Raw genomic sequence first — 144179 nt, 5'->3', positions numbered from 1 at the left:
AAACGATCCTCAACAGAAAGAACATTGCTGGAGGAATATCAATACCAAATTTCAAACTCTACTACAAAGCCATAGTAATCAAAACAGCTTGGTGCTGGCATAAGGACAGACCTCAGGACCAATGGAATAGAATTGAAAACCCAGAAATGAACCTACAGACCTATAGCCATCTAATCTTTGATAAGGGAGCTAAAAAAAATAGAATGGAAGAAAGACAGCCTCTTCAGTAAATGGTGCTGGCAAAACTGGTTAACTACTTGTAGAAAACTAAAGCTAGATCCTTATATATCACCCTGAACCAGAATCAACTCCAAATGGATCAAAGACCTCGAAGTCAAAGCAGACACCCTGAAAACATTACAGGATGGAATAGGAGAAACCCTATGTCTCCTTGGCGCAGGCCGAAATTTTCTTAATAGAGACTCAGAAACACAACCAATCAAAGAAAGGTTGGACAAATGGGATTGCATGAATTTGCAGAGTTTCTGCATGGCAAAGGGCATAGCTAGCAAGATCAATAGAAAGCCCAGGGATTGGGAGAAGATCTTCACTAGCCATAAAACGGACAAGGGTCTCATATCTAAAATATACCTGGAACTCAAAAAATTAAATCCCCAACAACAAATCCTCAAAGAAACAACTGCCCAATAAATAAGTGGGCTAAAGACTTAAAGAGAAACTTCTCTGAAGAGGAAAGAAGGATGGCCAATAGACACATGACGAAATGCTCTACCTCCCTAGCCATAAAAGAAATGCAATTCAAAACAACATTGAGATACCACCTCACCCCAGTTAGAATGGTAAAAATAAAGAACTCTAACAACAACAGATGCTGGAGGGGATGTGGACAGAAGGGAACTTTACTTCATTGTTGGTGGGAGTGTAAACTTGTTCAACCACTTTGGAAAGCAGTATGGAGGTTCCTCAAAAGACTTCACATAGAGCTCCCCTATGACCCAGCAATCCCACTTTTGGGCATTTACCCAAATGTTCACAAACAAGACCACACTAAAGCTACCAGCACAACTATGTTTATTGCAGCATTATTAACCATTGCTAAGATCTGGAACCAACCCAGATGCCCCTCAGTAGATGAATGGATCAAGAAACTGTGGTATATATACACAATGGAATTCTATGCCTCCACCACAAAGAATGACATTGCCTCATTTGTTAGGAAATGGAAAGACTTGGAAAAAATTATATTAAGTGAAATAAGCCAAGCCCAAAGAAACATAGGTCCCATGGTTTCCCTTATTTGCAATATTTAGTATATGTATGAGTCAAGCAGAAAAGGTCAGATAATGTGATGTTAGGAAAATGAACCCTTAGATATGTATTTAAATGTTTTTTTTCTTTCATGCATTTGTTTCTAATACATTTATAAGATTATTTCTTTGTTGCTTTGTATGTCCCTCCCCCACAGTATAACTCCTGCTTTCACTATATTTGATGTCTGTATAATTTGTGGAGGAGATGGGGAAAAACAAGTCGTTTAAGATACAGGTGGACCCGTTGCAACAATGAGAAATACAAGTTGTCATGTTGAAAACGAACTTTACAACTTTGGTGCGGGGAGTGGGGGGGGGAGAGTTGGGTGGGGGGGTGGGGGGAGGCTGGGAAGGGATGTGAAGGGTAAACAAAGGAGGAGGCTGCAATGCTTGATAAGAAATATACTCATTATCTTGCCCATGTAATTGCAACCCCTCTGTACAATATGTTCACAAAAAATAAATAAATGAATAAATAAATAATTAAATGTGCTCATTATCTTACCCATGTAATTGTAACCCCTCTGTACAGTATTTTCACAATAAATTTATATATATATATATATATATGAAATGCAAATCAAAGCAACAGTGAGATACTACCTCACCCCAGTTAGAATGGCTAACAACAGATGCTGGAGGGGATGTGGACAGAAGGGAACCTTACTACATTGTTGGTGGGAGTGTTAATTTGTTCAACCACTTTGGAAAGCAGTATGGAGGTTCCTCAAAAGACTCCACATAGAGCTCCCCTATGACCCAACAATCCCACTTTTGGGCATTTACCCAAATGTTCACAAACAAGACCACACTAAAGCTACCAGCACAACTATGTTTATTGCAGCATTATTTACCATAGCTAAGATCTGGAACCAACCCAGATGTCCCTCAGTAGATGAATGAATCAAGAAAATGTGGTATATATACACAATGGAATTCTATGCCTCCATCAGAAAGAATGACATTGCCCCATTTGTTAGGAAATGGAAAGACTTGGAAAAAATTCTATTAAGTGAAGTAAGCCAGGCCCAAAGAAACATAGGCCCATGGTTTCCCTTATTTGCAGTAACTAGTATATGTCTGAGTCAAGTAGAAAATGTCAGATATGGGCTGGGAAGTTGGCTCAGTGGTAGAGCGCTTGCCTTGCATGCCTGAGGCCCTGGGTTCGATTCCTCAGCACCACATAAGCAAAAAGAAAAAAAAAAGCCGGAAGTGGCGCTGTGACTCAAGTGGTAGAGCACTAGCCTTGAGCTGAAGAGCTGAGGGACAGTGCTCAGGCCCAGAGTTCAGGCCCCACAACCGGAAGAAAAAAAAAAAAAAAAAAAAAAAAAAAGAAAATGTCAGATAAGTTGATGTTAGGTAAATGAACCCTAAGATATGTATTCAAATTTTTTTTTCTTTCATGTGATTGTTTCTATCACATTTATAAGATTATTTCTTTGTTGCTTTGTGTCCCTCCCCCACTGTATAACCCCTGCTTTCACTGTATTTGATGTTGGTATAATTTATGGTGGGGAAGGGCAAAAACAAATCGTTTAACTAGGGATACAGGTGAACCCATTGCAACAATGAGATGTACAAGTCATTATGTCGAAAACAAACTTTACAACTTTGGGCGGGGAGGAGTATTGGGTGGGGGGATAGGGAGGATTGGAAGGAGAAACAAAGGAGAAGGCTACAATGCTTGATAAGAAATGTACTCATTATCTTGCCCATGTAATTGTAACCCCTCTGTACAGTATTTTCACAATAAAAAAAATGCCTTGAGAGAAGCTATTTTATGAAGAAAAGAAGCTAAATAAGCTCATGATTCTGGAGGTTCAGGGGCTTGTTGCTAGCATAGCTCAGCTCTGATGAGAATCTCATAGTAGATGACACTGCAGGTACATGCAGGAGCAAGATGTGATAACATGAACAGGATGACAAAGAGAAATTTAGAGTTTGATAACAATCTGCCTCCTTCAAGAAATAACTCAGGGATCCTAGAAGAACTCCCTTGAACCCTGTTGAGAGCATATGTCCAATGACTTAAGGATCTCCCACTAGGCCTCACCTCTATGTATATCAGTATATTATATATCACTACACTAATGACTAGGCTTCCAGTGCATGAGCCATTGGAGGGACACATTAAAACTATGATGATGGGCTAGAAGTCAAAGAGGAAGACAGTGGCAATGTGTGCAGTTTGAAACACTTAAAGGGCAAACAGATTATATAAGAGATTGTGTGAGGAATGGCCAAAGGAAAACCAGTATGGTATTGTAGAGAATGAAGCAGGAGAAAGTCACAATTCAAAAAAGGAATCAAAATGGTCAATAACATTAAATGCTATTGAGAAGTCAAATTCTAAGAAAATGTTGAGAATTCTCCATTCACTTTTGGGACAAAAGAAGAGTGGTTCTGATTAAGTGGTAGGAGGGAGAGAAAATGTTGAAGGCTGAGACTGGGAAAGAAAAATCAATGCCTTCCCATTCAAGAGAAACAAAGTAGTAGGTAAGAAGGAGGTGGTGTGTTAGAAAATATTAGACTTTGCCAGAAAACCACACAGACATCCAGGTATAAAGAAATGGTTTATTGCCGGAAAGGGACTGGCAAGACCCCTTCTCACAAGAGAGAAGAAGTGTTAGCTATTGTCTCAGTTGACCTTTCTACACTGAGGTTTGGGAGATCTTGCTGCCCTATATAGTTATAGCTGTCCAAAGAGTGCCTCTCAGCTGACCTATATGACCTGCACTCGAGGTTTTAGGGGATCTTATTGGCTTATATAGTTATAGCTTCCCCAAAGGAGTGCCATCTCAAGGGATAAGGGCGTAGGAGATGATTATTTATTGCCTTTACTAAATGGGCCTAGTGTTTGCCTAGAAAAGGAGCATGCCAAGCTATGAGAGAGGAGGGTTTTGGGCTAATAAACTGTCTTATAAACTGGTCTAGTGGAAAGAGCCAGCAGAGTATAAAGTTAAGAAATGAAAATGAGCCTGAAACAGCAATAGCCCTTGAGAAAACATATGTGTTTCAGCCCCAGCTAGTTTACTGCAATTCACTTCCAGCACTAACCACCCATAGTTAGCACAAACTCCACAAATTAAAGTGCACAGTCCACATTGAGGCTGCCCCTACTTCAGATACCAGGCATATTTCAGTTCACAAATCACTCACAATTTTGAATGACTAGCTATTAAGTTCAAGGATCCTCACAATCTCTCAGGTTTGATAATTGGTTAGGATTACCCCTATAAATAAGGAAAAATTCCTTATCACAATTTCATTACAAAGGATACACATCAAAAGAGCTAGTCCAGCGACCAGGTATATACACAGGTCAGACACAGTGCTTCTGTGCCCATTTCTTGTGGAATCAGAATTTGTCATGAAGAAGTTTTTCCAAGCTCTAGTATCCAGAGTTTTTCTGGTGGTGGAGAAGGGGTCTTGTTATATATGTAAGGTTGATTAAATCATTGCCCATGTGAGTGAACTCAATTTTAAAGACCCCTTTCCTTCTTAGGTATCTGAAGAATATGTTGATTCAAGAGATTCTACCATGTGATTTTTTTGTATCTTTACGTCAGTGCCCTGCATCTCTAATTTGAGGAAGGGAATATTAAAAACAAAATGTTTAAATAAGGATACAGGTTAACCCATTGTAACAATGAAGTGTACAAAACACTATGTTGAAAACGAACTTTACAACATCAGCTGGGGAATTGTGGATATGGAAAGGAAGGGATGGTAGGGGAAAAACAAAGGAGGAGGCAACAATGCTCTAAAGGAAATGTACTCATTATCTTGTTTATGTAACTGTAACCCCTCTGTACAGTATTCTTACAATAAAAAAATGGAGAGAGAGAGAGAGAGAGAGAGAGAGAGAGAGAGAGAGAGAGAGAGAGAGAGAGAGAGAGAGGAAGAGAGATTCAAAGCCCAAACTTTTAATGTATATAATGTATAACTGGCTTTTTGGGTGGCCAGCCCTGATCCTAAAGTTATCTCAGTAGTTAGCTCATTAGCATAACAAAGACATTCATATCACACAGGAAATTCCCAGGATCCCTGAGAGGACCCTGAGACAAAAGGGCTCTCTTGGTCAGCACTGGTGGCTCATACCTGTAATCCTGGCTACTCAGGAGGCTGAAATCTGAGGATTACAGTTCAAGCCCCAGAGCCAGCAAAGAAAAAAAAAGAGGGCTCTCTTTTTGTGTAATTAAGATAAATTAGTCAAGTGCTCCAGGCTCATACCTGTAATCCTAGCTACTCAAGAAGCTGAGATCTGAGGATTGCAGTTCAAAGCCGCCAGGGCCAGAAAGTCTGTGAGACTCTTATCTCCATCTAACTACCAGAAAACCAGCAGTGGAGATGTGCCTCGAAGTGACAGAGTGCTAGCCTTGAGCAGAAAAGTTCAGACAGCTCCCAGGTCCTTTCAAGCCTGACTAACAAAAAGCAAACAAACAAGCAAACAAAAACAGCATCATCAGATCTTAGCCCCTTGTTTAGCTATAATTCTATAATCCACCAGGACCCAATTAGGAATCAGGTTTTGAAATCAAGGATGTATAATTAAAATTATTTCTGAGGACAGCATGCTATGAAATACGAAAGCTCTAAAGGACTGATGAGCAATGTGACAGCTGGTAGAGGGAGGAGGTAGTAGAGCAATTTCTTCCAAAACCCCAAGCAGTTCTAATGTATACAGTGGAAGTAGATCACAAATATCACCCAACCTCAATTGTAGAATGAAAATCAGAAGGCTGCTGAGTAGATCAGCAAGAGGGTGGTTGAAAAAAGAGCATAGAAATGAAGCTTATTGGTGCATTGAGAATATTGGGGGAGAGAAAGTGAGAAGGCTGGTGGTAGTGATCATGGAATGATGTCTGTGAGAAAATTACATAAATAGAGCTGATCTGAGATCATGTGTATGGCCAAAGGGAATGCCTTTCCTCAGAAACTTACCTTGTTTATATTCAAGGTAATAAGTTCCTTGAAAGGAGGTACCCATTTAATTTACCTTTGAATGGCTAACAATGTTAAAAAAAACCCACTACTTTGAAGGTACATACAACTTTAGAGAATAGATGATGTTAAATTGCAAAGGATGTTGAAGATCTCAGGAAGGCCCTGTGTGGTGAGTAAGCTCATGGGAGGAAAGGGCCTCTATTTTTCCATTTGGACAAATGCCTGAAGGACAAGTGATATAGTAGGAAGTGTTTACCACTGCAGCCTTAAGCCAAGCAATGGCTTTCTAACTAAATGTCACCAGTTATAAATTCCTAGTCATTAACTCACATACAACTAGCAATGCCTACTGGATTTTCTTTACTGTCAAAGACTCGTTGGCAATAATGAAACCAAGACCATTTTCATTAGGAAGGGAAAAAGAGTCAAGAGAGAGATAAAGATTTCTTATGTGTTCATGATGGTCCATCTCTGTGAGGTCCTCATTGGTTTTGCTGTCTACATTGTAGCCATGAGGGCAGCAGGACAAGAACTTGACTAATTTGGGGGGTTCCTGCTAGGAAGGCAGTACCGCATTCAATCCCTTCTTTTCCTTTGCAACTTACCTACCAAGTGCCACCTAGACTCCTTTAGCTCATTCCCTAAGTGCATACCTATAAGTTGGGATGTCCCTGGGAAGAAGCACAATTTTGTCACTGCCTCTAAGAACCTGCAGAGAGTGGAGAAGACTAGGTAGGTTCTAAACCAGTTACAGTAAAAACAATACCTTACAATGGATGATAAATCTTGTTACCTTTCAACTAAGTTGAAAGATTATTTTCTGGGTATTAAGGTGATGAACTGATTTTTGTTCATAAGATTGATTTAGATCTAGCTAAAACTTTTAAGGAAGAGGAAATTTCTCTGTCCTGGAACAAAATGAACCTGAATCTTATTGTATCATTGAAACTTTAAAATAGTGTCTCATAAATTCAGCCTTTGTAATTTGTTGGTATTTGTTGAATTTTACAAATGCTAGCAGATTCCTTGAAATCCAGTTGCCTAAGGATTACATTACTAAAGGAAAATTATTCAAGGAAACTTGTTAACACACAATGAGGAAGACCTTATTCACCACCATCACACAGTACTTTAGGGACCACTGCTGTGGGATTTTGCAGTGGGGAAGAGAGATTGAACACAGCTTCAAATAAACATGAGAAAATAAGAAACATTTACAAGGTATCAAGTGGGGGAAGTCAGTGGATGGAAATTTATGAAGAAGGAATATCAGTTTCAGGCGTCTTCTGGCTAAGCTGATTCAGCATGATCCTTAGTATAGTATAGGGTGACTACAAATGGCTAGTGGTATAGCACAAGCAACCTAATTAGATACCTGAAGTGATTGGAACTTAAGGAGTTACTGCTAAAGTGACTAAGCAGGATTCTTTACAAAATCTAGATTTTATAAGAAGGTGCACAGATGAACCTAAGAGAAGTTTGGGGGCCTAAAGTTTGGTCAAGTGGAGAACTTTTGTTAACATAGCACCTACATGATCGCCCATATAGTTAAATACTAAGCCCAGAAGGGAGACATGAGTTCAAAGAAAACATTGGGGCTTGCTGCTCCCTTTTCTTCCTGTTTTTACTCACACTACTCTAGTTACTGTGGAACTAGGGAAGGGCAACTTCTCACCCATCAACTCCCTCCCTCCCTGTCTAAACTGCTATACCTGACATTCCTTCCTTATTCTACAATTTCACTTCTATGCTCCATCTCTCAATCATTTTATTTCTGGTCTCTAGCAATCTTCTGATTTTTAATACCATTGAACTCCCTGGACAAAATCTGAAGCTGGGTGGTATTCATGATCTGCTTCTACTGTATTTCCATTGGGAGAAACTTGGGGCTGCTGGTGAGAGTTCTAATGAACTTGAGTGGTATGAAGTCCTTCAGTTAATCTAATTCCTGTCAGAGCAGCCATCTGTAGGAAGGCAGTGTGGGAAAGGACTATTTATCTCCTAGAGACCAGACTGACAGAGAAAGTTCTGCTGAAGATTGCAGCCCAGGCAGATGTTGAGATTTCAGAGTCTTGACTTCTCCAAATACGTAGAGTAGTAGAGTGTTCTCTCTCCATCTGAATGTCCATGGAGGCAAAAATCGTTGGATGCTGGGCACCTGTGTTGCAATCCAAGACTTACCCAGCAAGTCTCATCATTTGACTTTCAAATGACCTTGGGAACTCAGTAAGAGAGATGAGCAGATTTCAGGAGGTTTAAAGCCTCCTTTGGAGCAGGACTTTATTAGGAAAGGTCATTGTCTTAACTGAACAAGCAATTTTAGAAGGAACTGCTACGTGGAAGTGAGAATTAGGAAAAGAACGTGCTTTGTCAGCTAGGATATTCCAGTCTACAGGGCAGACTCAGGGTTATGAATCTCCTACTCAAAAACTCTGAACTAAATGACTCTAAAATACTTTCCAAGGGGCAAATGAGAGCTGGCTGGGTGCTGGACAACTTACTGAAGGAAAACAATCAAACATAGACAAAGGAGATCCTAAGAAACTAACAAACAAAAATATCATATGCACTCATTGGGCAAAGTTCTAGGAGAAACACAAGGGGAAAAACCCAGATGCTTCCCTCAGCTTTTCGGAGTTCTAAGAATTCTCAAAGAGGTAGAATACCAAGTATGCTAGAAAGGGAAATTTGAAGATGTGGTAAAGGGACATGGTCATTATAACAGAGAAATGGAAACATACCCATCTGAAAGGGGAAATGAAGAAGTTCAAATATTCCAATGCACCCAAGATCCCTCCTTAAGCCTTCTTGTCCTGCTCTTAGTATCACCCAGGAGAACATCTCTGCCTTTGGTATCATTGCAAACTTTACAGGAAATGACAAGCAGCCCTGTGAATAGAATCTGAGGCAGCTAAAAGGCTAAAAAGAACAAGAAAAATGCGGAAAATGAGGAAGACAGAGAAAAATTATGAAAATGATGAGGATGAATAAGTCAGTCCTAGGGCAGTTTATTTATTTATTTATTTTTGTCTACAAAGCATTTAAACCACTTTGTATATGATTCACACCTTTTAAAGAAAAAATTGAAATGTAAGGCTTTTAATATTTGCTCTTGAACTGTACGGTCTTTTTTTGTTAATACACTATCAAATGTGTCTTTAGACAGTCTTGTCCTGGTGGAAATCTCAAAAGCCACTAACTTCACCTGGTAGAATATGGGAATTATGAACTCAACTTGCATGGGAATTTGAAGTAAACATTGGGTGGCACACACCACAACTTAACTATTGGGGATAGTCACTTTGTAAAATCTTCACTTGTTTCTGATGCAAGAGTTTCAAAATCATTGGTATTCTCTCAACTGTAATAGAAAGCACGCAAACAAGCAAAAAGGAAAGAAGGAAAAGAGGAAGGGATGGAGAAAGGAGAAAGAGAGAGAAGGAAGGGAGGAAGGGAGGAAGAGGAAGAGGAGATGAAAGGAAAAGAGAGAGGAGAGAAGTTTCAAGTGGCTCTTTGATATTTTGAATTCTGACAAGTAATATCAACTTCTATTGCAAATAAAAAGTTTCCAGGGTTTATAGTCTCTGGAACACAGGACTAACTTAAAACAGAAGCCAACAAATGAGGATTAGTGTGGAGAAGGCTTGTTTCATCAGTCTTCATTCAACATTTTAATCATCTACCCTGGCCTGAGAGTATGGTATGGCTAAGGTGACAGGGACCTGCTCTGAGATCCAGTGCACATTCTCCCTCTCTTGTGGACATGTCCTGGAGGTGTTTAGAAGGAAGGGCAGATGGTCTCTTCTTAACAGCTTGTCTATATCCTTGCCATAGCAGCTTGGACTTGTCTGCTTATGAGGCCATATTCTGAATTAAATTGTAAAAACTGGAGAAAAAAACTTGAGGACTGTTTTACAATGTCCTGAATAGTTTTCTTTCCTTTTCTTTGTATAGATACAAACATACACATACACACATATCAAACTCAATGCCTGGTACATTGAATGAATGAGTGAATGAATGAATGAACAATACAAATCACCCACTTCTGTGTTAAACTGTGTGTGTGTGTGTGTGTGTGTGTGTGTGTGTCTGCGTGTGTAAGTGCCTGCATGCACACACACACCAATACTGAGGCTTGAATTCAGGGCCTACGCACTATCCCTGAGCTTTTAAGCTAGTACTCTACAACTTGAGCCACAGCTCCACATCTGGCTTTTTGGTGGTTAATTGGAGATAAGAATCTCAGGGACTTTCCTGCCAAAGCTGGCTTTCAACCATGATCCTCAGATTTCAGACTCCTGAGTAGCTAGCTAGAATGATAGGTGTAAGCCACTGGTGCCTAGATGTGTCACTTTTTTGGACATGCCTTAGCCTCCTAGCTTTCTGAAATTCTCAGAGGAATTAAAAGTCCCTTAGGAAACATTTTAAATTTTCTATAAGGGGCAAATGGTGTCTCTATGGAAATTAACTATAGCACTGTATTTCTGGTAAGACATAGGACAGAGTACGCAACTCCTGCCATGTTATGTCAGCTCCAGTCACTGCCTTGCCAGAGAACTTCATAAAAGGCTCATAATTTCCAGGCAAGAAAATGAGCTCGACTCTTGTTCAACCCAGGGAAGCAAGCTAACCTCCATTTTGACTTCATCTCTTCTTGTTCAGTAACAAAACTACTACTTTACCCTGAAGATCTCTGGAGTTTGCCTGGTGGGCTTGTATCAACAAACTGTTTACTGAGTTATTTAAGCAGGATATTGTGTTCCTACTGAGTCTCTGCCTTTAACCCAGAGATAGTCTCTTGAAAGGAAATACTTTTTTGTCAGGAGAAGCAAGCTCCAGATGGAAACCATGGGTTATTGTACATGGCTTTCATTTATTTGATCAGCTGGTATTTATGGAACACTATCAGTGTCAGTCACAAGTGATGAGAAATAATCCTAGCCCTGGAACATGAGTTATATTAATCAGAAGGGAGAGAAGCAAATACAGCACAATGAAGGAAATATGCTGAGGATATTAGATATTCACACCGCACAGAAAGAAAGCACCCACTGTCCAGCTTGGGAAGAAGCTGTTCATGGAGGAAGTGAAGAATGGGCTGAGTCTCGAATGTTTGATAGTTGGCCAAATGGCAAAGAGAAAAGGAAGAAATAGCAGATTGTGTAAAAATGTGACATTCAAAGAATAATCAATACTTGGCAAAGGAAAATGCAAGAGGAAGGAGAGGAGAAACAGGATCCCACAGTATCCTTACATGAATGAACAGCAGCTTGGACTTGTCTGTTTATGAGGTAAGGAATCAATAATAGGTTTGGAACAAGGGCTTGATGGCACCAGATTTGCTTTTGGAAATAGGCAGATGAACTGAGAGTTAATGGATGAAGGCTCTATGGTAATCAACAGACTCAAGTAGCAGATGATTTAAAACACCTGAGTGAAAAAGGAAGAGAACTTGAACTAGGAGTATGGATGGAGAGAAATCTACAAATTCTAGGCACTCAGGAAGTATGGGGAGGGGGGGAGAGCTGGGAAGGGGAAATAAAGGAGGAGGCAACAATGGTTGATAAGAAATATACCCATTACCTTGCCAGTGTAATTGTAACCCCTCTGTACGGTATTTTCACAATAAAAAAAAGACCCTTCAAAAATGGGGAACATGATGAACAGATGAATGGATGGATGAGTCCTTGGGATGTCAGAATGGGAGAATAATTTCTGGTTCAAGGTCAGTGAGAGAAAGTCAGTCAGGAGACCAGTATTCTTCCATTTTTTATTTTAAATCCATTTATATTTCTTGAAACTGAAAATGAGTGAATATATTAGCAAAGGCCTACATAATATTTTTTAAATCAGTACTTAGTTCTTTTCCTACAGCAGACTGTAACAGGTACTTAAAAGCTGCTTTTGCCGAAAAGGACTGACTTCTTATTTGAGCTCACAAATGAACTAAATCTAGGAAAAAAGCTAGGCATCCCTTCTTCCATTTTGTCTTTGTCTTTGTCTGTGCCATTCACATTTTAGTCACCTTGTAATCCAGAGAGAACAGAGTTTACTGAGAAAATGTTTACAAGAAGGGGTAGAAGAGACTGCACCAAAGGAAAGAAATATCAAAGCCTTCTCAGAACAATAACAACTTTTCTGGAACCCTTGAATGAATGATCACCCAGGCCGTATTTTAATCAGGACTGTAAATAATTATGCACATATAAGTCTTAATTATGTGCATAGTAATTATGCACATATAATTCTTTGTCTGTTTAAATCTAAAGCTCATGTCTGTGCCCATATGATTAGCTGAAGATGAACTAAAGTGCTGACCCATGGTTCATCCATGTATGCAGTGAACTTCCCTTCTCTGACCCTTGCCATGTCTCTTTATTTGGCATATAGTAGTGAGTGGCTGGACCTGACCTTTGAAGTCCAGGAGTGTGGACCTGATGACTACAACTCTGAGTTCAAGACCAGTTATCCCTCCTATGAAAACCTATTTTGAAAAATAGGCCCTGTATGAGTACTTCTCAGAGAAATCTTTTATGAGATATTGGTATATTCTCTAAACATTTATTATCAAAGAAAGAAATGAACTCCAAATCAGAGACTGTTGAATTCTTCAATATTTGCCTATAGAATTAAAGGTTTGTCTTTACACAAAGGTTTAATACCTGGACATAATCAGACTCCCTGCTTCCACATTGCTCAGTCACTGGAGATCAACACATAGCATCTGGGCCCTAGACCTGACCTTCTCAGTCTTGATTGGCCTTACTGAGAACTTCCTCTTCTAGAAGATGGAAAACTTAGTTCTAGCCAACAAGGAGGAAGTGACTGAAGAAACAAAATTAACAACATCCTGGCAGGAAATGGACAAATCACATTTGATTATGTAATAAACAGAATAGAAGTATTTTTTCATAGATTTGAAGAAGTGTTGTTTAGCATCACAAAAGCAAATAACCATGCAATTACAAGAACAGAAATACCGCAGAAATTGTTTTTGAGGGCATGGGGGAAATGGTGCTAAAACAAACCTTAAGAATTAATAAAAGGATAATATTGATCAAGGTACATTGTACATTTGGTATGTATAAGCCAGTACTGGGGCTTGAATTCAGATTCTGGGTTCTGTGCCTGAACTTTTTTGCTCAAAGCTAGTGTTCTACCACTTAAGCCATAGCTCCATTTCCAGCTTTTTTGGTGGTTAGGAACTAAGAGTCCCACAGACTTTCCTGCCTGGGCTGGCTTTGAACCATGATCCTCAGATTTCAGCTTTCTTTTTTTTAATTAGGTTTTTATTTTTTTTTTTCATTTTTTTTTTTTTGGTCCGGTTGTGGGGCCTGAACTCAGGGCCTGGGCGCTGTCCCTCAGCTCTTCAGCTCAGGGCTGGCGCTCTACCACTTGAGCCACAGTGCCACTCCCGGCTTTTTTCTTCTTGCTTATATGGTGCTGAGGAATTGAACCCAGGGCCTCAGGCTTGCAAGGCAAGCGCTCTACCACTAAGCCACCTTCCCAGCCCTTAATTAGGTTTTTAAAGAAGAGGTTGCCAAGTAAGAACAGCACCACAAGCACGTGGTATTTAGATAAGGGGTAGGTCTAGTCAGTAGACAGGCTGGCACCAGGCCAGGTGGGCACTCCACGCAGCTGGCAAAGATAGCGTCTGGCCCTGGGCTGGGCCTTATCTAGGGTAGAGGTGGGGGTTGGGGGGATGGAGATGTGTGGCCACATCGAATCCAGATGTGACCTCAGAGGATGCAGATATGACCTCTTCCAGGTGTGCCAGTTGCCTAGGTAACGCAGGTACTGGGCGGAGACTTCGCTGCGAGGAGGGCGTAGTCTGAGGAAGGTGTAGTCTGCTCGCCATCCAGGAGCAGACCTGGATATATAATTGTAAAGATACTGTAGAGAGGGGTTACAGTTACATGAGCAAGGTAATGAGTCCATTTTCCATCGAACATTGTTACCCCCTCCTTTTTTCCCCTACCATCCTTTTTCTCCCTACCTCCCCAACTCCTCTTCCCACCCTCCCCACTCCCCGCATTTCAGCTTTCTAATCAGCTTAGAATTACAGGTATGAGCCACCTGCACCTAGATAAGCATTGTACTTACATACAGACATGTCAGATTGAAACCCCTTTGTAAAACTACTTAAAGATAATTTTTAAAATTTTAAACAGTAAAAAGACAAAGGAGTCCAGCAGCAGTCCAGGACTTCTGAGTGTAGTCAAGTAAGTAAATAGGGAAAAGGAAGAAACAGCTTTGAACAACTGCCTGCTTTTGTCTTGGAGGAATGACCTGCCAAGAGTGAGGTGAAATTGAGAAGGGCTGAAGTGACACAAGAACTAAAGAAGTCCTCAAAAGTTGAAGATCCCCATAACATCCTGACGCTGCCAGCTTCCCACTTGTGCCGACATCTACAGTGCTTCTGCACTGAGGCAGGAGAGATAGATGAGGCAATAGGAAAATGTAAAATAATTAAACATCTTAAAAGGGGCAGACTCAGAAATTAAAACAGGATCAGGAAGTAAAGCAAGCTGGAAAAGTCAGAGCAACAAGCTCATCACCCTCCCTTCATAGGTAACATGTTACAGGAATAGGGAGACACAAACTGAGTGTGGTAGCTCAAGCCTATAATCCTTACTAGTTGAGAGGTAGAAAGTGGAGGATCAAACTTGGGGGTCATCCTGAACATGAAAGTTCATGAGACTCCATCAAACCAATTACTGTGTCTATCATCTCAGCTGTGAGGGAAACCCAATGACAGCATAATGTTATATACCTATCATCCCCAGTGATGAGGTAAGCACAAATGGGAGGACCTTAGCTCAGGCCAGTTAAACCTACCTTGAAAATAAACAATGCAAAAAGGGACTGGAGACATGGCTTGAGTAGTAGAGTACCTCCTAGACACAAGGCCCTGAGTTCCATCCCCAGTCCTACCAAAAAAAGCAACAACAACAACAACAACAGAATAGGGAAGATAAAGAGCCTATCTGCATCTGCCTTCTCCTTTTGGATATTAAGTCACTGCAAGCTATTTGAACAGATAGAGGCAGAAGATTAAAGGGCATGTCTGGTAAACAGAAGTCCTAAGACTCACATCTATAATGTCATTTGTCGCTATGGTTCAGAATAATACCGACTCAGACTTATTTTGAATAGGAGACCCACCTAAAACCTATTGTCTCAATTCCTAGAAAATTAACAGAATGATTAGGAGTTTCCAGGTGAGAAGACCAGGTGTCTAGATAAGAAATCAATGTAAAATCCTCCAGATAAATCTCACAGACAGTAAGCACTACTTTGGAGTCTTCTTCCCTCCCATCTCCTGCGTGGGAAGCAGTTGTCTCGTCTTTCTTTTCCTGTTTTCTCACTCCTTTATCCAATTATACTAAAATAAATCCTTGCTAAACATCAACTTATGAGACTCTTCTTTTGTGAGACCCTTCAAAGTGATTTTCATTGTGGATCTCAAGTTCCTGTGATTTTGGTGGAAAGGGAAACTGAGGGATTCCCCTCTTCCCTTCTTTCCAGTAAATACATCATCATCATCACCATACTATGACACATGCAACTTGTTCTACACTGAGTTGTTTTCTATTTTTCTAGGAGCCAAAAGGAAGTGTTGTGACCTGAGCTGAAAAGACAGGGTTTGTTACAAATGTTTTGCAACTTGCCTACTTCACACGACAAAGAGGTTTCACTTCCTAAATTGGACAAGATGGTAGAAAGTTTGAGGTTCAAGCCTACAGAGTCAAGATGAAACATGGGGCAATGTCATTCTTTCTGATGGAGGCATAGAATTCCATTGTGTATATATACCACATTTTCTTGATCCATTCATTTACTGAGGGGCATCTGGGTTGGTTCCATATCTTAGCTATGGGATTGGTGGGGGGGAGAGGGAGGAGGATCGAGTGGGGAGAGGTGGGGGAATTATGGGAAGGGATGGGAAGGGGAAACAAAGAGGAGGCAACAATGCTTGATAAGAAATGTACTTGTTATCTTACCCATGTAATTGTAACTCCTCTGTACAGTATTCTCACAATAAAAAAAAAAGTTGAAACATGGTTAAATGTTAACATCTGTTACATCAAGGACATTGCCCCATGGATTCAAACTTTCCCTGGAACAGAAAGAATCAATGTACCACACAATTACTGGGACAATGGACAAATCATTTCATATATCCTAGACTTGTTTTCTTTGTCTACTTTTCACATTCAAATAACAATCTGTCTTCAGCCATATGGCCCCACTATATTTCACCAGGCAATATTAGGGCTCCTTTCAGCCAGCAAATCCTGAGACTCAGGATTGCTATAATTAGAAGATGGCAAAATAGAAGTAGCTTATATTTCCTTGTCCTACAGCCCAAGTCTCAGAAAGAATAAACGAACTCAGAGTTAATTCTCAAGTTCCTTGTATACTTCTTAACACAGGCTTTTATCCTCCTTTGTTTATCCCATAATCGTATTAGCAGACTGAAGGCATCTGAGTTCTTTATCAGGACAGCCCACAATGCCACCAGAGGCTTTGAATAATGTAGCAGGCCCCTCCATGAAGCTTGGGGACCAGTGGTTGGTTTGCAAAGTTGACCCTGTAAAGGCAAAACAGAGAATTCCACCAGGCTACCCAGATAGGTCTCTCAGTATTGAAAGCTCATCATTGCTCATCAGACTCAAAAGAAACTGAGCAAAAAAGCTTTTAAATTTCCAACAGAACATCTAACATTTCAATAATGAGTTTCTTGTGTCTGCCTTCCTAATACCAAGGTATCAACAGCCAAATTAAGAATTAGAACAAAGCCCATGAAGCTTTCCCCGGCCTACAGCAAAGTGCATTTTCTTTATCTCTCAAATAATCTCCCCATCAATGTCAGGGATGTCTACTTTAGATAACACACAACAAGCACAATACCTAACTCATAGTAAGCAAATGCTTATTTGAAGGAAAACACTATCAAATTCACCCATTCACTAATAAGCAAACTCTACTGCTTATATTCACTGCTAAACACTGTGCTAAACTTGGCTTTAAAAGAGTTCATGGCTTCTGATGGTACCAGAAAGGTGAGCCAGGTTTTGCTTCAGTGCTATATTGTTTGCTGCAGTATCTATGGGTCAAAGGTTCTGGGGAAAGTGTTCCTAGACTTTATGTACCATTTATGACCTAATCACCTATTTATCTACCAATAAAGAATGGTCCTCAGGCAGGCATTCGGCTGGTCTCTGGTTATATTTAACATTACCAAGAAACACAGATCCCCTAGATCCTCTTATAGACACAGGAATCCTCAAAAGTTCTTTTAGGCAGAAAATATCTTCTATACCTTTTGAAAAGGGATTGTGATCATGAACCACTTGCCCTATACACCACCTTTTCACAATGTATCTTAATTTAAATTTACATCATTGGTCATCCAGCATTGATGTAGTTTCAACATATGATTGGCTAGGTAACAAACCCCTGGTATTACTGAGTTGAATGAACTTGCTTCCAGGGTTCACCTTGACCTGTTTGGATTCTGTACCCCAGTACCCTGTCTGTTCCTTACCCCATGAAGAGAACCCAAGTGTCTTTCTAGAGACACCTGTAGGTGATAAATACCTCTCAAAGTAGGAAATAGCACTCTCTTTTCAGATAATGCAGGGGGAATGTAGTATTGTCACTTCATTATACCCATTCATCCATCTCCAAGTAGGAGGGTCCTAAACTTAAGTACTAAAAAGAAAGGGAGAGTATGAACTCAGGCATGTACATTTTCACATTCTCTGCTTTGTTCCACAGATCCTAATCATAAACTTTCTTATCCAGGAAAATCTAGTAATTTAATATTGACATCATTAGTACCAAAAACTGCCTATTCACATGATGACACATTTGTTTCGTAGTCTGCAACCCCTCGCTCTTCCAGGGACTAGAGAAATATTTCAACGTATCAACCTCATTCTTCACTAGTTCCCATCGATCCCTTTCCCCCACCCCATGCCTTTGACTTGGTTGTGAAATCAGCTAACCAAAGAGAAAATTTCTCAGCTCTTTACTTCTGCTTTTGAAGGCTATAAAACCAGCAAAGAACTGTCAAACAGCAGAACTCTTTGAGGTTTGGAGAATAACAGGCTAATCTGAGATTCTCTCCAGCCAGTGTTCATCGCTCAAGTGTGAGTTTTAACTCTTATTCTCCTAAAGGAGAGAGATCATCATCCTCTCTCTCTCTCTCTCTCTCTCTCTCTCTCTCTCTCTCTCTCTCTCTCTCTCTCTCTCTCTCTCTCTCTCTCTCTCTCTCTCTCTCTCTCTCTCTCTCTCTCTCTCTCTCTCTCTCTCTCTCTCTCTCTCTCTCTCTCTCAGTGTCCCAGGATTGGTAAGCTATTTGCAAGCATATAGGGCATACAAAGCCTCCTGCCAGCCTCCTAGTCATATTTTTTTGGTTTGGTTTATTCAGTAAATGCTTTCTGCAGACCCAAAGAACAGCTCTTTCTGCATTCACTTACTCATTGAAAGATAATTTCTCTGCATGCCTGCCAAGCACTAGATGCTGAAGGAAGCTCACAAATAGAGGCAGCTCGCTGGAAGAATAGCACTACAAAAGGATACTCATTCTGTCCTCTGTCCACAGTTCTCTGAAGCATCAATGGCAGCAGTTCCTGAACTCACCAGTGAGATGATGGCTTACCACAGGTCAGTGGGGAAATGGAGAGTAGTCCTCTGCACAGGGTTCTCCTTTCAACAGTGGAGGGCGATCTGTGCTGAGAGACCAGATTAATCCCCATACTGCCTCTCCTGGCAGCAAGCAGAGTTCAAGTCAACCTGATTTAAAAACTGGTATCCCATTCCAAGTCCAACTTTGGGACCTGGAGGCAATCAAGATGTTATTGCTGCAGGAGTTTCTACAAATGGCAAATGGGAGGGAAAGATTCCAAGTGAACAATGCAAGAGACCTCTTTGGGAAAAAAAAAATTATCTTGGATGAGAGGGACAGCTGAGATTTTAGCTGAATCTTCTGGGTCATTGTTGGGTTATTAAGGTCCAATAAAGATACTTACCTATCTGACCCAGAATCTACCTCTCGAAGGTTCTATACACAGAACTATGTAGAACATGCATAGAACTTGCCAGAAGACTTCAGGGAGCATTGAAAGTCATGCTGTTTGCATTTTTATTAACAGTGAAAATGAATATGTATAGAAAGAAAAGTAATGTTAAGCTATGTCTCTTTTTATTCCAGTGATGAGAATGATCTCTTCTTTGAGACTGATGGTCCCAAGCAAATGAAGGTAAGACACTGGGCTTAATTCCCAGCTCATGGGAGGGCTCTGACATGGGAAAAACTCAAAGAAAAGGTTTCCAGGCTACCTTGTTCACAAGGTATTTTGTGATGGAATGGCTTTCACTTCTTTCAGTGAGACAGATTCAGGCTGTACCATACGTTGGCCACCATGCAATCCCCATCCTACTTGCTAAGGCCTAGTGATTAATGGCTCTGCTGTTTCATGTTAGGAGAATAGTAAAGTTTTCAATACAAATTGAGCCCTCCTTTTAGGAGGGGGCTGCAGGCTACTCTAAACAATTCAAATTCTATAACACAGAGCAGATGACCTTGAGGATTAACATATGTTTACCCCCTTATGGTAGAATAGATTTTATGCTTCCTGGACTAAAGCTTAAAACCATAAAACATACATGATATAAACAAAATGATGGATTGAGAGTTGCAAGAAAACTGTGTACTTGATATTTGGCCTTCATCCAAAAAAAACACAAGGTGTGACCAGGTGATCTGCAACTTCCCATTCTGGAATGTTTTCAGTGCCAGCTAAGTTTATCCCAATAGATAGGCATTTTTCAGACTATTCCTACTGAGAGTCACACTCACATCCCAGCTAAATCTTCATGTTTGTATGATGTCTGACAACTTCCAGAAGTGATGTGATCATTAGCCCGGCTCAGTCAGATAGATAAGTGACTTAGTAAGCAGGCACTTTTCTCTGATTTTTCCTTTAGTTCACAACAGATTTTCCTTTAGTTCACAACAGAATTCAACAGATTTCTCCATATTTTAATATAAATATAACTGATTACCTCCAGCCCTGATTGAGGCCCCTCATCTTCTACCTAGCATTAGCCTTCACTGTCTCCTGAAGAGTCTGCATCTGGTCAGAAGTCTCTTTCCTGGGGAGAAGTTTTCCCCTGCTTAGCTTTCTTTTGTGTTGTTAGACATCTTGTCACTGTCCTTCAATTGTCATGCCTTAGGACAACAACTTCAGTTAGTGTTAATGTAGACTTTCTTTAAATAATATTAAAGTAGCAATACATTTCACAAACAAGAATAATTTTTACAGTATCTGTAGAATGCCTGTGAAAAAAGGCATCTGTGAAAACTCGTCAAGTGAGCATAGATGAATAGGAAATGTAATGAAAATAGGAAATGTAGTGAAAATTAAATGCATAGAGTTAGAGTAGTGCAAGAACAAAAAAAATCACACAGTGCAAGAAGGTGTAAGTACAATGGTGAAATGGGCGTGTTTAAGAAAGATAAAATAGAAATGGGATTTTTTGTTTAAAGAATAGGATATCAGGAAGTTCACATTCTGGTCTCCATGTGCCTTTAGTAGGCTATTTTAGCTTCTTTGGTTTTTTGAGACACAGGGATTATAGTTAAGAACTCAGTTGTCTCCAAGGGCCCTTCTTGTTTCCTGACATCATCACTGGAGTTCACGGCTTGATCACCTTAGCATATTCACTGCTTCCATTTCTTCACAGTGTTGCTTGCAAGACCTGGACCTCTGCTATCCAGATGAGGGCATCCAGCTTCAGCTCTCTCATCAGTACTTCAATAAGAGTTTCAGGCAGGTGGTGTCACTCATCGTGGCTGTGGAGAAGCTGAGGAATAAACCCATTCCTTGCTCACAAGCCTTCCAGAATGATGACCTGAAAACCTTCTTTTCCATCATCTTTGAAGAAGGTAATGAACTATCCTTCTCAACAGCCAACTATTCCTCCCCAAGCTTAACCCTTTAAAGGTAGAAGACCCAGCAATGAACAGAAAATGAAGAAACTCCAAAGCCAAATCAATCATTTATTTAGCAGAAAATATTCTATTTATTATTGAGAAGACCTTGGTAACTACATCTATTTGCAACTCACACTCCAGTATTATCACTAGCAATATTTTTTTTGGTCCGGTTGTGGGGCCTGAACTCTGGGCCTGGGTGCTGTCCTTCAGCTCTTCAGCTCAAGGCTAGCACTCTACCACTTGAGCCGTCTTTTTTCTGCTTATGTAGTGCTGAGGAATCTTGCAAGGCAAGAGCTCTACCACCGAGCCACCTTCCCAGCCCACTAGCAATATTTTATGTAAGTTTCTCTATCACTAGTCCTCAGTGAGGAGTCCTACCACCATAGTTTATGGCATCCTATCAAGCGTTTTACCTGCCCTATTCCCAACTTCTTCCCACTAATGTTAGAATCAGACTTTGCCCATGAATTCTTAAGTGTCCTCCAAACTCTTCTGCTTCACATCACAGGGCTTGCTCTTCTGATTCTCTGCCTAAACCATGTTTGTGCTCTAAATTTCAGAACCCATGATCTGTGATGCTTGGGATGATCCTGCATATGTGTGTGATGTAGCCGTGAGAACACTGAATTGCACACTCCGGGATGGACAGCAAAAATGCCTGGTATTGTCTGACCCTTGCGAACTGAAAGCTGTCCACCTCCAGGAATCAAATCTGAGCCAACAAGGTAACTGGAGACATGTTGGTTTGCTTTCTAAGCTTCCAGGCAGCTTGCTGTTTCTCTACAAAACCTCTCAGAATAGTGAGGCAAATTGTCAACAGAAAAGAACATAAATGTTTGTTTGGGTCCCAGACATGGTATCAGTTTGAATGTTTGGCATGGCCATTTGTTAGTAAAAATATGTGACTACAAGTTTCAGACTCCACAGATACTCCTGGGACTATTTTTCAATACACAGGGACAGTGCAATGTCAATGTTCCCACAGTAGGAAGTCATATGATGGACATGCCCTCATTGCCTGTGGCTTCATTTTTTCCTGTTTCAGAGGCTGAAACTACAGAGATAACATGTCCATCCCCATTCCCAACCTGCTCCCCTCCCTGTTAAAAACCTTCCTCCCCAATACCATATGGTTCCTGACTATTAGGAACTTCTATCTCTCTGATGGAACTGGCAAGTGTAAAATATAGTGAGCCCTTGTTAGCTGTGGTGACAGATCTAGCATCAAGCCACTGTGGCTGAGTAGACAGCATGTTCTCCACCATGGCTGTTGTCCTCAGGGGGAGGCGTTCTTCAAGGAAAAGCTTCTTTCTCTCAACCAGGCTATATCCTATTTCTTTAGACTTGTGTAGTGACAGTGGCTCACAGTCTCCAAATAAGACTGCTGTGACTATGAGTATCTCTTTCCTAGAGTCACTTTCCCAAGCTAGGCCATTCCTTTCCCCGCCTTCCTACTTGTTCTATGTTCCTGAAACAGTGCTGGTGCCAGGTTTCTATGGAAGTCCAGATTCTTTTATATTGATTTGTTCTGCACATGTAGATGGGACATAGCTTGCCAATGACAAGATGGCTTTCTTCCTTCCCTCAACATTGAAAAATTAGAGACTACTCTATTTTTCATTGCCACTACTAAAAGGCTCTGAGAAACCCTCAGAACTTCCCTGGAGAAAACATAAATCAACAAACTGGCCCTGCTATTGTCTGTGAAAAATCTAGTTATCTCATTATGCCAAATAAATAAACAGAGATTGCTAAGTTGTGTGGGTCAGTGGTTCAGTCTAGTGGTTGAGCCCACCCTGAATTGCTGCATCCCTGACCATAAGACCCCTCTTCTTTCTCCAGTGGTGTTCTCCATGAGTTTTGTGCAGGGAGAAAGAAGCAATGACAAAATACCTGTGGCCTTGAGCATCAGAGGGAAGAATCTGTACCTGTCCTGTGTGATGAAAGACAAGAAACCCACCTTGCAGCTGGAGGTAAGTGAACACCAGGAAGGAAGTCCTTCCTGGAGTCATCTGAATACCATTAGCCACCACTTATAATCCTCTATTCCCCACAATCCATCCCGAACAATGCTCTATTCTCCACCCCAATTCCTTGGGAAATCTGGAAACAGGTCTCTGGCAATTTTGCATAAGTATAAAATAAATTTAATAGAATATTTAAATGCATGCAAATGTCACTCCCAGTAAGCTTCTGTTACCATGGTCCACCATCGTCACCACCCCAACTGATCATACCATGTTAAAACTGCAATGGTTATACAGTATTAGGGTTTCTCTCCTTTGATAGATGACAATCTAGGTAACTAAACAGTTAAAGGTACCTGTCATCAATCTTCAATTCACTTCCAAAATTATTCCCCGGTTATACTTGCAGATTTCCTAGCAAAAGCAACATTTCCAATTGATGACATTATAGCCAAGGTCTTAAGAAAAAAAATAACAAAAATACCCATAACTACATATCCCTAGAATGGTGCTAATTCTAATTCCTAGTAATGCTATTTCTAGTCCAAATGATGATCCTGGACACCAGCCCAACAATCTAGAAGAGACAAAGTATTCTTTCAAGAACTGCTTAGAAAAAATAACTCAAAAGTGTGGCCTACAACCTCCTCTCTAGTAGACTGAAAACATCTTTCTCATAATGGCTCCCCTCATATTTTCATGCAGAGTGTAGACCCCAATGAATACCCTAAGAAGAAGATGGAAAAACGATTTGTCTTCAACAAGATAGAAATCAAAAACAGGGTGGAGTTTGAGTCGGCTCAGCACCCCAACTGGTACATCAGCACCTCTCAAGAAAATCATCTGCCAGTCTTCCTGGGAAACAGTGGTGCCCAGGATATAACAGACTTCACCATGGAATCTGTTTCTTCCTAAAGAGAGCTGTACACAACAGATCTACTTTAAGTTAAATGTAACCTCAACCCTAGGACTAGTAGAAGGCAAATAGGACAATTTTGAATGGCTATAGACTAAATTTGATTCTTGTCTTCACTGATGTCCAGGTGCCTTCAGCAGGGCATTCTAGGGAGCTCAGTTGCCACTATCCAGATGTCAACTCTGTTCTCCCAGAGAAATCACTGGACCCTTTGATGAGCCAAAGCTTTCTCACCTGTCCTGCTTCCTCAAAGCCAGACTGACAGAAACTTTGGCACATCCTGATTTTAAAAACCCTCTGTCTTTGCTTCTAGCTTCTGATGAGCAAATCATTTACCAACTATTTATGTATTTATTGATTGATTGACTTATTTAATTCAATGGGAATAAGAGACAGCAGTGCCTTGAAAAGAACCTTGTTTTCAATATTTATGGAATAAGTTTAATTTGGGCTGATGTGCTGCCTACATCAAGTCCTTTCATGGAGGCTAAAAAATAGATAAGCTCATATTTTGAATATAGGAATATTTATGAATAAAGAAATATGATCACACTGTTTCAATGGGTCTGAAATAAATTTCACTGAATAAAATTCTGCCTTGGTTATTGACTTTTCTTGGATTTAACAGAGAAAAGTAAAAATTAATAGGGCCATGAAAGTTTTTTCTGGAGGTCTAGTATGCAAATTACAGATATGTTGAATATGTAAAGTGCCAGGACACTTTGCCTTTCCACATATCCTCTGTTTCTGTTCTCAAGAAAAAGATACTCCATGTGCAAGATTCATCTGAGGACGAATTATATTCCTGAAGAAATTATAAGGAGTAAAGGTTGATGACAACAACTGCCATGATATGTCTATTTATTCAACAGATGCCACGGACCGGGTTCTGTCGGGACGACGGAGGATACCTAGGGGAGGAACCTGGAATAGGATGGGGAGATGGCAAACAGACAACTCACACACATTAGGAGTGGATGCTGAGTGCGATTTAATGCAGAGGATAGCAAACTTTTATAACAGAAGTCTCCATGAGAAAGGGCAAAAGGTTACACAATCTTGCTGCATGGCTTCATTCTTGGGTGGTCACCAGCTGGGCACCTGATAGGCATTTGTCTCCGGCTTATCTCTAAGGAATACAATGGGTTTGGGTTTCGATGGTTGTCACCAATTAACCATTACCTATTTTTATAGAGGCCTTAACTTTCCCATAAGATCTTTCCTATCTCTTCTTTAATAGTAAACTTTAAGGAGACCTAGCAATTCTCTTAGTAAATAGAGGAAATTCTCTCTCCTAAATAATTATCTCAGCAATTGCCATACATTCTTTCTGTTTTAGCTGAGCCTACAGCTTCTTGTAAATCCCTTACAAATAATTCCTTCTGCTAAAGTGATTTTGTGAAACCCCCAATACTTTTATATTTACTTATAACTTGTCTACTAGCCTCCATAAGAGGGGTTTCAGGTTAGCACTTAACTCTGGTGAGTTAGTCATATTTTTAAGACACTCATCAGATATTGGAGTTGTCAACACTCTTAAGAAAGAGCTTTGAATAAGGGAACATTGACAATGAGCAAGTACAAAAAGCAGTAGAAGCAGTAAAAGATTAACAGGCACTCTTATGAGGGAAGAAAGACAGAAACACATCTTTTCCCAGGGGTTTGCCAGCCTTTCCAGGAGTAGGCCTCTTAGAAGCCCTATTCTCCGAGGTAGACTTCCGAGGTGAAGTCCCAAAACTCAGAGATAGGTCTCTGAAGCCCCTATCATGGTCTGATAGATGGTTTCCCATGCTAAGCAGACTCCACTGGAGTCGGTGTGGCAAACAGACATCTACTAAGCAAATGCTGAGAGTTCAGAGATTAAAAAGGTACGAGTTCCTAGTTTGATAGGAGAAGCAGACATGTATGAAACAAGCAAGACAATATGACAAGTAGAAGCAAGATAAAATATAAAAGGAGTGGCCAGGAAGGCATCACAAGATCTGGTAGTAGGCACCAAGTACAAAGCAAAGTGACATATTAGTCAGACCTAAAGGGACAAGCAGAAATTTCTCAGGAAAATAAAGAAAAAGGCGCCCAAGCTAGGGAAACAGCACAAAGGTATCAGAGTATGAGAACAAATGATGTAAAAATAAGCTCAGGATTTCAGAAGTCACCAGAAGCAAAGTCAGTATTTGAGTTACAATATTTATAACTCATATCCCAGTTAAAGGGATAATTTTCTGAATAAATAAGGAGTTCTCTCAAAACATTCAAACACAGAGGAACAAAAATCCAACGGTAACTGGGCACTGGTGGCTCATGCCTGTAATCCTAGCTATTCAGGAGGCTGAGAAGTGAGAATGGTGGTTCAAAGCCAGCCCAGGCAGAAAAGTCCGTGAGACTCTTATCTCCAATAAGTCACCAGAAAACCCAAAGTGACTCTATGGTCAGGTGTAGAGCACTCACCTTAAGCTGAAGAGCTGAGGGGCAGTGCACAGGCCCAGAGTTCAAGCCCTACCACCGACCCACACCCCCCCCAAAAAAAATCCAAAGTATAGTAGGTAAGGGATTAACAAGCTCCTCAAGAAAAGGTAGGTAGGAAGGAAGGGAGGGAGGGAGGGAAGGAGGGAGGGAGGGAGGGAGGGAAGGAGGGAGTGAAGGAAAGAGTGAGAGAGACAGAGAGAGAGAGAAGGAAGGAAGGAAAGAGAGAGAGAGAGAGAGAAAGAAAGAAAGAAAGAAAGAAAGAAAGAAAGAAAGAAAGAAAGAAAGAAAGAAGCAAGGAAGGAAGGAAGGAAGGAAGGAAAGAAAGAAAGAAAGAAAGAAAGAAAGAAAGAAAGAAAGAAAGAAAGAAAGAAAGAAAGAAAGAAAGACAAACCCTGGAGAGACATTCACCATTACTCATAATAAGACAGTAAAATTAAAAGCACTTGAGATACCAGTAGTCCATATGATTAACAAAAATAAAAAGTTCAACATACCCTCTTAGCAAAACTGTGAAGAAAAAATCATAGTGGTAAACATTACACATGGGAATCTGAATTGGAATTATATCAATAGAGAAAACTTCAAAATGATAGAAATGACAAATGTACTTCCTTCTTGGCCCAACACTTTCACTCATGTGGGTGTATCCTACATAGCTCATGTGAAATAATGCAATCAAAATTCTTCATTATACATCATTTTTAATATGAAGGGGGGAAATATCCTGTGTTTCTCAATAGAAGATCAATTAAGTGATTATTGGACTTGGAATACCATGCAACTCTAATAAAGGAAGAGCAAGAACCAAGATGTGGTGATAACATAAAAAAAGAACAAGACCAGGACTGGGGATGTGGCTAGTAGTAGAGCGCTTGCCTGGCAAGTATACGGCCTTTGGTTTAATCCTCTCACCAAGAAAAAGCAGATACATGCAGTAAACAGAGGGGAAAGAAGCAAAAGTCAAGACATTCCCTTGTAGTTGTATTTGATCTGGAAAATTCTATAGGAAACATAAGAAATGAATGAAGATTAAGGAATGAGGTATATGAATTCCAGAGTGGGAGTAAGACCATTCTCCATTTACTTTTTTTTTTTTTTTTTTTTGGAGAGGTCAAATCAGGAGTCTTTATTAGAAAGCCAGTGACTATGAGTGGACAGATGTCCCCAAAATACCTGCAGCCTCTAGTACACTGAATACTGTTAGGAAACTGAGCCATGAGGGTAGTAAAGAGAGAGCAGAAAACAATCTCAACAAACCAGATCAACCCTAATGGAGAGATGAAGAGGGATGCCATGGTGACCTGAGGAGAGTCAGGAGGCAAGAGGCATGGCTCAAACAGTGGCTGAGCTGGTCCTGGCCTAAATAGGGTTATGGCCGGGGGCAAGGTCATAGGTAGCTTGAGAGTCCAAAATGTCTTTCGAATTCATGGTAACAGTTTAGCAGGTCTAGTAACCTATTGTTTCAGTCCCTGCCCTTGCCTGTAGGAATTCAGACACACTCATCACCTAGTGGTGGAACTTCACCTTCACCCACCAAGAAGCCAAAATAGTACCAGGTAGACCCAATTCCCTATCATCCATCATGTTGCCAAGATGGCATCAGATAGACCCAGTCAGTATCCTCACCCCCAAAAAAGCTCGGCTCTTTTAATTTATTACAACACAGTATTCTTTTTTTTAAGGTTTTTTTAAAATTTTATTTTATTTTATTTGTAAACATACTGTACAGAGGAGTTACAATTACATGGGCAGGATAATGCATACATTTCTTACCAAGCATTGCAGCCTCCTCCTTTGTTTACCCTTCACATTGTTCAACCACTTTGGAAAGCAGTATGGAGGTTCCTCAAAAGACTTCACATAGAACTCCCCTATGACCCAGCAATCCCACTTTTGGGCATTTACCCAAATGTTTACAAACAAGACCACACTAAAGCTACCAGCACAACTATGTTTATTGCAGCATTATTTACCATAGCTAAGATATGGAAGCAACCCAGATGCCCCTCAGTAGATGAATGGATCAGGAGATGGGGAAAAACACAGTATTCTTAGTTGAAAACATGCCCAGAGACATACTCATTATATGCCTTTTCTTTTTTTTTTAAGTAAGATTTTTATTGTGAAAATACTGTACAGAAGAGTTACAATCACATGAGCAAGGTAATGAGTACATTTCTTATCAAGCATTGTTGCCTCCTCCTTTGTTTTTCCCCTACCGTCCCTTCCCTCCCACCTCCACAACTACACTCCCCCTCCCCCGCCCACCTAAATTATAGTTTGTTTTTTCGACATAGCGTCTTGTATATCTCATTGCAATGGGTCAACCTGAACCTGTATCCCTATTTAAACAATTTGTTTTTTTCCCCTCTGCTCCCCAAATTATACCAACATCAAATACAGTGAAAACAGTGGTTATACCATGAGGGAAGGACATCCAAAGCAACTAAACAATCACATGGTACCTTATAAATATGTTAGAAACAATAGCAAGAAAGAAAAAAAACACTGGGAACATCTTTATATTTGTTTTTAATTTATATTGTTATTATAAAGGTAATGTACAGAGGGGGTGCAGTTACATGAGTCAGGTAAAGAGTACATTTCTTTTTGTATGACGTCACCACTTCCCTCATCCACTTACTTTTTATATAGCTGGACTTTTTAAAATTGTGAATGTATCACTTTCTCAGAAATAAAATAGCAGTAAGTTTGTATTTTAATTTTTTCCAAAAAAATAAACTGTATATGACTCATTGCAGAAAACCAACTTTTAAAATGTGCCACCCCTCAGCAGCTCACTCCCTATACCTGTTCATTCTTCACAGCTGTCTAAGCCAGGCAGAGCTGTCTCTCCCAGCTTCAGAGGGGAAATACAAAGGATGATAGGATTGTTACAGCAGGCACCCAGCTGGTGCTCATTCTATAGTAGTGAATAGAGCAGGTAAGAGGCAAGCAGGCAGCTGGGCTGGGAAGAATGAAGAGTTGCCTCCATAGTCTCCTCAGCTAAGTGATACAACTCCACTGTCCCTCTCAGGTCCAAAAGGGATGGCACAGTAGGAAAAAATAGAAACCTGTAAAATCACCTCCCCTTGTGAGAAAGCCAGATTCTACATCATCTATATGCAGGAAGATTGGCATAGCTGTTTTGGTGAGAAAACTGGCTTTGTCTAGTTGAGGAAGGGGAGGACTGAAGGGGAGAGAGGGGGAGAGAGAGAGAAGGAGGAGGATAGGAAAGGAGGGGAGGAAAATGGAGAGAAGGAGAAAGAAAAGGAAGGGCAGGGACAGCAGGGAGGAAATAGAAGGACAAATGAGGTAAAGGGTGGAAAGGAAAGGGAGGAGAATGCCTTATGACTCAGTAATTCCACTATTATCTCCCTAAGGAAACAATTTAAGGATGTTTGCTGATGCATTGATTATAAATATTGAAGTCTACTGGAAAGAACTAAACTCTCTAGCGTTCAATCATGAGAAGCTAAAAATAAAAAAGGAGAAGATAATAAAATGGAACCATATCCAGGCAAACCTTTGACAGAGAAAAACAGGAAATGAAACAACATTTAGTACAGGGAGAGAGAGAGCCTTTACGTATGAGGGAAAAAATGTAACTACATGCTTCAAAGAGTGTATAGAGAGGGAGTGTGTGTGTGTGAGAGAGAAATAGAAGCAGGTTTATCATACTGAAAAAAAATGGGTACATGGGATGGAGGAAGACTGGGAAAAGCTTCATCAAAAGGAATTTCAATTTTATTCATAATATTTGAAGTTTTATAGGAAGTATATATTTGTAAATTATACATATACAAATGTGTGTTTATTTTCTACTCAAAGACATGCAAAATGCTTGAGTTCCAATTCCTGGATCTTAACCAAACACTAAAATTGACCTTCCAAGGACTATTCTCTTCCTGCTTGGGTTATTAGCTCCAATTTCCTGTACTAGATGTCATTGGCCCTGAAGAGAGATATAATCTCCTTCTAATGGGAAGGGTCAGATGATTCAAGTAGGGAGAGCCAGCATCCTCTTGGAACTCTACCAAGTACACAAACTATAACCCCAAGAAGAAAGCTTTTTCTATAGGCTAGGAACTCATCTTGTGTGCCCTTTTAGTAGGCAACACACCATACCACCACAACCCTTACTGGCTTTCACAGGGGCCATAAGTACCTAGAATGTGGGAGACAAGTGTTATTAGCTTTGACTTAATGTCTCAGATGTCTGTAAACAAGAAGTCCCCAGTGGCAGGTAGTGGCTTATTCAGTAGGCTTGGACTACACTAAGTTCCTGGTGTGTGAAGAAACCTACCCTGAAAGATACACTTGCAAGTGACTGTTGCTAATACTCTAGCCAGAGGTGGAGGGACAATCAGTGTGTTGTCTCCACAGACTTCCTTATGACCCATTTCCTTGCAACCCCTCCCAGTACAACCCTGTTAAAGTATCTATAAGCATTTGGTTCAACTCTAAGCCAGGATAAGGGTGACCTAGAGGATTGGGAAGATGCTTGTGTGACCATAGTCAGAGCCTCCTCCCAGTTCTTAAAATATCTCACTCATATCCTGGATCCTAAATTGGTAGATTGAAAAGCAAGCCAAATGATAACATTTGGGGCTGGGAAGGTGGCTCAGTGGTAGAGTGCTTGCCTTGCATGCATGAGGCCCTGGGTTCGATTCCTCAGCACCACATAAGCAGAAAAAGCCAGAAGTGGCACTGTGGCTCAAGTGGTAGAGTGCTAGCCTTGAGCTGAAGAGCTGAGGGACAGCGCCCAGACCTAGAGTTCAAGCCCAGGACTGGCAAAAAAAAAAAAAAAAAAAAAAAAAGATAACATTTTCTCCCTCTCATTCCAGAAGCACCCATTACTTCTCTTATTTGTATAATATGGCTATTTGCTTACATAAATAATCATGAAGACTCAAGCCCATCGCCGATAGCAGGTCTTAAAGCTATGAAATTTAGCATATGGACTAGGATCACTGGGAAAGGATAGGAGTGTGCCAAAGGTCTTGGACTGCTCTCCCAAATCAAGACCTCATCATCTCTGAGAATATTGAGCCTTTGGCCAATGAAACAGCTGTACATAAAGGGTTCTAACAAAGACAGAGACAAATAATCCATCTTCTTGTTGAATGGAGCCCAGGGATCAAGCAATGTGAACAAAAAGAGTCCCAGCCATTATCTAAGCATCCTAATGTTCTGCAGGGCCCTGAACATTTAGATATTTCCTTTGTTATATGCCCTAGCAGCTCAGATACCCCAAGCCAATGTAATTTCCTAGGAATCTTGGATACATGGGAAGCCTGCTACTGTGATAGGTTGCAGAGTAAGACAAGGGTAGACAAGATCACTCTCACCCTCTTTTCACTATTCTAGATGTCTAGCAGTTCACCTTGGGTGGTGTGATGGCTCAATTGGATAAAAGCAAAGGGTAAACACAGTGGATGTTAGGGCTATGGTTGCAGTCATACCAACTGATGCAGAAGAGGCTAGAGAGGAAAACCTGGGCCCAGCTTACCTCTGACCTCATTTCCCCCTCTTCAATAATGTGGGGGTAGGTAAGGATCTGGTCATCAGCTCTAGAATTCTGTGGGTTAGTTCCCCTTCCGTGATAGAATAGTCTAGAGAATAACTAACTTGCCATTCATATAAGAATCTGGGGGAATGGCATGGCAAGAAGAAACTTAGAGTGTAAAAGGTCTTAAAGTCAGATGTGGGGTTACCTCAAGGAAAGAGCAGCCAATTCAGCTAATGCAAAAAAAGTGTGGGATTGAGAGGAGAACAGAGACAGTCAAGGGTCAGGTACAAGGAGTTTGGATTCAATTGTTGTACAAAGCCATTGGAAATTTGTAAATGTGGAAAGGATAATCTCAGATATAGTTTTTAGAAAGCACTCTTCCTGTTTTGTGAAGAATGGCCACTGGGGGCAGATAAAAAGAATAGAAGCAGAGAAAGCTTAGACTATGGCAACAGACTTGAGAGGAGAATGGTATCCTGATAAGAAAAGAAGATAGAGAGGAATCTATTGTGGGCATAAAGGCAACAAAACTAATACAGTATTTGTTTGTTAGACGTAGCAAACAAATATGACTGAAATAATTTGGCACATTAAAAATCGGAAATAAATTTTGCAATTACGGTTTGAAATATGTAGTAGTTGACATCTGATTTCAATCTGAAGGGTATTTCAATCTGAAGGGTATAAAATAATATAGTTAAGGGGCTGGGAAGGTGGCTCAGTGGTAGAGCGCTTGCCTTGCATGCATGAGCCCTGAGTTCGATTCCTCAGCACCACATAAGCAAAAGGAAAAAAGCCGGAAGTGGCACTGTGGCTCAAGCAGTAGAGCACTAGCCTTGAGCTGAAGAGCTGAGGGACAGTGCCCAGGCCCAGATTCAGGCCCCACGACCGGACCCAAAAAAGTAATAATAATAATGTAGTTAAGTTTGCAAAAAGTTTGAATATTTTTAAACTGACTTACATTTTTCATTTGCTTTTATTTTTTTATGGTGATGGTAGTGGGGATACAATAATTGCTATGTGCTTGAAAAAGCTTCACTTGTTGGATATTTAAAGTCTTTCCTGGAAGGCATTTGAAGTGTTTGAAAAAACAGATAAATCAAATTTACAGCTACACTCAATTTGTAGTTAAAATATTTAGGAGCCCTCAAGTATGCTAGAAAAGAGAATTTAATATTTAGAGGAGGTTGACATGTTAAGTAATGACATAAATGAGTTTTAGTTTAATGAGAAATGTTTTTCCCTTTGTTATACAAAATTGTCTCATAAATGCAAAGCCAGGTTTGTAAGTTGAACTCAAAACATTAAAAAATTGAAGCTTTTTAGTTTATAATTGTAGTAAATGTAATTATATGGATTTAGGCTCAAATAACTCAAGTATCTTTCTATGCATAGAAACTCCTTTTGAAACAACAACAAAAAACAATTTAATATCAGCTAACACCAAGGAAATTAGGCCTCCTTTGCAGTTCTCCAGTCAAAAGACCTCAGTGGGCTTTCTAGAATTCTGCCTCTCCTTCTGACCACACTAAGAAGCATTGAGAATTCCATCCTTGTCCATCCTTGTTGGTCCTTTTGTATCCCTGATGATGGCTACTGTGCTGCTCAGTCTCAATGCTGAGACCAGTTGGAAATGACCTACCACTCTCTCTCTCTCTCAATCTCTCTCTCTCTCTCTCTCTCTCTCTCTCTCTCTCTCTCTCTCTCTCTCTCTCTCTCTCTCTCTCCCTCTCTCTCTCTCTGTCTCTCCCCTCCGCCTCTCTCGAAATTTTAAGATAATGCAGAATCCTTGCATGTTTCAAAAAAGTTGATGGAATGTGTAGATATCACAAGCAACATTTTTCTCTTGGCCCCTATTTCTCCCTCCTTTCTCATCTGAACTCCTTATCACAAGCTCTATTCCACATCCTACATCCCTAGCTCTTTTACAGATTTGGCATCAAAAAGGCCAAACAACTAGACTTCAGTTAAAATCATCCTTCTGAGAACAGAGATAAAAGGGAAAATGATGAATCCTAGGTTTAAAAATATGATCTAACATGTTGGAGAAAGGTCAAAATATGGATGCAACTTACATCAGGGGCATATACTCTCTAGGTCAGAGGACTAGAGAACTTTTTTTCTTTTTCTTTTTCTTTTGTAAAGGTTCAGACAATCATTTAGGCATGAGAACCACAAGGTCTCTATCACAAGTATTCAACATTACCCTTGAAATGCTAAAGCAACCACAGATAACACACAACAAAAGCATATGACTGTATTTCAGCAAGTGGAACACACAACAAAAACATATGACTGTATTTCAGCAAGTGGAAGTCCAAATTGAGCTATGAGTCAGTTTGCTGATGCCTTCCCTATAAGACAAAACCTCTATGTGACTATTATTGATTAAGGCCCAGACTTTATAACTGGATATTCTTTTCAGATTTGATGAGTGACAAGTAATTGTTGTCCAACAGAAAATTCATTTAAGCCAATAGAAAAGTAAACCCAGCTTGTCTAACATTGCAATTCTAACATTTCATTCTATTAATTCTATGTATACCTGGGTTATGTCATCTGTCTATGGAAACATACATTTCAGTTTCTCCAATCCTCCTTTGATCAGCTATGCCATATTGCTGCTTCTGCCAGTGAGTTAAATACAATTTCAACATGTCTATTTAGAGAGTATGAGAGTTATCTGACTTAATAAGTTTAATGTTATATCTTAATAATTTCTGTATAAATCTTTTGTTTATTTTTCTATCCCTTTGGAACCAAAATCCATTGGGTTTCCATGCATCAGACTACTTCTTATTCCCAAGCCTTAGAAGCTTGTCAGCCCTTCATCCAGTCCCAATCTTTCCTGAATGCTAGGGCTTCTAGTGTTAAAATAAACAGAACTGTAAAGAAGCAGAAATGCAGGAAGTAGGACCTGCCAGGGCAACGCCAAACTTACCTGTCCTGACTCTGACCTCACCCAGGCAGATCTATGAATACAGGAAGGGGACCGCCGCCTCCTCCTCATGCTCTACTCCCCAAACTCTGAGTCACTGAATGCAATAAACTTTGAGCAGAAGGATCTGATTTGGCGATTGGCATTTGAAATACTTAAGGATGCCCTTCTTTGGGCCCAAGATTCTTAAAAGAAATCACATGAGAAAATTCTATGAATAAAAATCAGAGGAGAGGTGAGGAGGGAAGGGATTAGTAGGGAAAAACAAAGGAGGGGGTAAAAATGCTCAATAGGAAATGTACTCATTGCCTTATTCATGTAAATGTAACCCCTCTGTACAGTATCTTTACAATAAAAAAAGTTTTAAAACATAAAAAGTCAAACAGAGGTATGCAATACAATTTATGTATTTAGTGGATGTTTACTTGAGAAACATTCAAATTATTAAAGCAATTGAAATCAACTAAGACCAGTTAAAAAATTTTTTGGGTTAACCACAGAATGGAATGATTATGCCGCTATTAAAAAATCAGTTGGAGTGTATAAATGACTCATTCCTGTAATCCTAGCCACTCAGGAAGCTGAGAACTGAGCATCATGGTTGGAATGTAGCCCAGGGGCACATATAGGGAAAAGCCACATGTGACCAGAGAAGAGGAGAGAAGACTGATGTTTAGAAAATACAGAATGCCCTAGTTAAGAGGCTGGAATGATTCTGTGAGGATAAAGTCCTTGAAACTCTTATCTATAATTAAGCAGCAAAAAGCCAGAAGCAGAGCTGTGACTCCAATTGTAGAATGCTAGTCTTGACCAAAAAAGCTCAAGGACAGCACCCAGGCCCTGAGTTCAAGCCTCAGGACTTGCACCAAAACAGAAAGAATAGAAAAGAGAAGAAAAATAAAAAAATCACTTGGAAGGAAAGTATTTTAAGGTATAAGTAAATAGTGTGAAGTAAAAATTTTTTTGGGGGGGGGTCCGGTCGTGGGGCCTGAACTCTGGGCCTGGACGCTGTCCCTCAGCTCTTCAGCTCAAGGCTAGCGCTCTACCACTTGAGCCACAGCTCCACTTCCGTCTTTTTTCCTTTTGCTTATGTGGTGCTGAGGAATCGAACCCAGGGCCTCAGGCATGCAAGGCAAGCGCTTCTACCACTGAGCCAACTTCCCAGCCCATGAAGTAAAAATTTTATTAAGTTACAAAATATGTCACTTGATTCCAATTTTAATGACTACCTGTATCATCTCTCTATAAACAATTTAATATTCACATATTATATGTGAATGTTTCATATACATATTTATACATATAACATATATGTTACATATTTTATATATATATATATATGCACTCATGTTCTGTCAGCCCTCAATGTCTATAGATTTCATATTCATGGATTCAAACAATCTTGGGCCAAAAGTAGGTGAGAAAGAAAATACCTCGGGAAGTCTCACTGATGCCATTTTGATTGTTGATCTAGATACAGCTAAAGAAAAGTAAAGACATATGATAGGAAAGCAAACCTAAAATTAGTTATTCTAAAAACAGAAAGAAAATACCTCTGTCTGAACACAAACAGATTTTTATTTCTTTTCACTATTCCCTAAACCATTCAGTGTAACATATAGCATCACATAGCTTTACACTGGGTCAAGTATTACAAGTCACCTAGAGATGACTTAAAGTATATAGGACCATGGGCACAGGTTTCATGCAAATACCATGTCATATAAGCCACTTGAGTAGACTCGTTTTGGGTGTCTTGGAGGAAGAGAATTTGAGATCCAATCTTTCATCAATACTAAAAGAGGGCTATATATCATACTTTCTCTAGAAACCGAAAGAGATAAGATGAAGATAGTGTCAACAACAGGATACATCTATGTTCCTGTTCAGCCTAGGGAGCTCTTTTAATCACTCAAGAAAGGAAGGTTAGGATCCTCCAAATAATGCAGTTGTTTATGTGTTTGTTTGTTTGTTTTGTTCTTTGGGGAGCACAGACAAGAGCACAGCAGTGGAAGATTCCTCCTCACTCATGTCACAAACAGTGGAGACGCTTCAGAATGCCCAGAGCTCAAGACAGCTATCTTCAGAAGAGAGGAAGTAAAAGCATGTGTAGACTTGGTTCTGAGTTCATAATTTGTAACATGACACCGAAAATTCCTGGATCATTGGCAGAGACCCTGGAGGAAGCTATAAGCCCCAGCAGGTTCAGGCAAGAGCCCAAATACCAGAACTGTTCATCTCTCTAACAGGTGAAGGGACATTTGATCCTGATATCAAATATCATGAGACATGTTACAAACCCAGCCCCTTGGCTAGAAAAGGAAATAAACATAAATGCTCTCTTGGCGGTCATGAGTGCAGGGAGAGAGGGGTAAATTCACAAAAGTTTTCATAATAGCCAGACCTGGTGGCTCAAGTCTAAATCCTGGTACTTGGAAGATAGAGGACAGAAGATCACAGTTGAGGCCAGTCTGGTGTAAAACAAATTGGTGAGATTCCATCTTGCACCTGTCAGCTCCCAAGATTCAGGGAAGCACAAATAAAAGGATCATAGTCCAGGCAAACCTGCCTTGTAAATAACCAATTCAAAAAGGGATTGAAGACATAGCTCAAGTGGTAAAGCACCTGCCTAGTAAGGCTAAGATCCTGAGTTTAGTCATTAGTACTACAACAATAAAATAGAGAGAGAGAACATTTTCATAGGAGAGGTAGAAACATAGTTAGGACCTATAAAAAGAGAACTTCTACCAGCAGATGTATGGTGGATTAGGAAGTCAAGTTAAAAGGACCCTATGCAGGGAAAAGCCAAATGTGACTAGGGAGGAGGAGAGAAGACTGGTGTTTAGAAAATCCAGAATGCCCTAGTTAAGGGGATGGAATGGTTCTGTGGGGGATAAAGCCAAGTGGTTACCTGCAATCATCTTGTGTCACAACTGTAAAATAACAGGAGTTGGAAGAATGTCTACTTCTGCTCTGCTATTCCTTCCTCTTGAGAAGAAAATGGAAATAGAGGCTTAGAAAAGGGCAGGGGCCTGCATCTCACTGATTTGGCTACAAAGTGAAGATAAAACGTCACTCTCAAAAAATGTTGACTTGGCCTCCCTTCTTGGCTAAACTGTCTGCTTTTAGTCATTATGGATTATCTCAAAAGCAGTGCTTCAGCTTCTACACCCCCAAAAACAAATTACCAGTGAGGCACAATGGTAAGACATTGGTTGGCGAATCCTTGTATTTAAATGAACTCACTGACTAACTATGAGCATTCACTTAACTTCACATTAATTTTTCTACCCCCAAAATTTAATGACTTCAAAGTTCCTCTTTGGTTATAACAACAGGTTTTTACCTAACTTGCTATTTTCCGAAGGCATACGCCTCTAAGCATTCCATCTTGACCAATCCCTTCTCATCCTTATGTTCCCCAACCTTTTCTAGAGAAAGCCAATACTGATCTTCACTCCTATCTTTAGAAAATGTTTTATCTCCTTGTTAATTTAAGCCATGAGAAATACACCAGAAAATAGACCCAAAATGGCCTGGAGTCAACAAAAACAGCAAGTAAAGTGACAGTAAAACATACAATACTACAAATTCTCTTTACACACATTTTTTATATCAGGCTCATGCCCATAATCTTAGCTACTCTGGAAGTTTAGATCTAAAGGAACAGATTTAAAATCAGCTAGGGAAGAAATCTTTGAGACTGTATCTTCAATTAAGAGACATGCTGGATTGAAGGCATGGTTCAAGTGGTAGAGTGTGCTGTGAACATGCAAACTGAGCAAGAGAAAGAGGTCCCAAGTTCAAGCCCACTACTGGCATACAGTACACACACACACACACACACACACACACACACACACACACACACACACACACACACACTAGTGTGTATATATATTAATGCAGTCATTATATTAGCATAAATTAATTGTACAAAGGGGTTTGTTTAATTGTGATATATAAAAGACGCCCACAACATGCTTTGACCAAACTCACCCTACCCTCATTGCTCCTTCCTAACACTTTTCCTCTACCCTCTCCCTTTTATTGGCAGTTTTTATCTTGTATTTATACACATATACATAATATACTTCTATCATGTTCAAATGCTCATTAACCTATCTTTTTTGCCCACTCATTGACTACCCCACCTGAAAAAAATAGATGTCCTTTTACAGTCATGTGGTTTTAAGTCTCGATCCCTAGCACCAGTGAAAAAAATAACATTTTTCTTCCTGAGCTTGACTTAACACGATGATCTATCCTTTCATCGACTTTCCTGCAAATGACACAATTTATATTCTTCTTTATGGCTGAATAACACTCAGATATACTCAATTTTCTTCATGCAATGATTAGTTGTTGGGCATTAAGACTGGTTCAATATCTTGGCTACTATAAACAGCACTGCTATAAATATGAGAAATATCTCTTTTAAATCCAACACTGTAAATTCACCTTTAGTGCATGAAAAAATGCTCTAAAACTAAGGGAAAGACATTAAATTCCTTATCATGCCTATGCAAACAATAAATTGCTGCATTATTGAATAACACTTTACTGGTATTTTTGCATGTTTTACATCTTAATCTTCAGAATAATCCACAGATAAGTATTTAATTTTCAAGGTAGCACCTGCACACAATCCCAGGAAAAGAGCTTAATAAACAGTGAATAAAGGATCCTATTTCCAGATGAGGATCCCATTTGAGGCTCAAAGAGTGAGCAATATAGCTTCTTCTTATTTAGCTGTCTTTCCTTTATCTCACCAAATGTAGTCATCCCCAGAGCCCTGAACTCTGCCCTCCTTTTCTTTTTAGACTGCTTCCTTTGACCCCACTCTGACTCACCATGTTACCTTCTCCTGTTTTAAAACAGGGTATGTATAAATAACATATTTTCCCTCTTCCCCAAAAAGATTCTTCAATGTTACACAGAAACAGCTGAGGCTGATGGAAGAATTCTGTTCTAACAGAGATGGTAGGAAGTCTCTAACCTTGGACCTCATAACACAACTACTCACATGGGCAAATTATGAAGAAAGAATATGTAATTCTTCTAGACTCTGGAACAGAGGCTGGCCATCGTACACAGAAAGTGAGCTTAGAATGTCTTCATAGAAGAGAAGCAAGATACACCACTCCATTTCCAGCACGATTAGGTTCTTTGCCCACTCATTAAAAGGCAGGATGGGATTAGAAGAACGTGGTAAATGTCTAAACATCATCTCTATCTATCATCTCTGTTTATCATATCAATGGCTGGAAGTCAAGCAAGACCTATACCAGCTCTCTCCCCATTCCCAGTGATGACACCAATGACAGGTGAATCTGCCTCCCAGTGAGAGAGAGACAGGCTTCCAGGTGCACCATGGGTGGAGTCCCGTGTTTGAAAATGAATTATTTCACCCACAGCTATGTTTTTCCTGTCCATAAAGATTCCTGAGAGACTGAGTTGGCAACTGAAAGCCTGGGACACATGCTTGGAAAATCTGGTTTCTGTGGCTGCTACTGCTGACAATTGCTGAGTAATTGTTCTGAATTCACTTTGTCTCCACCAAACTCTGACTCCACTTCCTCGGGAATTCCCCAGCATAGAGAGTTTACAATATCTTGATACTTTCCTGTTTCAAAGGCTGGAAATCGGATCTCTGTAGTGCTTCCTTTGCAAGAGGAAATGGTAACCTATAAACATTCATAGAAAGAGAAGGAAGTAGATACTATAATAAGATCCTCTTTGTCAATGCCATCCAGCAAGGATCTGTCATCTCTGGCATGACCTCATCAGTATCCCTAAGAGATAGCTGGGCAGTGCTCTCCAGATGGCCTGAGACACGGCTCTGTTTACTTTTCTCCTTCTTTCCATCCATTTTCTAAACTCAGGAATGAAAGACTTATTAACAAAAAATTGATAGACTCTACCTAAGCCTGCTTTTACAGGATGTCTCTTTATGCCCCAATCTTAGCAGCTTCTTGGCCTCTCTTTATACCAGGCCACAACTTCAAGCTCTACATGAGCTGAGGCCCTCCAGTCTCTGGGATTCCTGTACTCAGTGATTCATCTTTGACTCCCTTCCCATTTCTCCTTTTCTCTGTCAAAAATGCCTATCCTTAACAGACACTAGCCATATCTCTCTTGAGATATCCCAAACCATCCTGCTTTGAGCTGTAGCATCTTTTATCTTCACAAGTCTTTGACCCTGAGCTGACACATTCTCCATCTGAACATTTTTCAAGACAGCTAATTTTACAGATATGCATACTTCCACCTAATTATTCTCTTTCCTCCAAGCCCTATTAAAATAACACTAAAGTAATTTTTAAGGCATAAACCCTTAAGGGTTCCGACAACAGAAAAAGATAGCAACAAGGGAGGAGAGAGAAATGAATTCTTTTGATCAGTCAGGCAACTCCCTAGCATTCACTTTACTGGGTTCACATTGCAACAATAATCCAATGGCTCCCAGTTTCACATAGGAGGTTTTATGAGACAAAAATAATATTTTGACATCTGGAAAGCAAATTAAAAAGTGATGGTTGATTGTAAGGGAACAGTGGAAAAATTGAGAAGCAGTCAGCAGAGAGATGGTAAAATAAATAAGAATGCTTACAAGCTAATAAAGAAATAAAGACACCCCCTCTCAAAAAAGGTGCATACTGTATGATTCAATTTATACAAAACTTACAAGAGGCAGAAAACAGATCTGCATTTGCTAGGGAATGAAGGAATAATAAAGTGGTCTGAACAAACTCAGTGAGTATCCTAGGTGATAGTGATGGTTACACATGTGTATGTCAAAACATATACAGTGGACAATTTAGATATGGGACGTTTGTTGGATATCAGTTTTAGCTCAATAAGGCTGATTTTTAAAATGCTGGCAGGGGAAATCCTCATTTGTGGCTAATAGGTTCAATATTGTTGGAGAATGGCATGATAATAATTCAATATCTTGGTAAAAATAAAGAAAATACTAATTGGGAAAAATAAATAATTCGATTCCAAGATCACCTTTTCACACATTGGTAGGAGACATAAAGATTATTCTGTAAGTAAAATAAAGTATCATTGGACTGGGAGTTGAGCTACCATGAAGATTTTAAGAGAGAAGAGTTCTAAAAATAAGATGATGAATGAAAGCATGTAGTATGGTGCTAAGAATCTCAACCCTTCTCATCCACATCAAAGGCAGGTTAGTTTCCAAGTATTCATCCTTTAGGTGGAAGATTAAAAGAAACTTTTCTGGGAACCAAACCAATACTACTATTAGGACTCCCTAGCCCAGTGGTTCTGCCAGAACATAAAACAATGACGTTCATATCTGAGAAGCCTCTCTCATATACTTGAGAGTCATGTACTTTGAGTGAGCCATTCTCAAAAGGCTAAGATTACTAAGCACCTGCAGAAGATTTCTGGCAAAAAAAAAAAAAAAATCTCTCAAACAAACCAATTCAAAAATACAAGAGAGCCGGGTGCCAGTGGCTCACGCCTGTAATCCTAGCTACTCAGGAGGCTGAGATCTGAGGATCTTGGTTCAAAGCCAGCCCAGGCAGGAAAGTCCGTGAGACTCTTATCTCCAATAAACCACCAGAAAACCGGAAGTGGTGCTGTAGTTCAAGTGGTCGAGCACTAGCCTTAAGCTGAAGAGCTGAGGAACAGCGTTCAGGCCCAGAGTTCAAGCCCCATAACCAACAAAAAAAATTTTTTTAAATACAAGAGAAGGAAAGAAAGTAAATGAAGAGAAGAAAGTTTTTAAAACAAAAATTGTTATGAAGCCAGCAGAGTGGGGTGCAGTGGTCTTCGCAGCTATACAATCCTCTGCTCAAGTGGGACTGAGGCAGAAGGATTGCTTGAACCCATGAGTTGAAGACCAATCTACGCAACAAAATGAGACACTGTCTCAAAAAGATGATTATTTTAGAATGGAAGGGGAACAACAGAATGGTGAGACAAAGGACAAGGGGGGAAACAATGCAACAGCGATATACATAGACAATCTGTTGGAAATGATCTGTACAGCTTAGGCGATAAGGAGAAGGGAAAGTATGAGAAAAATGAGGGAAGCAGTAACAAGTTTAACAAGAAATGTACTTATTACCTTATGTAACTCTCCCCTCTGTACATCACCTTGACAATATAAAAAAAAGATTATTTTAGTATATTCTTTAATATATTAAGTATATAAGTATCTCAGTATATATGTATATAATATCTGTTTATATGTTAGGATAATATGTTAGTAGTATTAGAAAATAAAAGAAAAATACTATAGGAAAAAGAGAAGTAGAATATTCAAGGGCAGAATATATGATAAGACAAATAAAAACAGGTTAGAAAGGAAAACAGTAAAAATGGAGAAAGTAAAGTAAATCAGAAAGTAAATTAAAATTATAATTACTTAGAAATTACAACTGTGTTTGTATGAATACTATCAGTAAAAAACAGACGAAAAATATTCAGAAGGAAAAATAATCAAGCAATAAAGTTTTCAACATGGAAGAACACAAGTTTTTCCACTAATGTCCTAGTGAGAGCCTAGCATATGAATGAAAAAAGAACCACATCATGAAATTTCAGAACAGCAGGAATAAAGAGATGATCCTATAATATCCCAGATAGGAAACAACCATCACATGAAGAGAATTGGCCTTTGAATCATGTTAGACTTCTCCACAGTGATATTATAAGCTAAAATCAATGGAGCAATGTGTTCAAAACTATGAAGACATGAATTCTGACCTAGAATTTCATACCAAATGTCAGGGTAGGATAAAAATACTGTCCAACATAGCAACATAAGTTGCTAAAGAAATTTCCCTCTCAGTCTTCTTCTAAGAAGCCATTGGAGGGAGTAAGCAAGACAGACACACGGGAAACCAGAAACCAGGGCAGGAGAGAAGGTAAATAAATTCTCCATGCTAAAGGGAGCAACCAGTCTAAACTTGAGGAGATCAGAAAACTCCAGGAATTTCTTCCCCCAGATAGAAACTGTTAGCATGTCCTCCATCTCAGGTCTTCATCCCCTCCCCCAAAACTAGTTTATCTGGCCAGGCCTAACCACACTAGCCTTCAGCCCTAGCAGTTCCTCCCACTTCACTTCCTGGAGCCACATATTATGTCTAGTTTGCAGCTGCTGCCATAAATCTTAGCCCACCACAATGGAATACTCGGTTCTCATGTACTTCCACATCCCCATGCAGAGTACTCCCCACCCCTGTGAAATTTCCTGCTTCTAACCCTCTGGGCCCAATAAATAGCCCCTTACACAAAGACAGGCTGCTACTCTCCCTCCAGAAAGAGCTTGCCTGTCAGGCCCTGCTGACAGTAAACTCCTTTTGCTGTAAGTGACTGTATGTCCACATGGTTTTCTAGGCTGAGGCTTTCATTGGTGCCATGATCAGATCAAGTCTCCCCCAGTGTTTTTCTCTTCCCTCTGAGAATCTGAGCTGCCACAAGGACCTTGTGCCAGCCTCAGGCCCACTCAGAGGATGACTGGGGTAACTTCCTCCTGACCGGGCGTTCTTTCTACATCCACTTGTGATAAATCTGCCCTTCTTCCTGGGTGAGTAACAATTTCCTACCTTCAGGGGCTTGGAGTTCTATCCATTGTAGACCACCAGGCTGGAAAAATCTTGACACCAAGTTCTGAGCCCTCTGCCCCTGGACCTAGGCCATGGAGCCAGAAAGGCCAAGGGATGCAGCTATTGTGTGGTGATGACCCTTCTTGCTGCCTGCTCCTTCCATGTTAGTTTACTAGAGTATCTCTGGGGCCTGTGGTATCTCTAGCATCAACTCTGTTGGTTGCTCGTTGTGGGAGGAGCACATTAAAATTCCTCAGGTTTGAGCCTGATCTTAAGCCTTATAAGCTCATACACTTATGTAATCAAATCTGGTGCCGATATTCACTGGACAATGAGCACATGTGGCCCTTTTATGGGACACTGGACCCTGATACTTTGCAGGACCTATACAACTTCTGCAAGCACTTGGGCAAATGAAGAAAGCCATATACATACAGGCTTTTCTCTTTCTTTTCTTAAGCCTTTTTCATTTTTGCTCTAGTAACTACATTTTTCCCCTTTGCAGTCAGTAAACTGTATACCCTCCTTCAACAAACCCACCCTGTGCCTGCCTACCTGCCTGTGTGGCTGACACTGGGTGGAATGGGTGCAAGCAACTTTCTTTGTCTTGTAAATGTAGTCAAAGCAACAAGCTAACAGTCCTGCTTAAAGTACATCACTGATAGTGGCTGGCCAGCAAACACACTGGGGCCAGCTTTTCCCTTTTACTTCTCTCTCCTTTTCCCACCAAAAAATCCCATAATGGAAGCAGTTAAACAGATAACATATCTCTAACTCACTTCAGAATCTGAATTATTAATTTCTCCTTTAAAGTAAAGCTCCTCTAGGAGGCTGCTAAACAAGTCCTTTTCTTTCTAGGCCCCCTGGATACAAGGAGTCAGGTACAATGCTATGTCTCCAAGATGGAGAAGGCATCCTCCATTTCTTCCCTGTGCTTAACCAATGTTCTGGTGTAATCAGTTATCACAGCTCCAATGGAACACTATTTTGGTGTAAATCCTCCTTATCATTCTGTATGGGACTTAGTATACCTTCCCCTTGCATTGTGATAACCCCAGTTCCCCAGTACATGCTGTACATTTTCATTAAATTTCAGGTGCTGGTCGATGAAGACCTCCTCAGGATCCCAAGCTGACAAAAGAAAGTTATCCTCCTTCCTCTTTTCATAAAAATAATCCTGGTAACTTCAGTAACATCTGTAGAAATAGATTCAGGAGGTCTGTATCATTCAATAATTTCCAGCAACCAGGTGTATGAAGCTCTACAGGCTTCTGTTGAGGAAACTACAGAAGCCCTTAACCTAATACAGACTCAGCTAAACTCAGCTGATGTGGCCCTCTAAAACAAAAAGGCCTTAGACCTATTAACAGCAAAAAAAAAAGGAAGAACTTTCCTTTTCTTGGGAGAGAAGTGTTGCTACTATATTAACATGACTGGCAGAGTAAAACAGCATCAAAGCTATTTAAAAAATAGCTACAAGCCTAAGGCCCAACCAGGACTCTCAGGTCTTTGGCAGCTCCTTCTGGGGACCAATAACCACTTGGCTTATGCCTTTCTTGGGCCCACTAGCAGCAACATTTTTGCCTTTTTCTAATTGTGCCTTGCCTACATAGGTACTTGCATTCTCATGAGAAGGATGAGGACCTTTGTCAATCAGACTGTGAACCAAATGCTTCATAGATAGTACCCAATCAAATGATGATATAGGGACCCTATTGATTGTTTCACCCCTTTCAGCAGGAACAGTCAGAAGAAGTGACCATTGCCCATGCTCCCCACTCAGTACCTAACAAGAAAGTGGGGAATGTTAGCAAGCCTTCCATCTCAGGTCTTCATCCCCTCCCCCCAAAACTAGTTAATCTGGCCAGGCCTAACCACAACTGGCCTGTAACTCTAGTCTCCCACTTCACTTCCTGGAGCCAATGTTATCTCTAGCCTGCAGCTGCTATCAAAAACCTTAGGCCACCACAACAGAATGCTCAATTCTCATGTACTCCATATCCCCACACAAAGTACTCCCCCACTCCCAGTGAAATTTTCCTGCTCGTAGCCCCCTGGCCCAATAAATACCTCCTTATACAAAGACAGGCTGCTACCTTCCCTCCCATGAGAGCCTGTCAGGCCCTGCTGACAATAAACTCTTTTTGCTGTATGTGACTGTGTGTTCACTTGGTTTTCTGGGCTGAGGCTTTCAGAAACAAGCTGTTTACTACATCTCAATGCCTTAAGAGGATATTTACACACAGTGACAAGTTCAGGATAGAATTAACAGTAGGTGATGGATTTGCTATGAAGCTAGTAAAGCTTGAATTTTGCCATCTTTCACTTGTAAGTGTCCTTTCTGAGGTCTTGTACCAAATTTTATGTCATAATTACACATTTACTAATGTGAACATCAGTTAAAAGCTGTTTTTTGATGAAAAGCACCAACTACTTGAGCCCATAAATTAACTAAAAGCAGGAACAAAGGTTGGTATCCCTGCCTCTAACCCATTCTCTCTGCAGTCACTTTGCAATAACCTTGCAAGCCAGAAATCACAGGGATGATAGATGACATCTTTATGACAAAAGACCTAAACTCTCCCAAAGGAACAATACAGCCCCCTCATAACAGACCACCCACCAAGCTACAGTAACTTCTTTATCCTGGCCAGTGCTGACAGTAATAACAACTATTCCAGAACTCCTTTGGAAACAAAGGCTAAAAAGTAATGATCAAGTAGGTCATACTTTGACCAGGACAATTTAATAACTAAATATACCTGACTGATCCTACCCAGAGTTTTCTGCATTTTTAAATGCTTAACTCATGTCTGTAGCTCAAGGGTGCTGAAGATGGTCTGAAATTCAGTCTTCTTATAGCATGCCTGCCATGTAATAAATCTCCTTTCTCTACCCATCACCATTATCAGCTCATCATTTGGTGTGTAGCCGCCTGACCTAACATGTGAAGTTCCTAGAGCTGGGGTGCAAAAACTTTGGTTTTACTTCCAATAGTAATTACATCCAACCCTAGTGATAAGTATGTAGAAAATTAAGCAAATGAGGGGGAAAAGAAAAATGTTGAACTAGAAAGGAAGAGCACTTACTTTACTAAATGGCTATGTATAAATAGCACTTATATATTTACAACAATAAAAACACTAGTGATCTAAGAAAATTAAAATCAGGAAGTTGATAAGGAAGTAGCATGACAGATGTGTCTGAGGGAGATCAGGACAGAACAAAGAATTTAAGTTCATACTTTCCAAAGGGGAAGAAAATAGTTAAAGCCTAAAACTCAAAGTTCAAGAACTAATAAAAATATATCATTAAGAAACAAGTACTATACACCAAATGAGAAGGCAGAGATGGAGGAGAGGATGGGGCTGGGCATCTGTTAGTCTTTGAAAAGAAAACAAAAACTAAGAACTACAAGACTCCCTACATGTAGTATTTTCACTTTTTTTTTTTTTGTCGGTCGTGGGGGCTTGAACTCTGGGCCTGGACGCTGTCCCTCAGCTCTTCAGTTCAAGGCGAGCTACAGCGCCACTTCCGGTTTTCTGGTGGTTTATTGGAGATAGGAGTCTCACAGTCTTTCCTGCCCGGGCTGGCTTTGAACCGTGATCCTCAGATCTCAGCCTCCTGAGTAGCTAGGATTACAGGCGTGAGCCACCAGCGCCCGGCTAGTATTTTCACTTTTTAAAAAATGCCATCCAGACTCTGGTGGCTCACTGACCTGTAATCCTAACAACGCAAGAGGATCACAGCTCCAAGCCATCCTGGTCTAAAAAAATCGATGAGACTCTTATCCACAATAAACTACTCAAAAAAGCCGGAACTAGCGCTATGGATCAAGCGAAAGAAGATCAGAGACGGCACCCAGGCCCAGAGTTCAAGCCCCAGGACTAGCAAAAAAAAAAAAAAAAAAAAAAAAAAGTCAAGCACAGCAGCAGCATCCACCTGTAGTCCCAGTCTTCTTGGGAGACAGAAGTAGAATTATATATAGTTCAAAGCCAGCCTGAGCAAAGTTAATGTGAGACCCAGTCTGAAAAATAAAGAAAGAATAAGGACTAAGATTTTGGTACAAATGGTAGAGAACTTGGCTAGCAAGTAAAAGGTCCTGAGTTCAATCCTCAGTACTACAGGAAAATGGAAAAGGAAACAATATTAACATACTAAAAGAGTACTAGATTTTAAAAGGAGAATAAAGGCAGTCTTATTTCAGTTATTAAAATTCACTTCTAATTTTAGTCCACCCAGTCAAAATCAGAACTTCAAACTAACATTCAAGATCAAACTTTGTCTGACAGGTTGTGTGCCAGTGTCTTACCTCTAATAATCTTAGATACTCAGGAGCTGAGATCCTGAGGATTATGGTTACAAGCAAGATACTCCAATGCCAATTAACAATGAAAAGGCTGGGCTGGAGGTGTGGCTCTAGTGATAAGAGCACCAGGCAGAAGCAAAAAAGCCAAGTGAGAGTGTGAAGCTCTGATACTGACGTACACGCTTGCATGTGCGTGCACACACATACACATTCTTACAACCCATGCACACATAACCATTACACCAATTCCTTACTCTGAAAAGCAGCAATTAAGGGGAATAGAATTAATCATGTGTGTGTGTGTGTGTGTGTGTGTGTGTGTGTGTATGTGTGTGTGCATTGTAAGAGAGAGGAAAATGAAATCAGGTGTAATAAAAGAGTGAAAACTATTACTTTGGGAAGTGGGTTTGCAGGTGTTCCTCTTTTAATTTTCCTGGATGTTTGAAAACTGTCACAATGAGCTGGTCTGAGAATATGAAGCAGGAAGAGGATCATCACATCTAATACTTTCTCTGCCCAGACTAACCTCCAACTCTGGGGAGGCGAGGGTATCAAGCTCTTGCTCTTTATTTACTTCCTCCCCACCACCTACTTCTAGCTATCCTTCCTCTAACCTGGAGCCTCAGGAGAGGCACAGATAAGTCTTCTATGTGTGGGGCTTGTCACTGAGACAGCAGGCACAACCAACAGTGGGGTAGGAATGCTCACTGAGGCCTCAGTCTGTCCACACGGGGATGAAACACACCCAGGCATGTCAAGTGACTCAATGGAGCAAGCAGCAGGAAGTCATCCTTTGGCATGAGCTTGTGTGTTCAACAAATGAGCTGAAGAACCGGTTCAAGAGTTGGCTCCTAAGAAGACAGCATGGCATCTTTGCCTAGTAGGTGTTTCTGTTTAGCCATGGGAAATCATGGAGAAAGGGGCTCAGAGGAGTAATTTTCACCAAGGATTATAACACTTGAATGTGACGAAGTATCCAGAACACAAAGGCTGCTAGAATAATGTCCTCCCTCCCATGTGGACTCAGACAAGCCTAGGGTCTTTAGCATATGCAGGTCTTCAGAGGAAAGAAATGAAGGTCTGTGTCCCCTCTGATCCCTAGAGGCTGGACTGAGGCCTCATGAAACTCCTCGGGAACTTCATAGCCCTCAGGAGCCATAGCCACAGAGCCCATGCTGTAGATGCCATTTCAGCTACACAAATTTCTATGAGATTGTCTCCAAGGGCTCTAAGATGTGCCCAGGGAGGCTTGAAGACATAGGGAAAATAGAATAATCAATACTATAAATCCTTTAGAACCACACAATTATGAGGACCAAAAAGTCCTTTTGTTTATATATAAATATATACAACATATATATCTATATGTTTTTCCTTGGTATATTCTTTTAACAGTTTTATTGCAATATAACTAACATACAAAAAGTGTGTACATTTAAAATGTCTAAGTTGATCATCTAAGTTGATCATCTGACATAGGTATACAACAGTGAAACTATTGCCACAATCAAGATAATGAATATATTCATAGCTCCCAAAATTTTCTCCTGTGTTTTAGTAATGCCTACCTCTCCACTCCCTGTTCCCATGGAAAGTAACAGAAAGTGTTCACATTTTCTAGAATTTTATATAAATGAAATCGTTCAGCATATGTGCCTGACCTTTTTCAGCATAATTATTCTGAGATTCATCTATATTGTTGAATGCATTATTAATCCATTCCCCCTTTTTGTTGCTGAGTAGTATTCCATTGTATGGATTGAGCAGTTTGTTTATCTACTCATTTGTTGATAATCTAGAGTTATTTCCGTTTTCTGTGCTGACAAATGACATTGTTATGAACATTACTGTAAAGATGTTTATTTATACTATATACTTTCATTTCCCTTGGAGTGAGGTCTGTGTCGCATGGTAGATTCATGTGTAACATTTTAGGAAATGGTGACATTATCTCCCAAAGTGATTGTACAATTTTACCTTCCCACCAGCAATGTACAAAAGTTCTGGTTCTGCCACATCCTCATCAACACTTGGGTCCTCAATCTAATATTACATACACTTATAGTTCTATCATGATGTCTGGAGTCTTTAGTTACACTTATAATCTCTTTGACACTCAAAACTGTGTCGGGCACAAAGGAAATAATTGTGGCAGGGTTAACTAGTCCTTTATAGTAAGTAAGTAGAACGACTTACAAACTGGTAGTTCCAATGGACAAAGGTGTGGCATGTGTCAACAGGCACACGTACAAATGTAGAGAGAGTGAACTACAGAGCCAAGACAGGAAAATGACTGGGTTCCTGTTGTAGTCTGTCAACTAGTAAAACACTGATTAAGCAGCCACAGACAACTCACATTCCCAGGGGCTCAGTTTTCTAACTTATATAATAGTAACTCTGGGATGGCTGATTTGTTAAAAATTCCATAGATCAGTGGCATTTCTATAAGAGAAGCACATTTTTCAATATTTTAAATAGTATGTGAAGTACACAGGAAAGAACCTTAGATATTATCAGGTCTTTTTTTATCCAAAAACTTCACTTTTTTACAGTACTCTTATGGAGAAAACACAGCTAACCTCATTGAGGGTGACAGAAACTCCAATCTGTCTGCAGATTGGAGTTCCTCTAACACAATGAGAACTGAAGTAACTAGTTCCCTACAGATGCAGTCACCACAGGACAGGACCCCATATATGTGAGTAGTCTCCAAAACTGAATGGTGTTCTCTCTCTCTCTCTCTCTCTCTCTCTCTCTCTCTCTCTCTCTCTCTCTCTCTCTCTCTCTCTCTCTCTCTCTCTCTCTCTCTCTCTCTCTCTCTCTCTCTCTCTCCCTCCCTCCCTCCCTCCCTCCCTCCCTCTCTCTCTCTCTCTCTCTCTCTCTCTCTCTCTCTCTCTCTCTCTCTCTCTCTCTCTCTCTCTCTCTCTCTCTCTCTCTCTCTCTCTCTCTCTCTCCCTGTGCATGTACCAGTACTGGGACTTGAACTCATGGCCTCATTCTCACTTGACTTTTTACTCAAGATTGGCGTTCTACCAGTTGAGCCACACTTCCACTGGGTTTTTGTTATTGTGTTTGTTTCTGAGACAGTCTCACTATGTATCCCAAGCTGGTCTCCAACTCACAGTCCTCCTGTGTTACCACCATGAGTGCTAGGATCACAGGGCTTTCTTGAGGTGTCAGGTCTGTGTACTTTTAAGGTCACACATAAGATAAACAGGTGAGACTAGATAAGGACCTCACCAATAGTGATGTACTAGAAAACAGAGTTTTCTAGAAATAGAGCTATCCAGCCTCAGAGTGGGCTGCCTCACAACATTAGAAGTGTCCCAAGTCTCAAGCCACTCCATAAAAATGCACTCGAAGTTATTTACTCCTTCTCTGAGGAAGCAGTAGGGGAACAATACCAAAATTCTAAAAGGGAACAACCATAAGCACAAACTCAAATTTTTCCCAACTTCTGCTTAATGAAGTATGATGAAACCAAACAATGGTAGGTCTTCTAAATTTAATATTGGGACTTTCATTTATAAGCTACAGGGAACTTCTCATTATTGCAAAGCTATATTAGCAAATAGTACTTGGGTAGTGTGAACTCAACAGATGAGCACAGGTGTTTGAAGACCAGAAGATAAAGTGATGCTCAGTGCACAGTGAAGAAAACATGGTGGAGGGGCGGGAGGAGGAAGCAGTAATAATGGGACCACTGACTGTTGGGAGGAAGGTATGGAGGGGAAGGATCTGAGGAGGGAAAGAGAAATTGAGGTGAGGTTCCTGGTTGCAAGAAAGCGGAAGAGGACTCTAATATGACGTCAAGATCTTGAGTGAGGACAACAGAAATAGAGAAGTCAGGAGGAAAATGATGGTTTTGCTCTGGACAACCTGAGTAATCTTATAGGGTAAGCTTAACTGAACAGATAATATTCCCCACATTTCCCCATCAGTTTGTTCTGCTTTGTCTTCAGCCATGGGAATTTCTATAAAACTACCCAGTGACCTTATAGTATATGGAAAGAAAGAGTTCATAGAAACAAAGTGGAAAGAGAGGAAGTAGATGTCTCATTTCCCTTTAAGAAAGGAAATTGGACTTTCTGACCATCTGTTTCTGATTTCCTCAAAGGTTGCCTGAAAAGCAGTGGGTTACATTTCAGTACTAAACTGCCAGAATTTCAAACCATAAAGGGAAGATATGAAAGTAAATAAAAGTAAATAAATAAATGCAATTATTTTATGTGTTATTAAATAAAATAGTAAGTACATTCTCTTCCCCCCTCCATACTTGAGTTTAAACTTGGGGCTTTGCACTTGCTAGGCAGGAGCCCTAGTGCTTGAACCTTTTTGTTTTATTATGTTTTAGAAGAAGTCATCCTGGGGTTTAAACTTTGGTCATTGAGCCAACTTAGCAAGCTAAATAGGTAACCACTAAGTAACATCCCTTCATTGAGAAGGGGTTTCCTGAACATTTCTGCCTGGACTGGCTTTGAACTGAGGGATCTCAACAATCTCAACCTCCCAAATAGCTACAATGACAAACATGAGTCACATGCTGACTTGTTTTGCTTATTTTTGAGCCAGGCCCTCAGTATTTCCATGAGCTGTCCTAGATCTCCATCCTCCTAATTTACACTTCCCTGCCATAGACGGGGTGACATATGGTTGAGATGGGAGTCTCATGAACTTTTGTCTGTGTTGCCCTTGATTGCCACCTTCTGAAATTCCAAATCCATTAAATGCTTAAGTGTAAAAAAGTTAACTTGTAAAATTGCCAGAAGGAAATATAAAAACAAATGTTTGCATGATTTCTGTAGGCTGATTCTCCAAACCTGGAATCAGATTCCAGAGCACTTTTCAATAAGATTTTTGGTATTATGTTGACAAGCTACCCTGACTACTTCTTCAACTCCTCATGCTACTTTACCTCTCACTCTCAGGGCTTCTGCTCTAATATATCTATATCTATATCTATATCTATATCTATATATATATATATATAGAGAGAGAGAGAGAGAGAGAGAGTACTTATAGCTTCAGGGCTTTGTATATGCTATTCATGTTGCCTAGGATGTGTCTCTTTTCCTCTCTCTACTTATACCTTCATCCTTCCATTGTATTGCTTTCTTAGGGAGACATTCTCTTATCTTTTATTTGAGATTAATGTCTCCCATATATAGCTCCATAATATCTCATACTTTCCCTTCCTTAATGATAACCTGCTATTGATTGAATGTTATTCTTTTTTTTTTTTTTTTGGTCGGTCATGGGGCCTGAACTCTGGGTCTGGGCGCTGTCCATGAGTTCTTCAGCTCAAGTCTAGCTCTCTACCACTTGAGCCACAGCGCCACTTCTGGCTTTATTTTCTGCTTATGTGGTGCTGAGGAATCGAGCCCAGGGCCTCATGCATGCAAAGCAAGCACTCTACCACTGAGCCACCTTCCCAGCCCCTGAATGTTGTTCTTTTATGTGCATGTGTGTGTATGTGTGTGTGCATGTATGTGTACATTTGTGTGTATGAACACTGGTAGTAAGGTTTGAACTCAGGCCACAGCTCCACATCTGGCCTTTTGCTGGTTAAATGAAGATAAGAGTCTCTTTACTATCCTGCCTGGGCTGGCTTCAAACTTTGATCCTCAGTTTGCAGCCTTCTGAGTAGCTAAGATTATAGGTATGAGCGACCAGCACTTGGTTTTGTGCCCCTCTACATTTATATGCTGAGACCAAGTCACAGATGTGAGGATATTAGAATGTGGGGCTTTGGGGAGGTGAATAGGTCATGAGTAGTACCCTTATGCAAGAGTTTCCCTGGAGATACTACCATAACTGAGATTATATGTGCAAGGTGTGGCTTCTCTCCTAGTAGAGATATTCCATGAGGCTAGGAACCATGTTTGACTTACTGACTTACTTATTTTTCAGCCCTAATTTCCTCTTGAATCAAAAATCCCAACTTTTCAAGTGAACAAATAAGTGAATGAGTGGGTGGATGAATTATGCCCACTGTGGACCAGCTTGCTTCTACTTATAAGTCCTTTGACTTCAGCTTGATTTTTGCCCAGTTCCATTTAACATTCCCTGAGGAAAACGTATGCTGCCATCCTATGTCAAGGACTAATGAGTAAAGTCTAAATTCTGTGGGTGGAGGAGGGAAGATAAGTTCTAAAGGAAGAAAAGACTGAACCAAGGCATAGAGATAGGAGAATGCTGGAGAGTAAGGAAAAGAAATTTACCCTATACTGAACACTCTCACAAACACAATGTCATTTAATTATTCACAAACCCTATGAAGTTAGACTCACTACTCTAATTTTACAGATGAGGAACCAAAACTCTAAAGATTAAGCAGCTCACACTTGTCATCCAAGTGGGAGACATAAAATTCGTGTCTTCTGCCTTTACTCATCTGATTTCCTCAGCCTGGACTATCCATCCACTGTTATGCAAATCTAACCCCTCAAGCTGCGCCCACATCTAAAAGTGTGCCTCTGTGACAGCATCCCAGGGCTAATACACTGTGAGCTTCAGCCATTTTTTTCCATCTCTCTACTTCTGTCTGAAATGCAGCCCTTCTTATACCCACTTTCTTTGTAGTCCTCTTCGCATGTTCTTCCCCACAAGTTACAAAGCTCAAGGCACTAGAATTCTTTGCCACCTCTTTCCTGGTGGCTCTCAACCAATGTAAGTTGCCCAGCAGGCTCAGACACATTTATATGGAGCTGTGATCTTGATGAACACTGTGCCTCTCTGGGCCCTACCCTACTCCTGAATCCAGGCTCCATAACTCTGTACTTTCTCCCAAAAGGGGATCACAGTACCTTTGAGCAACCCTGCATAGAATGGAATGACCTTTAGGGATAGCACTAAAACCATATAAATGGGAAAGTACAGAAACAGGAAGATTAAGATAATATATTTTTTCATTAGGTGTTCATTTTTACCAGAACTCTCATAAATTTGTTCATATCTTTAGTCTTAGAAACCTAAACTTCCTTCTCTTGTGGATAATTAATGGCCCAGATGGTTATTCACACATATTAAGCTTTCTAGAAAACAAGGCTGAGTCATCATCTCTTAATAGATGTGGCAAAGTGGCCATTTCCTTCTACACTATCAGCAACTACTATATGCTTCTGTACTGAGAAAGCATTTGTGGCTATTTATGCTCAGAGTAACAAAACAAACTTGCCTTTGAAGTAATGAAGAGGAAAAGCAGAAAGAGAGTTTATCATGTACCTATTTGTGACTCAACCATGCATGCATGAGACAAAGATTCTACAAGAAGATAGTAAGGAAGGAATCTAGTAAGACAACACTATGTAACCAAATATGGTATTTCAGGGTCACAGAGTCATGTTCAGGGTAGTTATAAATCCTGGAATAGACAGACAGGCTAGAAGACCCCCCAGTAGTCATCCATTCCTATCTCCTCCTCTATGAATAAGGAAAGGCTAAAGATATGTGTGAATTGCCTAAGGTCACACAGTGATTAGATCAAAGCCATCTATGTCTCTGATCTCAACAGGCATACCTGCCAATCCCTACCCTATGCCACAGTCACTGTTACCAAGAGCCCCTATATTCAAGAGTCCATATCAAAAGGAGGAAGGAAAAACCCATGCTGTAGATATAGGACTTCTGCAACTTATTATTTCCTAGTAAGTTGGCTTAATGCTATATTTATCTTTATAAAAATACTATAAAACACTATATAGATAAAAATATAAAGCACCACATAAATATTAGATTATATAATAGATTGTATAATCTATCCGACATTTTAATTCACCTGTACCACCTTCATTTGAAGTAAGGATACTGGGTCTAACTGGCACCATCTTGGCTACATGGTAGATGATAGGGAATTGGGCTTAACTGGCACCAACTTGTCTTCACCATAGAGGATGGTGATGTCCCATCCCCAGGTGATGGGCATGCCTAGAGGCAGGAGCAGGACTTAGACAATAGGTTACTGGACCTGCCAATCCTATGTTATGAACTCATAAGACTCTAGAGCTTCCCTGTGACCCTGCCCCTAACCAGAACCCTATTTAGGCCCCAACCAACTCAGGCACCATTTTATGCCATGCCCCATCCCATATCTGCTGACTTTCCTCAGGTCACCACAGCATCCCTTTTCAGCTCTCTGTTGGGGTTGATCTGGTTTGTGCACATTTTTCAGCTCTTTCTTTCCTCTCCTACTCTCATGGCTCAGTTTTCTAACAGTATTAAGTGTATTTGAGGCTGCAAGTTTCCTGGGGGACATGTATCGACCTGCATTTGCTGGCTTTCTAATAGACTCCCCATTCAATCTCTCATAATGTGGCTTCTCTGTTTCTCATGATTCAATTTTTATTTTCACAGGCAATTTATCTTTGTCTCTGGACTCCATAATTGGCCAAAATGAAAACATTAATAGGTTCTTTATTTGTCCTACCGTAGAACTCCCCTCCCATACAAACCTAAGCAGAATTGGATTCAATAAATCAATTGTATGAAAAAGGAAATTTGATTAAATATATGTCACCTTGGTCTGTGGTCAAGAAGGAAAGAAGTGTCTTACAGAGCATTAATCAAAATAGATTAGCTTATTAGCCACAGAAATCTCAGCAACTTATTATATTATAATTCAAGATTTGGTTCTCACTCATGCAAAGGTTAACACAGGTGTTTTGTTCTCATGCATTTACAACTATGCAGTCTGGTAAACGTAACTTCCAAAATTGCTGCATCAGGGGAAGTTGTTCATGACTTAAGCACTCACTGCCCTGCACTGCATCAGGAAAGGAGTGTAACATATCACATACCAGTCACTTCCTGCTTACAGTTCATTGGCCAGAGTAAATCACATGTCTTCCATCAGAAACCAGGAGATAAAGACCGGTATTAACAAAACAATCCCACAAATAAGTAGATGAATACCTGGTGAACACTGTCTAACACATATCTGTTCCCATGACTTCAGAAGATAAAATACGAAAAATGTTTAGAGCACCTCAGTAATCTAAAAGAAATCTATAAATGCCTTGAAAAACAGAAAAACTGAAATAGTAGTTGCATTATCTCTAGTTATTAAATTGTGGGCTTTATTTTCTTTGTATTTCCCTAGCATAGCAATCTTTAATAAGCATGTCTTATAACCTCAAAAGTCATAATTATTTATTTCTTAATTGAGGAACAAACTCAAACCATAGATAACCATGACTTTGATGAGAAAAATGACTCAAAAGAAAAAAATGTATTTAAAAATGTACTTCATAATTAGCTAGTAAAAAGAAATGTAGGAAACAAGCACAAACATGACTATTGATTGTCACACAGGAAGCTCTCTCTGGTTAACTCATTTTTATTTTTTTTTATTTTTTTTTTTGGCCAGTCGTGGGGCCTGAACTCTGGGCCTGGGCACTGTCCCTCAGCTCTTCAGCTCAAGGCTAGCGCTCTACCACTTGAGTCACAGCGCCACTTCCGGCTTTTCTTTTTTAAAGGGCATCAAGGGAAGGAGGCAAAAAGAAGATATAGCCACATTACGCACTATCTCAAAAGAAAAAGGAAAGGGAATTTAGAAACCAAAGATACAAGTAGGGAACAAATGAACTAAAACAAAAAGAAGGGTCAGAGCTAACTGGAGATTAGCAAATCGAACTTCCATCCCACCTGTTCTGCCAACCTGAATTTCTCCCTCTCCTCTAATTCATGCCCCCAACCCCAATCCCTGCTTCCAATTTCCCAAAGTGATCTTGGTCACAGTCCAAGGTAAAGCAGCAAGACTGGTTTCCAGCAAGACTGGTGGGTACATTCTCGGTCCTTTATTAACCTAGAGACTGTCCCTTTACAACCTAACGACTGTTTCAAACAGGAAAGTGATCATTTAAAAGTACAAAGCTGATATGGCTGGGAAGGTGGCTCAGTGGTAGAGCGCTTGCCTTGCATGCATGAGGCCCTTGGGTTTGATTCCTCAGTACCACATAAGCAGGAGAAAAAAAAAAAAAGAGCCGGAAGTGGCGCCGTGGCTCAAGTGGTAGAGCGCTAGCCTTGAGCTGAAGAGCTGAGGGACAGCGCCCAGGCCCAGAGTTCAGGCCCCATGACCGGACCCAAAAAAATAAAAATAAAAGTACAAAGCTGATCACCAACACACAGGCCCTGAGTGGTTTTCCCATTGGTAAAGACCAAATGGGACTTTACACAAAGCTCTGCCACTCTGGCTCTGGCTCTCCTCTCTCCCTTTATCCCCTCAAATCATTCCCTATTGCTTGCTTCTCTGAGCTCTGGCCTTGGTAAGTGACTTCCACTTATTTTACCTCCACAGCATTTGCAACAGCCTGGAATGTTCCCTCTTCTCTTCCCATTGCTTAACCTTAGCCCTGTCTAAGGCTAGTGCTTCTGTTTCATGACCTTAACCCATTTATCTCACTTTGTAATTATCTACTACTTATGTAAGAGATCATTACTGAGGCTTCCCAGTCAGCTTTCAGCAGCCATAACTGGTTTTGTTTACTTGATGGAATATAAATACCAAAAGAGTTCAAAGAATCCCAATTTGCCTTAATTGTTTCCTAACTTCTTTTTAATTTATATGTAAGAATCCATAGGAGAAATTCTTATGTTTGCCCTCTTCACTGAAGAGCCACTGTTTCTAGGGAATAGAATATTTCAAACTAACTCAAAAACAGCAAGTTTTATTTTTATTTCCCACCCTCATTTGAATTCTTCATGTTTTCTTGGGGTATGCTTCCTCTCCAAGTTTGCTTCCTCTGTAATCAGAGTTTAAATGATACAGTGCCCGCAATGTACCCTTCTCTAATATATAATTCTAGGACTTTTAGTACACTAAGACAAAGCAGAGGAAGCAAAAAAAAGGCAATTAAAAAAAAACACCAGTGGAAAAAGGAAGCTATATTAAGAGAAAGAAAAGTATAGATTCTGGTGTTTGAATTCCATTTCCACAACTTGGTAGCATTACAACTTTGGCCTGATGGCTTAATTTCTCAAGAATCTGAGTCTTCTTCTATAAAATGTGATAAGATTACTTTCCCTACATGTCTAATGAGAAGATTAAATGAAATAGCATAGTATAATACCTGAAACATAGTGGGCTACTGTAAGGTCCTTTCCTCCTTCCTAATTGTTATAGGATTAAAAGACAGATTATAACTACATAGAGCATGAATTGATACTAAAGCCTCAGTTGTCTCTCCAGTGATAATGCTTATTCCACACAAGGGGCTTTACATCATCTGAAATGTGTCTATCCCTCAGCATATACAGAGGATTAGTTCTATGACACTTCACAAACCTTACACACAATCTCCTATATACTTTAAATTATCTCTAGATTACTCATAATACCTAATATAGTGCTGGGAATGTAGCTTAGTGGTAGAGTGCTTGCTTAGCATGCATGAAGCCCTGAGTTCAATTCCTCAGTATGATATAAACAAAAACGCTGGAAGTAGCATCATGGCTCAAGTGGTAGAGCACTAGCCTTGAGCAAAAGAAGCTCAGGGACAATGCCCAGGCACTGAGTTCAAGCCCCAGGACTGGCAAAGAAAAAAAATAAAAAGATGAACATCACCTAACATATTATAAATGCTAGTAATGTATTACTTATGGGATACTGACAAGAAAATACTCTGTTCCTTTTCAAACAGGAATACTTTTAAGGATATTTTCAATCTGTAGTTGGTTGAATCTAGAAGTGTAGAACCCAAGGATGTGGAGAGCTAAATTTCCCCTAGAAAATCCACAAGAAGAGGTTCTTTTTCCCCTGTTCTCTGCATTCAGATGATTTCTGCACACAATGTTAAAATTGTTTCCAAAGACGTTTACAAGTGTTTTCTATCTTCAATGGCAAGATTGTGCCTAAGGTCAAAGCCAGATTCCACTGCCAAACACATATGTACTCAATTATATCAGTCACCTTCACTCTGTTTTCTGTATATCACAGAATAAAAGGAGATTTTATTGGGCTGGGAAGGTGGCTCAGTGGTAGAGCACTTGCCTTGCATGCCTGAGGCCCTGGGTTCGATTCCTCAGCACTACATAAGCAAAAAGAAAAAAGCCAGAAGTGGCGCTGTGGCTCAAGTGGTAGAGTGCTAGCCTTGAGCTGAAGATCTGAGGGACAGCGCTCAGGCCCAGAGTTCAGACCCCACAACCGGACACCCCCCCCCAAAAAAAGGAGATTTTATTGAAAGAACACAGAGAGATCTTTCAATCTTTTTGTCTTTTTTTTTTTTTTTTTTTTTTGCCAGTTCTGGGGCTTAAACTCAAGGACTGGTCATTGTCCCTGATCCTCTAGCACTCTACCACTAGAGCCACAGCTCCACTTTTGGCTTATTCTGAGAAGTTTATTGGAGATAAGATTACAGGCATAGGCCACCAGTGCACAGCTTATCTTCTTTAGTTTTTAAAGGGAAATAGGAAAGGCCTTAAGGATGATCCCTTCCAGTCCAATGCTTCATTGATGATAAGAGATTCAAGAAGTGTTAATATGCAGTGGGGGAAAAAGACTTGAGTTGGAACCCAACTATCATGACTATCTTTGCTAGTTTTTGTGACCTTGGGTTGGTCACTTAACCTCCTTTCAAGGTTTTTAGCAATTAAGAGGAGAATAATCTTTATATCTTCTAGGGCCAGCGAAGAGCTAAAATGAGAGCTCTTTATCAACCCTAAAGTAATTAGCAGCCTGGTGCTGGTAGCTGAGGCCTGTAATCCTACTATTCCGGAGGCTGAGATCTGAGGATTGCTGTCCAAAGCCAGGCCAGGCAGAAAAGTCTGGGGGTGGGGGTGTTGGGAGGCATGGTGAGCCAAGTTGGGACCAAGGAGCTTTATTAGAGTGCAGCAAACTGACCAGCCAGGGACACAGGGAGCTGTAACTGTGACTGATCCAGCAATAGGGCTTAGTTTATAAAGGTACAAACCAAGAAGCAAGTGACCGTTGTATATTTCAGAAACATAATGACATATGCCCCTGAATTCTTGAAGCCTGGGGTTGTTACAAAGATAGTTATAGGAGAGTTATTACAAAGATAGCTACAAGTGAATTATTACAAACAAAGATAGCTACAGGTGAATTATTACAAAGATAGCTACAAGAGCATACAAAACGTGCACACTGAGGCATCTACACCCTTGAAGCAGGAGGCAATCAATCACGAGGGGAATGCAGAACATTGCACAGCAGGCGCCAGGAGGAGATAGGGTCAAGTCTGGGTGAAATATGTTTTAAGGTCTCCCTTTAAGGCATCTCTTTGTTTTTGGTAAAGGATCAAGATAGGCTTGAGAATGTGTGAAGTAACTTTTAAGGTCTCCCTTTAGGGCATCTCTTTGTTTGGTTTTTTTTTTTTTTGCGTCCAGTCTGGGGCCTGAGCTCTGGGCCTGGGCGCTGTCCCTCAGCTCTTCAGCTCAAGGCTAGCACTCTACCACTTGAGCCACAGCGCCACTTCCGGCTTTTTTCTTTTTGCTTATGTGGTGCTGAGGAATCGAACCCAGGGCCTCACGCATGCAAGGCAGTGCTCTACCACTGAGCCACCTTCTCAGCCCCATCTCTTTGTTTTTAGTAAAGGTCAATTTCCTGGCTTCTAAGTATTCTCACACAGTCTAAGGCCTTGACAGTCTAGGAGACCCTTCCTTTCTAAGTATTCTCACACAGTCTAGGTCCTTGACAGTCTAGGAGACCCTTCCCCCCTACACTTGTCTCCAATTAACAACCAGAAAACCAGAAGTGGCACTGTGTCTCAAGTGCTATAGCACCAGCCTTGAGCTGAAGAGTTCAGGGACAGCGCCCAGGGCCCCAGGCCCAGAGTTCAAGCTCCAAGACTGACAAAAATATAAAATAAAATAAAGGAATTGTCACATGAAAGACATTACCAAGATCTTTTAGATCCACAACCTCTGGGCTTATAAAGCACACCCGCTCATCTATAATTTTTCCTTAATTGTCTAAGTGACAATGAATTAAGAAGATACTTCAAGATCTCCTTAGAGTATTACCACGTCTCAGAGTTGAGAGATGAAGTCATTCTAAATCCTTAAATCTCACTCTCTTTCTCAGACACACACACACACACACACACACACACACACACACACACACACCTTCAGTAAAGCCCTACTCAGTCCTCTCTCCCTTTCCCTAGAAGAATTGTTTTGTTAACTTTTATCCACTCTCATAGAAAATCATGCTTCCTGTAAAGAAAGTCAGGACCTCTCACTCTCTGAACCTCACCAATCCTATTGTTCCTTTAAAACCAGTTTTTAAGAAGATCATGTGAAAGAAATGGTTGAGCCACATGTCAACCTTGGTTTTTGTTTCTTAACCAAACTCTCCTTGAGAAATTCAACAACCACATCTGGGGAATTCTCTACAACAGAGGAATGAAGATGCGGCCAGGCTGGGTGTTGCTACAGATGGTGGAACGTGGGGTGTTTTCCTGGATTGCCAAAGAGGTACAATGTATTGTTCCAAGAAACCAAATTATTGTCAGTGTTTCAATAGCGGCCTTCATCTGAAAATATCCTCACTGCTGAAGTTTTCAAACTACTATTTTCATAAGAACTCTATTTCTTCTGTGAACTGGGGTGTTAAAATTATGGCTTTATAGGTTCCCAAGTGACTGAAGCCATCATTAGTATTGTTATTATTTTTGTTTACTTGTATCTCCATAGCAGCCCATGTTCAACAATGTACTTTGCAATTCTTAATTAGTAGCAGTCCTCACAGATGCCTGGGAGGCAGAGGGGCTGAACCAGAATTAATATTCTGTGTTAGAGGAACAGAAATGTACAGAGTAGTTTTTTGGCTGCCAACACTATTCAGTGATCGTCCAGCCTGAGACACCCAAGTGTCAGCCTCAATCTGGTCCTGTACTTACATTGCCTTATCTAGGACACCTCTTAGTTTTATGGCTCTTACTATCACTATTATAACACAGGAAGCACAGACCCAGCCACAGACTAAGAATCAGAGTTTACATGTGGAATATACCTCAATAATCATCTAATTGACTGTATTATTTACCTTTAAATGGGACCAGAGAGAATATCTAACTCCCAGAAGCTGTTTTACTCAGAGTTCTAACTTTGTTTTGGTTTGTTTTTATGCCATGTTTTGGTGCCTTGCCTTTCTCTTTTTATTGCTTTTTCTCTTTTCTTCCACCTATTTCCTTAACTTAAAATTTGTGTAGTTTAAAGTCCCAACAAGGAAACCTGGAGTACTGATTTGCTAAATCTGGTGTTCTGCCATCTGAACTAGATTGGCCTCAGGATAATATTTTTTGTCTCTTTTTTCCCTAATCCCCATTAGTAAACTGAGCCCCCTGGCTCTTGACTGAGGCTTTGCTCACATCTCTCCCAGGAGCTATCTTCATACAATTGGAAAACTGGGATTTGACCCAGGGAAGGCCAAACTTGCCTCTTCTTTTTCTTTTCTTTCTTTCTTTCTTTCTCTTTCTTTCTTTCTTTCTTTCTTTCTTTCTTTCTTTCTTTCTTTCTTTCTTTCTTTCTTTCTTCCTTTCTTCCTTTCTTTCCCTTTCTTTCTTTTCTTTCTTTCTGCCAGTCCAGGGGCTTGAAATTTGGAAATAGGTGCTGTCCCTGGGCTTCTTTTGCTCAAAGCTAGTGCTCTACCACTTGAGCTATAGCACCACTTCCAGCCTTTTCTGAGTAGTTTACTGGAGATACAAGTCTAGTGGAATTTCCTGCTGGGGCTGACTTCAAACTGCAATCCTCAGATCTCAGCCTTCTGAGTAGCTAGGATTACACTAGACTTTAAACTCAAATAGAAGGCCACTTTACTGTTATATGACTAGGGCTGAGAAATCTCTCCTAGAGTTCTTTCATTTCTGTAGGAAATAAATTGATACTATTTAGAGGAATAAGAAAATTACTTTTCTCTCTTCTATCCAACTTAATCATAATGTTGTCATTTCAGATGTAGATTAAGCCACTTTGTGCTTTAATCAAGTAATTCTCCCACTTCCGGAAAAAACATAGAGGCTCATCTTCCTCTAAAATTCCACTCCATACCTCTCAGAGGCTGCTAGCTCGTCTGTCAATTCACAAGTAGCTTTGGGATACAATAAACAAATTAAGCAAGATATAAGCTACTGAATTTTTCTCCTATTCTAGTCATCTCTAATTCTGATTTGGGTATTTTCCCCTTCCTCCTCCATCACATATTTTAGAAATTTGATAAGCTTCTGCTGTTCTTCCCTTTGTTTAAGACTACATGTTTATAATTATATAGACCAAACATTAAATAAATGAACAAAGTTAATACTCCTGGCATCTTTGCAAACATTAAAATTTCCAAGTTTATAATTTTTCATTAGTCTGGCTACTACTAGGTTAAATGAACATTTAAAAATGCAAAGCTAAACTATTTCCTGTGAATTTCCCCATGACGCACTTGTGGCCACACCTTCTTGACAGAGACATAAAAGGCAAAGAAGCTTGACTCAGGCTGTCTCCAAGCAGAGGGAGTCATAGCATTAACACTTGAGTCGGCAAAGGTACAGTCCTTATCACAACTCTGGCTTTGAAAATACCTTTTGCTTTGCCTTTTTGCTTTCTTCTCTCAAACTACCTTCTTTAAACCTATAACCTCTTCCTTTTTTTCTTTTCTTGTCCGTCTCTGATGTGGTATATGATTGGAAGCAGTCATATTTCAGGTTATGACTCCCTTGCCTTACAAATTGGGAACTGGGGTAGCCAAACTGGATTCCTGTGAGGGCATCCATGGGCACAGCCATATCCTCTGGAGGCACTCCCTACCACACAAAACTACTAGGAGAAATCTGAACACTTCCAACTCTCTCTGATCTCTGTGTGGTTTTATTGATGGACTGTCTACCATGTACATTGGGCATAAGAAACATCAAGAGAAATAAAACATTCTGAAAGAAGTATGTGAAGTACTAGAGATACATAAAAAAAGAATGCAAGTGAGGAAGAGAAGAACAGGAAAACCAGTCATTTGTGGGTTAAGTTAGTCAATGAAAAATTTCAAGAAGCACAAAGTAAAGGTGGCTGTCCTACCAAGTACTTGTTTGAAGGGGGCCAACCTGGTAGCTACTGTTATTCTCTGTTGCAGAAGTCAAGATGGCAAAAGTCCCAGACCTATTTGAAGACCTGAAGAATTGTTACAGGTAAGGCATCTATCTCTTATGATTTAATAAGGGATTCAAGGCTCATTCTAGACTAGGAGTGATTGATCTAAGGTATGGCTGACAAATGCTATAATAATGCATACTGGCTCTGAAATCAGAGCAGATTCAGAAAAGACTCAAGAAAACTAAGTATTCAGTGTTAAATTGAGTTGCCAGGAGATATATATATTATAGAAGAACCATTTTTGAGGTGTGTTGAACCCTACCTGAGTGTTACTATTGACTTAGACACTGTCTCCATCGATTTCCTATGGTTAACTAGAATAATTAAGTTTTATTAGACTGCCTAAGGGAGAACCTATTAGGAAAACAGGATTCCAGTCAAGGAGGATGAAATGGCTCCATAGCAATTAGGCTGTACATAATCAAACCTCATTCAGATACAGTAGAATGATAAATGTGTGAAGTTGAAATTAAACAATATTTTAAATTAACACAATACTTCCATAACCTCCCTACATCGTTAATACCTCTATTGTTACCAGGATATTTTTCCAAATGTAAATTATTATATACACTTTAGTAAATAGATGGGAAAAAATGTATAACAGGATTTATGTGTTATTTCAAAGTATTTTTTTCTCTTAAGCAATTTAACTCTTTTCTCTGTAGTTCAATTAAAGCTATTCAAGTTGTTAGCCAAGCCAGTTTTTATAAGTAGAGAATAAAAATATACAAGGCTCATTTTAATAATTATTAATTTCAAATTAGTAAAGTATGAATTACTATATATTTTTTAATTTATAAAAGTTTTTAATTTATAAAAATCTTTAATTTACAAAGATCATGAGTGTGTGTTTCCAGAGCTACTATGGTCATTAAAATATAATGTTTGATGACTATTATGAGATAAAAAAACACAACTACATTCTGATTGTTTTTCTGACAGTGAAGGTGAAGAATACAGTTCTGCTGTTGACTATGTCTCTCTGAATCAGGTAAGCAAATGCCTGCCTGTATTATGGGTCTGCTTTCTATACATGAAGTTCCTTCACCAAAGGAACACAATAATGAATGAAATCTTTAGATACTTTTTCCTCTCACTAGAGATCCAGAGACCCACATTTCTTGATTATCAATGAAACAACTTGCCTCTTCATACTAGTAGTTAAGGGCATTCTTCACATTCATCTATTCTAGGACAGAGCAGAACTGTTCGGAAACTCTGAGGAATCTTTGTGTCAGGTTGCTTCATAGTATTAGTTAGGTCATCCTGAGACAACTCCTATACCAGAAATCTGTCTCTTAACATGATGTATTTTAGTCTGATAACAGCACCAGAGGTTAAAGGTAATTCTCCAAATCTAACAGCTCATAAGCTGAAGAAGAAGCAGACAAATTGAAAGTCAGAAATTTGCAGGTACTCACGAACCTGTTATTTTATGTCTGTAGCTTTAAAAGTAATTTCCAAACAGGCACCAGTAGCTTATTCCTGTAATCCTAGCTACTTGGGAGGCTGAGATCTGAGGGTCACAATTCAAAGCCAACCTGAGCAGTAAAGTCCATGAGACTCTTATCTCCAATTAACCACCAAAAAACTAGAATTGGAACTGTGGTTCCAGTGGTAGAGTGCTAGCCTTGGATATAAAAGCTCAGAAACTGTGCCCAAGCCCTGAGTTCAAGTACCAGAACAAGCACTTTAAAAAAGAAAAAAGCTATTCCCAGAAGAATCCTAGGCAGGATAGGATACAAGACCATCACAGATAACAACTCCTACAGGTGCTCCAATCCTTTATATTAGATGGTATAGTATTTTCAGGTAACCTGCACACATCCTGTAGTATACCTTTAATCATCTCTAGATTACTCATGATACTAGAAATGATATAAATGCCATGGAAATAGTTGTACTGTATTCTACACATGTTCAATACAGACACAACATAGTTTTTCCAACTATTTTCAGTCTGAGGTTGATTGAACTAAAGGGTACACAGCACTTGGATACAGAAGAAAAATTGCATTGCTAAAGTATTTTGAAGACTATCCAGTAGATAGATTTTGACACCTATTGAGATGAAACTTGTGGAAAGCTACCATTTACTAAGATCATTTGTTAACCTATTGCATTACCATATCTAAAGATAATTTTGAAGATGAATGAAAAGTCTTCCTAAGAAATCACGTTTTCAAAGTTATCCAGTAAAGTTAGGAAGGAAGGGAAAAAAGAAAGACATAATTACCCAAGACAAAAATGACGATCCTTCTCAATGTCTGTTAGCTACAGCTAACATAGAATGAATCTTGATTCATTCTATGACCATAGATAAGTCTCTCAGTTTCTATCCTCCCTCTTCACAGAAATCCTTTTATGAAGCAACGTATCAACCACTTAATGAGAATTGCATGGATAAACTTATGTCTCAGAGCACCTCTGAAACCTCTAAGACATCCAAGCTTACTCTCAATGATGGCTTGGTAGTGGTAGCAAAATCGAGCAATGGGAAGATTCTAAAGAAGAGATTGCTGAGTTTAAATCAAACCCTCACTGATGATGACCTGGAGGCAATTAACAATGATGAAAAAGAAGGTAAGGGATCAAGCACTACAAAATCCCTGTTTTCCACACACCTGTCCTGTGGTTTGAACTCAGGGCCTGGTTGCTGTCCCTGAGCTTTCTTACTCAAGGCTAGCACTCTTATCACTTGAGCTACAGCTCCACTTCTGGCTTTTTTTTTTTTTTTTTTTTTGGGTGTTTAACTGACGGCAAGAGTCTCACAGACTTTCCTGCCGAGTTTCAAACCATGATCTTCAGATCTCAGCTTCCTGAATAACTAAGATTACAGGCACTCTGCTCAGTTATTTTCCAGTTTTGAGTAAATGGATACAATAGAGTTTAAGGGAAATAAAATCAGCATCAGAATTCAAGAGGACAAGTAGGCATTAGTTTGGTAACTACAACAAAGAAACATAATTTTTGTTCTGCAAGGGGAAGAGATAAGCAGAGGCTTGAATCTAGAATGCTTGCTCATAGACTCATTTCTCCGCCACATTGTTACAGACTAGACTTTTTTTTTTCTTTTTTTATTGTGAAAATACTGTACAGAGGGGTTACAATTACATGGGCAAGAAAATGAGTACATTTCTTATCAAGCATTGTAGCCTCTTCCTTTGTTTCCTTTTCCCATCCCTTCCCATCCTCCCCCCTTCCCCCACAATCAGTCCTACCTGAGGGCCCACACCAAAGTTGTAAAGTTCATTTTCGACATAAAGTGTTACAGTCTAGACTTCTAACCTTCCAGCAAAAAGTTGTTCTAGTCTGTTAGTAGGTGGCCTTCATGTAAACCTCTTTAGTCATATTAATCTATCTGTTTGTCACTATTCTCTACTAAAAATGTAGCTAATCAGAATCCCTATCTCACTGAATTGTTATAAAGATTAAATAAATCAATACTTCCAAACTTCTAGACAAGAACTAATGGCTGTAGACAGTAATTATCCAAGAATTCTTAGCTCTTATTATTCCTAATGCCTTTATCAATACAACCAACACTATTTATTATTGGTTGTACTGTATTGCTAAACAATGAAACAATCTTAGATTCTCATTTTTATATATGAGGAAACAAAGCTCACTGAGATAAGTAACTACCTTGGGGAAACTCACAAATCTAACTCAGCTTGATCTAACTATGAAAACTCTGGTTTTTTTCTATACCTTTACTGCACACCACATAACAACCCTTTTAAGATAGCGCCTAACAAAGCACACATCTAGAGATTTTAAGAGAGAACATAAAAGTAGTCATTTGCTATGTAGAATTTATACCAGTACTATGGTATGTTCTCCCTTGGTCTTTTCTGACATTAAGCACACATATGCACACACACACACACACACACACACACACACACACACACACACACAGGCTTAACAGTATTAAGAATATAATATATACAATATCATACCCAGCTTTTTTCACTCAGCAATATACTGAGAACATTTGTTAGAGCTGTTTTCAACATTATAAGAAATACCATAGGAAGTGGCATTGTGGCCCAAGTGGTAGAGCACTCACCTTGAACTGAAGAGCTTGGAGATAGCACCCAGGCTCAGAGTTCAAGCCCCACTACCAACAAAAAAAAGAAATATCACAATAAGTATCTTTATTAATATCTTCATTTTTATAAATTTTAATTTTGAAAATACTGTATAGAGGGGTTACAGTTACATGAGCAAGGTAATGAGTACATTTCTTATCACGGATTGTTGCCTCTTTCTTTGTTTTTCCCTTACCATCCCTTTGATGTCTTCATTTCTGATTTCTGTTGCTGTTTATTTCCTTAGAATAGTAAGTGAAGATAATATTCAGTTTCAAGGATTTCTGAAGCACTGATACATACCATTTTCCAGAAAGATGGTAGATAATACCCTCAATACATATATATACTACATATGTAATTACATATATATACTACATATGTAATATTTATCAAAAATATCTTATATACTATGTAATATTTTATGCATTAAAATATATTATGTATTTATATAGTTCTTATATAGCATATAACATATGTTATAATAATTATAAATTGTGATATATAAGCTATATAGAATACTTTTATATTTTAGTGACAAATAATTTTTAACATATTCATTTTTATCTTAGTACATTCATTTGAAAATATAGATGGAGAATATTCATAGTATTCCTAGTCACTTAGAAACTTTCAAAAAACCAAAAATAAGAAACTTGGGGCTGGGAAGTTGGCTCAGTGGTAGAGTGCTTGCCTTGCATGCATGAGGCCCTGGGTTCGATTTCTCAGCACCACATAAGCAGAAAAAGCTGGAAGTGGTTCTGTGGCTCAAGAGGTAGAGTGCTAACCTTGAGCTAAAGAGGTGAGGGACAGCACCCAGGCCCAGAGTTCAGGCCCCAAGACCAACAAAAAAAAGAAAGAAAGAAAGAAAGAAAGAAAGAAAGAAAGAAAGAAAGAAAGAAAGAAAGAAAGAAAGAAAGAAAGAAAGAAAGAAAGAAAGAAAAGAAGGAAAAAAAATAAGAAACTTGTACAAATGATCTCTTTTTCCATGCATTTTTATTGTTATCTATTTCCTGAGGGATTGGTTTTTAAAAGAAGCAAATAAATCCCTTTCAGAGCTACTTCCTACTTGTATTAACACATGTATATTATCTGTTTATACCTAGACATTAACCTGAATTCGTTGTAATTCTTTCAGAAATCATTAGGCCCAGATCAGCACCTCATATCTTCGAAAGCAATGTAAAGTACAAATATATGAAGACTGCTAAACAAGAGTTTGTCCTGAATGATGCCATCAATCAAAGTATAATCCGAGACACATCGGGTCAATATCTCAGGGCTGCTTCAGTCAATAATTTAGATTATGAAGGTAAATGGCCAACATATCATATTCACTTACTTTTATTTAGTTATTTATTTCAATCTTTCTTCTTTAAAAGCATAAATTTCCAGAAGCCATTGAGTAGTTATCACTCTCTAATAGAAAACCTGGTAACCAAACATATAACTAATGTCAAACTAGAACTTCAGTTATCTTTGATAACATGGTGGTAGGACAAAACAGCCAATTAACTACAATTCTATGTGAAGAAAGTTAGTGTTGAAAAATTTTTGTCATGCAAATCCAATTTTCATGGACAGGCCTATTTTAGCTGTAGGACATGTCATTCAGTACATAAAATGATTTTCAAAGATCCAAAGAGACAACTGTGCAATAAACAAAGCAGGATGCTGTTTTAGGTGCACTTCAGTTAGCATGCTTTTCACTCTACAATATAAATTATTTTATATTCCATTTTCCTACCTATTATTTCACCTGATTTTCCCATATGTTGATGAGTTTTAGGTGCGTGTGCACGCATGCACGCACACACACACATACACACACAGAAACTTTTTCTTTATTTTCTTTTGGTGCTAGGAAACCAAACTCAGGACCTTGTCCATGCTAAGCAAGCACTCTATCACTGAGCCACATCCCAGTTCCTGTATTTACCATTTTGAATGGAAGTAGAGTATTCAACAGTGTTTCTATGTTGGTGCTATGTGTTTGATATAAATAGTTCTGCTATAGACACTGTTTCATTTACAAATGTGAATATTTAATATATAGTATATATAATTGTTTTCTTCTATTGGATTGCATCTTTAGATTATATCCTCAAGTGAAATTTCTAGATCAATAAGCATAAATAATTTTATAGCCCTTATTAAGCATTTTTCTCTCAGGGAAATTGAATTATTTTGCATGTGCATATGACTCTTTCTAAATGTCTTTAAGTTATTACAAACTTACAAACTAATAAATATCAGGTCATATCCTACTGTTACTATAATAAATTCAACAAATATTTATTCATTCCCTAAGCATCCTGTTAACATAGAAAATACTAAAAATATTAACTAAGTATTTACCTGTCTAGATAATATAACAATCATTGTGAAGAATGCATCGATGTCCAAAATTCTATTCCTCTATTTTTATTTTAACCACAGTTCCATATAGGCAAACATACTCTCTGTACAAACAGTTGATTTTTATTCCAATACAATGTATTTTTTTTTTTGGCCCTTCTCTTTGACAGTGAAATTTGACATGGGTGCCTACTTACCAAAAACAGAAGTTTCTAAATTTCCTGTGACTCTAAGAATCTCAAAAACTCGATTGTTTGTGACTGCTCAAGATGAAGACCAGCCTGTGTTGCTAAAGGTCAGTTGTCTTCTGGCTCTAACTGAACCTCATTTATATCTGATTGCTGTAAACAATTCAATACGCAGATACCCCTAACAGAGTGACATAGTCCTCTTCCCTTCCTACAAAAGCCCCATCTGCCCATCTTACCTACCCCTGTCTGACCTATCCATAAAGGTTATCCTAGGAAGAATCAATTAGAAAAGATAATAGAGGTAACAGAAGAAAATAAATAAATTGACTTCTTACTTCTCTTTCCTTCCCCTGCCTGACCCTATAAAATTAACCTCCATCCCAAGGCATCCATTTATTTTGTTTGATTGGGTTTTTTGTTTATTCTTAAAGTACCACTAAGTAATTGTAAAAAGGTTTTCAATTCAATATGGCAGTTTGTAAGTACAGTGCATCTTGACCAATGTCACTTACATCCATTGTTCTATAGATCTTTACTTATTTCTGCTATCTGACCTACATGATAGTAAGCATTGTGATAGTGGGGATTGCTCCCCCCCCCTCTTTATTTCTTATTTAAGAAATTTAATCCAGCTGAGATAAAAGGATTAAGTATCTGCCAATGTGCATAAGGCAAAAGCTGTGAGTCAAGACGAAAATGCTGGCCCTTTTCACTAATGCTACCATTATATCTCATCCCAAGCCCAACGTCTCTCCCTAACTCTCAAACATACAGAGACACACTAATATTCTCGCTCTCTCACACATTCACCCACTGATATTTTCATTATTGTTAAAAGGTAACTATATATGTGCATAATCTAATAGCTCCTATACCCTAATTAAAATTTATTGGATGTATGTGTTTGTCAAAATGAATCAAGTAAAATGAAAGTGTTATCTACAGAGTAGTGCAGTAGCTTAATTCACGAATTCATTCAACAAGTATTTACTGAGACCCTTTATTTTTTAAGCATAGTGCCAGCAGCTCTGGAGACATTATGAATCAAAGCCCCCAACCTTATGGAGTTTTGCCCTCTGGGGCCATAGACAATAGACAAGACAATTGACAAAAAGTGTAAAAGAAAGTGAACAGGGTATTAAAAAAGATAAAAGTTACCAAGTAATATTTAGATGGAGTGGCAAAAACAGAGCTCCCTGAATAATGAGAGTTACTGACAGAGGAATCAGTGAGGTTGAACTTCCTAAACAAAGGACTCTAATTGTACCCATCCTCTAGAGTTTCATGAGCTCAAAAGCTAGCTGCAAAGATCTGTACTCTTTCTAGAGAACAACTCTTAGAGTTGGGCATTGTGAGGAGAAAAGATAAGCAAGCCTTGTAGAGCTTGCATTGGGAAGTCTTGCGAGTTCATGAAGAGCTGTTAAAAGATTTCAGACAATGTCCTAGCCTTACTTACATTTCTTAAAGGGAGAATCAAATGGAAAAAAGATAATAGAGAAAGCGTAGAGCCAACTGGGAAAGTTCTGACTATAGTCATGACAGAAAGTTAAGGAAAACAGGGAAGGGCAGTAGGGTAAAGAAAACCCTCTTCGTATCTTGGAACTAGAACCAACAAAAAGAGGAGAAAGTCTAGGCAAAACCGAGGAGAGGAAAACATTTGAGGAATAAAATTCTTATTGGCATTGATATAGAAAAGAATACATTTTTCAAATTACCAAAGAAGCATCTCAACACAGAAGGTGAAATGTATTTTTCCATGAAAACATTTTTAAATTCTATTCATATTCACAGGAAGAGTATGGTCTAAAGGGATTCTATTCTAAATGTTTAGCTACTGATATATCTGGGAAGTTTTGTGTTTTGGTGTGTGTGTGTGTATATATGTATACACACATGTGTATATACATGCTTAACCTTCAAGATATGACTTAAATATAGAACTAAATGTCATCTAAAAACTAAATTGTTTTCCCAAAGGTATAATTTATATGCTTAGTTACATGTCAAAATGCTTAGAGGTTTTAGAGTGCTCAGATGCCATACATATCAAAGGTAAAACAACGTTACAGCTCCCAGTAAGATATTAGTGTCACTGGCAATTGATGCCATACATATCAAAGGTAAAACAACGTTACAGCTCCCAGTAAGATATTAGTGTCACTGGCAATCTTTGTGATTAAGTAACATTTCTAACCCAATAAATCAACTCTTACGCATCTAATATGCATGTAATAGATGCCCGATGAATGAATGAAATGACCATCACAACAGAGTCATAGGCTTAACATGCTTTATCTCATGAAGGGCAAATGCCTAGAGATTTTGTTTCAGTTCTTTTTCCAACATCTTCTTTTCCCATAACAGAAATTTGGTTCTCTTTGTCATAGGAGATGCCTGAAACACCAAAAACCATCACAGAGAATGAGAGCAACCTCCTCTTCTTTTGGGAAAATCAGGGAACTAAGAACTACTTCACGTCAGCTGCCCATCCAGAGTTATTTATTGCCACAAATGAAGAAAGTCTGGTGCACATGGCAAAAGGGCTACCCTCCATCACAGACTTTCAGATATCATAAAGCCAGCCTTAGCTCTCAAGTCCTCTCACTTGTGAAGTGTTGACCATCTGTATGTACCATGTACATGAAGAAGTCAAATTCATTACTCTTAGTCATTGGCTGAGCATGTGCTGAGCCTTTGTAATTCCAGATGAATGTTTACCCTCTTTGTAAGAGAACAAGGCCTAATAGAACCAACACTAACATATAATGTTGTTTGTTATTTAAAGAACACCCTATACTTTGTATGGTACCAATAATTATAATTATTATTTTTCAAAGCATTCTCACAGTTTAGTTCTACTGTGGCAACCAAAAGGACTCTACCCTTATTACACATGAGTTGTCTAAGGTGTAAGGAAACTAAAAAATATGATAACTGTTGGAAAGAGAGGCCATAATTTCATTCAACTGTGCACTTTTGCTTCTAAATTACTAATAGGCTCTTAATCAAATAAGTTAACTTTCCTATACCTCAATTTTCAAAAGAAACAGATAATAACCATTTATAGTTCCTGCCTTAATCATTTTTTTATGCCAGTGAGGTAATTTTGGTAAAAATACCTCTTGAAACTGAGCCTCAAGATGATATACTATGGAATGTTATTTTTAAATATTTATATATGTGTGTATTTATAAATATATTTAAGATAATTATCATGTTATTATATTTATGGAAGCTCCTTGCATCCTCTAAGGGTTTCCAAACATTCTCAATGGCAAAGTTTTCCAGGTTTGAGTGAATTGGATATACTTATACCAAGACACTATAGGCCAGATCATGCTTTTCCTATAACAATCAGACTATATTCCAATACTTGAAATCTTTTACATTGTGATAATTTTATTTGTGTTAGTTACTTTCTTTCACTCTTCTGCCTCTAAGTTTGCTGTAGCATTCTTAAGTCATTCAACTTGAACTGCAGTTAATTCAAACTACCTAAAATGGGAGGAACTAAACCCTAGAAATAATTGAGTCACTGTTTCCTAAACTTTCTTTTCTGTAATGTAAGTGATATTTCTTCTGAGTTCTGAAAGTTGTGATCAAATCATAGTGTTACATTATTATCAATAATGATGACAAATATACTATTGGCAATCATAATTGGATAAAATTTGCAACAAATCTGATCTGATTGTTATGTATTATCTTGTTTGTTTGGGTTTGGGAGGAGTATTTTTTTTCTTTTCCTTTTCTTTTGTGAATGGGTTATTTTTTGATTTACTGTCATCCTCATTCCCTACCAGCATAATAATTAGGAACAAACAGTAAAAATCCACATAAAACACTAATTGTACTATTAATTTTACTATGCCAAACCAAGATTTCATAGTTTGTCTTTCCCTTTCTGTTAGCTGACATTACTCATAAATGATACTGAAAATGACAATATTCCAAGATTTTGTACATATACACACAAGTGTTCATACATAAACTTACACATACATGGTAACATTGAAAATAGTATTGGAGCTGGGTACCAGTGGCTCAAACCTCTAACCCTAGTTACTCAGGAGGCTGAGATCTGAGAATCATGATTTGAAGCCAACCCAGATAGTAATGTTTATATGACTCTTATCTCTAATTAACCACCCAAAAAAGCCAGAAGTAGAGTTGTGGTTCAAGTGGTAGAGTGATAGCTTTAAGCAAAAAAGCTCAGGGACAGTGCCCAGGCCCTGAGTTTAAGTCCCAGTAGCAGCACAAAAACAAATAATAATAATAATAACCCATTTTGAAAGTATGACTATAAGACATGGTTTGTTGTCAAGAATTAAATATAATATTCAACAGATGGTTAGTTCAGTAAGCCTAGAATGGGATTGCATTCTCTTCTTATTTTGAATACCATGCTTTTGTTCAGGCAGCCTATACATTTGTTTTTCAAACACCAAATGACATTGTTGATTCGTATAATACAGTGTAGGCAAATAAGATCTATGGGTTTCCAACCTAAATTCAAAACTTTATCCTATTGAATTTAATCTTTTTAATTTGTCCCCAAATCTTCTAGATTATTCTGATTCTCTTGTCTAGTAACTAGACTGCCTATACCATATACTAAATCTCCTGGTAAGACATCATATAATGTAGAGCCTAAAGAATACAGCTTTATGATCTTATTTCATTTAAATGGTTATTATTTGTATCAAAAAAGATTATGATAAGCTATATACTAGAATATTAACAATTCTTATCTCTAAATGATTGAATAATTTATAAGCTTTAGGGTTTTCTGTTCATATATTGTTCTCATTGTCTTGTACTGGTCCTGGGGCTTGAACTCAGGGCCTAAGTGCTGTCCTTGAGATCTTTTGTTTAAGGCTACCACTATACCTACAATTTGAGCCACAGATCTACTTCTAGTTTTTTGGTAGTTAATTGAAGACAAGTATGATTGTCTTTCCTGGTCAGGCTGTCTTTCTACTATGACCCTCATATCTCAGCCTCCACAGTAGCTAGGATTACAGGAATGAGCCACGAGCACCTGGCTCAGTAAATTTTCTTTTTTTAGTAAATGTATGCTTATTTAAGAAAATACCAATTTATAAAACATTTATAATTTAAATTATTAACTTCAATGTATATAATTATACCTCAATTTTAAAAGTCATTTTTAATTTATAGGAAAAAAGAAAGATATCCCTTTTTCATTTCTCTATTCCTATAACCACAATGGTCTTTCTTTGGTACCCTCTCTCAACCCAGAGTATGAGATATTCTATAAGATAAATGTTTTTTTGCCTAAAAGTCTCTATAAGGTAATTTATATTTTTTGTGCATACATTATATGCTTTTCTCTCTCTACCCTTTCCTATCCTCCACTCTTACTGGCCAAGAACATGTTTGCTTCCTCTTTTGAAAAACTTACATCCTACATTTTATAAGAATGCCTGACAGGGCTGGGATGTAGCTCAGTGGCAAAGCGCTTGCCTAGCAAGTGCAACATCCTGGGTTCAATCCCCAGTACCAAAAAAGAAAAGACAAAAAAAATACAGTTAAAAAAAAAAACAAACAAAGAATGCCTGACAAACAATAAAAGATCTTATACAATTTCATGAGCAAAGAGGCTGAATCCCTGGAAGGTATAATTTGAAGGTTCTGAATAAGTATTTCTAGGATGAACCTCTCCTACACGCCCCCACCCCACACACACACAAAGATAACTCCCATGGTTATCACTGGAGGTGGTGATTGGAAGTATACAAGTTTGAGTTAAGCTGGATAAAAAGCTAGTAAGATCCTATAAGAGGTGCTAGAAAGCACTGACCACTTACTTAGGCCCAAGAATTAACTAACAGCAGAAAAAAACGCTTGTCATCCTTGCCTCTACCTTGTGTCTTTGCTCTCTGACATCACTTTGCAATTTCTTTGGTATCTAAGGACAGACTGATCACACTGAAACTACTCATAAGGAATAATACAGCCTTTTATGTCAGACCAACAGTGACGTCTTCACTCCCCTCAAGTACTCAAGTGAGAAAAAATAACAAGTTCTCTGGAACTCCTTCAGAAACAAGGACTGAAATAATGATGAACTAGGCAATACTTTGACCAGAACACTTTAATAATTATACATACCTTTCACCCCTACCCCAATATGTTGTTTATTTAAACATATACTTCATCCCTGTACCACAAAGACAGCTAAAGATAGGTAGTATGTTGTCTCCCCAGGAAAATGTCCTTTCTGTGCTCTTTACAGTGCCTCTTGGCATAAGGGCTGGTTCTGACATGTGAACTACAGAGTTTGGTCCTGGGATCAGCTTCAGAGAGACACATTAAGAAAAAAATCCACTCTCTAGCCATTAGCCATTTTCAATAAGTTGATCCTGAACAAGAAGGAAGTATGAATTGATTCCCAGCAGCTGCTGGAATTACTTTTCTTTTAGGGATTTTTTGTTATTATTATGTCACTTTGGCCAGCATCAGCTGCTTTTAAACCATTATCTTGTGAGGTAGAGGAAAGATCCTGTGAATTCAAAGGACTCTTAGATCTGACTTGAATGTGTTCTCCCTTATCTATGTACCTCAGGCCTTCTTCCTTCTCCTTGTTGTCCAGAGGCTCTTCTGGGCCACTTGGGGTTCTGCTTAACTATTTGGGGTTTTGCCATTTATCTGACAGGAAAACTTGGATCCTCTGTCGCAAGACTTTTTGAGCATTTGGACTCATTTGAAAATTTTATGCTGGCAATTAGCAGGGAAGGAATGATAGAAACAGAGAAACCAGGGTACTTGTGTTGGACTCTGTGGTGATTCACTTAAGAATAAAAGAACATAAGTCTATCTTTCTCCCTATGGAAAATTCTAGTTGAAATTCTAGAATTCTAGTCCAGAAAAGGAAAAAAAGTGGAAAGCAAAAAAATATGGTTCATAAAAAGATATACCCTGAATTTTAATGTACTTGTTTTTGTGTCATTTTTGTGTGTGTGTCATTTTTTTGTATATCTATTAGTTTGTGCCTATGATTGATTGGCTTGATAGAAGCTAAAATCCAAATTTGACAGCAGCAACAGTCCTGTTCAGAGATTGACTCTTATTTCAGTCATCAAGACAAAAGCTAAAAGAGAGCTGAAAGAAAAGCACTAACAGAACTCAATTGGCTCCGGTAATACCTAGAAATAACTAACAAATGTACTTATGGCCACTAAATTGAGTTTTTACAAAATCCTGAGCTCATAAGGGCTTCAATCTAGGTATCTCTAATGCAAACCTTTCCTGTATATGTCTATGTATTTTATATATATATATATATATATGTATGTATGTATGTATGTATATGAAGATCTTTAGGATAATTCTTGTAGAATAAATATAGAAAAGTTATTAATTCTGTTCTTCCCTCCTCCCCCACCCCTAGCAGCTTTCCAAAGTTTTTATGCTATCTAGTTCTAACTACATTGCAGGAACTCCTGGAATTTGGGCCTGGGGTTGTTTGTAATACAAACTAGCACCTGAATCATCCTTTTAATTGTTGGATATAATCCTGGCCTTCTGATGAATGGCTTGACAAAATCAGTTAATATATCTTACCCTTAATGAGAGCCTTGATGAATGTATTTAGTTACAGCAAACACAAGCTTCCCTAAGAGAGGAAGGATCCCATTCTTCAAAATCCCACTCCTGGGCTGTCCCCACATACACAGAAAAGAAAGTCAAGTCAGTTTCAGTTATCAGCAAGAAAAACACAGTTCTGGCAATAGTTGATCAAACAGGAATTGCCTGTTATAAAAGTTTCCTTTTTGATATCTGGAATAATGTGTCTATCTCATTTTATATGTATCTATCATATCTTGAAAGAAAGAAGACAACTTTGAGGAGTGTGCATAGCTCTGATGTGAGCTTTATGCTCTTATTATTAGAAGCTATAAGTCCTCTCTCCTTATTGAAGGATCTCTCACATGCATCCCAGGGGACCACGCAGAGGCAGGCAGGCAGGCACAGGAGAAAGATTATTATAAGGTTTATTCGAGGAGCCATATTTCCTCTAAAGGGGAGCACCATCCAGGTAGCAGGAGGGTCTGAGGGAAGGAAGTGAGGTAGATGGGAGTTCAGGTGGATCTGGGTGGAGAGAGGGAGGGGCCAGCTGTATGGCAGGAACTGCAGCCATGGGAGGAACTCAGGTCTGAGTGGAGCTGAGGACCAAAGGTGAGTATAATACAAGCATTCCCCACTCAGTTGCTTAATAAAAATAGGATGGTGGCTGGGAAGGCGGCTCAGTGGTAGAGCGCTGGCCTTGCATGCATGAGGCCCTGAGTTCGATTCCTCAGTACCACATAAGCAAAAAGAAAAAAGCCGGAAGTGGTGCTGTGGCTCAAGTGGTAGAGCGCTACCCTTGAGCTGAAGAGCTGAGGGACAGCGACCAGGCCCAGAGTTCAGGCCCCATGACTGGACCAAAAAAAAAAAAAAAAATAGGATGTACCAGGCCATGGGGTATGGGTGGAGGTCGTTTCTTCTGGAGTTACTTCTTCCTGTAAAGGGGCAGAGTAGTCAGGGGTCCTGCTTTGTTGCTGGGCCAGGTACTGCCCAGGAAGCATCTGCTTGACAGTGCTTGGTAAAGGTCCTCCTTTTTCTATGACAATATCTAAATGCAAGACACAATTAATAAAAGGCAAAAATTGTTGTTAGTACCCAAGAGAGGAATATGCCATGGAGGGATTGATTTCCAGAAGGGGCTATCAAGGATCTGAAATAGCCTTTTCTCTCTCGGATTGGAGACATAACATGTTACTTGACTCCTGGCATCCTGAAGGAGGTGAAGACTTTTCCTGCTTTAGGATCGCAGTGACCTGAGGAGGGGCTAGCAGGAATATTTAAAAGTATCAGAGCCAACGAGTGTCATAGGTTCTTTTGGCTACTTCTTACTGGCCTAGAGGCATCAAGTGATTCCTGGAGCTGGGGTCTTGTGCTGGGCAAGGCAGGGCAGTGTAAGTGATGTCCGGTTGCCTGTAGGAACAGGATAGCTTTGACTTGTTCCCAGGTGGCATCCTGGGCAGAGGATGTTACCCTGTTGAAAGAGCCTTTTGGAAAGATCAGGCAAAAAGCTGACAAGGTGACAAGGTCAGTTAACATGAATGACATAGGAGAACACACATTGGCCATGGGCCAGAAACATTCCATCTGGAGTATAAGCCCATTGCAGCCCATTACAGGGAAGGAGAAATAACTGGACTCGGGGCAGGAAGGCAGGAAGGGGGTGTCTAGGGTCTTTTGGGCAACTGGGTAGGGGAGAGCATAATGGACTGGTTGGGAGTGCCCCAGTCAGAGATTGCTATAAATAACAAATAGCAGGTAATGAAGGCAAGACTGTAACTTTCTGCCAGTTAGAAGGTAGACAGGTATGACATTAGGTGGGCAAGCAACTATTATTTCTCTTGATCTTCCAGCTCTGGTTAATTTTGAAAAGGTCAGCATAAAGTGACTTCATTTAGGACATCATCTCCTCGTACTCCTCCCCATGATTTTCCATTGTCAGGACTGACTTTGTCCTGGAGGGTGTCTCAGCATCCATTGCTGAGATAGCTTGTCCCACATTTGACTGGGTTTGGACTAGCCACTGTACTTGGGCAATTTTGCTCAAGGCTAGTGCTGTACCACTTAGAGTCACAATGCCACTTTTAGCCTTTGGCTGGATACTTAGAGGTGAGTTTTAAGCCACGCCTCCAGCCTGGCTCTGTGCTGATTAGCTGGAAGATGGAGTTCTAAAGGGACTTTTTGTGCTCAGGATGGCTTTGAACTGTGGCAAAAGGAGTATTTGTCACAAAAACCCTTTTTATTTCCAATTAAAGCAACAAAAAGATCAACAAGATAGAGGTTACCTATAACTTGTTAACAATTGACTAACAATTATTTGTCAGAGTTTTCCAATAAAATCCATTAGATGTTTTTAAACTGTGACTGCTTGGCACTCTAAGTACTGTCCATTGCCTCTGGGCAGCCTGTTTAAAATGGCTTATAGACAACATTTAACCTTTAACAAATGTGCAGGCCTTTTCTTGGGCTAAAGCAGCATAGCCTGTTTAACACTCTGGTTTGTAAAAGCATTTTTTGGCTTTTTGGAGGGACTTGATTTTTAGTGGCCTCAACAATGCCTACCTGTGTAGGCCTTTTGACAGATCTCAATAGAGACATAATTTTAGGTCTCAAACTATTTTTTAGTAAGCCAGCTCAAAAGTCACTGCCAATTAGGACTCAGAGCAGATATAGGGGATTGGGGATTTAAATTATCCCTCACATTTTACAACCTTAGCTTTTACTGCCCACTATCACAGATGACTGGCAAGATCCTACCCAGTTAGACCAACATGGGTGTTAGGCATGTCTACAAACTATCTTTCCATAATCTCCTGGCTCTGATCAATTTTTGGAGGGCTAAGCTCAAGTAACTCAGGATCTGACACCATTTTTGTCATCCAAGCAATTGCTTGTAATTGCCTCTGGATGTTTTAACATTGCTGGGGTCCCTGGAGTGCCTTTTTCCATGCTGGGATAAATGTACCTTTGGCATTTTCGTTGGTCAGTCACAGGTCTTGAACTCAGGGTTTGAGCATTGTCCCTCAGCTCTCCAGGTCAAGCCTAGCACTCTGCCACTTGGAGCTCCAAAGCAACTCAGCTTTTGAGCACTCTGTTGGCAGATTAAAGATGATAATCACACAGGGACCTTTCTCTACCTGGGCTGGCTTTGAACTGCAGTTCTCAGATCGAGTCTTTCCAAACGGCCACTTTTACTCCAAAAGCAACAAAAATAGTCATTGGAGGTAGTTTTATAAACATGGTCTTACCTGGAACTTACTAAGGGCCAAAGTTATATCTGACAAACTTGTCTTCTGTCCTTTACTGTGGGCCTGATGGAAACTGTTACAAAAACCTATAAGGGAAAACTGGAATAGCAAACAATCGTTTTGGTAATTTTAATTTATCTTTTTGAACTTTTAAAGAAACCTTTAGGACAATTTTAACTTATTTTTTGTCTGGGAAGCCAACCATTCCCCACAACTTCCCAAATTTTTACAAAGGGGACACCATTTTTAATCCATTTTTTATTTTTTTATTTTATTTTATTTATTTTGTGTGTTTGTGTGAAAATACTGTACAGAGGGGTTACAATTACATGGGCAAGATAATGAGTACATTTCTTATCAAGCATTGTAGCCTCCTCCTTTGTTTCCTCTTCCCATCCCTTCCCATACTTCCCCCCCCCCCACCTGATCCTCCCGGCCCCAGGGCCTCCCTCTCCCCACCCCTGCACCAAAGTTGTAAAGTTCATTTTCGACATAAAGACTTGTACATCTCATTGTTGCAATGGGTCCACCTGTTTTAATACATTTTTTTAAAGTTACTTTAATTTACATTTAAGTGTGTTATTGAAACACTGGGCTACACCCTTTACCTCTTGGTCCAAGGTTTAAACTGGCCACTTTTTTTCTGCAGTCTGAGTTACCTTTAGGAAATTAGCAGTTTTGGGCTGGGAAGGTGGCTCAGTGGTAGAGTGCTTGCCTTGCATGCATGAGGCCCTGGGTTCAATTCCTCAGCACCACATAAGCAAAAAGAAAAAAGCCGGAAATGGCGCTGTGGCTCAAGAGGTAGAGCGCTAGCCTTGAGCTGAAGAGCTGAGGGACAGCGCCCAGGCCCAGAGTTCAGGCCCCACGACCGGACCCAAAAAAAAAAAAAAAAAAAGGAAATTAGCAGTTTTTCTTAATGTACCAGTAGTGTAACAAGAATCTAGACTTAGCATCTCTTTTTCTTTAGAAATACATCCAATTGTAAAATGGCCTAGAAGTCAACTTATCCTTTGCTTGTACACCCCTTATGGTCCAACTTGTGGGGATTAACATTATTTTTTTACCCCAAATCAGTAGGCTTTTGGTCATGTGTAATGGAACAAGGCTGGTAAGGTCTGAGCAAGGCTGTGGCATCTCCCAGCATGTATGGACTGTGGCACCTCCCACTGGTTACCTGTAAATTTATATATATATATATATATATATATATATATATATATTGGTTAAAGACCTGGTTTACACTGGCTTTTGCAGGCTGGTGCCACTGATTTAGGTAGGTGTGACAACTTTGTTTTGTTTCCTTGGTTACAGTGAGCAAAAATGAATAGTGGCTGTAGACTATTGGAATTCCAGCAGTAAGGTGACATTATTTTGCCCAATATTTTAGAACCATGTGGTCAGTACTAGAATAGGCAACACCAAACAAGGCAAAACTCAAAAACCCCAAAATTTTAACAACAATGTTTAAACATCTTTGCTAACAAAGCACATCAAGTGGTCGGGCCTGTTTCCAGGATCTGTGAAAAGAGGCATCAACTTGTTAGCAAGGCACATTAGAAGAAGTGGATGGAGGAGTAGTAAGCTTGGTAGAAGGGTAAGAGTCAGATAAAGCCAACCCCTTAACCCACCATGTGGTGAACTCAAGATGGCGAATTTTTGAACAAGTCATTTCCCATTCACAGGAGCACTCTGCATCTTGAGTCACTCTGATCCCTTGACCTTAAAGGGAGTTGGTCGGTGCACAGGGGAGAAAATGGAGAATTAAAGCCTTAGCCTTAGTTTACTAGCCATGGTCAGAGGTACCATATTTAACTCTTAGCATAGATGGACATAGGAATGACATAAATCACAGCTAACTTAATTACCAGTTTCATTTACTTTGTAAAGGAAACCATCTTTTCTAACTCCTTTCCCAAGGCTTTTTAAAACTGCCTGTTTTTACTTTGGCTTATAGTCAGGTCACAAAGTTTAAAGCAATTTAGATTAAATCAAAACTTAGTAAGTGTTAGGTTTTTAAAGAAGAGGTGACTGAGGGCTGGGAAGGTGGCTCAGTGGTAGAGCACTTGCCTTGCATGCCTGAGGCCCTGGGTTTGATTCCTCAGTACCACATAAGCAAAAAGAAAAAAGCCGGAAGTGGCACTGTGGCTCAAGTGGGAGAGCACTAGCCTTGAGCTGAAGAGCTGAGGGAGAGTGTCCAGGCCCAGAGTTCAGGCCCCATGACTGGACCCAAAAGAAAAAAAAAAAAAAGAAGAAGAGGTGGCTGAGTAAGAAGTGCACCTCACATGTGGTATTCAGGTAAGGGGTAGGTTTATTCAGTAGGTCTGCTGGGACCAGACCAGGTTGGTACTCCATGCAGCTGGCAAAGAGGGTGTCTGGCCCTGGGCTATGCCTTATCTAAGGTAGGGGCAGGAGGGGGGAGGTGTGGCCAGGTAAAAGGAGGTGGGACCAGGTGGGAGAAAGGTATGTCCACATCAGATCCAGATGTGACCTCAGCAGATGCAGATGTGACCTCTTCCAGGTGTGTCAGTTGCCTAGGTAACACAGGTACTGGGTGGGGTCTGCACGCCATCCAATACTTGGTAACCTTGAAACTATAACCGCTTACATATAGACAAATAGACAGACAGGCAGGCAGACAGACAGACAGACATGTTTGTGCACAGACTATGGAACGCGCTCTGATTTAAAGTTTTTGGAATTTTAGCGGTATTATTTTGCTTAATTATGATGGACTCACATGATCAGTTTAAAATACAAAAATTTGCCAACAAGAAACTTTTAGTAAACAGGAGACAAGACACAGACACATGGCATAGCATAATGGTGCCACTGGTGGTGGGGGGGAGAGTCACAGAATCAAGTTGTATTGGCGTGAAATTGAGTTGGCATGAAACAGCAGCTGAATTACCACAGTAAGATGGCACAAGATTTAACAGAATTTAATCATCTCCATCCTTAACACGAACCAGAAACCTTTTATCTAAAGTTTTTGTTTAAAACAGTGTAATAACTTTTTACACCTTTGGTAATATCCAAATTTGTTGACCTTTTTGGGGGAGTTTAAACTTAAACTCATCCATTTTTTATCTCAGCAAGTATAAACAAGCAATTGCTGGGCTACATTTTTCCAGGGCTTTACCAAGGCATTTAACATAGCTATCAATTGACCTTTGAATACCTTTAGTTGGAAGAAGGAAGAGGTTCCCAGAAGCTAATTTTAGCCCCTAACAGCAAGTGGCAGAGTTAAAGGGGAGGAGGGAGAGAGCGAGAAAGAGAGAGTTTTACCTCCCCGAGCGCTCACAGAGTTTTAACTTCGAGGCCAAATTTGACTCTGATGGGGGCTCAGTAGTCCCCCACAAGGCCCAGGTGGCCTTAATGTAAAGAAATTTAGTTGTGTCCTTTCCATGGTAAAAGTGACCTAGAGCCAAGTGCTCACCACAGAGCATCCTCTGTAGTGCTATCCGGCTCGTAATAGGGAGTGGGGGGAGGGGAGCACCATGAGAAGCATCATCACATTTCCTCCACAGGGGCCCTCCACAGGGGCCCTTGGCCATGGTAGGCTCTAACAGCCAGTTCTGGGTGCTTGGCCAAGATTTCAGTCAGACTGTGGGGGTGGAGTTCGGTTAGCCCACAAAGGCCCAGATAGCCTTACAGAAATACAGAAATCACAAACCCAGAACTCCAGTACCAGTCACTCACCTGAGGGTAAGACTTAATTAGTGGTATTAGGTGGGCAGCAGGGAGAGCACTCAGTCAGGAGAAAGTTACCTTGGTGTCCTCTGGTGACAGGAGTGTAGGACCTCATGACAGGTTCCTGGGCAGCAGGTCGGACCCCCTTGCGAAGTGGAGGAGGAGCAAATCCACCAGGGAGCCTATCCTTGTACAGGCCTCCACAAATGAAGGATCCTTCACATGCATCCCAGGGGACCATGCAAAGGCAGATAGGCAGGCACAAGAGAAAGATTATTATAAGGTTTATTAGAGGAGCCATATTTCCCCCAAAAGGGAACACCATCCAGGTAACAAGAGGGTCTGAGGGAAGGAAGTGAGGTAGATGGGAGCTCAGGTGGATCTAGGTGGAGAGAAGGTGGGGCCAGCTGTATGGCTGGAACTACAGGAATGGGAGGAACTCAGGTCTGAGTGGAGCTGAGGACCAAAGGTGAGCATAATACTAATACTTATAGCCCCAGAAGCAGGGATAATCAACGAGGCAAGCTTTGAGTCAGTATAAGTGGTAGCCTTCTTCCTTTCTTAAAAGTTCAAGGACCCTGAGAAAGATTGTCAATTCAGTCTTTTGGTGTTACTGCTAGAAGAGGATGTGGTTTGATGACATATTATAAAAATCATTACTGTATAGCCAGCATGGAATTTTCATTGATCCATGAAGCTGCTTCCATCCAAGTAGGTTCCCAACCTACATGGTAAAATAACTGGTACATCAGATCTTGCTGGCTAGAAGAGACAACATCAAGAATTTCTATATATTCATGGTACAGAGTTAGAGGTTCAGGTCCTATGGGAAGCTTTTGCGTGAGTCTAATTTTGTTTGAAAGGATGGCCTGATATATGCCTAGCCTTCTGGTAGTTAACCCGATATCTGTTTTTCTGCCCCAGCAAGATTAAGAGTTGATGGAGGCACATGCATAGTAATAGGTTGGCCAAGTCTGCATTAGTTTCCTTCACTAAATCACACATGAGTAACTGTTAAGGAGGCCATCCCTTGTCTGTGTGGTCCAGTTGCTTTGAGAAATAGTCTACAGCTTGTGGAACTTCACCCAACATTTCAATAAGAACTTCTAAGGAAGAACTCTTTGCACTTATGCACATGTAGCTTTTTTTCTCCCCCAAGCACTGGGCTTGAACTCAGGGCCTCATGTTCTTAGTTCTTCCATTCTAAACTGACACTCTACCACTTGAACCACGGCTCTGCATCTAGCTTTTTGCTGGTTAATTACAGATAAGAGTGTTTAGATTTCTATGCCCAGGCTGGCTTCAAACCAAGATCCTTAGATATCAGCCTCCTAAGTAGCTAGAAGAATAGGTGTGACCCATTATCACCCAGCTTACATACAGCATAAATGTTGTTTTTTGTTTTTGTTTGTACCAGTACTAGGGCTTAAACTCAGGGCCTAGGCACTGTCCCTTAGATTTTGTTCAAGCTTTTTTTGCTCTACCACTTGAATCAAAGCTCCACTTTTAGCTTTTTGTTGATTAATAGGAGATTATAGTCTCATGGACTATCTTTGTTGGCTGGTTTTGGAACTCATATCTCAGTCTCTTGTATAGCTAGGATTACAGGCATGAGCCACCAGCACCCAATCTTAAGTATTTTGTTGTCATTGCTATTGCTGCTGTTGTTATTGTTGTTGTGACTTTTATGTAGTCCCAAAGCAAGAACACTAATTTGCCCTTGGGAGTTTTAAAAGCAGTCTCATATCCCATTGACAAACTATAGGCTCAAGATCTTTCTAATTAAAACCTCCTGTAGCACCTTTATTATTTGTCCCAGATTAAGTGTCTGTATCCACAGTAGCCTACCATCTCCAGGAACCCTCACAACTCTTTTTAGATTCTAAGGATTGGAATATAAGCCTTTTTCTGTGGACCTCAGGTAAACAACTTGTTCCTTGAAAATTTGTACTTTAGAGGAAGACAGCATATATGTACATTCAACAAGTGATAGGAATTCGATCAGTGTTTCCTAAGCAAAGCTCTTAAGTCTTACTGGCCATCAACAAATTATCTATATATTGCAGCTAGATTCTCTGATTATTTCAACTTTCTTATATCTTCCAGCCAATATCTCCCCAAAGAATAGAGGTGAATTTTTGTTTTGTTTCTTTTGTGTGTGTGTGTGTGTCTGTGTGTGTGTGTTTGTTTGTTTTTGTTTTGTTTTTAGGGGTTTTTTTGCCAATCCAGGGCCTGGGTGCTGTCTCTGAGTTTTTGTGCTTAACGTTAATGCTATGTTACTTGAGCCACTGGTCAACTTCTAGCTTTTGGGTGGTTAACTGACAATAAGCGTCTCATGGACTTCTCCACCTGGGCTGGCTTTGAGCCATAATCCTCAGATCTCAGATTCCTTAGTAGCTAGGATTAAAAGCATAAGCCACCAGCACCTAGCTAGGTGAATTTTTAAGTCTTTGAGTGAGCACTTCCCAATATTAGGCACTGAAGAGTAGTTCTAAAGAGCTTTATTTTTATTAGCATCAATTAGTTGCACAAAGGGATTTCATTTTGACACATACAATGTACCTTGATCAGATTCACCCCCTTTGCCACTCCTTCATATCCCTTCAGCCCTTCCCAAGCCAAGTTTAAAAACTTTCAGGGTTCTATTTTTTTAAACATATTTTGACCATATTCACCCTCCTTTGCCCTTTATTGGCTCTTCCCTCTTCCCCTACTACCCACACTCCAGACAGAGCATGTTTCACATGCCTCAATTCTGCTTGGAAAGTATTATGCAAGCTGACAAACAACCACCTTGGAAACCCAATGACAATCTGACCACTTCACCAAGCTTCCTGGAATAGATAGCTGAACTAAAATACAAAATGTCAGCAGTACATTCCTTTGACATCTTAAATGCTTATAAACTCCAGCCCTAATCTCACTATGGCCAACAGTGTCTACAGCATCTTCCCCTTTACTCTCTCAGAAAAGAAAGTAAACCTCTGCTTCCTTGATTTCCACCCTAACTCTTGGTGAATTCCCTCATATCCCTAACACCAGCTGAAGCCCCCAGACCTAAAGTTGAGAGATAACTAAGAACACTCAAGAAGCAAAAAGACTTGATTGATAATATAGGCGTTAAAAAGTTAATTTCTAAAGCAACAATATTGAAAAGTAGAATTTTTAAGGGGTAACAAAGTCATGAGGGTTTGACTTTCATAAATGATTTAATGCTGTTATTGCAGAAGTGAGTTCACTATGTGGGAGTAGTTTCCTGGTTTTTTAAATGAGTTCAGCTCCTTTCCTGTCTCTGTCTCTTTCTCGTACTTTCTCCCTTTCCTCTAGTTCCCTCATCCTGCTTACATACATACACATTCTCTTACCCTTCTTCCTTCTGCCATAATAGAGAATTAAAACAAAACAAAACAAAATTAACTATCACTAGATGTGTACCCCTTGACCTTGGACTTCTAAGCCTTCAGAAGTATTTTTGACAAAGTACTCAATCCCAGGAATTTTGTAGTAGCAGCATAACACACTCTAATGACCCATTTTAAAATAGCAAAGGCAGCCAGGCACCGGTGGCCCACGCCTGTGATCCTAGCTATGCAAGAAGCTGAGATTTGAGAATCACGGTTCAAAGCCAGCCTCAGCAGTAAAGTTTGTGAGGCTCTTATCTCCAATTAACCACCAGAAAACCGGAAGTGGCATTATGGTTCAAGTGGTAGAGCACTAGCCTTGAGCTGAAGCACTTGGGGACAGCACCCAGGCCCAGAGTTCAAGCCCCACAACTGACAAAAAAAAAAAAAAGGACAAAGGCTCCTAATAGATTTCCACTTCTAAGAATATATGAAAAGGTCATATCTATTTGATAAACATATGAAAAGATGCTCAACATCATTAGCCATCAAGGAAATACAAATGAAAACTATATGAAATGCTATGTCACACACACTAGAATGTAAATAAAGAAGATGGGAAGTGACCCTGTGGCTCAAAGTGGTAGAATGCTAGTCTTGAGCAAAAAAGGAGCTCAGGTACAGTGCCCAGGCCCTAAGTTCAAGCCCCACTACCAACAAAAAAAAAAAAGAGAGAGAAAGAAAGAAAAATTTTATGCCAGGCACCAGTGTCTCACACCTGTAATCTTAGCTACTCAAGAGGCTGAGATCTGATTATTGCAGTTCAAAGCCAGTCCAGGCAAGCAAGTCTTTGAGACTTTTGTCTCTAATAAACCACCTGACAACTGGATGTGGTGCTGTAACTCAAAGTGGCCCAGAGCTTGAGTGAAAAAGCTCAGGGACAGAGCCCTGGTCCTAAATTCAAGTCCATGACCAACAAAAAAGAAGAAAAAGGAGGAGGAAGAGGAGGAGGAGGAAGACGAGGAAGACGAGGAGAACGAGGAGGAAGAGGGTGCACTGTACTTATAAACTGACATGTTGAATGGTAACCCCTTTGTACAACTATTTAAAAATAATTTTAAAAATCAAAAATTAGAAAAAGAAGAAGGTGGACAATAACAAATTCTATTGAAGACCAAGAGAGACTGATGGGTATGGAAAATGGTGCAACTACTTTTCGAAGATATTTGATAGTTCCTCAAAATGGTTAAACATAGAATTGCCATATGACGCAGTTATTCTATTCATGAGATACTTCACAGGCCATATTCTGTTATAATATAACACCCAAGACTGGCATTGCTAAAGGCAAGTTCTTCATTTGGGGCTGGTAAGTCAAAGATTGGGTTACTTCATCTAGTAGCCACCCTAGATATCTAAGGATGCTACATCATAGAGGACAGAAGGAGAAGTGACTGCATGCAGAAGAACATGCAAGAAAGGCTGAATTCTTCTAACAGCACATTCTCTTGGTAATTTATTCCGATGCTCAAGAATTTACTCATTATCACAAGAAAAGTATTAATCTCTCCTAACAATCTTCTGCAGGTCTTCCTCCCACCACCATTGCAACATCAAACAAATTCCAAAATAAGTTTCAGAGGGGACAAGACATAACAAGCATATACCTATGAGTATTGAAAACATAGGTCCAAACAAGATTTGCATATGAAAGTTCATATTCGTAGTAGCCAAGGAGCAGAAACAATCAATTGTCCATCAACTGAATGGGTAAATAAAATGTGGTATACCCATACATGATACAACATGGATAAATCTTTAAAATAGTATTCTAAGTAAAAGATCACATACTACACAATTCCATGCACATGAAATGTCCATAGACTAGTGATTTCCTGGGGTTAGAAGGAAGAAATGAATGGGGACTAACTGCTAATGAGTATGGACTTCTTTAAATAATGATTTTTAAAATGCTCTAAAATTGGGCCTGGGAATGTGGCTGAGTGGTAGAGTACTTGCCAAGCATGAATGAAGCCCTGGGTTCAATTCTTCAGTACTGCATAAACAGAAAAAGCCCAAAGTGGTACTGTGGCTGAAGTGATAGAGTGCTAACCTTAAGCAAAAGAAGTTCAGGGACAGTGTTTAGGCCCTGAGTTCAAGCCCCAGACTGGAAAAAAAAAAGTTGTAAAATTGAATTGCATACATAAGTGAGTTCTATGACCCAGAACATCTCAGTAAAGCTGATAAAGATAATAATAATTAGCTAGAAGAAATGAAGAGAGATTGAGTTTTTAGAAAGTGTGGTACCGTAAGCAAGGGAAGAGCAGTGTGTACTAATACGGATAAGCTGCTGGATGAAGTAAGAATTTTTTTTTAACCTGCTTCACTTTCGCCACACATCTCATATCCTACAAAATAGTCCTTCAGATAGTCCTTCAAATATCCAAAGAACTGAAAAAAAGATTCAGATCTAAACTATGATGTTCTAAAGGATGAAACCAGTTCAAAAAGGGCATCAAATAGGTGAGTTTGCTTCACATCTGTAATCTTAGGTACTCAGGTGCTGAGATATGAAGATTGTAGTTCAAAGCCAGCTCAAGCAGACAAATCTGAGATATTATTATCTCCCACTAACCAGGAAAAAAAAAAGCAGAAATGAAGTTGTGGCTAAAGTGGTAGAATTCTAGCCTTGAAAAAAAAAAAAAAAAAAAAGCTGATCTGGAGAGAGAGGCCCTAAGTTCAAATACCAGTACTAGCACACAGCACAAAAGGATATATTTGAGCTCATTTTAAGGAAGGTTTAATAAGGTCCCTTAAAATTCCAATTGGGAAACAAGGTAGTTCCCCCAGCACCAGGAGCATTTCTGCAAAGTGTGAGCTGGAGAATACTCTAGTATTAGCTAGGAAACAGGACAAGATGACTTCTAAAATTACACTAATCCAGTCACTCAGATTCACCAAAGACCAACCTCACTTTTCTTAAACTATGAAGAATCTCCTTTCTTATTCATTCTCAAAAAGGTTCTTGCCAAACTACTAGAGTAATCATTAAGTACAAATTCATAGTCCTCAACAGTCTTTTTTTTTTCACTAAAATACTCACCAGTTTTCCTGATAATTTCCTTGTTCAAAAAAAATTTTACTACTAATGTAAAATCAAAATACATAAATCCATAAACTCTGTTATGGCTCTTTCCAAACTGCCTATCTGAAGCCAAAGGGAAGTTCTGTTGTGATAGTTTTATGCTCAGTACCTCACTGTTAAGCAAACGCAGTAACCAAAGACCCTGCTCTATCAGTCTCCCAAGGATACAAAGGAAGAGTGCCAAGAACATGTCCCAGAGCTTTGTGAAATTGCAGAATATCTAAATAAGGAGAAAACGTCAAACAGAAAAAAAATAGACTGAAATAAGAAGAATAAAATCCTGGAGACTGAGACAACTGAGCCTATCTTCTACTATCCCAGCTGAGGAGGTCAAATAAAAATATATACTTTAAAACAGAGCTACATGTCGGAAGTGGTGGTATATATTTGTAATCCCAGATAATCAGGAGGTAGAAGTAGGAAAATCTGGGTTTGAGGACTTTGGGGCTGTGGCTTAAGTGATAGAAAGTCCAGGCACTGAGTTCAATCCAATGGGAGGTGAAGGAAGGGCCAGAGAGAGGGCCACCACCCTGTATGATAGTCCTCAAGAAGCTAAAATGTGGATTATGTTGTGGTGTAACAGTATTGCTTCTTGGTGTATGCCCAACGAAGAGATAATTGTGCACCAATACTCATAATAACTTTAGTCACAATAGCCACTGGTGGAAGCAACTCACAAATCCGTCTGTGGATGAGTGGACAAACAAAAGGTATGTGCTATAATGAACTATTATAGTATACACCATACACTAGACATATACTTACGATAATATATAATAGGATTAATACATATTGACAGCATATACTTAGAGTATATATCTATAATAGACTATAAAAATGAAAGAAATTCATCCGTCCCTTAAGAACTCTAAGGCACCAAACTCTTTAGATTTAGGGTTTCTTTGTCCACTGTGCCAGTGAATCTGAACGAATACCTAAGCCTGGGATGGGTTCGGTCTGTGCCTCAGCGCCAGCTGGGTGGGTGGGGCTTCCACAGCTTCCGCCACGAGCCCTGACGGCTGACAGTGTCTGTGGTGACAGCGTCTGCAAAGGCCGGGCTCTACGGCGGGCCGACAGACGCTACACCCTCGGCCAATCAAAGCGCCCCAGAGCTGCCCGCACCTTGGGTCTTTTTCCAGTTGTCCTGCCCTCATCTGCTTCTAATTGGTGAGTTTCAAACCCGCGAAAGCCAATGGGAGTGCAGACGCGCGGTTCCGCAGCCGCGACTCCTAGGCGCGGCCTTTGAAAGGAAAACTGTCCAAGTTGGGAATCATGGTGGGGCCTGGGCCCTCCGCAGCGGCTGGTGAGTACCAACGCGCGCCCCGCTCTGGCAGGCGTTGGAGCAAGGGCGGGGAAATAGGGAGTCCTTCCACCTGACGGTTCCCGTTTGCGTTCACATCTGCCTCAGTCTCCCCAGACCGGGCCCCGTAGTAGAAGCCTGGACCCGGGATGGAGTCCCCACTTCAGGCCTTGCAACAGCCCTGTCCAAGGTTGTCTTTGAAACACGGTCGAGATAAAGAAACTAGGGTTCCGCCCCGGGTCACACCACAGGTCCACGGTGGGAAGGTGTGGTCCGGGCACTGAGCTGCTGCCGATTTTGCAGGTAGCCAGAAGGGGGTGCTCGGCCCCTCCACCCCTGCTGCCTTGGAGCTTGATTGGATCATGGGCGCGGGGTCCTAGGCTCATGGGTTCCTTGAACTCTGATCAGTCTGGAGCCTTTCCTGCCCTTCTGTATGCTCCGGCGCGGTTGCCACCAAGCGGTCAGACAGAACGGATCTTTTTTCCTCACATTTTTCATTAGGGCTTTTAGATTGTGTCGGAGGCTTCATTGCGGTATTTCCATACATGCATATACTATACTTTGACCCGGTTGGTCCCTTCTATTTCTTACTCTCCCACAATCCGCCCCCTTTTAAAAAATCTTTCTTACAATTTTGAGTGAGTGAGTTTATTCTGATCTTTTCATGCAGAACTGCAATTCTCTCCCATTTTCTCTCCCACTTCCTTCCAGTTCCCCTATCCAAATAGCTCCCCATTTATGTTCATGTTCATGCAATAGTTGTCTTCCTAAGTCTGCTTAATTTTGCTTACATGGTGATCTCCAGATCCATCTGTTTTCTTGCAAATGACTTTTTTTTCCCCTTTATCCATTCATCTGTTAATAGACACCTGAACTGGTTCCATAGGTTGGCTGTTGTGGTATCTCTATTGTGTACTGACTTACATTTCCTCTAGATATATGCCCAAGAGTAGTATAGCATGGTCATAAGGAGGTAGTTGTTAGTTTTCTAAAGAACCCCCCATGCTTATTTATATACTGGCAGCACAAATGTACATTCCCACAACAGTGTTCAAGATTCCTTTGCATTCAGTGTTGATTGTTCTGATCAACCATGCCTGTCCTAGGCCCTGTCCTTGGTGCTTCGTGTGACAACTCTTCAAGAGGTGTGACTCTAACCCTGTATGTGAGACTCTAAATGTTGAACATGAACTTAAGTATATTTCTCATAGCTATTTGATAAAGATGCATTAGAGTCAAAAAGGAACCATGGAGAGTTAAGAATAGTTTTGCACCTCTGCAGCCTTTTTTTAAAAAAATGATTATGAGGGCTGAGAAGTTGGCTCAGTGGTAGAGTATTTGCCTCTCATGCCTGAGACCCTGGGTTCGATTGCTCAGCACCACATAAGCAGAAAGAAGCCAGAAATGGTGCTGTGGCTCAAGTAATAGGGCTCTAGTCTTGAGCTAAAGAGCTGAGGGACAGCATCCAAGCTCAGAGTTCAGCCCCCACAACTGACAAAAAAGAAAAAAAATTATGTATTTTTAATCTTTTCAAACAATTTGCTCCTCTCACCATGCACTGATGAACTCACACAATTTTTTTCTTTGACCTTTTCTTAGGGCATCTAGATTTTGCCATATATCAGTGTTGTGTTTATCTCCACTGCTATATTGAAAGTATTCTGGAAATCAGAGAAACAGTTCAGGTATCCCTTATCTGAATTGCTAATGATCAGAAGGATTTCAGATTTCAGATTGTGAAATACTTGTATGTATAATAAAATATCCTGAGGATGTGAATATAAAATTCATTTGCATTTCTTTTTGACAATACCTGATTTTGAAGTCAAGGCAAGTACTCTACCACTTGAGTCACATCCCATCTCCTTTTGCTTTAGTTTATTTTTAGATAGGGTCTTATGCTTTTGTCTGGACCAGCCTCAGACTATAATCCTCCTACCTCTGCCTCTTGAGTGGCTGGGACTATAGTCATATACTATTACACCTGGCTTGGGTTTTTTTTTTGGGGGGGGGGTGGGGTCCGGTCGTGGGGCCTGAACTCTGGGCCTGGGCGCTGTCCCTCAGCTCTTCAGCTCAAAGCTAGAGTTCTACCACTTGAGCCACAGCGCCACTTCTGGCTTTTTTCTTTTTGCTTATGTGGTGTTAAGGAATTGAACCCAGGGCCTCATGCATGCTACGCAAGCGCTCTATCACTGAGCCATCTTCCCAGCCCCCAACCTGGCTTGTTTTTGAGATAGGATCTTACTACATTTTTCCCTAGGCTGCCCTCAAACTGGTATTTTTCTGTCTCTACTTCATGAGTATCTGGGATTACAAGGTGGGCCACCATGCCTGGCTACATTTATACTTTATATATTTTTCATACATAACTTGAAGGTAATTTAATACAATATTTGTAGTGCGTATGTGTTTTAATTGATCAGATACATGAAGTCAAGCATGGAATTTGTGTCATGTTGGCCCTTTTAAATTTCAGATGTTGAATTAGTATATTCAGCCTATATTAACTTTTTATTTTCCCATAAATGCCTGTCATAAAAAGTTACTGTGTAGATGTTTACCACTAACTCCCCCTACCCTGCCAACCTGGCTCTTTTTTCTTTAGTTCCAAAAGGAACTGAGTAACGGTTTGTGTGTAAAAATCACCATCCATCTCAAGAAGGAAACACACAAGAATATACACACACACACACACAAGACCAGCCTTGGCTCAACAGTTTAGGTAGGCCAGTTAGAATTTCTTCATGTAAGCTAGGTGCCGGTGGCTCATGCCTATAATCCTAGCTACTCAGGAGGCTGAGATCTGAAAATCTCGGTTCAACACTTTGGAAAGCAGTATGGAGGTTCCTCAAAAGACTTCACATAGAACTCCCCTATGACCCAGCAATCCCACTTTTGGGCATTTACCCAAATGTTTACAAACAAGACCACACTAAAGCTACCAGCACAACTATGTTTATTGCAGCATTATTTACCATAGCTAAGATATGGAACCAACCCAGATGCCCCTCAGTAGATGAATGGATCAAGAAAATGTGGTATATATACACAATGGAATTCTATGCCTCCATCAGAAAGAATGACATTGCCCCATTTGTTAGGAAATGGAAAAACTTGGAAAAAATTCTATTAAGTGAAGTAAGCCAGGCCCAAAGAAACATAGGTTCCATGGTTTCCCTTATTTGCAATATCTAGTATATGTATGAGTCAAGCGGAAAAGGTCAGATAATGTGATGTCAGGAAAATGAACCCTTAGATATGTATTTTAATGTTTTTTTCTTTCATGCATGTGTTTCTAACGCATTTATAAGATTATCTCTTTGTTGCTTTGTATGTCTATGTCCCTCCCCCACAGTATAACCCCTGCTTTCACTATATTTGATGTCAGTATAACTTGTGGAGGAGATGGGGGAAAACCAGTTGTTTAAGGATACAAGTGGACCTGTTGCAACAATGAGAAGTACAAGTTGTTGTCATGTCCAAAACGAGCTTTACAACGTCGGTGCGGGGGGGGGGGGGGGGGGGTAGGGGGGGAAGGGGGGAAGGAGAAGGATTGGGATTGGGGGGGAGGGGGGAGGCTGGGAAGGGATGTGAAGGGTAAACCAAAGGAGGAGGCTGCAATGCTTGGTAAGAAATGTACACATTATCCTGCCCATGTAATTGTAACCCCTCTGTACAGTATGTTCACAAATAAAATTAAATTAAATTAAAAAAAAAATCTCAGTTCAAAGCCAGCCCGGACAGGAAAGTCCGTGAGACTCTTATCTCCAATTTACCACCAGAAAACTGTAAGTGTTGCTGTGGCTCAAGTGATAGAGCACTCGTCTTGAGCTAAAGAGCGCAGGGACAGCGCCCAGGCCCAGAGTTCAAGCCCCACGACCGACAAAAAAAAAAAAAGAAAAGAAAAAGAATTTCTTCATGTAAAGTATGATGTGTTATAGCTGAGAACAATGGCCTAATTAAGGACTCTGGGTTACAATAAATACGATCTCAGATTTGCTTTTGCTTCATACTAGCTAGATAACTTGAAGCATGTCATTTACCCTCTTTGAATTTCATAATGCACAATACCCAGTGGGATGATTGTATAGATTAAAAGAAGTAGCACAAGTAGCTTATTACAAATAGTAATACAAGGAGCTTATTATAAGACTTGGATTTTGTTAATGTTGATACTAACTTGAAGCCAGACTTAAAGACTGGATACTTTTTCACATTATGTTATAAATTAAAATCATTATAGAAAAGTGCCATGTTTTAGGATATATATGAACTTGATAAAATCTCAAGCTAAATTCTGTTTTTATTTGATTCTGTGTTTTACAGAAGAGCGTCAGAAAAAGCTCCAGGAGTATTTAGCAGCCAAGGGAAAACTGAAGAATCTAAATACCAAGTGAGTTTCTCTACATATTTATGCCAGTTTTGTTGTCCTTGTTAATACTAACTTAAAGTCTTTTTTACAAGTAGCCCTTTTCTGGTTGTAGCCTATTCAGCCTACATTGTAGATCTGAAGATTACATAAAAAGAGTACTTTAGTCCAAATATGACAACACTAGTTAAACCTAGTCTATTGGCAGAGATGGAAGCATTATTATTGTGTTCCAAAAAAGGAGGACCTACAGTATTAGGGATCATGCTGGAAATATTCTTGTCCCTTCTTTTTCTGGCGAAGTTGATTCTTATGAAGACAATTTTTGGTCAGTCAGTTGAATGACCCTGGTTTGGGTGTATCTTGTGAAAGCCAGTTCTCAATACTAGCATACTGAGATCTCCCAACATGTACTTTTGAGTTAGATAGAACATAACCATTTCACTCTTGTCTTCTGTCAGTATATTATCTTCCTGTTGTATTACTCCATTTTTTCTTGAAAATTAATTTTTACAAAGTTAACTGTCACCTTTAATTTTGCCTTGGGTTTTTAGTCAACTCTATTTCCTTGGTTAATTGAGCTGAAACCATTTTTCTTTTGAAGCAAGGTCTTATTAAGTGTACAGCTTATGTGGTAGAACCCTTGTCTGGCAAACTAGATGCTGTGTTCAAAATCCTAGGACATAAGCCCTCAGAGGGGAAGGATCTCTGTGTCTTACTAAGTATTATAGCATTAAGAGTAATTCATAGAGTCAGCACTGGTGGCTCATACTCAGGAGGTTTAAAGCCAGCCTAGGCAGGAAAGTCCATGAGACTCTTTATCTCCAATTTACCACCAGAAAACTGTAAGTGGTGCTGTGGCTCAAGTGTAGACCATTAGCCTTGAGCTGAAGAGTGCAGGGACAGCCAGAGTTCAAGCCCCATGACCAACAACAACAACAAAAAAAAAGAGCTCAAGAACAACACCCAAGCCCTGAGTAGTTCAAGCCCCCAACCAACACACAAAAAAAGAGTGATTGGTAGACTGAGAATGGTGGTCCATACCTGTAATCCCAGCTATCAAGAAACTGACTACCCTGAGCTAAATAGTGAATTCTCCACTAGCCTGAGCTACACAGCAAGACCTTGTCTATCTTTGTAATTTTTCCCAATAGATATTTAATTTCTAAATGCTGCTGGTTTTTTTTATTTTTTTGCAGTTTAACCTCACTTGGTAGATTTTATGTTACATCCCTTTTTTTATTCTTGTTTTTTATTTGAATCATGCCTCAGTATAGATAGTATTGATTTGAGACTACCCCCAGATACCAAAATCCACAGGTGCTCAAGACCTTTGTGTAAAATAAAATAGCATAGTATTTGCATATAAACTATGTGCAATCATCTGTCAATTACTTATGATACCTAAGATAGTGCAATAGTATACTGTTGTTTTTTAGCAGTAATTACAAAAAAGTTTGCACATGTTCAATGCAGATGCAATATCATTTTTCAATTTTTTTATCCAAAGTTAGTTAAAACTACAGTTGTATAGTCCATGGATATAAACAGTCAGCTATATATCATTTTTGCCCCTGAAAATCCAATATTTGGAAATACTTTAACAATGAACCTTTTTTTTTTTTTTGTAAGTCGTGGGGCTTGAACTCTGGGCTTGGGCGCTGTCCCTGCGCTCTTCAGCTCAAGGTGAGTGCTCTACCATTTGAGCCACAGCACCACTTCCAGTTTTCTAGTGGTTTATTGGAGATAGGAGTCTCATGGACTTTCCTATCTGGGCTGGCTTTGAACCATGATCCTCAGATCTCAGCCTCCTAAGTAGCTAGGATTACAGGCATGAGCCACCGACACCCAGCTAACAATGAACTTTAAAAAAAAAAAAAAAAGCAGATAATTGTCTCATCTCCAGTGTCTGATATTTGAATAAGACTACACATATAATGTAGGAACCAAATGTATTTTATCAGTATTATTAGAATGCTGCATTTATGCATATAATATTTCTGAAAGGATCACCAAAAAGTTGTTAAGAGCTGTTGTGATTTCTTGAAGGAATACAGGACCAGGAAGGTATAATAATGAAACTTTTTAATTATTGATCATTTTTAATTGTTTTACCATATACAGAAACTCTAATGACTTGAAAATTTTGATCATAATTGTTAATCTCTATACTTCCTAAGATTTGCTGATCCTTCTGTACTAAGGATTACTTTTATTTTCCTTTTTACAGGCCTTATCTAAAAGCCAAGAATAATGCCTCAATCCCACCACCTTCTAAATCTGTAAGTAGAAATTAGTCTCTTAAGAAATATCCAGTTTATCAAAAAATTAAATCCCCCAAAAACAAATCTTCAAAGAAACAACTGCCCAATAAATAAGTGGACTAAAGACTTAAAGAGAAACTTCTCTGAAGAAGAAAGAAGGAGAGCCAGTAGACACATGAAGAAATGTTCAACCTCTCTAGCCATAAAAGAATGCAGAGCAAAACAACATTGACATTCCACCTCACCCCAGTTAAAATGGCTATAATCAAGAACTCTAATAACAACAGATGCTGGAGGGGATTGGACAGAAGGGAACCTTACTACATTGTTGGTGGGAATGTAAACTTGTTCAACCACTTTGGAAAGCAATATGGAGGTTCCTCGAAAGACTCCACATAGAGCTCCCCTATGACCCAGCAATCCCACTTTTGGGCATTTACCCTAATGATCACAAGCAAGACCATACTAAAGCTACCAGCACAACTATGTTTATTGCAGCATTATTTACTATAGCTAAGATATGGAAGCAACCCAGATGCCCCTCAGTAGATGAATGGATCAAGAAAATGTGGTATATATACACAATGGAATTCTATGCCTCCATCAGAAAGAATGGCATTGCCCCATTTGATAGGAAATAGAAAGACTTGGAAAAAATTCTATTAAGTGAAGTAAGCCAGGCCCAAAGAAACACAGGTCCCATGGTTTCCCTTATTTGCAATAACTAGTATATGTCTGAGTCAAACAGAAAAGGTCAAATAAGTTGATGTTAGGGGAATGAACCCCAAGATAAGTATTCAATTTTTTTTTCCTGTCTTGCAATTGTTTCTAACATATTTATAAGATGATTTCTATGTTGCTTGGTATGTCCCTCCCCACGGTATAATCCCTGCTTTCACTGTATTTGATGTTAGTATAATTTGTGGAGGGGAAGGGCAAAAACAAATTGTTTAACTAGGGATACAGGTGGACCCATTGCAACAAGGAGATGTACAAGTTGTTATGTCGAAAAATGAACTTTACAACTTTGATGGGGGGGAGGATCATGTGGGGGGGAGTGGGGGGAGTATGGGAAGGGAAAACAAAGAGGAGGCAACAACAAATCGATTAAATAGGGATACAGGTGGACCCATTGCAACAATGAGATATAGAAGTCGTTATGTTGAAAACGAACTTTACAACTTTGGTGGAGGGGGGGGTGATGGGAAGGGGAAACAAAGGAGGAGACTACAATGCTTGATAAGAAATGTACTCATTATCTTGCCCATGTAATTGTAACTCCTCTGTATGGTATTCTCACAATAAAAAATATATATATCCAGTTTAAAATTGATTAGTAATAAAAATACTGAAGATGCAGCTCAAGAAAATATATTTTAGGGCTAGGAAGTTGGCTCAGTGGCAGAGTGCTTGCCTTGCATGGGTTCATTCCTCAGCACCACATAAGTAGAAAAAAAGCCAGAAGTGGTGCTGTGGCTCAAGTGGTAGGCCGATAGCCTTGAGATGAAGAGCCGAGGGACAGTGCCCAGGCCCAGAGTTCAGGCCCCACAACCAACAAAAAAAAAAGAAAAGAAAAGAAAAGAAAAGAAAAGAAAATATACTTTAAATGATTCCTCACAAATTTAAGAGCAATTTGGCCCAATAAGACAAACATTTTTTGAAAACTACAACATATTGTAGCTTAATTTTGTAACAAAAAATAAAAATACCTTAAGTGGGCTTTTAATATATGCTTAATATATGCAAGCATTTATTCAATGCTTAATATCTGCCTAACACATTCTGATTTGCATTAGCTAATTGCATTCTCACAGCCTTAGGAGGGTCGGTACTATGGTTGACCCCATTTTGTAAACATGGAAACTGAATGGTAGAAAAGTTTGTTTCCCAAGGTCATGTAGCTATTAAGTGATAATATTGAGTAGCTCAAGGAGGGAGGTAGATGAATAAAGAGAGGAAGGTGATGAGAATGCAGTCATAAAATTCAATACATATTCTTTAAAATTAAGAAAATTGAGGGAGGGAGTGGGATTGGGAGGATGAAACGGGTGACTGATCAAGATACATTGTATTCATAAACTGCTTTGTTGAATGGCAACTGCTTTGTACAACTACTTAAAGATAATTTAAAATATGAGTAGTTCAGTAGTCATTAAAAGAGAACACTGGACTAGCCACATAGCTCAGGGGTGGAGCATCCGCCTATCATATATAAAGCCCTGGATTTGATCTCTAGCACCACCAAAAAGTAAATAAACAAACAAAAGAATATCTTTGTTGAATATTTTGAATTGCTTAGCAAGAATATTTTTCCTAATCAATTTAAGTTAGCTATAATGTGAATAGAATAATGATTCCTAACATATTAACATATTTAAGGTTTAAGTAAAAAAAATAGCCTTTTTCATCTGTAATAAGTTTATCTGTAAAAATGCTGCCTCTAGTTTGCAAAATCATAATTTTGTTGAAGTTCTAAAGTGCTTTGTGTTGGCCAAGGTAAGATAGGTATTTGTACCAATTTGTACATATATATATGTAAATATATATATAAAACTACACATGAATGCACACATACATATATGTATACTTATACACATGTGTGCATACATAGATATCTATGTGCATAAGTGGGCATTATGTGCCATCTGTATGCATGACATGATTAGATACTGTGAAACACTGAAAAAATGAGTATAAGGCAAAATTATTATGCAATGAAATGAAAATAGGGAAACAATTGGTTAGACTTCTACTTTGTGCAGATGCACTGTATGACAGAAATTGTAAAGGAAAAATCCACTAGGATGAGCCCTCATACAAATTTCCAGAGTCTTCTCTAATAGTGGCAATACTGACTTCAGTAAATCATCTCTTAATTGAACGTAATACCTCCCTTATCTGTTTTATATAGTTGTAAAGATAAGGATAAGGAAGGCAATTCCAGAATTTAGTAGAAACTAAAAAGACTACGCAAGTTTATAGACATTGTTACATAACATACTTTATAAAATATTTGATACATAACATAATAGTTAACTTTTGAGTACTTACTGTTTTCTAGTACTGGGCAGGGCATATACATTATCTCAGTACTCAAATAGCCTTGTAAAAAAGTTGGCCATCTGAGTTTATGGTCAAACCAGAACACTTTTGATGGACCAAGAAGCCTAAGTTAACACTATCTTGTAAAAAGCAGATTGTATGACACTCTAGAAAGCAAGATATTATTGTTAATAATGTTATTATTATGGCCATTATACAAATGACAGGACTAAGGCTTAGAGAGATTGAGTACTTGGTCAAACTATGCAACCAGTAAGGGTCAAATCCAGCATGCACGCATAAGGCTTTTTCAGGGTCCCCATACTACAGTGTTAACTACTCAGGGGAATGTAACTTTTCATTTTCTGTTCCTGTATAGGTGGGGGGGGCACTCACAGGCATGCATGTATGCATGCATGCACGTGTACACACGCACACGTACACATGCCAGTCCTGGTACTTAAACTCAAGGCCTGGGCATTGTCCTTGAGATTTTTGCTCAAGGCTAGGTCTCTAACACTTGAAGTACGGTTCTAGGTTTTTTTTTTTGTTTTTTTTTTTTTTTGGGTGGGGAGGCCCAGTCGTGGCCCTGAACTCTGGGCCTGGGTGCTGCCCCTCAGCTCTTCAGCTCAAGGCTAGCGCTCTACCACTTGAGCCACAGCACCACTTCCGGCTTTTTTTTTTTCTGCTTATGTGGTGCTGAGGAATCAAACCCAGGGCCTCATGCATACAAGGCAAGCGCTCTACCACTGAGCCACCTTCCCAGCCCCTAGTTCTAGCTTTTTAGTGTTTAATTGAGGATTCAAGTCTCATAGACTTTCTTGCCCAGGTTGGCTTCAAACCATGATCTTCAAATCTCAGGCTCCTGAGTAGCTAGGATTATAGGTGTGAGCCACCTGTACAGGGATTTTTAATATATTGAACCCAACTATAAAAAGAATCCTTATAGACATCTTTATAAAATTTACTGAGAAACAGTAAATATTAAAATAATTAAGAGCTACCTACATCTACATCCTAAATTCATTTTATAGTTAAGTGAACTTGGGTCTGTTATTTAGCTCTAGGTATAAAATGAGTATAGTAAGACCTCACAGAACTGTTTGAAAGGACAGAGTTAAGAAACACTAAGAGAAACTTACTCATACTGGCAGACTGGAATTTATGTTGAGGTATGTAATGAGTACGTGGGCACACATTTCAACAAATCCAGTTCCAGGTCTTCAACATTCATACTTGCATTTATCTAAAATTGATTTGTTTTAGAATATACCTAACCTGCAGTCTCTTTTCCCACCACACTTGGTACCTTCATCCTTTTCTGCTTGCTAAGCGGGCACTCTACCACTTGAGCTACTGCATTAGCCCTTTTCTCATTGGTTATTCTGGTGGTAGAGTCTCCCTTTATGCCTGAACTGCCGTCCTCCTATTTGTACTTTTCTGCTTGCTAACATGACAGATGTGCAACACCATACCCAGCTACTGTACTTAACGCCATAGCTTGAAGTGGCAGGCATGAGCTACTACACCCAGCCTAACTTTATTTGTTTAATTTTTTGGTAAGGGAGGAAGGTGGCTTGGCTAGCTTCAAAAGACAAACCTCCTAATCTCTACCTCACAAGCAGCTGGGACTACTGATGCGTACCATACATCTAGCCACACTATTTGGCTAAGAGATTTTAAGCACATGCATCTTGATTAGCTCAAAATAAAGAGTGTTAGTGCTATAACAAAACATCCCTCTAAGCCAGGTGCCAGTGGTTCATGCCTGTAATCCTAGCTATTCACAAGACTGAGATCTGAGGATCACAGTTTGAAGCCAGTTTGGGCAGAAAAGTTCCCATGAGACTCTTATCTCCAACAAAACTACTCAGAAAAAGCTGGAAACAATACTGTGGCTCAGGTAGAAGCCAAAGAAACAGGGACAGCACCCAGGCCCTGAATTCAAGCCTCAGGATCAGCAGGCAGGCACACACACACACACACACACACACACACACACACACACACACACACACACACACACACACACACACACACACACACACACACACACACACACACACACACACACACACACACACACACACACACACACACACACACACACACACACACACACACACACACACACACACACACACACACACACACACACACACACACACACACACACACACACACACACACACACACACCCTCAGGTAGAAGCCAAAGAAACAGGGACAGCACCCAGGCCCTGAATTCAAGCCTCAGGATCAGCAGGCGTGCACACACACACACACACACACACACACACACACACACACACACACACACACACACACACACACACACACCTCAGGTAGAAGCCAAAGAAACAGGGACAGCACCCAGGCCCTGAATTCAAGCCTCAGGATCAGCAGGCGCGCACACACACACACACACACACACCTCTAGTCTTACCTACATATTAAAAGGAAAAGAAATAAAGTGATGTCCAATCCTGCTTATCCCAGCAAATGCATTTAATAAGCAGTATTGAATATATGAGCTAATTGTGGGATACTGTTTGTTTTTTAAAAAAAACTAGGAGTATAAGGACAAAATGTTTGGAAACCAGTAGGCTCTGCTGTCCCTGTCAGCCTCTATAGTGGCCCTTATTTCATTAAATCATACTTTTCTTGTGTTAGTATCTTTTTTTATCATGATCTTATCATTTATCCCCTGACAGTCTAGCATAGTGCCAATTGTACAGTAGTTGTCTCTCTTGACTTAAATCTAGTTTTATCCTTTATGAATTTTCTTCCTACTCCTGCTTCATATGTCCAGAGTAAAGATAACAAATTTAGTTTGAAATATTATATTTCTTTCTTCTTGTTTCTATTGTCTTGTTTTTGTTTTTGTTGTTGCTATTTTGTCTTTTTCAATTTTGTCCATCAGTTATGAGGTGAGTTGAAAGAGACTAAGAGTCAGAGTCCAGAGTTCAAAATTGAAATTCTACCTCCTCTGACCCCTAATTCTCTGCCTACTCTTGAGCTGCTTATTTGCTCTCAGATGAGGAGACTGAATTTAATGATCTCTAAAATCTCTCCCAGTTCCAATGGTCTGGATTTACTTATCAGTTGCTAGCCTTATAACTCTTCTAAGCCCACTTTCTTTCTCACTGGGATACTTGAAACTGCATAACCAGTTCTACATCCTATAATAAGTTGGCCAGATCAGGCTGATCTAAAATCAAGATGTAAAATATGTAGAAGAGTAAATATTTGCAAGTCATTTATCTGGTAAGGATTTAGTATCCAGGTTATATGACTCTTAAAACTGAACTACTAAAAGACAAACAATCTAGTTTTAAAATGGGCAAGGGATCTGATAAGACATTTCTCAAAAGAAGATAAAGATATGAAGAAATTCTCTACATCATTAACTGTCAGGGAATACAAATCAAAGCCACATTGAGGTGCCACTTCATGATTACTGAAATGTCTGTATTTAAAATGACAAATAGGGCTGGAATGTAGCTCAGTGGCAAAGCACTTGCCTAACAAGTCCAGCATCCTGGGTCCAATCCTCAGTACCAAAAAAGAAAAGACAAAAACAAAAAGTTAAAAAACCCAAACAAACAAAAATAAAAAGACAAATGACTAGTATTGGAGAAGATGTGGAGAACTAGAACCTGTGTACATTTTAAGTAGAAATGTAAATGGGTTCAGCTACCTCAAAAAATAGTTTTGTTTTGTTTTGTTTTTGGATGGGAAGGGGAAACAAAGGAGGAGGCTACAATGCTTAATAAGAAATGTACTCATTATCTTGCCCATGTAATTGTAACCACTCTGTACAGTATTTTCACAATTTAAAAAAAAATGATACACACTAAAAAAAAAAAAAAAAAGTTTTTTTGGTTCCTCAAAAGTTAAGCTTAAACCAGGCACCAGTGGCTCACAGCTGTAACCCTAGCTACTCAGCAGGCCAAGATCTGAGGATCACAGTTCAAAGCCAGCCCTGGCAGGAGACTCCATGAGACTTCAATAAACCACTCAGAAAGTGGAAGTGACGCTGTGGCTCAAGTGGTAGAGCACTAGCCTTAAGCTGAAGAGCTGAGGGATAGGCCCCAGGCACAGAGTTCAAGCACCAGGACTGCCAAAAAAAAAAAAGAGTTAAGCTTAGATTTATCATATAACCCAGCAATTCTGCTTTTCAATATATTTCATGTAGGTATACCATAAAATTGAAAACATATACTCTCACAAAGCTTGCACACAAATAGTTTATAGCAACATTGTTCATAGCACCCAAAAAGTAGAAATAACCCAAATGTAAGTTGATGAGTGAATATGTATAATCATATAATGGAATATTATTCTACCCTAAAAAAAAGTAATGAGGTACATATTTGGGAATAAGCAATTATGGGATCCCTGGGTACCTTCTGCTCAATTTTAACATGAACCTAAAACTTCTCTAAAATATAAGTTATTTAACTTTGGGGGGAAAATGAGTACTGCTACATACTATATACTATGAGTGAATCTAGAAAACATGCTAAGTGAAAAGAACTAGACACAAAACTATATTTTATAATGACTCCATCTGTATAACTGGCCCATCAGTACAGATACAGAAACAGAAAGTAGATCATTAGTGGCCAAGGGCTATGGGAGAGGAAAACAGAGAACAGCTGCCAACAAGTACTGGATTTCTTTCTAAGGTGATTTAAATCTTCTGGCACTACATAGTCGTGATTGTTGTTCAACCTTATAAGTACACTAAAACTCACTTGGTTATATACTTTAAAATAGCAGATTTTATACTATATGAACAAATTATATCTGAGATTCATTAAATATATAAGTAAATAAGAAAACACAACAAAAACACATACAGGAAAGTTTTCGTGCCACTATTTCCACTTTTTCCATGAGCAATGATGCAGAGATCTGAGATGGATATAAATGTTGGGTCTAAGCAGTAACCCTATGTTGCAGCTATCTCTCTGCTTTCCACTTGCACCCTTATCTTAGCAACAGTGTGTACCAGGACTTTCCAAGACAGGTATCTCTTGCTGTTAATGCCATATAGCGCTAGCTACAGAGTTCCTTTATATAATCACCACATAATTCTTCACAATATTCTCAAGAGCATGGTAACTATCACTATTTCCATATCCTTCCTGGGAGACACATATTCTTATATGCTCCAGATTCTCCTTTCTGAGTGACTGCTTTCACTGTGGATGTTTCAGAATCTATAGTAGCTAGTTTTTAGATTGCTGTAACATAGTTCTTCCTTTCTTATCCAAAACTAAATCATATGGGCTGGGAAGGTGGCTCAGTGGTAGAGCGCTTGCCTTGCATTCCTGAGGCCCTGGGTTCGATTCCTCAGCACCACATAAGCAAAAAGAAAAAAGCCGGAAGTGGTGCTCTGGCTCAAGTGGTAGAGCGCTAGCCTTGAGCTGAAGAGCTGAGGGACAGCGCCCAGGCCCAGAGTTCAGGCCCCACAACTGGACCCAAAAAAAAAAAAAAAATCATGTGACTAAAATACTTGCACATTAGTAATACACAATACCTTAGAGCTTGCTGCCTTCACAAATATAACTTAACTACTAAGATGTTAGGTGTTTAGTGAGATGCTCCAACTTACTCCAGACCTCCTATCCTCCAGTCTGTCTCCTTGCCTGATTGATAGGAACAAAACAGAGTCTTAACTGATACTAGAGTAGTATCACATAGTCATTTGTAGAGGAAGGAGACAAAAAAAGCCTTAGAGGTGTATTTTTCCAGAGTCCTGGGAAGATGCTTCATTGGAAAATAATGGACATTCAGCAAGTACTATTTGATATAGGCAAATTCTTTCTTGAAATAGCAATTGTTTTGTTAATAACTGAATATCTTCTTGATTCTGTCAAGATAAAACAAAATACTCTAGGGGGAAAGTGGTTCAGTGGTAAGAGTGCTTGCCTCACATGCATGAGCCCCTGGGTTCGATTCCTCAGTACCACATAAACAGAAAAAGCCAGAAGTGACACTGTGGCTCAAGTGTAGAGCACTAGCTTTGAGCTGAAGAGTTGAGGGACAGTGCCCAGGCCCAGAGTTCAAGCCCCACGACTGACGACAAAAAAAATTAATTAATTAATTAATTTATATATATATATATATATATATATATATATAATAGGAACTTGTTACAAAAGTCACCTATTAGTGAAGTAAACCTTTATTTTCTAAGGATTCAGCTTTCTTAAATGAAATTCTAAATTATATTATCTAACATTTGTTTAAGCAGTTATTTTCCTCATTATTTTAAAACAGTAATCTATTACAATTGGAGGGGGATGGGGGCAGCTGTTCTTGGGGTTTGAACTCAGCACCTGGGCATTGTCCCTGAGCTCTTTTGCTCAAGGTTAGCATTCTACAACTTGAGCCACAGCTCTACCTCCAGCTTTTTTGATGATTAAATGGGCAGTGTCCCTGAGCTCTTTTGCTCAAGGTTAGCATTCTGCAACTTGAGCCACAGCTCCACTTCCAGCTTTTTTGATGGTGAAATGAAGATCAGAGTCTCGTGGACTTTCCTGTCCGTGCAGGCTTCAAACCACAATTCTTAGTTCTCAGCCTCCTGAGTAGCTAGGATTATAGGCATGAGCCACCAGTGGCCAGTTTTTTTTTTTTTTAATGCTGCTACTGGATGTTGAACTCAGAGCCTTGGCCTGTCAAGGCTAGTGCTCTACCACTTGAGCCACAGCTCTACTATAGATTTTTAATATATTTTTCTTTGTCTTTTCAGACTATTAGACCCAAAAAGGATATTACCAGCCATGCTATTTTACCTATCAAATCTACAAGGACTATCAACACTAAACTCCAGTCCGGACCAACTAATATCTTTGGGTCTCAGAAGTCAAAGTTAGAGCCACTTCTGAGCAAAATGCCAACTTCAAGATATGCTTCTTCTAACCCAAATTGTAAACCATACAGCAAGAATCACCAGCAGCATGAAGCTGGGTCATCCACTGCAGAACTGTCAACAAAACCTAGGAGGTCCTCTATTACACAGGAATTGAAAACTATAAAGCAGCATGGAGCCAGTCAGGGAAATGCTAAATGGATGGACTCTATGGATAATTCCCATGGTGAAAACAAATCTTTGAGTGGCTTTGTAAAAGAGATGAACAAAGAGAACTTGCTCCAAACTTCATCAGAACCTAAGCAAAAGCCAGATCCTGAATTACGTATTCTAAGTAAGCCAAAGACTAACACTTACAAGCAAACCAAGTGCAGTTTGGCTCCTAAAAAAGTCTTAAGCAAAAATTCAGTTAATAGTGCTGTTCTGAAAGACAGAGTTAATAAAAAAAATGTTGGAGAAACACAAATCTGGACTCTACCAGTAAAATCACAGCAACTCTCTAGAATTGCAGCTTGTACAAAACCAAGAGAAAAGTCCTCAAGGACAGTTCCCTCTCACTTTATTCAGACCCATAGTAGGTCTCAAGCATCAAAGAAACCAGTGGTTAAGGAGATAAATGATATGAAGGCCAACAGGGGTAAATATGGAAGACCAAATGAAACTAAGTTACAGTCACTCCATACTACTGAACAGAAGGTAAAACCCATGAGACTTACAACACATCCGAACTTGCTTCAGGGAGCAACTAACCAACATCCAAACAGCAAGCAAGATCAGAAGACTAGACAACATTCTTTAAGACCTCAGACATCAGTCATTCCAAGCACTCCTAGCATAAAAGCAAACAGAACCAATGATAACAAATTTAAAATCTTTCAACAAAAAGCACAGACTTTGAACTCCAAGTTGAAAACTGCTCTTCCCCAGAAGCATTTTCTGAACAAGACAGCTCCCAAAACTAAAGCAGGAATCACAACCATAAATGGGAGAGGAGTCCCAAATGATACCCAAACCAATCCAAATACTAAAAAGAAGGCAGCAACAGAGGATCGAAGGTACATTGTTTTGATTCTAAAATGTTGTGACTTAATATAATCTATTATCAAGAATATTTGGTCAGGAAATAGTTTCTAAGTTATTTTTAATTACAGCCTATAAAACAAGATTTAGATTAACTGTGGCAAATGTTGAGACTTAGCAGAGCTGGGTGATATGTACATGTGTTGTAAGGCATTCTATAATTTTAAAAAATACAGCATTTAAACAGTCAAGCATGGTGGCTTACATTTATAATCCTAACTACTCAGGAGACTGAAATCTGGAAGATCCGTGTTCAGAGCTAGCATAGGCAATAAAGTCTGAGAGTCTCTGTCTCCTAAATAACCAGCAAAAAGCCAGGCTAGAGGTATGGCTCAGGTAGTAGAGTGCCAGGTGAGCAAGCCCTGGTACTAACCTAAAATTAAAAAAAAAAAAAATAGAATAGATGAGAAAGAAATCAGGGTTGCAAGTATAGACTGCTCACTCAAGAAGTACCTGCAGGGACTGAAAAACATCTAAGACAAGGAGGTAAAAAGGGACCCTAATAGTGAGTTCACATAAATACGAAGTGGTTAGTGGTGGTTCCTTGTCAAGCAGGCCTGTCATTGAGTCCAGTAAAGTTTTCAGAGAAGAACAAGAAGCTGCATGAGTCAGAGAAGATAAGTTTTGGAAAGTAAGATAACATAGAAAGGAGCATTTGTCCAAATGTTGAGCTCAGATGGAAGAAATAAGCAGGTTCTTGGGTTGCTGGGACTCAGTATTAACATGCATGATACTTGAAACTTGAGCCAAAGGACTTCATACACTTTCTCCCCAAGCATAGTCTCAGAATGAGGTGAACTTCCCAAGAAGAACACAGGCGTGTATGTGGTTGCAGTGAGCATAAAGAGGTGAAAGGAGCATGGAAACTTACATGATAGCTGACAGGTGCCAAGAGAGTAAAGTGAGGTCAAGATTTAATCTTAGGATAAACACTACCAACAAGCTCTTTGCCCTTGTGCACAGATACAAACTAAATTTAGGGTGACATAATTGAGAGGAAAGGGCTGAGATGACCAGCTTAGATACAAGGGTCAGGGAAGGTACTTCCAACAGTCACATCTGAGTTGAGAGCTAAGACTGATGGCAAGAAGGACCAACCATCTGAGTACAAAGAAAAGTGATTGAGAAACCCCTGAGCTAGTAAATGAGTTCCGAAACAAGAGCGAAGTGGTCATAAGACAGGTTGTGGCTTGTTGCACATGATTATTTTGATGGCAAAGGTTCCATGCATTCACGTATTCCCTTAGCAACTTCTGATGTGCCAGGCCCAGGAAGGAACTAGAGCAGTGAGCACATAGTTAGTCTCTACCCCTCTGTAACTTATGATTTGGGGTATATATGGAAAGTCTTAGAGAAATAAAATAACTGGCATTGAGATGCTAGGAACAAGCTGATTTTAGAAAAGAAAGGTTCCCCCTTTGTTTATGATGAAAAGGAAGGCTGTGAAGCTAGCAAGAATTCCAGGGACATATCTCAACTTCTGTTGTTAGGTAAGCAGAATGAAAGTGAATAAAAAATGCTGAGGCCAAAATAAGCTATTCATAAGTACGAATGGTACTCTGAAATTGAAAAGAAACAAAAGAGCTAATGACATCCTTTTTTTTTTTTTTTTTTTTGTCGGTCATGGGGCCTGAACTCTAGGCTTGGGCACTGTCCCTCAGCTCTTCAGCTCAAGGCTAGTACTCTACCACTTGAGCCACAGTGCCACTTCTGACTTTTTCTGCTTATGTGGCCCTGAGGAATCGAACCCAGGGCCTCATGCATGCAAGGCAAGCACTCTACCACTGAGCCACCTTCCCAGCCCTAACATCCATTTCTTAATATTTACTTATTAACATCACTTAAAAACCAAAACTATAGGGTCAAAAAAAAAAGCCAGGCTGGGAGCATGGTCTAGTGATGGAGTGCTTGACTATCTTGCATGAAGCATGACATAAACAGAAAAGGCCAGTGTACAAGTGCTCAAGTGTACAGTGCTAACCTTGAGCAAAAGAAGCTCAGGGACAATGCCCAGGCCCTGAGTTCAAGCCCCCAGGTCTGGCAAAAAAAAAAAAAAAGGCCAAATTGATGATCTCTAGGAATTAGAGAATAGAGGTAAGGTTTACTAGTAAGTAGCAAATGGATTAGTGGGTTGGGCTTGTCTTATATCTTGATTATAGTTATTGTTACATGTCTTCATACATTTATACTCATGGAATCTCACACTTTAAAAAGATAAACTTGGGGCTGGGAAAGTGGCTCAGTGGTAGAGTGCTTGCCTTGCATGTATGAGGCCCTGGGTTCGATTCCTCAGCACCACATAAGCAGAAAAAGCCAGAAGTGGCGCTGTTGCTCAAGTGGTAGAGCACTAGCCTTGAACTGAAAAGCTGAGGGACAGTGCCCAGGCCCAGAGTTCAAGCCCCACGACTGACAAAAAAAAAAAAAAAGATAAACTTTACTGGATATCATTACATAAACCTGTGTGGGCCAGGTATTGTGCTATGCACTATTCATTTCTGCCTTCACAGAGTTTGCATCCTAGAGACAGACAAGCAATATGCTGACTACATAAGACTGGATATTCACAGATAATTACTCTTTAAGGAAGTGTCATTTGAACAGGGGATGGAAGATGCAAGACCTTGAGGCAGGAATGGGCATGGATTAAGAAAATGAAAGGATGGGCTGGGAAGGTGGCTCAGTGGTAGAGCGCTTGCCTTGCATGCCTGAGGCCCTGGGTTCAATTCCTCAGTACCACATAAAAAAAAGAAAAAAGCCAGAAGTGGCACTGTGGTTCAAGTGGTAGAGCGCCAGCCTTGAGCTGAAGAGCTGAGGGACAGCGCCCAGGCCCAGAGTTCAGGCCCAACGACCGGACCCAAAAAAAGAAAATGAAAGGATGCCCAAGTTCCTGATAGGTAGTGGCCAAGAGGGAGATGAGACATAGGTTGAGGATGTAGGCAAGAGCAAATTTACACCATGTATTTCAGCCATAGAGAACATTTTGAATTGTATTCCACAAGCCATAGGTAGCCCTTGGCAGTGACACGATCTGCTTTACAGCCAACAGATCAGCAATTGTGTGCAGCATGAGTTTAAGGAAGGTGAGAGTGGAAGCGGGGAGATCAATTAGTAAAGCTGCCACAGCATTTCAGACAGAAGGTGACAATGATGGGGACCAGCATGGTAGTACTGTATGCAGAAGCAGTACTGAATCTGTAAGTGATGTGTCAGATATGCAGGAAAGAAAGAAACTACGCAATACAACACCTGTTTTCAGCCCTAGAAACTGAGTAGACTAGGATGGTATTTATCAAGGGGAGAAAACTAGGGACAGATCTGGAGATGAAAATCAAGAGCTTTGTTTTGTACAATATTAAATTGAAATGTATCACGCATCAAATAAAAGATACCAGCCTAGACAGTGTGTTTAGGAAATCTGTAGCTCCCACAGAAGACCTGCAAATGTGCACTTGCAGATCATTGATACATAATTATAATTTAACAAAGCTGAAGCTTGTGTATATAACCACTTGGGCCTGCATATCTTTATAAATCCACCTGTAGTCCTCCAAGAGTATATTACCTGCTTGAAAACAGGAATGGAGCCAGGCATTGGTGGCTCACATCTGTAATCCTAGCTACTCAGGAGGCTGAGATCTGCAGATCACAATTCAAAGCCAGCCCAAACTGGAAAGTCTATGAGACTCTTACCTCCAGTTAACCATAAGAAAACCAGAAGTGGAACTGTAGCCTAAAGTGGTAAAGCACTAGCTTTGAGCAGAAAAGCTTAGTGACAGATCCCAGACCTTGAGTTCATCTCCCATGACTGACAAAAAAGAAAAAAAAGTGGGGGGTGTGAGGAGTAGAGAATGGATATACTATACTTTTGTCAGTTGGTTTATATGTGCAAATGGCCCTATGCATGTTTTCATAAATGTTTATAATTTAGATCTAACTTATACATAACCCCTTTAAACAATTAACAGGTTAACAAAAAGGCTCTCAAGAAGCTGAAATACGTTCTGTCAGAGGAGAGGTGAGGTCAAGGGGAAGGAAGGCAAACAGACAGGCAAATGAATAAAGGAAGGATGACCAATATATATATATATAAAAGTGGAACTTGAGAGTGGTAACTTGAGGAAACGGGTGCAGTTGAATGGTAGGAACATGATTACAACTACTTAAAGATAATAATAACTAAAAAAGTGAAAGAGAGAGGAGAATGTGAATAATGTAAGTTAATACTTGTCAGAGAGGAACTACTTAAGTACAGTACAGAAAGCCAGGCATGGTGATGCAGGCATGTACCCATAGCACTTGGAAGGAAAAGCAAGAGGATTTTAAGTTCAAGGATAGCTTGGCTACATAATGAGACTGTCAAAAAAATACTAAAAACTTAAAGCAAAGAGCCCTGAAAATATTAATGTAGTTTATGAAAGAAAGTCAGGAGAGCACAAGGAATTGGGTGAAATGTGTTACTTTGAGCACCAAGACCCTATTGAAGGCAAAATGCAGATTTGGTGGGTCTCGGTTGAATGATCAAAAGCATCTGGTAGAAAAAATGGAGTGGTGAGTTGGTACTCTCAGAAATGAAAAGCTGTCCTAGGAATGCAAATGTCCAAACTAGCATATAGAGAAATTGAAAATAATGAATATAATTAGGAAGTTGAGGTAGTTGAAGGTTGAAATGCTGGCCACCTATAATCATTCTTACATCAATCTTGCAATGAGTAGAACTGACCCAGTGCTATCATTGTCCATTTGTTGATTATTTCTTAATTCATTCTCTGGTTTCTGTCTATAGTTGAAGGTTTACTTACTTCCAATCTCCACATATAGTATACTTTAAGAGCTAGACTTTGTTTTTTTTGTTTTTTTGGGGGGGTCCGGTCGTGGGGCCTGAACTCTGGGCCTGGGCGCTGTCCCTCAGCTCTTCAGCTCAAGGCTAGCGCTCTACCACTTGAGCCACAGCGCCACTTCCGTCTTTTTTCTTTTTGCTTATGTGGTGCTGAGGAATTGAACCCAGGGCCTTGAGCATGCAAGGCAAGCGCTCTACCACTGAGCCACCTTCCCAGCCCCTAGACTTTGTTTTGAAAAACTAAAGCCATCCTTCCTTACTCTTTAATTGCATAACAGGAAACAACTTGAAGAATGGCAAAAATCCAAGGGGAAAATCTATAAACGTCCTCCTATGGAATTTAAAACAAAAAGAAAAATAATAGAAGAAATGAATATTTCATTCTGGAAGAGCATTGAAAAAGAAGAAGAAGAAAAGAAAGCACAATTGGAACTCTCCAATAAAATTAACAACACTCTGAAAGGATGTCTGCAGCTCATTGAAGAGGTTAGTATGAAAGATGAGCTTGCAGAGCTTTGAACTAGAGTCTTGGGCTCACAGTTAAACATCAACTATTTCTTTTTTGTGAAGTTAGAAATTCAATTCATGCTTTTCAGCTTCTTTGTTTTTGTAGCATGAAAAAATACACAAGTACATTCATATTAAAATGATTTTAAATGATACAACAATGACTAGGCCTCCCTACACATACACACACACACACACAAACAGACACACATTGCTGCTCTCACATGTGACCACTATTGCCAGCAGTTTTCTGTTGTTTTCTTTTTTTTGGGGGGGGGGGGTCCAGTCATGGGGCCTGAACTCTGGGCCTGGGCGCTGTCCCTCAGCTCTTCAGCTCAAGGCTAGAGCTTTACCACTTGAGCCACAGCGCCACTTCCAGCTTTTTTCTTTTTGCTTATGTGGTGCTAAGGAATCGAATCCAGGGCCTCAGGCATGCAAGGCAAGCACTCTACCACTGAGCCAACTTCCCAGCCCCACTTGCCAGCAGTTTTTATACATGTATACTCTGTACAGGTACACAGAGAAATGAATTATTTATGACCTTTGTCGTCTCTTCTTGTTTTCATCTCTTGCTTTATTCATTTTTTTCTCATGCATCAATTTCAACACAACACAATTTTTGTTTTTTCTTAACTGTTTAGTTAAAAGCTTGGAAGTTTTAATTTAGTCCTCATCTCAGAAATATATTTATTGCTTAAATTTGCCTCTAATTTTGCCTTCTCATATCCCTTAGATTTGACTAATGTTCCTTATTACCTTGTTAGTCAGGATCAAGTCACAAGAACAGAAACTGTATCAACTATCTCAATAAAAACAATTCAAAAGGCTGAGAAGGTGGCTCAGTGCTAGAGTACTAGCCTTGCATGCATGAGGCCCTGGGTTCAATTCCTCTGCACCACATAAGCAGAAAAAGTCAGAAGTGGCACTGTAGCTCAAGTGGTAGAGCACTAGCCTTGAGCTGAAGAGCTGAGGAACAGTGCCCAGGCCCAGAGTTCAGGCCCCATGGAAATTGGCCATACAGTGTTTTGTGTGAGTTCCCTAGAAGTGGACCCTAAGAGAAGAAAAGTTATTTATTAAAAGAAGTTTCCAAGGCACACTGGGAGGAAAGAGAGATCATAAGATGGGGAAGAAAAGTAAGTCAATGATGTGATATCAAGCTACTCCCAAAGGCAACTGGTATGGTCCCAAGAGAAGCTCTGGAGACAGTGTAAACCACACCCCTAAGTCACCCTAATCTGCAAGGTCATTTGTTAAATTTTCACACACTACAGACTCTAGAAGGCAGAGACACTAGCATTCCAAAATGGAAGCACACTGTGAGCCTGGGTGAACAACTGTGGTAAGGGATTTGAGAGGATATGGCAGGATATGTTGCTACACACAGTGACATGATCTGCACTCCAAGCTGACAGCAGACAGGAATCTGAGGTAACACAGGCAGTAACTGCAGGGAGCAGCTAGTGTTCACCAGGTATACAAAACATAGAGATGGAAGGAAAAGTGCTTTTCCTATTCTATCACTTAGCAATCAATGTAGTGCTTCTGTGACCATATGGGTGACACATCAAGCAGTCAACCAATTCTTCAACCATTCTCCTCTAATTCAACTCAGTTCTGATAGTTTCTACCAAGAGCTATGATTGCATCTCATAGTTTGAGGGCTTAGTCCCAAGACAAACCCCATCCCCACTCCTTACTTCCAGTGCCAATTACAAACGCCACATTGTTTTACCTGTGACAAACAAGCTATTAATCAGGGTTCCCTCACCCCACATCCTGCTCCTTTCTAGAGCAGCTCACAGAACTCAGAAACACTTCACTTGCTAGTTTACTGTAAAGGATTTTACAAGGACTATTGATGAAAACATGCATAGAGTAAGGAAATGGAAAGGAACTCAGATCTTTCATTGTCCTCTCCAGGTCCACTGCCTTGCAGGAATCCTCATGTGCTCTGCTATCTACAAGTTCTCTGAACCCAGTCTTCTGGGGTTTTGTGGTGACTTCTTTACATGGGCATGATTAATTGAATCACTGGCCATTTGTAATGAATTTAACCTTCAGTCCCTCCCCAGAGGTCTTAATCCTGCCTAGGTCTTTTCAGTGACCAGCAGCCATCCTGAAGCTATGTAGAAGCTGCTAGCCTTCAATCAACTCATGTATTATTCTTTTATTCAAAGGATTTTAGAGTTACATGCCAGGAAATAGAGTAAGACAAATACATATTTTACAAAATCATAATGAGAGAAAAGATCTGTAGTAGAAATAGGACTCCAACTCTAAGTAGAATGTACTGTCCAGCAGTTGTGATACCACAGGGGCTGGAGAAGGGGCCCTGCTGGCCTGGGCCTCTGGCCTTGAGGAAAGACTGCTGCTCCTAGGAGCCTAGTGAGGAGGGAAGAGAGAGACCAGAACCAAGTGCTGCTGCTAAGCTGAAAAATGAAAGCAGATGGGAAGAAGGAAGTCTCTTCTCCTTTATCCATCCTTACCAGCTTCTCTATTGCCTCACACTGGAAGAGTCCAGTAGGAAGCTGCTGTCTAGTAGAAAGTCCTTAGAGTTCTAGCATCACAAAGTAGAGGGTTACAGGTGGATTTAGAGACAAGAGACAATAGCTTGCTGTGTAACTTGCCTACGAACTGACATAGTCTCCTTGCTGTTCATTTCTAAATGGTTTGAGATCTCCATTTAGAGGCTTGCCTAGGCTGCACGGTAAGACCCTATTTATCTTTAATTTCTAGGATTTTAGGGGTTTTTTCTTGCTTTCTTAATACTTTTACTTATATTGTGTTATGATTGGTAAGGTGACCTTTGTGACTTTTGTGTGTGGTGTGAAAATACCATATAGAGGGTTACAATTACATGGACAAGACAATGAGTACATTTCTTATCAAACATTGTTGCCTCCTTGTTTCCCCTTTCCCCTTCCCATCCTTCCCATCTTTCTCCCCCTACCCCCCTCCCACCCTGGCCAAAGTTGTAAAGTTCGTTTTTTGACATAATGACTTATGCTTGGCGGAATTTGTTGAAATTTTCTTTACGGTATAAATTTCTAATTATTTTTAGTAAATGTGCTAGAAGTATCTGAAAAAGTAAATATGTCCTTTCAGTTTACTTAATCTGTTACTTTCTGAAAAAAATTATTTCAAGGTTTCTCTAGAACTATGATCAGTCAGGGACAATTTCCCTATGTATTTCTGTGAAGATTTGCTTTTTTATCTTTCCAAATCTGTTGTTAGCACATGAAGATTAATGACTTACTTTGATTTCTCTTTTGCCTGCTAATTACCTTACCACATCGGGGTTCTTAGTAGAATTTATCTACGAGATCTTTTTCTATCTCTTTAGGTTTCTGGTTGTTGTTCATTTATTTGTTTATTTGGGAAAGGGGAGCAATACCTGGGCCCTGGGCAATACTCAAGACCTTCCTCCTGCTAGGCAGGCACTCTACCCCTTGAGCTCCATCCCCAATCCACTTTACTTTCATTTTTGTTCAAACAGGGTCTTACTTTTTTCAGCCTAAACTACAATCCTCCTGTTTATGCTATTTGTTTAGATGAGATATTAAGAACTTTTTGCCTAAGCTGTCCACAGACTGCAGTTCTCCCAGGTAGCTGAGATTACAAATGTAAATCACTATACCCAGCACCATCTCTTTAGTTTTAAACTTTCCTGGGTTGATTTCTTTTAGGAATGTCTTATATGAATGTTTACAGGTGAAATTTTTTTTTTTTTGGTCAGTCATGGAGCTTGAACTCTGGGCCTGGGTGCTATCCCTCAGCTCTTCAGCCCAAGGCTAGCATTCTACCAGTTGAGCCACAACACCACTTCTGGTTTTCTGGTGGTTTATTGGGGGTAAGAGTCTCGAGGACTTTCCTGCCGGGGCTGGCTTTGAACAGAGATCCTCAGATCTCAGCCTCCTGAGTAGCTAGGATTACAGGTGTGAGCCACTGGTACCCAGCTTCAGGTGAATTTTTTAAACAAATCCAAAGCTCTCTGTTTTAAAAAGCAAATTTAGCCTCTACACATTTATGATTACTCATATGTCTAAATTTAAACCTGCCATTTTATTTTATAATTATTTTTCCTGTTTCTGTGCTTGATACAGTTTACTTCATAACGAAAACAGTAAGTCAAAAACAGTAAGTCAGATGGGAAGGGGAAACAAAGGAGGAGGCTACAATGCTTGATGAGAAATGTACTCATTATCTTGCTCATGTAATTGTAACCCCTCTGTACAGTATTTTCACAATAAAAAAATAAATAAAAAGAAAAAGAAAACAGTAAGTCAGAAACAAAATGGTAGCCGAGTGCTGGTGGCCCATGCCTGTAATCCTAGTTACTCAGAAGGCTGAGATCTGAGGATCACAGTTCAAAGCCAGCCTGGGCAAGGAAGTCTGTGAGACTCTTATCTCCAATAAACCACCAGAAAAACAAGAAGTGGCGCTGTGGCTCAAGTGGTAGAGTGCTGGCCTTGAGCTGAAGAGCTGAGGAATAGTGCCCAGACCCAGAGTTCAAACCCCATGACATTTAAAAAAAAAAAAAAAAAGGTAGATGAACTACTAAATGATAATTCAAATATAACTTGAAAACTTTCTGAATGCTTATATTTGTGAAAATGTCATCATTTTACCCTTATTCTATGATCAAAGTTTGGCTAGAGATAATTCCTAATTTCAGGTTATTATCCATGGAAAACTTGAAAGTTAATTTTTTAATTTTCTTTTCTTTTTTTTTTTTTTTGGTCAGTCATGGGGCTTGAACGCTGGGCTTGGGCACTGTCCCTCAGCTCTTCAGCACTACTTCCGGCTTTTTCTGCTTATGTGGTGCTGAAAAATCGAACCCAGGGCCTCACACATGTGAGGCAAGTACTCTACCACTGAGCCACCTTCCCAGCCCCTAATTTTCTTTCTTGAATCTGAAGTTGCTGATTTATTAAAGTCATATGATCTGAATTTCATTGCTCTGTAAGTACCATCCTTTTATTTCAATAAGTTTTTTTTATTTTGAAAATACTGTACAGAGGGGTTACAGTTACATGAGGAAGGTAATGAGTACATATCTTATCAAGCATTGTTGCCCCCTCCTTCCTCCTTTGTTTTTCCCCTAACATCCCTTCCCTCCCACCTCCACAACTACATCCTGCTCCTCCCCTGCCTAAATTGTAAAGTTCATTTTTTTTGACATAGTGTCTTATACATTTCATTGTTGCAATGTGTCAACCTGTATCCCTATTTAAACAATTTGTTTTTTTCCTTTCACTCCCAGTACCATCCTTTTTATTCCCCTCTTTGGAAGCTTTTAGGATTATCTCTTTTCCTTAGTTTTTTCAAGGGAAGTTTTGAGTCGGATTTTTTTAATTTTTTTATTGTTATTATAAAGGTAATGTACAGAGGAGTTACAGCTATATAAATCATTTGTTTTTGGACAATGTCACTCCTTCACTCACTCTCTCCCAGTTTTACCCTCCCATTCTCATCTATAAATTGTATAGTTCATTTTCAACATAGTGTCTAGTGAGTTCCCCTGTTGCATTTGTTCATCCTTTGTCCTTCCATTTCTGTGCCTCTCCTTCTCCTCCCTAAGACAGATAAATGAACAAGACAAAAAGAGGATAAAAACAACAACAAAGAAAAAACCTCTTATTTCTATTTCATTTTTATAAATATTATTTTATATTATCAGAGGCACATAGGCATTACACTTTTATGTTCCTCCCCAAAGAGTATTCTCTGGTCTCACTATGTGTGAACGCCTAGAGTCCTGTGTAATTTATCATGTCCCAGTGTATTTTTAGACCTAACTTCCACATATAAGAGAAAACATGTGCTCTCTGTCTCTATGTATCCTCAGTTTTCTAAATGTGTTTCTTGCATCATCCTTCTTGACTAGCTAGATTTACAGTCTACAGTTTTTGTTGTTGTTGTTGTTGGTGGTGGTGGTGGTGGTGGTGGTAGTGGTGGTAGTAGTGATTGTGGGGCTTGATCAGGCCTGAGTGCTGTCCCTGAGCTTATCAATCAAGTCTAGCTCTCTACCACTTTGAGCCACAATGACACTTCCAGTTTTCTGAGGTTAATTGTAGACAAGAATCTCACCTCTGGGGCGCTGGTGGCTGACACCTGTAATCATAGCTACTCAGGAGGCTGAGATCTGAGGATCTCAATTCAAAGCCAGCCTGGGCAGGAAAGTCCAAGAACTCATATCTCCAATTAACCACCAGAAAACCAGAAGTGGCACTGTGGCTCAAGTGGTAGAGTGATTGCTTTGAGCTGAGAAGCTCAGGGATAGCGCCCAGGCCCAGAGCTCAAACCCCACAACCAACCAAAAAAAAAGACTCACAGACTTTCCTGCCAGGGCTAGCTTCAAAACCATGATCCTTAGATCTCAGCCTCCTCAATAGATAGGATTACAGACATGAGTCTCTGGTGCCAGCTAGACAAGTTTTTTGTTATTCAGTTCTTGACATTTTTCTCCTGCAGCTGCTTTCAATGTTTAGCTTTATTCTACTTTTCTACTAGAAATTCTGTTAAAAGGTTATTGGAATTAACAATAGATGTGGCTTCCAGAACCTTACATTTCTATTTTATACTGTCCCTTTTGATCTGTTGCACTGGAGTTTGGGGAAGTTCTACAGTTGAATTTTCAGCTCACTGGTTTATTCTTCAGCAGTATCTATTGCTATTCTTTGTTTATTTATGTGTGCTACTGATAATTGAACCCAAGCCCTCTCACTATTCATTCTTTTTTATAACAGCCCATTCTAAGTTTATAATAGCAATATTCTCTTATCACTCTGCCAATTCTGCCTGTAGTATTCTTCCAATGTATCCCTCTTTGGTCTCCCAACTTTTTGCTCCAGTGTTCCTTCTGCTTTGTTGAATTTTATAATTTTATAAACAATATTGGTTTTCTCAAGCACTGATTCTTGATTGTGAATGTATCTTTGTGAATGTGACTCCTGCATCTCAAGAGCAGCAGAAGGTACTGCTTGATTAAATGTGCCAGTGCCTGGACTTCAGAGCATGGTAGGTCCCTCTTTATGGTGGTCCATACTACTAGCCTCCTCCCCTGAGAACAAGCCAAACCCAAGTCAAAGCTCATTGGCATAGAATTTAATCTCTTTCATATACAGCTGTGTGAATCTCCAACCATACATACATACTCCTGACCTTTGCATACCTCTACCACCCTTCGTGATGCTGTTAGCATCATGTGGAAACTCACAGTTCAGGTTATTCTAGATATGTAGTATCATGAATATTATGAATATGAAAGTATTGATTACTGTAGAGTTCAGTGTGGCTTTAGTTTTGCACCTCATAAAAATATAGAACATATTCCTTACCTTCTAATATGATATTTTTATGTGTGATCTAATGTAACTTAAAATTTCATCATTAATGTCAAAAATCATTGAAATATAAAATTAAAATGTGTAGTTGTGTGTGTCTTGTCCTGGGTCTTGAACTCAGAGTTTGGACACTGTCCTTGAGCTTTTTTGCTCAAAGGTAGCACTTCACCACTTGAGCCACACCTTCACTTCTGACTTTTTGGTGGTTAGTTGAAGATAAGAATTTTTTGAACTTTCTGGCCCAGCATGGCTTCAAACCACAATTCTCAGATCTCAATTTCCTAAGTAGCTAGGAATCCAAGTATGAGCCATTATATTATATGTATATCATACCTCATTTAAATAAAATTTTAAGTTTAGAATAAATTTAATGGCTGGGTGCTGGTGGCTCATGTCTCTAACCCTAGCTGCTCAGTAAGATGAAATCTGAGGAAGTTCAAAGCCAGCCTGGGCAAGAAAGTCCATGAGATTCTATCTCTAGTTAACTACCAAAAAGCCAGAAGTGGAGCTCAAGTAAAGCAGCCTTGACTGAAAAAGCTAAGGACTAGCTTCCAGGCCCTGAGTTTAAACCTTACTACTGGCACTGAAAAAGGAAACAGGAAAGAAACAGGAAGGAAATGGAAAAGAAAGGATGGGACATTAAAGACGCAACAGTGAAACAGAGATCTCTGGATATTTTCTTTTTTCAGGGTGTGCCTTCTCATGAAGTATTTACAGTATTGTCTGGCATTCCTGAGGCTGAGAAATTTGCTAAATTCTGGATCTGCAAAGCAAAGTTGCTGGCAAGTAAAGGCACCTTTGATGTTATTGGACTTTATGAAGAGGCCATTAAAAGTGGGGCAACAGTGAGTATCTGTCTTGGGTGGGTGACTTCTTAAAGTTCTCTTTCATGTGGTTTTTCTATTATTGCTTAAAATAGGTATATAATAAAATGTGAAACTTCTGACTAATGAAGGATGAGGAGTCAATATGATCAAAGTATGTTATGCATGTATGAAAATGTCATAACTTGTTATGACAAGAACTTGTTGTTTTATACAATTTATACATACCAAACAAAACTATGAAAGCTAGAGGTTCATACCTGTAATCCCAGTCACTCAGCAGGCTAAGATCTAAAGATCGCATTGGTTCAAAGCTAACCCAGACAGAAAGTCTTATCTCCAAACAACCAGCACAAAGCCAGACCTGAAGGTATGACTCAAGAGGTTAGAGTACCAGCTTTGAGCAAAAAAGCGAAGTGCAAGCACAAGGTCCTGAGTTCAAGTCTCAGTACTGACACAAAAACAAAAAATAAAAATAAAATTAACTTGATGAAGTTATACATAGAACATGAAGTATAGTATGTCCTTTAATACATTAATAGAAACTAATACATTTATAGAAAGTAATGTTACATGTAAACCAATAGAAGCAGTTTTCTTGTCAAGTAATCACATCTTACTTAATACTAATTAAAGAAATATACAGTTTATGGAAAGTTAGAACATCAGTATCCAATTCTCATTAAAGTTTGACCTCAAAGTACCTAAAAAGATAACAAGTTCAACACACCAATAACCATAAATCAACAATTCATAGCCATTGAGTAAAAAAACATTAATTCTAAAACCTAGAATAAAACCATCTTAGAACCATGATTTTTTAAACAAAGACTGAATGAATTAATGTTGTAACTCTTTTTTACTTCATGGTCATTTTTCTGATTCATACTCAGTATTCTACAGACTGTTTCCATGATTATTCACAATCACAGTTAAATAGTTCAGTAAATTTCATTCAGTAAGATTTTTGCTTCTTTCCACTCCCATTTTCTACTTCCCAGAGAAAACTGATTATATGTTTACCTCTATTGTAAGAAAATGCTTGGGTTGTTATTTTCTTCACTTTTCAGTTTTAGGCGTAATTGTGGAGAGGTTGAGGATTTAACCATCCCCCTCACATACTGTACTTCCTTCTTGAGTTGGGTACATCTCATTTCCTAGTGCTCTATTAAGTTTTCTCCTTCCTTCATTACGTTTCTTCTCAAGTATTATCCTCTGTGTGTGTGTGTGTGTGTGTGTGTGTGTGTGTGTGTGTGTGTGTGATCTATGTGTGTCTCTGTCTCTGTATCTCTTTCACACATGTACACTATTGTTTGCTTATTTTTTATTACTGTATTCTGTAATCTCTTCAGATTCTTATGACATTGGGCTATTTGAAAAAGTGTAAAATTCTGGACACATGGATTCACTCTAACATAATCTAGCTGTATAGAATGGTTAGATAACACTCAATATCAGTATTATTAGGTCTTTCCCCTTAAACTGGTTAAATTCTCTAAAGAAAGCTCTTCTAGTCTCCTTGCTGGAGCTAGCAACTTTCTGCATCTTTTGGGGAAAGAGGAAAGCTACTAATATCAAACCTCACTCTGAGAACTTTTGATTTATCCTGTTTTCAGTAGATACCTCTGATCTTGCATGATATGTATCCCCCCCCCCCCCACTGCAAAGGAACTTGTAGAATTTATCCCTACTTTTCTGATGGGATGAAAAGGTACAGTCCTCAGCTGCATGATTTTCAGAGATATAGGGCGGATTTGGAGATCTGACTCTGAATACATGTTCTAGAATCCTCCTGATTAGGTCCCACCTCCATTCTCTTTTGTTGTTGTTGTTGTTGTTGTTGTTGTTGTTGTTGTTGTTGTTGACTGTCCTGGGGCTTGAACTCAGGACCTGACCTTTTAGGTTCACAGCTAGCCCTCTACCTCAGAGCCACAGTTGACTGTCCTGGGGCTTGAACTCAGGACCTGACCTTTTAGGTTCACAGCTAGCCCTCTACCTCAGAGCCACAGTTCTCCTTCCAGCTTTTTCAGTGCTTAATTGGAAATAAGAGTCCCCTGAACTCTTCTGCTCTAGCTAGTTTCCAACAGTGATCCTCATATCTCAGCTTCCTGAGTAGCTAGGATTATAGACGTGAGTCACTGGCTCCTAGCTCCACCTCCCATTCTTAACCTACTAGGAGATCTGTGGTATGATCTGGGGTTTTCTTGGCCATACTGCCAGGTCAAGATTTAGCTCCTTTGAGTAGTCAAGTTGTTTACCTCTTTTCCTTCTGTCTTCCAGATTCCATCTTGCTATTTATTCTCTCCTATTCTTTACACATTTTACTTATTTTTTTTTCCCAGTCCTGGGGCTTGAACTGGGAGCCTGGGCACTGTCCCTTAGCTTCTTTTGCGCAAGGCTAGCACTCTACCACTTGAACCACAGTGCCACTTTTTATGTGGTACTGAGGGCTTCATGCATACTAGCAAGTACTCTATCACTAAGCCACCTTCCCAGCCCATACTATTTATTTTTTTGAAGTTGGAGTTAGATAAGAATAATGAAAATAACACGGCAAATGGGTAATCCTAAAAATGTTGTGATATGTAGACACAATTAAGAAGAAAGCATGCTTTTTAATATTGTAAAATAGTACAACAAAATAAAATCATAAGATGCCCTTAAAGCATAAGTTTAGACATAATTACTTGTTTACAGATAAGAATTAGGAAAAATTCTTTTTTATTTAATTCGGAAAAATGTCATTTTTATTAGCATATTTTTATTTACAAAGGAGTTTATGATAGTATTTCCATAAATACATATAATGCACTTTAATTAGAGTTACTCTCTCTACTACTCTCTTATATATCCTTTCCCTTGTCACTATTTAAATAACTTTTGTGTGTTTATGTGCTGGTCCTGGGGCTTGAACTCAGGAACTGGGCTTTTGAGCAACAGCTCCATTTTCCAGACTTTTGGTGGTTAAATTGGAGATAAGAGTCTCATGGACTTTCCTGCCCCATCTGGCTTTGAACCTCAGTCCTCAGGTATCAGCCTCCTGAGTAGCAAGGATTACAGGTATGAGTCACCAGTGCCCAGCTTAGAAATTTTTAAATATGTTTTATTATTTTCAAATGTGTATATCACCCTCATTTTACATACCTCCAATCTCACTTTCTAAAGTTTCAAGAGAAATTAGAAATAAGCGTATATTCAGTCTACCATTTCTTTAACCATAGGCCTGGACAAATGTAGGATAGTTCATAAAAACTATTATATAAAATTCATGCTCTTTGCAATGTGTTCTTTACATTTATTCTCACTTCATTAAACTTAAAGCATACTTTCATTTTAGATTTTATAAATATATATGAAGGGCTAGGAAGGTGGCTCAGTGGTAGAGCACTTGCCTTGCATGCATGAGGCCCTGGGTTCGATTCCCCAGCACCACATGAGCAAAAAGAAAAAGCTGGAAGTGGCACTGTGGCTTAAGTGGTAGAGCACTAGCCTTGAGCTGAAGAGCTGAGGGACAGCGCCCAGGCCCCACGACCGGACCCAAAAAAAAATTTTTTTTTAACTATATATATGAAAAGCTTTGTTTTTATGTTCTGTTTTCAATCTATATCTGTTATTATTTGCACATAGCAGATCAAGAAGAAAAACTTCCAAATATAATTTTCCTGTGAATAGTGAAAAAAATGAAGACTAACTCAGATCATTGTATCAGGAAATTACCCCTTTTTTTTGGAGTCAAAATCTACTATGTAGAACAGGCTAGCTTCAAACTTAAGATCTTCCTGCTTTGGCCTCCTAGAAAAAAAAAATTCTGGCATTTAATGTAGCTTAACAGTAGAGCTTAGCATATGTAAGGACCTGGGTTGAATCTCCAGCCTCACTTAGAAGGAAGGAAGGAATGAAGGAACGAAGGAAGGAAGGAACGAACGAACGAAGGAAGAAAGGAACGAACGAAAGAAGGAAGGAAGGAAGGAGGGAGGGAGGGAGGGAGGAAGGGAGGGAAGAAGAAAAGAAAATTACAAAATTACTTTTCTATCAGGTTATTTCTATAGGTATGTTGTTACACTAAATAAAAGAAGAATGAAAAGAAAGGCTGGGAAAATTATTTAAAATGCTAACAAATAGGGATGATTTGTTGTTGTTAAGGAACACATCTTCAATGGTATGTATAAATTAATAGGGAAACAGAATGTGATTTAGAGAAATCTTATTATAAACAACTTTAAATGCAGTTCCTCATTAAAATTAAGTATGCCAGTTTTTAGCCAATGTTTTCTCCATTCCTTTATTTTTCTATGAAGCTTTAAATTTGAAACCTTTTAAATGTTATTTATAGCCAGACAAGAAATTTTTTTTAAAAATGTTTACTCTAGGAAGTTTATTTGAGCATTACACAAAGTTCTTTAGCTCATTTTTTCCATGAATTCTTTTTAACTATTTGTTTATTTTCTTCTTTACAGCCAATACAAGAGTTACGGGAAGTTGTTATTAATATTTTACAAGATACAAACAGAACCACAGAAGGTACTGTTGTTTTTGCATTTAAATTCATTCTCTTTAGCTGTACAAGTAAAAATCATCCAGAAATACTCAAGGGGAAACAAGAAAAGGAATTTTGCATTTCCTGAAAACTCTGACTTTTTGGGTTTCATGGCCTGGCCTTTTCAGCCAGTTTCATCAACTGATTTGTTTCTGTTATGCCTAACACTGACCAAATGTTGTTTCCACCAAAGCAACATAGACTGAACTACCCTGCTTTCCTCAGAGTCCCAGGGGAGAGAAGACAAGTGGCTATTAGCAAGAATCTAGGGCAAAAGAGACCGAAGTTTTGGATTAAGTTACATGCTTAGTCATAATAAACTCACCATCACTTAGTTGTCTGAATTCTTGTTATCTCTTTAAAAATAGCCATCTCAAAAGTCTCTTCACTTAGGTAATCATTACTGTCATTGGTCAGTCTTTAAAGGACTTTTCTATGAGAACTATTAGCCAAATACAGTGACACATTATAATTCCTGATGGTGGGTCTGGGAAGGTGGCTCAGTGGTAGAATGCTTACCTTGCATGCATGAGGCTCTGGGTTTGATTCCTCAGCACCACAGAAAAAGCCGGCAGAAAAAGCCGAAAGCGGTGCTGTGGTTTAAGTGGTAGAGCGCTAGCCTTGAGCTGAAGAGCTGAGGGACAGAGCCCAGGCTGAGAGTTCAGGTCCCACTACTGCCAAAAAAAAAAAGAAAGAAAGAATTCCTGATGGTTGTTATGTGAATGGGAAAAAAAAAGGCAAGCTATCTTTTGAAAATAAAGTGCACTATTCTTGTTCTCTTACAAAATGACAAATCTTTTTCCTTTATGAGAACAACCAAGTCATGTGGAATTATAGCCAGATAACTCACTACTTTGGAGAATAAAGTTATATAGAATAGATATACTTAATGGTAGACTTTGGGAATGATGCTACAACTTAAATATTAGGCACATATATTTATGATGCATGGCAGTGTTATTCAAAGGGATGAAAAAGAGGAACCAACAATTCATTCCTTTGCCACTCGATAGCTTTGTTGATCTTGTTTCGGATCTCAGCCTCTGCACTCAGTGACTACTTATTTCAGTCTGACTTACTTCTTTCATGTTGGTGGTTGTGGCTAGGCAGTCATGAAAATTATGCCAATACAAGACACCTTTTATTCACTGTCAAACATAATAGCCATGTGGTCATCTCTAAGTAGGGATGGGATTGACAAATCAAGTTAACCTTAGTAAGTAAGTCAAGAAAATGGAGCATAATGGCAGAAAACCAGTGAATAGTCTCTAAGAGAACTCTCTTGAGAGTTAATAGGAGGTTGGGGGTATGGTAAGTATCCAGGTAGTGACAGGGAGACCCGGGGTTTTCTGTAGAGAAGACTGGCTAATGGGATATACTGATGTCATTGGCAATTGTCGTGGGACTTAGTAGGAAAACCCAGTTGTAGGTCCCACTTCAAACCAGTTACTATTTAATACAGAGTCCATTATACTCAGAAATCATGGTATATATTGCTTTTTCATTTTATTAATTTTTAGCTTGAGTACTGAATTGCTAAATCTTACTTTCCTTCTGACCTTCCATACACAAGGAGTTACTTTGAACTCTTTGGTTGCTGAAACTACTACCACAGCAATGGAAGAGGAATCTGGGCAAGCTTGTCTTCCTCCAGAAGAGAAGCAACTGGTTAGAGCAACAACCCAAGTAACCAATACAGAACAGGATAATCTTCCTGGTATCAAATTACAGATTGCCTCACTCCCTAGGTAAGCCAACTTTGTGATCACAGACCTAATTCTGTTCTCAATTTTTCCTCCACTGACCCAAAGTATCAGCAATCTATAGAGTACCACTGTTCAGATGAGATCCAGGTGGTCACTTTAGTTTTAGCATTGAAGAAGAAGCTGAGGATGAGGGGAGCTTGGGACCACTGACAGGATATTCTTCATCTTTTCTCTGTATCTATATTTCCCTCTCTCCTAGCATCAGTCTTACCTCTTTACTCCCATTTATCCTGCGCTATCTTTTCTGCCTTCCTGGTATAGATAGAACAAAAAGGGGTCAACAGCACCAAGTCCCAAGCATAGGCTATCCCTTGAGCTATGAGAACACATAAGAAGTATATTTCTAAAGCTGAGCCCAGTCATTTTGAGGAGCTGTGTCAGGATGGCAATGTCATTTTCTAAAAGTTAAATGTAGTCTTCCTCAATCATTCTATTCATAATCTTGAAATAATTCCAAACTACAGTGCTAGGATAACAGTTCTATGTCTCAGTGCCCTGGTAAGCACAGTTGCGCCTTCTAGTCCTAGATTCTTCTAGATATATCACTGCCTGCTACTGTTAGCACAGGGATAGATGAAAATGGGCAATTGGTCTGAAAACCACATTTTATTGGCTCTAGAATGATTATGAAAGCTTTTGAGAAGACTGGCCTGCTGGTTCTGCTTAGACTAATGTAATCAGTAGCTTTGTGAGTTGTAGAGCAGAGTCCCTGAATAGAAAAGATTCTATCCTATCCCCCATGCTGCTTCTTACTGGAATGTTTCTGCAGTTTTAAAAAGACGATGCCTAACTTATTCCAGTTTCAAGCTGTAGTTTGGTTCACCATCTTTAAAGTTCTTTCTAGCTTTATTACTGTCAGAGCTAGAAAGAAACTTAAAATTCATTAGTCTAACCAAATGTGGTGCTAGGCTCAATTGCCTTAAAATCTACAAATTCCTTGAAAATTTGTGATATAAACAGCAATTGCAAAACAAGTACCTTCAAATAAAAACCATACTTCACATTACATTTATTAAATCCCTATGAATAAACCATCCAGTAGCAGACAGCGCCAAGCATCCAGAAGTCAGGGAAGAGCCATCAAATAATAAATAAGAGTTTCTGGAGGCTGTAAAGCTTTAAATGCGTCTTTTGCAATCTCTCAGAATCAATGGAATGCCAGAAGTGCAAGACATGAAGCTTATCACTCCCGTAAGGCGCTCTGCAAGGATTGAACGAGTGGTGTCCCACTACCCAGAAATGCTGCAGGAACATGATCTGGTCGTGGCTTCTCTTGATGAACTTCTAGAGGCAGAAGACACAGAGTGCTATATATTTCGTAAGAATGAGGCGTTGCCCGTGACATTAGGGTTTGAGATACTTGAATTGTAATTTTTATGTGGTATGTGTGTGTGTGTGATTCACAACCTTCAAGAAATGCTTTTGTCCAGATAACTTGAAGAAAATGTCTAATGTTGAAACATCACAGATACAGAGAACTCTTGAGATTGAGGGAATAAGTCACTGGATTTACCCCTCAAATTTATATACACACAGGAAAGTGTTCAGTTTATATGCTTAAAACTGTAATTTGTAAAAAAAAAACAAAAAAACAAAAAAAACTGTAATTTGCCACAGTTTTATAAGTTTTGAATATTTACTCCACAAGTTTGGGAAAAAATTGCTGTTTTACTTTAAACCCATTGCCACAGTCTTTTCAACCCTGAGATTATTGTGCAGCATGGTGAGACTTCTTTTCATATCCTCCTTAGCAGAATGGGTAAGTTCTTCCACGAGAAGAGCTGAGCTTTGAAGCCAGCTTGCTAGGCTACATGATCACCCCTCTTCCATGTTTCAGATGAGCTGCAGAGTAGCTCTGCTTTCTCTCTGGGGTGACATTTGCAGTAATCTGGACTTCCCTCCCAGTGACCCTGCAGAGAAGGGGTGATTCTTGCTCTTCATCCCCAGTAAAACACAATCCTGCAGTAGGGATCATTTAACTTTTCATATCCAAACCTGGTTTTGCATTTGTTATTCAGAAACACTTCAAGTTAAAAATAAAAGACAAGGGAAAGGGTGTAGGAGAAAGGACACTTTCTGCTTCACTTCAGTTCTCTCTGCCCAGGGACAGCTCACCTAAAAAGGCCATGTGAGTCTCACAGCAGGTTGCTCTTTCTTCCTTCTGGGCAACCACTTGTAGTAAGAATCAGAATTGTTTAAGAAATATAATGTATAGAAAAGCCTAGTCAATATGGGGACTATTAATTTTCTTTGTATTTAAATATGATCTATAATAAAAAAATACTAAATTGTTGATTCTTGAATATGTATTTTGTCACAAAACAGTGGTAATGATTTGGCAAAAGAACTAGGGGTTTCACTGTGGAAACATGGACAAAGTTGCCCAGGAGGCATCCTGGGATACACTCATTGCCTGGAGAAGTCACCCTAATCAAGGGTCTGGCCATAAACCCCACCCCAAAACTGAATATTTCATTGTTAGGGAAGCAGATCTCTCTCAGGAACAGGTTTATAATATCAAGGATCATAAAAACTGAGCTATAAAACCATAACTGTCATGAGAAATAAATAGTCATCACAACTGAAATGTAGGAATATCCATGCAGCCACAAAGTCTGACCATGGGACTTACAGAAGTCACATATTAAAAGCATCCATGCCTCAGCCCCTAGACAGTCTTCAGTCCTCAGATGTATCCTCAGGATAGCCTGCACTGCATTTACCTCATGCACTTCACTTTTCTCTACCTTCTAGAATGGCTTATCCTCTGCCAGTGTCTCCCATCTCTCCCTCCCCAGGCCTGAAAAATAGCTAATGTATAATTTTTACCATGCAAGTTGGAAGTTTGAATAACCTGAGCTAGTACAAAAGGCTGTGGATGTGATCGTGGATGCTATAGCAATTGCAGAAAACAGTAACCTTCTTATTTAATAACCAGCTGTTCCTAGATAAAGGGAAAGGAAGATCCTTAATCACTTAGGAAATAGATTTCCTGGGAATTGTAATGGAAATGTAGGCCTTCTCAGAAAGCAAATCCTGAATGGTTTAGAAACCACTTCTTGGAGTGAATTTTAAAACAAGATAGGAAAATTACAAATGACATTACTGCAGAATGACATGATGGTTCTCATTCATTAAAGTTTACTATATCAGTATTCTTCTATTCTTTTACATGCTATGAGACTTTTTTTTTCCTCCCTCACACCTTCTGTTTCTATTAAGAGGCCCCCGGGTTTCTCAGAGCCATCTCTTTCCTACTCATAGAAGAGAGCATGTGTCCTGGGCCTGGCCAACAAGAGTTTGTATGTTCCTGGCTAGGAATATTGACTGAGTCATTTCCCAACCAGAACCAATGGGATGCTTTTCCCAGATGTGTTGGAAAGATAATTTTCCTGGTAGAAATTTTGAAAAAGTAAGGTGGAAATCTAGACTCTGAGATTAGCCATCTTAGAATCATGTTTATAGTTTAGAAAATAGTCTCAACTAAAAATAATAAACCTCATACTGGACAACACGAAGTTATGACAGTGGAACAAATTTGGACCTGGAGGTGGCCTCACATAAGACTTTGCAGTTATCAAAGTGGAGCTGAGACTCAAATGGTAGAGTGTCGGCCTTGTGTGACAAAACGATGAGAAAGTGTCCAGGCCCTGAGTTCAAGCTTTAGTACAGTTATAAAAAATAAAAAGATTTTGCAGTTATGAGCTGATAAATTTCTCTAAGCTCATTTCATTCAGGCTTCTGTCAGTTACTAGTGAAAATGTCTTACCTAATACACATGTATACACACACACACACACACACACACACACACACACACTCACCATAGTACAGCATACTGATGAATGGGTTATTTTGGCCCAGATTTCTCTACATTCTCACAATAGCTTGACGACAGATGTGGAAAAAGTAGCTAGTAAATTTCAAAGTGGAATTTCAAACTCAAGAACTGTTGACTCCAAATCCATAGTTTTTATTAAGTCCTGTCTGTAATATAAGTGATGAGTAAGTAGAATGATAGGGAAAGAGCAAATCTGAGAGAAAAGTCCTTTTAAGTTTTCCAGTTTGCCAAACAGAAGTCACCACCAGAGTAGAGGTACTGTTAACTTGTCCTGTACATATGGCACCTTGGTCACTTTTTCCCACTAAGTCACTACTCCAGGGAGGCTTCTGTTCTGTTCATTTTGATTGCTGAGGACTCAAAGCCAGAATTAGGACATTAATCAACTGCTATAAATAGTCCCAAATGGAAATGCACCTCTTACATAGTCCCATTGCAACAGTCTCAGTGAATAAAGCACCAGGCACACGCCACATCCAACTTGGAACTCTGCCATCCCTACCATAAAACCAGCCCTATGTAGCCAAAGGGATCTGGTTGAGCCACAGAACGGGGAAGAGTTGCAGGGACCAATGCACCTCTCCTAGGAGCCACAACACTTGGAAATGTCTATCAGATGACCACATGCCAACCTAAAAGTCCTTCCTAAAATGGAGGATGGATGACGGTCAATGTGTGCCACATACAGTGTTGCAGTAGTAAACATCTCTAAAGGGCAGATAATTTGTATAGTGATGGCATTGAGTTTAAAAAATAAAATCTGTATCAAATGAATGGCCCATAATACAAGTATCTGTTCCACCTTGTATTGTCCCACGTTTCTAAGTTGAAGAAAGTGCTAAGCCGTGGGCTGGGAAGGTGGTTCAGTGGTAGAGCACTTGCCTTGCATGCCTGAGGCCCTGGGTTCGATTCCTCAGCACCACATAAGCAGAAAAAAATAAAAAGCCGGAAGTGGTGCTGTGGCTCAAGTGGTAGAGCGCTAGCCTTGAGCTAAAGAACTGAGGGACAGCGCCCAGGCCCAGAGTCCACACCCCACGACCGGATCCAAAAATTTTTAAAAATAAAATTAAAATAAAAAGAAAGTACAAAGCCAAAGCTTTGTAGTCTTTCCCCATCCCTATGCCCCCCTTTATCTTATATCCTTTGCCCTCCTCCTTCCCACGGAGTTCTCCAAGCCGACCCAGAGTAATAAGGAACCAGGTACTGTGCTTTATCCAATAAAATGCATAGGATGCTGAAGATGCCAGAGATTACAGCAGTGAGCCAAAACAAACAAACAAACAAAAAACAAAAACCACAGAGCTGAGAATGGAGTGGGGACACTTGTCAACCAATCACAAATGTATAAAAGTAAAATCTTAACAAAGAGAGGTCTATGCATCAGGAATGAGAAGGAACTACTGCAGTCAGTAAGTGAAGACCCCCTGAAGTGCCAGGAAAGAGCAGGTGTAACTAAGGGAGAGGAGCAGAGGAATGCTTTAGGCAAAGGTGAACACACCAGAAGACCCTCTAACCACCTCTCCTTTCCTTTTTTCCCTTTCCCTTTTCCCCTTCTCTCTCCCTGAGACCCCTAAGGCACTTCTGCTGACTGTTTGTCCCTCAGTCCTTGCCTTCTCTCTACCCTTGGAGAGAATTGTAGTTGATTTTTATTGACTACTATATTTTAAAACTTTTCTAGGAAAGCATTGCCCCAGGGACTGAGCAATCTTCCTAATAAAACTCCCTATCATTCTTGAATAAGGATCTACTGTTTAAAGACCAAAGGGCGGTCTTTAACTAGAACCTTGCCTGGGCCCTGCAGAGTCAGAGGCCTAAACATCTATCCAGGGAGAAGTAAAAGCCTTAGCAGTACCAGATTTGAAGCTTCTGAAATACACAGGAGATGCCACGACCTGTGTGTGCCTTCGTGGTCCTAAGACATCCCATGTGTTCCCACTGTTGATCTACAAAATAATAAAACTAAAGCACTTCACCAATAGACTTGAGGGCTTGCTTTTTATCAAAGTCTAGGCTGCATATCAAGGTGTAGTCTAAGCCTCCACATATTTTACCATCTGGTACCACTGAGGGATAAAATAGTGAATTAAAATCAGTGACATGAGAGCAATGAAGGGCCAGGACTGAACCACAAAATATTCATGAGTTTTATGAGTATGGATTTTAATATATTTTTATGCATGTGTGCATCAAGCTCAAAGACATTTGGGCTAGCTCATTCGATCTTTCAGAGAGACCTGGAATGAAAGTAGAAATAATGATACAATCTGTAGCCAACTAGGTTTTATTAATTATGTAACAGAATCAAAGGCACAAAAACACTACTTTGTGTGTGTGTGTGTGTGTGTGTGTGTGTGTGTGTGATGGACCCTGAGCTTGAACTGCAGGCCTACATGCTGTTCTTAAGCTTTTTTGTTCAAGGCTAGCACTCTATACCACTTTAATCATAGCTCTACTTCTGTATTTTGGGTGGATAATTGGAGATAAGAGTCTTATAGACTTTTCTGTACAGGTTGTCTTCAAACTGCATCCTTAGATCTCAGCTTCCCAAATAGGAAAGATTACAGGCTTGAGCCACCAGTTCCTGGCAAAATACTACTTTTAAAAAGAAATATACTTAATAAATTTGGATTTGGAACATGATGCAGCTCTAAGAAAACATGTTAAAATAATGCAATTTATTATACTTAAAAGCCCTAGGAGATGCCTTCTAGAAGCCATCCTCTCTTGAAGTGTTCTTGAGCTCCAAATGTGTTACATTTCATAGCCTTCCATACTCTTGATTTTTACTTTTTCCATACTTTCCCTGTTATCTGAAAAATACCTCAAGCAGAAGATAACCTCTGTAGCTAGCCTATGTCTAGGACTGAATTAACCTGCACTCAGTCCTCCTCTTTTTTCTTTCCTCTCAGCCTTGCAAGAAACAAAGGAAGTAGTTTTGATAACTAATCTTCCCTTCTCCCCAAGCTCACCTGGTACTCTCAAGCAAGGATAGAAAATATATCAACATGCCTTCAGCCAGGTTGGAATAAGGATAAGGGTTTATAGCTATCAAACCATACTATTCTGCTCCTCAAGAGAACTGACCGTACTGGTGGGAGTGTGTATAGTGAGCTGAAATGGGAAAACAGCCGAAAAGCACTGATTAAGACCTCACCAGGGGTATAGTAGCTTACAATTCCTTTTCTACATTACCAGTAGCAAGGAGGCACTTGATACACACACTGGTTGAAAGAACAGGTTGATCATTTCTGTAATCCTAGGTACTTGGAAGGGAGAGATTGAGGAGTCAGAGTGCAAGGCCAGCCCAGACATAAAAGATTGTGAGATTTCATCTTAGTCAATGTCTGGGAGTGGTGACACACATTTGTCACTGGGAAGCATGATGACACAATAATGCACCCTAACAACAAGAGGAAAACAAACAAGAAGAAAAAAAAAACCCAGCCCAAAGGAACCTATGAGATGAGCATTTTAACAATGAGCCCCAGGAAAAGTAGAAACATAAACATGCAGAGATTGCAGACACAAATGCCCCCCCTAGAAACAGGGGCTGCCATGTCAGAAGTCAGCCCCAAAGTCAGAGGATCTGGAACAGAGCATCTGCTCCTAGGTTTTTATTAATGCTGCCTAGAAAGGAAATGCCAGCTCAAGAGAGGGCACACTGTGCCACCTCACCGAAGGGGATGGATTCGTACCATGCACCAACCCGCACAAATCTGCACAGATACAAGGCCCCAGCAGCCAGTGGCTCCCACTGAGAAGCAGCACCAGCATTCTGTCAGATCTAATGCTCCATTTTGTAAACAAATATTAAAAGTTCTCTTTTTTCTACCCTGAATTGAAATCCATAAGTAATATAATTATCTTCATCATTTAAAAAAAACATGCATCTTGTATATACATTTTTCTAATTTGGGGAGGGGAAGGAAAATAACAAAATGCTGAAATAAGGAGATAGGTTGAGCCAGTACAACTATGAGAGGTAAAAGACACTATGTTGAAAACGAACTATACAACTTGGCAGGGGAGGGGGGGATGGGGGACTTAGGAGGTGGGGAGGGAAGTGATGGTAGGGGAAAAAGGAAGACGTAACAATGCTCCATAGGAAATTGTACTCATTACCTTACTCATGTAACTGTAACCCCTCTGTACAGTATCTTTACAATAAAAATATACAAAAAAATAAAAAATCAACATGATGCTCTAATCAAACAAATTGAAAGCAAAGCAGTTTATGTGTTTCTACATAAAAATTCAAGAATGATACACTTAAAAACAAATGAAAAGCCGGGTGCCAGTGGCTCATGCCTGTAATCCTAGCTACTCAGGAGACTGAGATCTGAGGATCACTGTTCAAAGCCAGCCTGGGCAGGAAAAGACTTTTCCTGTAACACTCATCTCCAATAAACCACTAGAAAACTGGATGGAAGTGGCGCTGTGGCTCAAGCAGTGAAGGGTTAAAGTACTCGAGGCAGTGACCATTTGTTGCTTGTTTCAGAGCAGAGCAACATGTGGTGCTAAACCACCTGGTTGTGTGCCTTTATAAGACCTACAAATCCTTAGCTCGGGGCTCTGCTCCTGGGCTCCGCTGTGCCAGAGTGTAGGATGAGGCCCGAGCTGCAGCCCGTTTAAATACAACAGGTGGTCTTCTTGGTGGGGGTCCTGCAACCTTGGCATAACAAGAGCACTCACCTTGAGCTGAAGAGCGCAGGGACAGTGCCCAAGCCCAGAGTTCAAGCCCCATGACTGACAAAAAAAAAGCTTCTGCAAGTTTGCCAATGCTTTCGAGGGTTGGTGCCTCCCAATTGGCCACCACTGCCCTAATCCATGGTCGGCACAAGCTACTGAGCACCTCAGCCACAGCAAGGTGGCTCCTCCGAGCTCTGCAGCAGAAAGCAGAGCCTGTCACCTCCCAGCCAGGTACCATCTTCCCAGAAATCAGGAAGCAGGAGCTAGTCCAGGCTAGCCTGTTCTTGTTCCACAATCAACTCAAGTCAGAGACAAACACAGAGTTGGATTCACACCATCAAAAGGAAGTCCTCCCAAGATTCCTTAGTTATGTTTAGACTCCCAGCCTACAGCTACTAGGGTTCTTAACAAAGGTGCTACAGGAGCCCTGTAAAGTGAACAGAGGGAGGGAGGAAGGAAGGAAGGTTCTGACAACTGAACTTCACTTCCTCACATACACAGGCCAGTACAGTTTAGTAAGGTCAATTTTCTTTAAAGCTTTCCACTTATAATTGGGGGTGGGGGGTAACTTCTCCTTCTCTTCTCCTTCCTTGCAATGATGTCCAACAATATGGAGGATTATACATGGTGCTACCAGCATTGCCCACTGAAGAGAGGCAGCGCTGACAACTCGGTACCCCAGCAAAGGGAAAGGCTAAACAGCCCTGGCTCCAGATCTCATGTCTGTGATATATATGCTGAATTCTCTATGCTTCCATTTCACCAAGGTAAAATTAAAATGCCGAAGCCTACTTTGCTGGGTTATTCACAGCATGAAGCAGAATCAATGTAAGACACCCAGTTCTGAGTAGGACACATAGCAGATGCTCTATGATCTCCTCTTAAACATATGGAAGGCAGATCAGGATAGCAAGAAAATCCTGAAGATCCATTTTTTTAAGTCTGATGAAATTCTTCCAAATGGTTCTCTGGAAAGACTGGCAAGCATGTTCCAGGAAGCCCTGCTCTGGTCAGTCCCATGGCTCCTGCTAACTCTTGTCCAGTGCTATCACAGCTGTCTTTAATTCCCTGGTCTTAAGCTAGGAGCATCTTAGGGTCTCTCAGAGGATGCTGGCTCCAAGAAGTCACTGTATGCTTCCCGAGTGTAGAAGACCTGCACTTTTCTTCTGGCAATTGGAGTCATTTCTACTATGGAAATAGTGTCATCTCAAGAACAGGAGTTACGACTAGGCCTGAGGAAGAACAACTGCAACAAAGCCATCTTTTTCCTTTTTCTTTTTATTTTGTGCCAATCCTAGGGCTTGAACTCATGGCCTGAGCTCTAGCTCTAAGCTTCTTTTTGCTCAAGGCTAGCGCTCTGCCACTTGAACCACAATGACATTTCCAGCCATTTCTGAGTAGTATATTAAAGATGAGAGTCTCACAGACCTTTCTGCCCAGGCTGGCTTCAAGCCATGATCCTCAGCTTTCAGACTCCTGAAAAGCTAGGATTACACGTGTAAGCCACCAGAGCCCAGCTCATCTCTTTTATTTAACCTTAATTCTTTCTGCACATTCTGAATTGCAGACAGTTATACACAAGGCTTTGACTCCCTTGTGTCTGGGAATTGGAAATTGGGTCTGTAGACCTCCTAAGCTCCTGCAGTGCTAGGGACCAGTGAATCCTGGGATGCAAGGTCAGGGATGAGGGATGATAAGGAATGGCCAGAGAGGTTCTACAGAGGCCGCCAGTTCCAGAACTGCTCGAAACAGATAAGTGGGAAGTTTGGGAAGCTGAGGCAGGTAATGGTGTAGAGATTGCCATAGCACAACAGCTGACTGGAGAATTGGGTCTGATGGAAGCCGCAGAGGAATAGACTTCCCATGGTACTGTAGCACAGGTCCAGTTCCTGGGTGACCCTCTAGCCAGATGGCAAAATTGACGTCCTGGCCCACCCCTACCTGCACTGCCCGAGGCACTGAGCACCTATCCTGTGGGTGAGCGCCCCCTGCGGGTACAGACCCTGCTCTGCCCTCATTTGCTCCCCGGAGGATTGAGGCCTGTGCTTAACAGCAGGGGAGAAGCTCCAAGGTCTTAAACTCCCTAGCTGCACGTTCATTCTTACACATTTCAACAGATCCCACTCCAGGCTTTTGTCACAACAAGCTGCCCGGCTCTAGAAAGTAACCACCCGGGACTAAACCCACAGCAGAATGTACCGTCTGACACCCCAAAAGAAGACCCACACATTGAGCCCCATAGCTGCTGTCTTGGCAAACACCCACCTCACCTCCAGGCTTTGCTTTTAGAGCATAGAGAATTAATGTCCTATCATTGAGTGATCAAAAGCAGAAGTTTCCCTCTTTGAGCCTTAGCTTACTTATCTGAAAAAGAAGCATGACAGTTTTCATCCAGCCCACCTTACAAGGCTGTTCTACAACTTATAAAAAGCTCTACAAGCCCCAGCCAGGCCTACGATTGCCAAGTAATCTGACTCCCTGTGACTTAGCCGGCCTGTGGGAATCTTTGAGCTTCTGTAGAGGCTAGTCAGTAAAGCCAAAGGAGAATGTTTTCCTTTCCCTTTTTTCTCAGGACCTTTCCCTTTTTTCCCTGCTCCCTGGCCCTTCACATTTTCTCAGGCCCTTTCTCGGGTGGACCCCAGTCATCAATCAAAGCTAGGTAGTTGACCACATGAAGGCCTAACCCAGCAAGCAGGTGTTCTCAGAAGAGTTTGTTAATGATGAGGCTTGAGAGACTAAAAGGAGACAAACCCCATTTAAAAAAAAAAATTAGGCTCAACCAGCCTTCTTCAAGAGAACACTACTGTCATTTGCAGTATCAGACAGCAGAGGGAGCTAGATGACAAAGCCAGGTGACACTTGGACAAGGTTAGGGAGATTCAGCTAACTGAGCATCTGGGATTGAAGACAATTCCAGATTGTCCAGACGGGCCGCAAGGAGGCACAACCCCACTCCTCTGCTACTAGGCATGTCCTCTCCTCACTGCACAGTTTTTAACCTGAATCTCCTTATTGGTGGAGCTGATGACCTATGACCAGCAAGTGCTCCCATCTATGTGCCTAGTTCTTAGTGATCACATGACCAAGGAGAGGAAAGGAATACGACCTCTTTAGGCCCTGTAGGGGGTGGAGTAAACATCCACTCAAGGGTATTCAGTAGGGTGCTGAGCTGGATTCATGCACATTGCCTCCATGCCCATTAGGCTAGAAGGAAATACCTA

At 39.8% G+C, this 144179-nt stretch overlaps 4 protein-coding genes across 6 annotated transcripts in view; 3 read left to right on the top strand and 1 right to left on the bottom strand.

Moving 5' to 3' along the window:
- The first annotated feature begins 18319 nt into the window (after nucleotides 1-18319).
- Nucleotides 18320-24675, top strand: Il1b (interleukin 1 beta). Its single transcript, XM_070013339.1, has 7 exons — nucleotides 18320-18379; nucleotides 18835-18896; nucleotides 19444-19492; nucleotides 20979-21180; nucleotides 21792-21956; nucleotides 23074-23204; nucleotides 23904-24675. Exons 2-7 carry the CDS (start codon nucleotides 18850-18852, stop codon nucleotides 24111-24113), a joined length of 804 nt encoding a protein of 267 aa, XP_069869440.1. The 5' UTR covers nucleotides 18320-18379; nucleotides 18835-18849; the 3' UTR covers nucleotides 24114-24675.
- A 40676-nt stretch (nucleotides 24676-65351) lies between these two features.
- Nucleotides 65352-76365, top strand: Il1a (interleukin 1 alpha). Of its 2 annotated transcripts, XM_070013345.1 has the most exons (7): nucleotides 65352-65416; nucleotides 65998-66052; nucleotides 66963-67011; nucleotides 68375-68603; nucleotides 71253-71426; nucleotides 72643-72767; nucleotides 75051-76365. In XM_070013345.1, exons 2-7 carry the CDS (start codon nucleotides 66006-66008, stop codon nucleotides 75237-75239), a joined length of 813 nt encoding a protein of 270 aa, XP_069869446.1. In that variant the 5' UTR covers nucleotides 65352-65416; nucleotides 65998-66005; the 3' UTR covers nucleotides 75240-76365. The 2 variants fall into 2 exon arrangements, with proteins under 2 accessions (XP_069869446.1, XP_069869447.1); XM_070013346.1 differs by lacking the exon at nucleotides 65352-65416 and having other exon boundaries at nucleotides 66968-67011.
- An 18459-nt stretch (nucleotides 76366-94824) lies between these two features.
- Ckap2l (cytoskeleton associated protein 2 like) lies at nucleotides 94825-134694 on the top strand. Of its 2 annotated transcripts, none has more exons than XM_070013253.1 (9): nucleotides 94825-94841; nucleotides 99301-99367; nucleotides 101574-101625; nucleotides 111412-112586; nucleotides 117727-117934; nucleotides 125991-126146; nucleotides 130583-130646; nucleotides 132236-132410; nucleotides 133574-134694. In XM_070013253.1, exons 4-9 carry the CDS (start codon nucleotides 111553-111555, stop codon nucleotides 133797-133799), a joined length of 1863 nt encoding a protein of 620 aa, XP_069869354.1. In that variant the 5' UTR covers nucleotides 94825-94841; nucleotides 99301-99367; nucleotides 101574-101625; nucleotides 111412-111552; the 3' UTR covers nucleotides 133800-134694. The 2 variants fall into 2 exon arrangements, with proteins under 2 accessions (XP_069869354.1, XP_069869353.1); XM_070013252.1 differs by lacking the exon at nucleotides 94825-94841 and adding an exon at nucleotides 94893-94977.
- Nucleotides 134695-143921: 9227 nt separating this feature from the next.
- Nucleotides 143922-144179, bottom strand: part of Nt5dc4 (5'-nucleotidase domain containing 4) — an 8742-nt gene continuing 8484 nt past the window's right edge. The window contains 1 exon segment of the mRNA XM_070013295.1: nucleotides 143922-144018. Within this exon segment, the coding sequence (XP_069869396.1) occupies nucleotides 143922-144018 (97 nt within the window).

Source organism: Dipodomys merriami, unplaced genomic scaffold, assembly GCF_024711535.1.
Source record: "Dipodomys merriami isolate MVZ:Mamm:240054 unplaced genomic scaffold, mDipMer1.0.p SCAF_90, whole genome shotgun sequence".
NCBI lineage: Eukaryota > Metazoa > Chordata > Mammalia > Rodentia > Heteromyidae > Dipodomys > Dipodomys merriami.
Note: the sequence above shows the minus strand (reverse complement) of the source record. Positions and strands in the feature narration are given on the sequence as shown.

Bases quoted from the DNA above. Each gene is read 5' to 3' on its own strand.
- Il1a (XM_070013345.1), top strand. From the start codon at position 66,006: ATGGCAAAAGTCCCAGACCTATTTGAAGACCTGAAGAATTGTTACAG. The intron at 66,053-66,962 runs GTAAGGCATCTA...TTTTTCTGACAG, and splicing joins GACCTGAAGAATTGTTACAG to TGAAGGTGAAGAATACAGTT. The intron at 72,768-75,050 runs GTCAGTTGTCTT...TCTTTGTCATAG, and splicing joins ACCAGCCTGTGTTGCTAAAG to GAGATGCCTGAAACACCAAA.
- Il1b (XM_070013339.1), top strand. From the start codon at position 18,850: ATGGCAGCAGTTCCTGAACTCACCAGTGAGATGATGGCTTACCACAG. The intron at 18,897-19,443 runs GTCAGTGGGGAA...TTTTTATTCCAG, and splicing joins GAGATGATGGCTTACCACAG to TGATGAGAATGATCTCTTCT. The intron at 23,205-23,903 runs GTAAGTGAACAC...ATTTTCATGCAG, and splicing joins AACCCACCTTGCAGCTGGAG to AGTGTAGACCCCAATGAATA.
- Ckap2l (XM_070013252.1), top strand. From the start codon at position 94,947: ATGGTGGGGCCTGGGCCCTCCGCAGCGGCTG. The intron at 101,626-111,411 runs GTAAGTAGAAAT...TTGTCTTTTCAG, and splicing joins TCCCACCACCTTCTAAATCT to ACTATTAGACCCAAAAAGGA. The intron at 130,647-132,235 runs GTACTGTTGTTT...TCCATACACAAG, and splicing joins TACAAACAGAACCACAGAAG to GAGTTACTTTGAACTCTTTG.